Below are 115585 nucleotides of genomic sequence, written 5' to 3'. Positions count from 1 at the left end.
TCTCTTTTTCCAGGCTAAGAGAAGGGGGAGTTACATACTGGGTGGGTGGTGATTGCAGGGTTCATGCCCTGCCATGTGGCCAGACTCACATGTGTCCCTCTGGGAACACAGCCCCGTGGACACATGTCTGGCTTGATTTACAAAGCACTAATAGGAAATATGAAAACAGTTTTACTGAGATCATAAAGTGGTCCAATTTGACAGGTCTGAAATGTACCAGAATTGCATTTCTCTATGCGCCACCTCTCCTCTCCCATTCGGACCACTGCTGAGTGCTTGGTGGATGTTCCGTTTACTCTGAGCACGAGTTGACCCGGACTAGAAGAGCATCCAACTCCAGTGGGAAGCCAAGAGAGGGCCAGTTTGGGTTAGGGCTGCATCATTAGCTGTGTTTCCTATTTTTTTTCTAGAGTATTCTTGTGTATGCTTTTAAATTTTCAAAATTTCTTTGGAAGGCAGAGAGACAGGGAAAGACAGAGATCTTGTGTCTCCTGGCTCACTCCCCAGATGCCCGCAACACCAGGACGCCAGAGCTCATTCAGGGTCTCCCACATGGGTGGCAAGGACCCAGGTGCCTGAGCTACATCACCTGCTGATTCCCAGGCTGTGGGTTTGCAGGAAGTGAAGAGTGAAAAGCAGAACCAGGATTCAAACCCAGGCTTTCTGATATGGGAGGTGGGTATCCCCAGTGGCATAATAACTGCTGTGCCAAGTGTCTGCCCCAGCTGGGTGTGTCAGAGGCAGTGAGGTGATGTTTTAAGCAAGCACTGGCTATCAGAATGCCGTAGAGATCCTCCCATCTTGCTTGGTCAGCGGAGGCAGGCTGCCCTGGTGAGACCACGGCTTCCACATAGCTGACTCTCTGTAGGTAAAGCAGAGGCCAGCTGCATACACATCTGGAAGGTACACTCAATCACTACCCAGTAAGCCAGAGCAGTGTCTCAGTTGGGGACAGTTATGGATAAAATTGCTACCCAATACCCACCTGTGAGATTCTACATGAATGTAGGTTTATTTTTTCTTGGGTAAATCCCAAAGAGTAATGTTGGTTAGTCCAATGGCAAGTGTATATTTAAATTTAAAAGAAATTATATTTTGGGGCCGGCACTATAGCCTAGTGACTAAATCCTTGCCTTGCATCTGTGAAGATCCCATATGGGTGTCAGTTCGTGTCCTGGCTGCTCCACTTCCTTTCCAGTTCCCTGCTTGTAGACTTAAAAAAAAAAAAAAGCAGTCGAGGATGGCCCAAAGCCTTGTAACCCTGCAACCCTGAGGGAGACCTGGAAGAAGCTCCTGGCTCCTGGTTTCAGATCGGTTCAGTTCAGCCATCGCAGCTACTTGGGGAATTAGCCAGCAGATGGAAGATCTTTCTCTCTGTATCTCCTTCTGTCTGTATATCTGCTTTTTCAATAAAAATGCATTTTTAGAAAGTTAGATTTCAAGTGATCTCCACCATTTTACATTCTAGCAGCATAATGGCCTCAGTGCAATCTCGCAGGAACCAGAGAAAGGATCTAATGGCAAAGCCCGCCTGTGCATTCGTCATCTCCCCGCCTTCGCTGGATGACAACCATGTTTAAGAGGTTAGTTGTCTGAATTCGGTTACCATAGTAACAGACCTTAAGCATGCCCTTAAATCAATTTACAGAATTTCTGCCCACATTGAGTGGAGACAACACAGAAAGGTTTTAAGTTGTAAGAACGTCATTTCAAATTATTTTTAGCATGATCCATCAAGTTCTTTGGATATATGATTTAGACAACCATCAATTGTAGCTGAGCAAAAGAAAGCTGTAAAATCCTTTTTCATAATTCTCGGATGACAAGCTTCTAAGTTTCAATTGTTCAAATATGCCATTTCATTGAGTGGCTCCAAATTGATTTTAAATAAGATAATGTTCATGAATGTTCTGGACCTAGATTAAAAAAAAAAAGTATGCATGCTTGCTGACTACACCTCTGAATCATTTGTGGGTTTAGCTAATTGGACAGAAAATGCAAAGTGGAGACTGGCAGAGATTTGTGAGCATCCAAGAGCCAATTGGAGGATTCTGTGGTCAGACTTGAGAGCTCCAGCCCACGCCTTCCTTTGCCGGTACTTCTTCCATCTTACAAGTGTGGAGAAGAGCCACCTCATGCTGTGCACTGTCTTCAAACAGGGTTTGTTGTTCATACTCAAGTGCTATAGGAAGCCACTTTCTTTAAAGCTTTCTTTATTTATTTGAAGTGCATGGTGCTGGACAAAGGGAGAGACAGAATTGGAAGAGGGGCAGGAGAAGAAGGAGAGAGTGAGAGCGGAGAGTTCTATCTTTCACCTGATGGTTTCTTTCCCCAAACAACCCCAACACCCAGGGCTAGGCCAGTCTAAAGCCAGGAGCCCAGAAATCCATCCTTGTCTCCCAAGGGGGTGACAGGGACCCAAGCACTAAGACCATCTTCTGCTGCCTCCTCAAGTGCATTAGCAGAAAGTTACATCAGAAGTGGAGCAGCCAGGACTCTAAATGAACACTAGGAAATGGGATTCTGGTATTGAAAGCAGCAGCTTAACCTGAGGCACCACCACACCAGCCCCTGAACCCACCTTTTAATAACGCCCATTCAGATATATGCAGCTTTAACACCATATGATTTTAAACAGAGGTTACTGTTCATCAAATTCCAGAGTCTGCTAAATTGTTGTGGGGCCCTTGGGTTCAGTTAAAGGAAGACTTCTCTCCTGCTGTGAGTGCTGGGGTCACGATTCCATCGTGGAGAGCAGGCAGATGTTCACACTCCAGAGAAGCAGCTTTCTTTTGGCCACTCTTGTTTTCAGGAACTAGTAAGGAAAAATAAAGAAAGAAAGAAGACAAGAAACCCTGATAATATTCATTTCATGTTGGATGAACTATCTGAATTGGATTATATTTGGGATCTATGTAAGCATTTTAATTTTTTTAAGATTTATTTTTATTGCAAAGTCAGATATACAGGGAAGAGGAGAGACAGAGAGGGAGATCTTCCGTCCGATGCAACAGCTGGAACTGAACCAATCCGAAGCCAGGAGCCTCTTCCGGTTCTCCCACGTGGGTGCAGTAGGGTCCCAAGGTCTTGGGTCATCCTTGACTGCTTTCTCAGGCCACAAGCAGGGAGCTGGATGGGAAGTGGGGCTGCCAGGATTATAACCGGTGCCCATATGGGGTCCCAGCGTGTTCAAGGCAAGGACTTAGCTGCTAGGCTACCATGCTGGGCCCAACATTTTAATTTTTAAATTCCTATTTTGCCTGTACTTTCCCTTCGTTGACTTGCTACCCTTGATGGCAAAGTTGGCCCTGGGATTTTGTTTGTTTAAGATTTATTTATTTTTATTGGAAAGTCAAATCAGGTATAAGCCCTGGGTTTTTAATACTGCCATATCTGCGATACCATTGGCTTCTGCTATTCTCTCATGTAACAATGAACTGTTTGCAAATACGAGGTGGCTTACCGCCTATGGTTGGAATCACCTCTGACTCACCACTTAATTTCTGAAGCATCTATAATATTAAAATAAAAATTTTAAAAATTTATTTTTATCAGCAAGTCAGATTTACAGAGAGGAGAGACAGAAAGATCTTCAATCCACTGGTTCACTCCCAAAGCAGCCACGACAGCCAGAGCTGAGCTGATCCAAAGCCAGGAGCCAGGAGTTTCTTCTGGGTCTCCCATGTGAGTGCAGGGTCCCAAGGCTTTAGGTCATCCTCCGCTGTTTTCCCAGGCCACAGGCAGGGAGCTGGATGGGAAGCAGGACTGCCGGGATTAGAACCGGCACCCATATGGGATCCCAGGAGTGCAAAGCAAGGACCTTAACCACTACACTATCGCGCTGGGCCTTAAACTAAAAAATTTAAAGTGTGAATGCTATTGCCATCAAGTGAATTTATCAGATGATCTTTTTTATGTTTACCCTGAATACGAAGAAAGGATTGAGCTTCAAAATTTGTAGAGCGGCAGGCATTCTGCCCAGACTCCACCTGGGATGCCTGCATTTCAAATCAGAGGACCTGGTTTCAAGTCCCAGACAGTTTCTAACGCTGACTTCCTACCCACCCAAGGGGGCAGTAGATGAGAGCTCAGGTACTTGGATCCTTGTCCCCTGCGTGAGAGACCTGGATGGAGGTCCCATTTCCGGGTGTCACCCTGGCCCAATCCTGGTTCCTGTGAGCTTTTGGGCAGTGAACCAGTGGGTGGGAGTTTGTCTATCTTTGAAATAAATAAATAATTTTTAAAAATTATCCCAAAATGCCAAGAATAGCCAAAAACTGAAGAAAACAGATTGGGGATTGTTGAGGACAAGAGGAGTGAGGGAAAGGGAGTACTCACTGCTAATGGGGACAAAAGGTACTTTGTGAGATGACAGGAAATGTTCCTAAACCAATTGTGTTGGTGGTTGCACAACTCTGTACTAAATGTACTGAACTATAAGAAAAGTCAGTGTCCTGCAAAGCTGTAAAAAATATTCTTTCCCCTCTCCTCCCAAAATATTTGAAAAACACTACACATCATTCAGCTCAAAGGAAACAGGTGGGCAGCAAAGAGTTAATAGTTTGGAGGCTGTAATGGCCATGGCAACAAAGTGCTTGAAAACAAAAATCCTAGGAACAGACTTGATTTACTGTCCAGTCTTAATGTAAGAATCAATTAACTTGAGTTGGCTGCTTAATTTGCGTAAAAGATTATGATCCAACACAAAAAGCCTTGTCTACTGTCTGGGGCAAGGAAAAAAGAGCATGCATGGAATTCTGTTAAGAGTATATACCTCATGAAATTTAGCCACAAAAATACGAGGAAGAACTTAAATGACTATCCCCAGGGAGCTGTGGCTGTTAGGTTCTTCCCTGGTTTTGCTGCCTCTTATTTAAGGGCAAAACGCCTCGGATTGGTGCTCCTACGCCTTGGTTACGCTCTACAAGCTTAACTATTCATTTAATTCGATTTAGCTGCTAAACAAGCCATTTTACAAACCTGGAAGGTCTTCAACAGAATTCTCTCTGCACAGAAGAGCTATCCCATTCCAAGAGATACGATCATCATGGGAAAGCAGCACCAACATGTGGCAAACGCTGCAATGTCCCAAGCAGAGGTAAAAATCAGACGAGCTGTATTAGCATAAAATAGTGAGAAAAACTAAGTCCCAAAGGGCCTCCCTGCCCTCTGTATAACAATGAGAACTGCCCCATCCATCGGTGTTGCCTGTGGAATTTTCCTGTGTAACTGTTTACTGAAGAGGAACCTCTCTGTCCTACAACATGGAGCTTCAGTTAATGCAATGACTTGTGAGTCCCGGAGAAAGCCCCGTGTGGAAGTGAATTCAGCTGCTACTGCAGGCCAAGAGGACACGACTCCTTGACTGTGGATCTTCGGAGTCAAACTTGAGGCAACTATCTCATGCCATTTGTTTTAAATCACCATAAAACGAAACTCATGTTGGTGTGGCTTATTCGCTGACTCAGTCGCTAAAGTCATCCATTTTAAACCAGGACCCTTCTTAGTCACTAACAACTAGTAAACAAAAGACTGGCAGGCAGAGTTCTCATCCCTTTCCTTAACAATACTCAGCAGGAGTAATGACCATGGTGGCTTTACGCGGAACTGCCTTGCGGTCAAGGTGGAGACGACAGACTGCAGGTGGACAAGCAGCATTTTCATAGGAAGGCAAAGACGTATGCTCGGAACAAGGCCTTTCAGTTACTGCCTTGTGGTGTGTGTGGTGTCAATTAAATAGCTCTTCTATACGTAGCTTATATTACATGTGTAGATAGCACACACATTATAAGCATATTTAAATATGTTTTAGGAGACTATATGTAATACACACATAGAAAATTGTATTTTCTCCTAAAATTGTGGGTTGTGGTGGGTTGTAAATAATTCTGAAAAACAAAACACAGAAGAGGAATTTTGTGAAAAATGAGCACTATTTTTCTCTCTCCTGATTGAAAAGATTTTCAGAAAGACAGTTACTGGCATTCTAATCTTTTGCGATTCAAATCCAGTCATAAGTCTAGCCCTGGAGGAAATGGTATGTACTTCCACACAACTTAATCTCCGGCTATATATACTCATGTTCAGGTACAATTAATTATCCCAATGTACCACACCCTGAATGAAAGCAAGACAAGCAATAGTGACATCACATAGCATTACATATGTAAGCAATACCCTGTGTTATAAGAAGGAAAAGACAAATTCATTTGCATATGAATCTGAAATCACTGCTTCATGTCATTTTTATGGAAATTCAGCATTTCCTTTAATCACACAGGCATTCTTCAGCACCAGTTTACTCGGTGGGAATAATCGCCATTATGTCCACCGTTTCATACAACAAACTCCCAAACCGCATCAAGGATGGTAATAGCTACCACCCTCTTCCCACACACACAAAAAATATTCTCTCTAGTATTAAACATTCGTGATGAAACTGCTGCCCTTAGTATTCATGGTTTGATGCCCATTTCAAAACATTTTAAGTCACATCATAGCTTTTCTTACAAGTATATTAAACATGAATGGGCATTTAGAGCAGCTTTAGAACAGGGTGTGCCTGCGGTGCAGCTTGGCACACAGCACCTATCAGAGTGCCTGGGTTGGAGTCTCACCTCTGCCTTCGATGCCAGCTTCCTGCTACACCTGCACCCTGGAAGGCAGCAGGAGATGGCCCAGGGGAGACTAGGACTGAATTCTGGGTGTCTGGCTCTGATTGTTGGAATTAGTTGGGGAGTTAGCCAGCAGAATATTCTCTCTCTGCCTTTCAAATAAATTTTTAAAAAATTTAAAAGAAATTTTTCATAAAACCAGCTATTTCCCAAATTAATTTTTGAGAGGATCATAATATACTCATATCAGTTTAACTATCACACTTCAGGAAGTATTGAATCAAATTATATACACGTGAATTCACAGCTCATGTCTGATTATTCTCAGTGAAGGAAGGCTGCAAAGGGATAGCTGAACCAAAGAAGGGCAGAAGATGTAGAGAAGCAACTAACAATCTTTGTAATTTTTTTTTACATCAATATGCCTTAATAATTTGGAGAGAATACAAATTCACACAAGAGAAAGAGGCGTGCTTCCTGGACAGAGTTCTTTAAACTTTTCTTGCTGTGGCCCAGCATCAGGGCTGTGATGCATATTGGCACTTTAGGATGAGCGACATAATGCGCTGTCACAGAGAGTAGGGCCCTCTCGATCACGCTTCGAACCCTCCCAGGCTCAGCAAAGGACAAGGGCAGCTGGTTTCTTTACTGATACTTAGGATCTCCTTACCGAGAACCTGACATTTCGGTGACGGATGTTTCCACAGCTCACAGTTGACAGCAGCCTGTGTGGGCAGCCAACTCTCTCTCAGGATCTAGAAAGAACAGCCTGCAGGTCCTGTGCGGTGGCCTAGCAGCTAAAGTCCTCGTCTTGAATGTGCTGGGATCCCATAAGGGTGCTGGTTCTAATCCTGGCAGGCCTGTTTCCCATCCAGCTCCCAGCTTGTGGCCTGGGAAAGCAGTCAAGGATGGCCCAAAGCCTTGGGATCCTACACTCACATGGGAGACCTGGAGGAAATTCCTGGCTCCTGGCTTTGGATCAGCGCAGCACTGACCGTTGCGGTTACTTAGGGAGTGAATCATCGGATGGAAGATGTTCCTCTCTGTCTCTCCTCCTCTCTGTATCTCTCACTTTGCAATAAAAATAAATAAATTCAAAGAAAGAGAGAGAGGAAGAAGGAAGGAAGGAAGGAAGGAAGGAAGAAGGACAGCCTGCAAAGCCAGGTGAGGCCTCAGAATCATCTGATCGGGCCTTGCCAACACATCCATCTAAGGCTCTTTTTGGAGTAGATCATGTTGTATGGCCAGTGAGTGATGCTGCAAATGCCCAGATGGCCCTGGGCAAACCAAAGGCCGTCCACCCCTGCAGAAGAGCCTGTGATGTGGAGGCTGGGCGCTAGCAGGCCTTGGTCTTCCCCGGTCACTCAGATGCCCCTTCTTGGCTTAAGGATTCCTTGTCCTGCCTTACTGAAGCTCAACATTTTAATGAAATTATTGGTGAAATTGAGGGAATGGTGCCTTAAGTAAGGGTGTCCCCACAGCATTCCAGATCCTAAGATTTCTGAAGTCTTTTCTTTTCTGTACAGATAACATCCTGACACAAGTGGCAGATCTTAAGAGTTTATTCAGGTGGGCCAGGTGTGGTAGCCTAGTGGTTAATGTCCTTGCCTTACATGCCCCAGGATGCCATATAGGTGCCGGTTTGTATCTCAGCTGCTCCACCTCTCTTCCAGCTCCCTGCTTGTGGCCTGGGAGAGCAGCAGAGGATGGCCCAAAGCCTTGGGACCCTGCACCCACATGGGAGACCCAGAGGCGGCTCCTGGCTCCTGACTTCAGATTAACTTTCCGTTCCTCCATTACAGTGTCTTACATTAGCAAGTAAACAACTCAATCAAGGCTTCACACGTGAAAGGCAGAAACTGGTCCAGAGGTCTTCTCCTCAAATTGTTCCAATAACTTAACAGACAAATGCATACTCAGCGAACTTAAGGGGTTCTTTAAATAATAGAAACAATATATATAAAAATACAAAAGAAAAACCAACAACAAGATACTTAAAAAATGTAACAGCAATTTGCCTTCTGTTTCATGACGGCTGTTACAGAGAACGGGCAGACGTCTCTACAACTCATCGTGTTGGTATGTGAATTCTCTGGCAGATATAAACCCATCTCTGTCTTCATCTTCTTTATCGAAAATATCCTCCACCAAGACATCGTGGTGGCTCTCATTCACCACTGCCCCATGCTTTTCAAACTCTTTCTTTAAATACACTTTAACCTACAAAAGAACACATTCCATTAGGGACGCACAGCATGCCACACTGCAGCCAGCCAACAGCAAATTCGTCCTGGTGGTTCAGTTTCACTGGATATGATCATTATGAAATGATTGTGACGTACAAGGCTGATATTAGCTGGAAAAACATTCTGCAAAAGCATAGTACCTATTCTTAATCTGCACTTGAATAAAGAGTACTGTCTTTAAATCTGTTGAATTATATACATCTTCAGGGCCAGAGGCTCCTCTGAACACCAGACTAAATGGTGCCATTTTGTATTTACTTGGAAGTTGTGGTAATTGTGCACCTGGCTAGGGTCAGGACACATTGACTGAGCTCTAAACCCGACATTCCAATCTGAGAAATTAAAGCAAACCCTGGGGTAAGAGTCCATATTCCAATGTTGCATTTTCATTAGATGTTTCAAAATATAAACCAGTGTGAGTGTGTGGCTGGGACACCTGGGTTCTGTTAGGGGTGCTTGGGTCTCAGGGCTGCCTCTGGCTCCTAACCCCAGCTTCCTGTTATATGGGGCCTGGGGCACCTACAGGGAGGACTCAGGTAGATGGGTCCTTGCCATCCATATGAGATCTGGGAAATGAAAAATAGGCATGAGTGCTTCCTGTGTGCTTGGGTTTGCATACAGCAACACCAAAAAGATGTGTTAAATGAATAAAATTGGATGAGGGTATCACAGGGTGAGAGGACATGCTTAGAAGAAAAGACTTCTTAAGAAACTCTTAAAGAGTTTATTTTTAGTGAGTTGATTCTTGTTAAAACTTATTTGCATTTGAGATGGAAGGCAGGGAGACAGGAACACACACAAACTGGGTCACTCCTTGATTTAACACCACAACCAAAGGACTGAGGCTAGGAAATCAGAACTGCTCTTTCACATAGGTGGCAGGGACCCATGGCCCTAAGCCAGTGCCTGCTGCCCCGCAGAAGTGGCATAGTTGGAACTCAAACCAGGCACTCTGATAGAACATGTGGGCATTCCAAGCAGCAGTTCAACCACTGCACACACACCCTGGGTTAATTTTTGAGGCCTATGAATGTGTCGTATATTCAAAGTTTTATGAAAAGAAACTAATATTTATCTTAGATGGAAAAAAATAGCACATGATCAGTAATACTATAAGCAGCTATACATTGGGACTGACACAGTGGCTCAACTGACTGATTCTCAGCCTGCAAGCACCAGCATGCTAAGTGGGTGCTGGTTCATGTCCTGGCTAATCCATTTCCCATCCAGCTCCCTGCTTATGGCCTGGGAAAGCAGTAGAGGATGGCCCAAAGCTTTGGAATCCTGCACCCATGTGGGAGACCCAGAAGAGGCTCCTGGCTCCTGGCTTCAGATCAGCTCAGCTCCAGCTGTTAAGGCCATTTGGAAAGTGAAGCAGAGGATGGAAGATCTTTTCCTCATTTTCTCTTTCTCACTCTCTGTTAATCTGTCTCTCCAATAAAAATGGCTGTGAAAACCCTGGTGAAAGGAAGAAACTTCTTCCTTTCTCCTCCTCCATAGTCAGGACTTTGAGGGGGATGGGGAAACTACCCGCACGGAAAACCCAAGTTGACGGGATGGGGCCTTAGGTCAGTGTTTCAGATGTCCCTGGCGACACCTGCATCCCCCCCTGGAGTGCCTGGGTTGGACTTCCAGCTGTGCTTTCCAGTCCAGCTGCCTGGGAGCTGTCAGGTAATAGGTCACTTGCTTGGGTCTCTGCCACTCACGTGGGAGACCTGGATCAAATTCCCAGTTCCTGGCTTTAGTCTGGCCCAGCCATGGCTGTTGCAAACATTTGGGGACTGAGCCAGAAAATTGGAGATCTCATTTTCTCACTCTGTCTCTTTAAAATTTTAAAAAACAATGAATAATTTTTAATAAGAAAAGAAAACCCAAATTAGTCTCTTCACCAAATGCGAAATGGAAACGGAACATGAAAGCTGCCTGCTGTGAACTGCCAGGCAATCACTTCCAAGTGCACTTAACAGCCAGACTACAGTTTTGTTTTGTTTCATTTTCTTATAAAATAATTTATTTTTACGTGAAAGGCAGAAATACAGAGTGAAGGAAAGACAGGGAAGGATGGGCCTGGCACAATGATTCAATTGGCTAATCCATCACCTCCTAGCACTGGGATCCCATATGGGCACCGGTTCTAATCCCAGCAGTCCTGCTTCCCATCCAAGCTCCCTGCTTGTGGCCTGGGAAAGCAACAGAGGATGGCCCAAAGCCTTGGGACCCTGCACCCACATGCGAGAACCAGAGAGGCTCCTGGCTCTTGGCTAAAAACGGACTCAGTTCCAGCCATTGCACCCATTTGGAGAGTGACCCAGGATCTTTTTCTGTCTCTCCTTTTCTCTGTAAATCTGCCTTTCCAATAAAAAGAAATAAATAGAGAGAGAGAAAGAAAAGACAGAGAGATTTTCCATTTGGGGAATGGCCGCAACAGATGGAGCTGGATCGATGTGAAGCCATTTATCTGGAGTTTCTTGCAGGTCTCCCACGTGGGTTCAGCAGCCCAAGGGCTTGAATCACCCTCCACTGCTTTCCCAGGCCATTAGCAGAGAATTGGATCAACACCTATTACAGGGTGGCAGTGTTGCAAGCAGAGGATCAAAGTGCCAAAATATGGCACTAGTGCCAGTCTACAGTTTAAAATAGAAATTGTCTACATGAGATATTTCTATGTCTTTTATACAGTAACTCCAAGTAGAAATTGTCTTGGCAAAATGGGACTTTCAAAGTCCCCAGGGTCAGGACAAGACACAATGAACCCTAAGTCTTGAAGAGAAAGGAAAAAAAGCAAAGGACTAATATAAAGTTTCAACTAAGCTTTTCTCCAAAAACAATGATTCCCTATGTAAAAGTCAATTTTCAAAGCATTGATGTTTTAAGAAAACTCATAAAATAGCACTTTATCTACTAAAAATATATTTAAAAAGATATTTCTGGGCCCAGTGCAATGGTTCAGAGGCTAAATCCTTGCCTTACACGGGCCAGGATCCCAGATGTGTGCTGGTTCGTATCCAGCTACCCCACTTCCCATCCAGCTCCCTGCTTGTGGCCTGGGAAAGCAGTAGAGGATGGCCCAAAGCCTTGGGACCCTGCACCCACATGGGAGACCTGGAAGAAGCTCCTGGTTTCTGACTTCAGATGGGCTTAGCTCTAGCCATTGTGGCCACTTGAGGAGTGAACCAGCGGATGGAAGATCTTTTTGTCTCTCCTTCTCTCTATAAATCTGACTTTTGAATAAAAATAAAATAAATCTTCAGTTAATTCTGAGGTTGGCAAAGGCTTTTGTGCCTTTGCAGGGGAGTCTTCGGTAATATTCATTGTGCTTTTGTCTCTTCTTTCGCTCTTGGTTCATTGTGCGTTATCAGATTCTTCTCCTTAGGGCAGGTTTCTAAGCTGTGTCACCCACGGGTCTACAATTCGATTTTACTTATTGTGGTTGACACACAGCTCTTTGTTTGCAGTCACTTGTGCCATGCCCTCCAGTGAGGTCCAGGTCTGGATTCTTATGTTAGATTTCTACCATGGTCTCCGTAGTCCCAGCTCCTGACTCACCATACCACTCTCTACCTGCTGTGATATCGTGCTGAGGCTGCACCATTGTCAGTACAAACTTTCTCCCACGTCCTGTTAGAACAGTTCCCAGGATTAGGGAGATGCCAAGTGTCCTATATAGCTAGATTGTTGGTGGTGCTAATCTTGCCAGAACTTGTTAACCATTAGGTTTGAGGGCCACACAGACCTATTTTGACCCATACGATGCAAAATTCGATATTATTTTCCCTGTGAGACCAGAGGAATGCACTGAGCTCAGTGAGTTTGCTCTCAGCTCAGCACAACAGAAGACTAAATCAATTAACAACACATTGCTAAAATGACAGGACCAAATTACCACCCATTCACATTATCCCTGAATGTAAATGGCTTAAACTCATCAATCAAATGTCATAGATTAGTAGACTGGATTAGAAAAAAAAAAACCTATCTATTTATTGCCCACTAGACATATCTCACCAACAAAAATAAGTGGAAACTATATCGCATACATTTTGATTTTTAAAAATTTTGTTTCATTTCTTTAAAACTCATTAAATTCTTCACTGACTCATAGATCGTACACTAGCATCATTTTCTTCAAGAAGGTTCTTGATTTTCTTTTACATTTCTTCAGTGACACATTAGTCATTCAGTAGCATATTACTTAACTTCACGGTGTTTTTAGTTTCTTTTTTTCTTCCTGAAGTTGATCTTATTTGTGTCTTTTCATTTAAGGAGGATTTACAGTAACTGTGTAATAGAGACTATCATATCCAGTAGCATGTTACTTAACTTCATGTTACATTAACTTCATTTAAGGGGATGTAATGGAGACTATCATATCCAGATGTGAGGATACAATGCAGTATGCATCTCTGCTTCCAGACTATAGATGGACTCCCAATGAAACTGTTAACTATATCTTGCCAATAGGATGCTGGACTCTGCCATTGTCCCTGCCCACATGGATGGACATATGACTGTTTATGGAGAACTATACTATAGTAATAATATAGGGAAACTCAGTGGTGGTGGGGAGGGAGCTTGGGAAGGAATAAGGAAAATCCCAAGGCCTATGGAAATATAAAGTGATAACAACAATAAAAGTAAAAATAAAATAAAATAAATCTCTAAAAAGTTTAAATAAATAAAAAAAAAGATATTTCTAAACAGGTGAGCTTCAGAAAGGAACAGGAGAAGGGGGAGACTAGAAGGAAGAGGTCGAAAACAAGGCAAAGACGGAGGAGCAGGAATGAAGAAGGGTCACCTCATTCTTAGAGAGCTTCCAGTCGTCATTAAGATCCATCTCTTGGAAGGACTCGTGAGATCTCGGTCCGTTTCGAATCTCCAGGAGGTCGATGTTGAATATCAGTGTGCTCTCGGGAGGAATTTTACCTGATCCATGAGGAGAGAGGGCAAGTTTTATTAAAAAAAAAAAAAAACCTGAAAGTTTTAACAACAGAAAAGTATAGTCTCAAACAATACATGCTTTACACTGAGTTAAAAGTCTTCTTAAGTTTGTTTACCCAATGAACATTACCTGTACGATAAAATTCACTTACAAAAATAGAGCAAAATATAGAAATCATGCAAACCACTACAATGAAAATGTTTTTGGTTTTGGCCTAGTAGTTAAAACAGAACACATCAGGCACTGTGGCATAGTGTGTAAAGCCACGCCTGTGGAGCTGGCATCCCCCACATGGGCACCAGCTCAGGCTGACAGTTGTTCCATTTCTAATCCAGCTCCTGTTAATATGGCTGGAAAAGCAGTGGATTGTGGCTCAAGTGCTTGGGCCCCTGCATCTATGTGGAAGACCCAGTTGAAGTGCCTGGGCTCCTGGCTTCAGCTTGGCTCAGCCCCAGTGTCTGTGGCCATCTGGGGAAGTGAATCAGCAGATGGAAGATCTCTTTCTCCTTCTCCATAACTCTGTCTTTCACATACAGAAATAAATCTGGGCCTGGCACAGTAGCCTAGTGGCTAAAGTCTTCACCTTGCATCCGTCGGGATCCCATATGGGGGCCTGTTCGTATCCCAGCTGTCCCACTTCCCTTCCAGCTCCCTGTTTGTGACCTGGGAAGACAGCAGAGGATGGCCCAAGGCTTGGAACCCTGTGCCTGCTTGGGAGACCTGGAGAAGGCTCCAGGCTCCTGGCTTCAGATCAGCTCAGGTCTGGCTGTTGAGGCTACTTGGGGAGTGAGTTAGTGGATGGAAGATCTTTCTTTCTGTCTCTCCTTCTCTCTGTAGATCTGACTTTCCAATGAAAAATAAAATAAATCTTTTTTTAAAAAAAAGAAATGAATTTTTTCTTAAAAAGTAGAGTAATTTGAAGGATTTTTAGATGACCCTATTAATTACTTTAATAATGTATTTACTTTGTTGAATTTTGACCTAGAGTTACACAGTAGTATTAACTTTCTACCACTGGGAGGCAGCAGACACGAAGAGAGCTTGGCATCACATTGTCCTGGGTCAACACTGACATATGCTCATGGAAGCCTTAGCTTCCTCATCTGTAACATGCAGATGGTAATACTTCCCCAAATACTGTAAATATCATTTCAGAAGATTCAACATTTCAAAAACTTTGTGTGGTTTTCTGGGACAGCAGTTAGGCCAGTGCCTGAGATGCCTGCATCCCGGATCCCAGTTCCTGCACGGGCTTGCAGACCAGCTTCCTGCTACTGCAGAGAGGGAGCAGATGATGGTCCCTGCCACCCACGTGGGGGACCGGGATCAGCTCCAGACTCCTGCCCTGCCCTGGCCCAGCCTCAGCTGGTTGAGAACGTTGTATTGTATATTTGTTGAAAAATTTAATGGAGACTTTAAAAGAAAAAGGGCTTTACTAAAAATCCTGAGGAGTGGGGTCGGCACTGTGGCAGAAGAGACTACGCCTCTGTCTGCACTGCCAGCATCCCCATATGGCCATTGGTCCGTGCCCCGGCTGCTCTACTTCCAATCCAGCTCCCTGCTCGCGGCCTGGAAAAGCACCAGCTTCAGCTGTTAACTGGGGAATGATCCAGCAGATGAAGACCTCTCTGTAACTCTGACTTTCAAATAAAAATAAATCTTTAAAGAAAAAGCAGTCTGGGAAATATGATTTTTTTTTCAAACTTGTTTCCTTATAACTCTGTTTCACACACAGGTTTAGGTCAACACACTCAGTATTTCTTAGTCATCCCCCCAGCCCAGGCATTCCCAGGAAAGAGCATTTGTTCCAAAGAGAACAACCACTTACACGTATGCAGGATCTTATGCTTCTAGACTTAGACAGTGCTAGGGCGTGGGAACAACGGGTGTCCTCCCAAGGGAAGCCCATGCGAGCATGCACTACAAGACTACAAAACAAGTGGTTAAGTACAAGTGAGAAGGATTAGTTCCATGACATGCCACTTCACATCCCCAACAGGTAATGAAGCTAAATTGAGTTAATACAGCATGGAGGAAAATAACAGACTAATACACATAGAAATGTTACAGGTGAGACGAGGGAGATCCAGGAAAGTTAAAGAATATTTTTGAGAGTCTTTTGGATATTTGGTTTTCTTTTCTCAAGGGGATGATGTGTAAAGTAAGAACTGAATTGGATTGGTTAATCCTATGCTGTGAGTGAGGTGGGTAGAGGAAGTTCCATGGTAGAGTACAGAACGCTTCCCACGAGGCACACACCTAATATTCCTGCTTAGCAGTCTGTGCCAGGAAAGCTGGGACACACTTGGGCAATGGTTCGGCGGAGCCCTGGGGCTGCTGTGGTGAGGTGTGTATTTACAATACCTTGGAACAATACTCCATCTGGTTCCGGTGAGCACTCTAACATTTGCTTTCTGCATTACCTAAGAAATATGTGCTCACTGTCAAGAATTTGGAAGATAGAAAGATAAATAAAACTCCCAGTTTCACAGTTCATGTCAACTCTCTTGTTTGTAGTTAGCATCATACTTCTCATATCTACTTTAGTTTCTACCTTCTCTTACATCACACACATTTTCAAATCTTTGAACAAGTTACACTGAATAACTGGGTTGTATTTTATCTAACTGATCATATCATTACACACTTGGGTTGGTTCCAATGTTTTGCTATTAAAATCAAAACAGACATTCCTTTTCACAAATATTTCTCCAGATATCTGTGTATTCCCCTAGGCTAGATTTCAATAAATGGATAATAGGGTAATTATATTTAAACATCTTCAGCCTTCTGGACATAAATCACCAAATGACCTTGGCCAGACCTCACAAGTTTCCTCCCGAGCCAAGGGCATATGATTTTCCCAGAAACAAGCTAGAGCAAAGCTCTCTGAACTGACTGGCCAGCTTGCTTCTGATTCGTACAAGACAGAGAATGAAGCTCATTTTACCACACGTTATTGTTTTTATTTAATAAAATATTAAAACCCTTATGAATACATTTTAAAACAGGCAAGAAAAGAACTCCAGTGAGAGCTCTGCAGTGGGTGCCTCCATCATGAGGAGCCACATACAGCCCACTTCTAAATCCTCGTTCAAAATCTCCATTTCAAATGTTTAGCTCATCAAATTGCCTGTGTTGAGTGATGTTTCTTGTTGCAGTGAGAGACCAGTGGGTGAATTTCCATTTGGGTGGGGTTGAAAACGTTATAGAGGTGGGTGTCAGTGATGGGTACACAGCAGCAATGGGCCCAATCGCACTCAACTGCACCGAAGTCACACAAAAGTTCACGGAAAACACGCACTGTGAAAAACCCCACGTGTGGACGTCAGAAGCCTTTTGTACCAAAATAAGCTTATCTCTGAATTCTGTTTTCCATGAGCTTCCACTAGGGCTTAGGGGTCCAGAAACTGCCCCTTCAGGCATTATGGCCTTACTCGAACCTTTCAGCGGACAGTGAAGACAAATACAAACCATTTTTCTTAAACACACAGGAACCCCTATCTCATCCCGGGAATATATACAGATGCGTGGTAGTCACTGTGCCTCTGTCTCCTACAGCAGAAATCCGCAGTGCCACCGTGGGAAATGCCCACGTGCTCCTACCTTTTCCTTCTTTTCCATAGCCCAGGGCGGGAGGGATGGTGAGCTTTCTCTTCTCTCCGACACACATCCCCTTCAGTCCCTGGTCCCAGCCTTTGAGAGCTTCCAGGATGCCCAGGGTAAACCAAATGGGCTGCCCGTTGTTATGCTTGTGGCTACAACAGAAGGAAGCTGAGTTAGCACCACGGCACCATGCTTCACCCCTTAACTGCTGTGGGTCATTTTTTCCCACTCATTCAGTAGCTGAGTTTACGGGCTAGGATGGCCACAAAAATAGCTATTCTTTACATACACACACACACACACACACACACACAATGAATTCAACTTCATACTAATTCAATATTGCCCATCATTCTTCTTTTTAAAAAAAAAAAAGGCAGTTACAGAAAGGGAGAGAGAGAGACGAAGAGAGCTCAAGAGATCTTCCATGAGTTGGTTTACTCCCCCAGATGGTGGCAGCAGCTGGAGCTAGGCCAGGCTATGGTCAAGAGTTACATCTGGATCTCCCAAATGGGGGCAAGGGTCTAAGAGCAGGACCATATCCCACTGCTTTCCCAGGGGCCTTAGCAGGGAGATGGACAGGAAGTAGAGCAGCCAGAACTCAAGCCAGCAGCATTGCAGGCAGGGGCTTAATCACTTGATCTCAAATGTTACCACTAACTCCAAAGTTCAAGGTTTTGACCATGAAATTATGCTCTTCTAGGAGGGCCAGGAAATTGCATAGCAGAGAGAAAACAGAGGGAAGTTGGCTGAGTTTGGGAAGGAGGTTGAAGCTGAAAAAGAATTACTATGCACACATGAGGCTCCACTCCGCTGATGGACTCAAAGATTCAGGGGGCTCAAAAGCTTTCCAGAACAGCCTGCTGGTGGCTCTGAGGCTCTGCACTGCTGAATCACCACTCAGTTCATGTCCAGTTTTGCCTCCAGAGCCCTACCAGGAGGCAAGGCTAAGGAGGCTGGAGGAATGACCCCCTGTGGACTGGGGAAAAATGGAGTAGTTAGGATGACCTGGCACGGGGAGGGCATTTGATCTGGTGGTGTGGATGCCTGCCTCCTCCCACTTCAGAGTCCCAGCTCCACTTCCGATTCCATTCCCTGCTCGTGTGCATCCTTGAGGGCAGCAGCAGATTGTTCTAGTAGCCGATGCCCTGCTACCCATCAGAGACCTAGCTGAGGTTCCCAGCTCCCGGCTGCAGCCGGCTGCTGCAGACATTTAGAGAAAGAGCAGAGAACAGGGGCACTGTCTACCACTCACATAATACATCAGAAGCCCTGTGTCCATGAGCCAAACAGAGACGACCCAAGAAAACCAACCTACAGAGCAACTGCCAGAGTTGAGGGCCAGGTCATGTCCGAGCCTAGCGGCCATCTCTCAGTACGATCAGGGAAGCGTTCTGGTCAAGGGCATCTTATGGGCGAGAACAGGAAGTCACTCTATCAAGCTTTGTGGGCACCAAGACTGGTAAGCCTAGGTAAATGCCATTTCTTCCTGTCTTTTCTCATTTCCCCCACGGATCCAGGTAACTAAAGGCCAAGGGGGGCAGCAAGCTAGGGGAGGCTGGGAAGTGATGCAGAAGGAAGAACCCACCGACCACCCAGCACCGGCTACAGTTCGGCCCGAAGCTGTTTGGACTGAGCTACCAACTACGTTCTAGAATTGAATCCTTCCATGCTGCTCCTGCATAATTCTCCAGCTAGCAGTTCCTGACCGTTCACACGGCGCCAGAATGACAACGGTCCCTCCTCAGGAACTAGAACATCAGTAGCACATCGGTAAACAATACCCCCGTGGCTATCACAGAAGTTGGTTGTGAGACTGGACAGAAACTGGAGCACAAGGTCCAGGGCCTTCCGACCTGCAGTGCCCTCCTCCCCCACCCTCGGTCCTCCGCCTGAAAATGTGTCCCCGTTATCTCAGGGCCCATCTCAGTCACAGTCCCTGGGAAGCCTTCCCTCTGCCACCTCCCTGTAACTGTGAGCAGGCATGCTGTGGCAGAGCTGTGCTACGCTGGCCTCGGCTCCATGCCCTGTGTGGTCTACCTTCCCCTCCTCCTTGCCATCCTGCTGGACAAAAGACTGAAGGGCTGATTCGGACTCCTGCTGGCCGACAGCACAGAGGACATGCTCGCAAAATGTACGTCTGGAATTGAATGCATGGCATGGCGACATGCCGGGGTGCCCAGCCGCGGGGTGGAATCACCTGGAAGCTTCCTCCACCGCCACCAACCAAGTCTGACTTTCTAGAAAGAAGCAAACGATCCTGACGGCAGCTGTTAGAACCAAAGTCAGATGGACCAATGGGCATTAGTACAACCTTAGCAGGGGAAATAAGTGAGTGTATATTTTGCTGTGGCAGTTTTGAGTAAATATCACCCATAGCAATTTTTTAAAAGGGAATTTAAGTCCTTTCCGCTAAGAAATGGAATTGGTGAGATGAGAACTTTTTTTTTGTACTTACTGCTTAATAATGTTGCTTATTTCTGCAACATTTCAAAGATTGTAGATCTGTGTAACAATAATTTTTAAAAATTCACGACTTTATCCAGGCCACATGTCCCTTGCCCCAAAGAAAGCGTTTTTATAAGGACAAGCTGAAATCAGGTCCAAGCTAACTTTTCCACTGGAACGTTAGCCCAGGAGGGTGCGATCGTCCTTCAGTAGGGCACTAGGATACTTACGTGGAATGAAACAAGGAGCCGTCCTTCTCTAAGTAGCCCTCATAGTGGACCAGCATCAAGTCCCCTCCCTTTGTCTTGCGATGGCAGATGAACGGCTTCTGCAGAACTTCGATTTTCACTTCGGGCTCGGGGATCAGAGCCCCGCTGGAAGACGTGGCTAACAATGTCCAGACTGCGTTCCACAACAAAAACCTCATGGCTTTGGCCCAGAGAAATTGTCCCTACAGAAACACAGACGGGACCCTGACCTCACCGAGTGGGGGCGGGGGTAATGCAGTTCACGGCCAGGGGCCAGGGCCTCCGGCAAGTTCAGCACTCGAGCTTGGAAGACGTGGCACTTTTAGTACCAACAACTTTACCATGCAGGGCGAACTCGCCTCTAAAGGGTTAAGCCCAAACCCGGGCCGCCCTGACTGGCTCTTACGGTGCCGCCTCCTGGGAAGGACGGCCTCCCGTTGGCTAAGGGCCTGTCCATCAAATACCGCTCTAGCCAATGACTCGGCAACGGTGTCCTCTGGGAGGAGATGCCAGGGAGCAGCCGGGGGAAGGCAAACCAGCCCGCGTGGTCCTAGAGACGGTCGGATTAAAGCAGCCCACCAGCAGGGACTATGGGAGAGAGGTGGGACAGATTTTCCCCTACGACAGAGCCCGGGTCTGAGGGAGGCACCGGGAGGTAGGGAGAACAGTGGCAGTGGCCTGATTTCAGGAAGGAATCGTTTACTCTCACAGCAGGAGAGCAGCCCTCCAGGACCCCACACCTGAGGGGGGTACCTGGTGCTTATTAATTCACAGTATGTAGACTGCCATCCCTCCAACTCCTCAAAGGCAGCGGAGATTGCGAGGCTTCCTGTTTACAGTCTTTGGGCTCCAAAGGCATTTGAGCAGCACCTGCAGCCAGGGCTGCTTCCTTCCACTCCCGGTGAATGTGGTAGCCTGTGAGTGCAAGGTAAATAAATAGGGGATAAGAACTTGCTGTCCCCCACTTGAGAACTGGTTACCACGGTGACGGATTACACAACTGAGGCTGAGCTTAACTTTTCTCCTTTTAAATTAATTACATGATCATTGTAACTGATTTGGAAGACAGTGGAAAGCAATGAATATTTCCAGATAAAATCCAGGAGGGGAAACTAAAGTTGAGTTTGAGATCAACAATGAATGACTGTTTTAGACTTTTACCTACTAAGTCTGGTATTCTCACACCCAAGGAGAACAAGGATTTTCTATAAAGCCACCATCGACACATAATCAGTGTAACATCCGGTGCCTGCCTCTGTGACATCAATCAAAAGCTATTAGATCATGTTGTGCACTGTCCTCAGAAATACATGGGCGATATAAAAAGGTTAAGATGAGGTTAATTCAGGACACAATACGAGCGACCTAGGCCAGGGAGATATATGCTCAAAAAATTACAATGCATTATGAGAAGTGTTTTGAAGTGGCCAATGTTTTTTCTTATTTAGCGATGGAACTGGTTCGTGCCCTGGCTGCTCCACTTCCCATCCAGCTCCCAGTTAACGGCCTGGGAAGTCAGAGGAGGATGGCCCAAAGCCTCGAGACCCTGCACCCACACAGGAAGACCTGGAAGAAGCTCCTGGCTCCCAGCTTTGAACTGGCCCAGCTCTGGCCATGGTGGCCATTTGAGGAGTGAACTAGTGGATGGAAGATCTCCTCTCTCTCTGTAAAATCTGAATTTAAAATAAAAAAGTATTTTCAAGATTTATTTGTTTTTATTATAAAGGAAGATCAGGCTTCCGGAGGGAAAGAGAGACGAAGATATTGAGTCAACACCCATACAGGACACCAAGATTACAGGAGGCAGCTTTACCTGTTATGCCACAATGCCTGAAGTGTCTGAAAACTATATGTATCACACCGAGCATATACACTGGCTTGGTCTCCAAAAGGCCTTTACTTGCCAGAGACCAGAATATGATTGGCTAAAAACAATTTCAGAAATAGGAATGGTATTGTCTTTGAAAAGACTACTGGTTAATTTTAGGAGGGCATTTCTGGGCCTAGATGAGGAATACACAGATGAAGAACAAAGGATTGCTTGACATCGCCCAGGCAGATGATGGAGACGAAGCAGACCTTTTGCTCACATTATCCAAGGCAAACTGGGCTGGCTGGTAAGATTGGTAGCTCCGTCTTAAACTTCATCTTCCTATTTATTCCCACTTGTGAGGCAGAAAGATGAGAGAGAAATGTGTTTTGATCTGTTGGCAGCAGGCCAGGGCTGGGCCACGCCAAAGCCAAGAGCTAGACATTGGGATTCCATCTGGGTCTCCCATGGGAGTGGTGGGTACCCAACAACTTGAGTCATCAGTAGTCCACACTCATAGAAAGCTGGGCTCAAACCAGTCCCTCTGCCCTGTCCTGCCCCAAGGGACATCTTAACAGCTGAATTCTGTTCCCCTTAGGGTTCTGCTAGGTTTGCCTAGCAGGCTTTGTAGGGGCGATTCATCCCCAACAGATGTCTCCCACTTCTCTCTCTACTTCACCTACAAGTAGCATTTTCCTGGTCAAAAGCCCCTAGGAAAGGAGCCAGGGCTGTGGTGCAGCGGGTAAAGCTGCTGTCTGCACCACCTACAGCCCATGCTGGAGTGCCAATTCCCAGCTGCCACTCCCCAGCCAATGCCCAGCCTCACCTGCTCCTCTCGCCCCTGCTTGGGAGACCTGGCCGCAGTGCCAGGTTCCTGGAGGCCTTGAGGCCATGGGGAAGAGGGAACCAGCGGATGGAAGGGCTCTCTCTGCCTTTCACATAGATAACTTTCAATTTTAAAGATTTATTTATTTTGATTGGAAAGTCAGATTTATAGAAAGAAGAAAAAGCAGAAAGATCTTCCATCCACTGGTTCACTCCCCACGTGGTCACAACAGCCAGAGCTGAGCTGATCTGAAGCCAGGAGACAGGAGCCTCTTCCAGGTCTCACACATGGCTGCAGGATCCCACAGCTATGGGCCATTCTCTACTGCTTTCCCAGGCCTCAAGCACGGAGCTGGATGGGCCGCAGGAATTAGAACTGGCACCAATATGGGATCTCGGAACATGCAAGGTGAGGACTTTAGTCACTAGGCTACCACGCAGGGCCCCAAATATATAACTTAAAAACATTCTGAGCACCTTGCATTCTCACATAATCAGAAGCACAGCAGTCCCCAGGGGACCTTGTTAAAATGCGAGGTCTGGGTTGGGTGCAAAATGCTGCATATCTGACAAACTCCGGGGACAGGTCGACACCGCAGGCCGTCCAGGGCCCATGCTTCTGAAGCCCCGTTCCTTCGACCGTCATCTTGGCGAGGGGCTGCTCACTTAGTGTCCCGGCTCTGCGGGCTCCGTTTAGCCTTAAAATTAAGAACAAAAATCTTGGCGTCGAGAACCGGGGCGGTAGCCTGAAGGGGTTACTCAGAGCCTCAACTTCAGGACGTGGGGCCCTACCCAGCCACGGCTCCCTGGACAGTCGGAGCTGCGCCCCACGCGGGTCTCCGGGCCTCGCCCACTCCTTCCCAGACACTGCCTGCAGGCCACGCCGCCGCGGCTGGATCCAACTCCCCGCTGGCCGCTCGGACCACGTCAGGCCTGCCGCCGCCGCCGGGAAAGCCCGGGGTGGACTTCGGGAACGTGCGCGCGCGCGGCGCACTGGGCATGCGCGAGCGCGCTCCGGGCACCGCGGGGCTCACGGCTCTGGGAGCGCGCGGTGTCCCCGCCCGCGACGGGCCGCCTAGATCGCCGCCGCCCCTCGTTCCCTCCCTCCGCGCGGACCCACCGGCCGACCAGCTGCCGGCCCGCCCGCCGGCCCGCTGTCTCTGGTGCCCAGGCCGTCGCAGTGACCCCGCCCCGGGGCCGAGAATGTGAGGCGGCCCCGGGCGTCCCCGCACCCGGCCCGGGCGCCGGCAGTGGGCGTGTGGGCCGCGCCAGGAGATGGCCCTGCTGCTGCTGCCGCCGCCACAGATCTCCTCCCGGGCCCCGGGGCAGTGAGGACGCCGGCAGGAGTGGGTGCGCGGCCCCGGCGCGGCGCGGGCGCCATGGAGGGGGTGCTGTACAAGTGGACCAACTATCTGAGCGGTGAGTGACCCTTTGTCCGGGCGGCCCGGGGCGGCGAGGGGACAGCGGTCCCCCGCCTGGGTCCGTGGACAGCAGCCCGCTGCCGGGCGAAATCCCAGAATCATTTTTCTCTGCTGTAACGAGCTGGATGAGAGCGGTCGCTGCCCTTCTTCCAGGGAGATGACAAGAGACTGAGATTTTGGGTGAATTGAAAGACGCAACGCCCTCGGTGGCCGCTGATGGGAACCTCCCCCTCGCCCCTGAACCCCGCGGTTCCCCGCAGGAGAGCCCAACGGACCTGGCCCGGCCCACTGCTGGGTTGGACGCTTTCAAATGAATGGCAGTTGGGGAAGGTCCACTTTCCCTTTGTCACCTGCAGCGTCGTCCAGCGGAGTTACAGCTACACAGGGTCGCCAGCTCCCACAGGGGACGCGGGAGTTTTGATTTTTCTCACTGACCCTTTCTTTGTGTTTTGTACAAAAGACTTAGAAATCACGATCAAACGAAGGGCAGATATTAGGAGCCGTGTCTTTGTCCTGCCACGGAGACGGACTTAAAAATAGTACCCTGCAGTCCCTTGCAGTTTGTGGAAGCGCTTTCTGCACATTTTGAAACACTGATTCAGAAGAAGCAGTATTTTCCTTTGGGCAACCACGGGGTCTGATTAATCGAAGCTTATGATATGCGGGAATCTGTGTTAGAAAGTTTTAAAGAATTGAACTTTTTTTTTTTTTTTTTTTTTTTTTTGGTCTGTCATGGAAATGGTCTTAAGGATTTCAGTTTAATGGCAACGTTTTTTTTTCCCCCATCCTTTCATGGGACCGTTTTTTCCAGGTTATGGTGTGGTAGTGCTTTGGGTCGATTTTTTTTAAGGTTTGTTTATTTATTTTAAAGTTAGGTTTACACACACAGAGAGACCTTCCATTGACTGGTTTCACTCTTCAAATGACAACAAAAGCCAGGAGCTTCAGCCGTGTTTCCTATGCCAGTGCAGGTGCCCAGGAATATTAGCAGAGAGCTGAATCCCAAGTGGAGTAGCAGTGATTGAAACTGTGTTAGCAGTTCACCCCATTACACCACAGCACTGACCCTGTGCTTTGTGTGTTTCCAGGATGGTTTGCTATGAGAGGATCTGTTGGCATAGCAACTTTAAGGATGTCACACAGCGACCACCCAGGATGTACCTACCTGTTGGACTTAGCGTCTCTCCCTCTGCATGCTGTAGTGAGTTCTCCTACAGTCATTAGTGGCCGTGAGGAGAGGGGTTTACTTGGAAGGCCTGGCCTTTGTGGCGAGGACTTGGAGTGACACAAAACAATTAGATTAGAGGCAGAGGAAGAGCTGGGCCTTGGTGTGGCCGCTGCCCGAGGCTGAGGCTGAGTGATTTGGTCCCTGAGGTTGCAGAGCTCTGCCAGGTGCTTCCTAGTTCCATGAGGAGCAGTTGCTGGCCCTTCACCCCTTTGCATCACACGTGTTTTTTTCTGGTGCCTTTTTTATATCTCTCATGCTCAACACTCTTCTACTTGCCCTCCCCCCATCCTCTTCTGTTTATTCACTGCATGTTTTCCTCCATGCTGTCTTGATAGTTTTGTGCCTGTTTCTTGGTAATTTAGTGTAATATTCTTCCTCCTCTGAACATACGGAGGTATGTGTTCTTCAGCAGAGCCTAGTACAGGGATCTTGGAGACTCTGTCATGTGATGGCCAGACCATCTGTTCAGGTGGAAAAGAATTTTCCACCCCACATGAGAAGTTAATGCTGTGAGTGGTGCCAGCGTGGAAGCTCTGACGAAGAGGGGTGCTGGGGCCACGACCAGAGGCAGCCGTGTATCACCCCACAGGGCTTGGACCTGGGGTTCCGCACATTCTGTTTCATTGGTGGGTGTCTTCCTTTGGGAAGGAGCAGGAAGAGCCTGGGAAGTCACCCACATTCTCGTTTCTTCCGCTCAGCTGTCTGAGCTGGGCTCCTGAGGAGAGCAGAGGTGGGCTTCATGACCAGCTCTGATGGAGACATTCCTACTTTTCCTTTTCCTGAAGCTTGTTTTCAAAAGCAACTTTTTTTGTGGTTTGGCATATAATACTTTTTGGAAAGATTTATTTATTTATTTTGAAAGAGTTACAGAGACAGAAGGAGAGACAAAGCTCTTCCATATGGTTCACGGCCCGGCTGGCCACAGTGGGCAGCACTGGGCCAAGCTGAAGCAGGATCCGGGAGCTTTATCTGGGTCTCCCACGTGGGTGGAAAGGGCCCAGACATTTGGACATTAGCTGGGAACTAAATCAGAAGTGGAGTAACCAGGACACGAACCAACACCCATATGGGATGCCAGTGTCACAGGCAGCAGCTTTAGCAGCCATGCCACTACACCAGCCCCACACATAATAATTTAACATACGTATCCCAATCTGAGTTTGTATTCATTTTCATTTTTTTTTCTCCCAAAGGAGCATATAATCCACGCATCTGTTTTGTTTGGTATTTCTATCATGCTGACAGCTTGATATGGAATAACTTGTGTCCAATGTGTGTGGAGAAGGGATGGGTTTCTCACTTGTTCTTTTGCCTCCTTGCAGGATGTTGTTAATTCTGCTCACCACCTGGTGTGTCCTGGGTGCAGCAGGGCAAGGCCCATAGCGCCTGTCCTTCCTGAGCCGACAGTGTGCTGGGGAAGCAGGTGCTCATTCATACAGGGTTGGAAGCATGCTCCAAATGTGTGTAATTGTGGGTTGTTAGGCAAAGCTGTTCTGAAGAAAACATTGAGCAGAGGCTGAGAGTAACAGAGCAGGCAGCAGTGCAGCCAGACTGTGAGGAAGAACTCTGCAGCCCTAGCACCAGTGTGAAGCCCAAAGCAGAGCAGGGGAAAAGGGAAAGGATTTGCCTGACAAGAGAGCCAAGAGGAGGCTGCAGCAGGGGCCTGTGGCAGGGCTGATGGGCCGGTTTACAGGTGTGCTGAGATGGTGGGGGAGTGTGTGTGTGTGTGTGTGTGTGTGTGTGTGTGTAAGAGAGGGAGAGAGAAATGATGACGTTCCAACAAGCCTAGCTGGCTGCAATGTGGAAAGTTCTGCTTACATGTTTGCATCTCTCTTGCTGCATTTATTGTCATTTGCCAAATATTATGGTTATAGTGTTTACTTATCTTGATTTTTCAATTAAATTTGTGGGAATCAGTCATTAAAAGTTGGAAACTGGGCCTAGCACAATGGCTCGATTGGGTAATCTTACCCCTTTAAGCACCGGGATCCCATATGGGTGCCGATTTGTGTCCTGGCTGCTCCACTTCCCATCCAGTTCCCAGCTTGTGGCTTGGGAAAGCAGTAGAGAACGGTCCAAAGCCTTTGGATTCTGTACCTGTGTGGGAGACCCAGAGAGACTCCTGGTTTCAGATCAGCTCAACCCTGGTTGTTGTAACCATTTGGAGAGTGAAACAGCAGATGGAAGATTTTTCTATCTCCTTCTCTGAAATTTGCCTTTCCAATAAAGATAAATAAACGTTTAAAAATTTTTGGAAACTTCATGAAGCCCTGAGAGTAGCATTCACATTGCTTGTATGAGCCTTCCTCAAGAGTGTAGAAAGAGTTTCTTTTCCCTCGAGTGGTGGGCATAAAGCATTCTATGAAAAATGTAGAGATGGAAAAAAGAGCTTCTTTGTATTTTCCTTGAACAGCCGTACATTGTCCTACCTTTTTAAAAAGCATTTATTTATTTTTATTGCAAAGTAAGATATACAGAGAGGAGGAGAGACGGAGAGGATCTTCCGTTCAATGATTCACTCCCCAAGAGGCCCCAACAGTCGATGCTGCGCCAATCCAAAGCCAGGAGCCAGGAACTTCCTCCATGTCTCCCATGTGAGTGCAGGGTTCCAAGGCTTTGGGCCGTCCTGAACTGCTTTCTCAGGCCACAAGCAGGGAGCTGGATGGGAAATGGGGTTGCCGGGATTAGAACCGGCACCCATAGGGGTTCAGGGCGTGTGCAAGGCGAGGACTTTAGCCACTAGGTTACTACGCCAGGCCCTGTCCTGCCTTTTGAGGGGCAGAACAGTGGCCATTCTGGGACATAATGTCGAAACATCTCTATAGGTACTGGAAAGTGACATTTAGGATCAGAGGGAATAGACTCAATCTTTTACAAACACTATTGTGTATTTGTCATTTAACACCTGAAGTTTAATCATACTAGAACAGTGCCTAGAACAGTGGTTCAGGAGTCACAGAAACCTGAAATCTGATTGCCATTCTGAGATTACCTATGTTTGAAAACAGTAATAGGATTTAGCAGTTGGTAATTGTAAGGAGAGTTTAAAAAAACCTTAATAGTGCTTATATTGTACCAAGCACTGCTGTACACATTTTACATATATTAACTCATTTAATCTTTTTTTTTAATTTCCAAAGATTTATTTATTCATGCGAAAGGTAGAATTACATAGAAAGAAGGAAAGAGATCTTTCATCCTCTGGCTTATTTCTCAAATGATGACAATAGTCAGGGCTGGGACAGCTGGGAGGTTCAATCAGATTGCCCACATGGGTGGCAAGGACCCAAGAACTTGGGTCATCTTCCTCTGCTTTCTAAGGTTAGCAGGGAGCTGGATCAGAAGTGGAGCAGCTGGGACTTTAACCAGCACTCATGGAATGCTGGTGATGTCATAGGCAACTGCTGTGCCACGGTGGTGTCTCTTCACATGTAATGTTTACACAGTTTTAAGAAATATTTGCCTTTATTATCTCCATTTCCCACATGAAGGCATTGAGGAACAGAAAGGTAGAATTGAATCAAAGCCATACAGGTAATAAATGGCTCCAGAGGTGGTGCCCCTTGCATAATACTTTGAAAGAACCTCCCTGCCTGATCACCATGTCGTTCTAGCTGATTCATATCAGACCTGTATTTAAAGTACAGTTGACCCAGAACAGAAGACTGTATTTGGCAGTGGCTGGGAGGGGAAGTCAGGAGTGAGGAAAGCTTTGAGTACTCAATATTGTACATGCAGTTTGTCACAAGACAATTTTTTGAACAGTGCTTCTTCATTTGGCAGTTTTGGGTCCTTTTCCTGCCCAGTCAGCAGACAGGCCGGCCACTCTGATGAACTCTGCGCCAGATACAGGGTTTGGGGATTTCCAGGTCAGGGCCCAGGCACATTGCAGTACTGCATTCCAAAAATAATAAAAGGTTGCATCATGCTGGCCGGCTGGATGTCATTGAGAAGGTGCTGTGATTTTGCCTCCTCTCAGATGGAGGAAGGTGACTCTTAAGCTCTGTGAGTGCTGTGTACCCAGTGCTGCAAAGACATCTGGGATAGGACTGACCCAGAGCAAGATCCATGATCAAACAATGGTCAACTTTTGTTACGGTTGTTGTTTTAGCATCTTTGTTGAAATAATGCTTTGTGTACTATAAAATTTGTCCACTTAAAATGTCCAAACCAGTGGCTTAGTATGTATATACAGTGTAACCATTGCTCAGTCCATTTTAGATCATTTTCATTATCCCCCCCCGCAAAAAAATACCCAGTACCAAATTTGCAGTCACTCCTATACCTGCCCCTCCCTCTTGGGAAGCTGCCGTATCCTCCATGTGGACCTGGGACAGCTGTCCACTACTCCATCTTTTCCACTGAGGACAACCAGTTCTTACAGGTGGGCACAAGGATCTGGGCCAGGCTATTCAGGCTCTGCTGGTTCCCTCCCCCAGGGGCTAATGGACCCAACACCTTTCATGTAGGCATGGTGAGGACCCAGGCCAGGCAACCCGGACCCCACCAGATCCTCCACCCCAGGGGCTCATGGATCCAGCACCCACCATGCAGGTGGGCCAAGGACCCGGGCCAGGCGACCTGAGGGGCCCGTATTATTGGGCTATTTTCTGGTGCTTTCCTAGGCCCATTAGTAGGGAGCTAGGTGGGAAGTGGGGCAGCCAGGGCATGGACCTGCACTGATATAGGTATAGGTGCCACAGGCTGTATCCCCTTTGGTATATCTTAAGAGTGCATTGCCTAACTTTAGGACATAAATATTTACTCTCTTTCTTTTTCTAAAAACTTTTGTAGTATTAGCTCTTACATTTAGGTTTCTAATGCATTTTGAGTTAGTATTTATATATGATATTTGGTTGAGTATACCCTCATTCTTTTGCATATGGATATACAATGATTAATTCTTCAACCATTGAATTCCTGGTTTCAGTACAGTTACAGTCTGAGAAATCTGAATCCCTCCATGTGAAAGATTGTAGTCAGAAAGCCAGAGTTCAAACCCCCACTACAAAACTACACACTACTGCTGATGCCTGAGCAAGTTAATCTTCCTGAACCCCACTTCTACAGTGAAAGCAACACTAAGAGCCATACCTAGGCTTGTTAAGAAGATGAAATGGATAATGTATATAAATTGCCAGAGCCTAGTTCCCCAAGAAGTAGATTACTTGGTTGGCTATTTTGAGTAATGATGCCTGGAAAAATTAGTTTATATATTCAGCTTTTTTATGCAAACTGTGGCTGCTTGTGGCTTCTGAGAATTTATGTATCATGAATTCCATAAAGTAAATCATCAGAATCTTGTATTTCACTCTGTCTCCAGGCTGTTGAAAAAGAAGGAAAGCTACAATATCTTCTAGTTGTAAGTGGATATGACTCACAAGTCACTCTTTTGGTTGAGATATTTAAAGGAATAAGAACATTTCCATTTAGAGATTTTTATTTTAAAATGGTAGATACTGCTGGGGAATAAAAAAGGAGGACATTTGGGGGTAGTTATTTCTCCTAAAGGTTGAGGCACCTGCACTCCCCATGATAATGTGCCCAGGTTCAAGCCTTGGCTCCAGCTCCTGTTCAGCCTGCTGTTGGTGCAGACCTCGGAAGTCAGCGGGTGATGACCCAAGTGATTGGGTTCCCGCCATCCGTGTGGGAGACCTGGACCTTGTGGGAGACACTCCAAACAGATATGGGCTCTAAGGAGAGGTCTCAAAAAGTAGCTGGTGGGAGAGGATCAGTTTTAGTGTAAAATTAACATGGGCTGAACCAGTTTAGATCCAACGCTAAGTGCACTTTAATATTAATTTTTGTGTGTTGAAATGGCAGAGAGAGAGAGAAAAGTCTTCCTTTCCCTGGCTTTGCTCCCAGATGCCCACCACAGGGAGACCTGGCAGGAATCTGGATGACTGGCTGCAACATGGTGCAGCCCTGGCTGTTAAAAGCATTTGGGGAATGAACCACCAAGTGAAAGAGAACACCCTCTCTTACTCTGTGTCCCTCTTTCAGATAAAGAGCAGTGTGTCCCAGCACTACGCAGGACTCCCCATCATTTTGCACTGAAATCTTGTCTCAGTGGAAGCAGATGGTGTGGTCTCCTGCTGTGCCTTCCACAACTCCAGGAATTATGTGTTCGTGAGAAATTCCTGCGAGCTACAGGATAAGATAGCAATAGATTGAACTTCACTTGGTGTAATGATAAGTTCCCTTAGATAAATACAAAGCCGGTACTAGGGAAGTTGTTATTTTGGTTACTTACTGTAGTTTACTAGCTACTTTCAAGGTGTCCTGCAGTCTGTCAGCAGAGTAAGGGGTTGCTGGTGAACGTTTCTCAGATTCCTATAGATAAAACTAGTACATCTTTTCAATTTTAAGACACTGTCCCCTTCCCCCACGTTTTAACCACTCTGAAATCAGGAGGCCTCTTTGAATCAGTGCATGTCATTGTTTCATCATCAGAGTTTTTGGTCTCTTTGTGTTACATAAAGCAGCCATGTGTCTTCTTACTGATGGTGTGGTGGTTAATGCTATGTATCAGTTTGAGCCTCAGTATGCCAGATGTTTAGCTGTTATTCTGAGTGGGTCCAGGAAGAGTTTCTGGAGGAGATGAACGTTTGAAATAGGAAACTAAGTCAAGAAGAGTACCCTTCTGAATGTGAGTGGGCCTCATGCGGCCTGTAGGAGACTTGACCGAAACAGAAAGGCCAACAGAGAGACTTGCTCCTCCCTAGTTGCCCTGCTGTGGGGATTTACACTGTTGACTGTCCTAGGTGAGTCTGCTGACTGAAGGTCTTGGAGTTTAGCCTCCTTCATCCCATAATCAAGTTCTTTGGTATAAACCTCTGAGGCAGACAGACACACACTCCTACCTCCTGTCAATTCCTCAAGAATGCTAACTTAGAGGATATGTCTTAATTTGATAAAATACACTTACTGAGCATGCCTTAAAAGACTTCTATATAAAAATTGTGGTGCATCCCACCTAGCCATGGGAATTGAGCTATAAGAGAAAAGATATTCATTGTTCGGTGCCAAGTAGACTTTCTGGGAACAGGCAGCCAAAATTTGGGAGATTTTTTTTTTGCCAAAAGAAGCAACATCCGAAGACACGGTTTTCTTCCCAGCTCTGCAGTTTGCTGTCTGTGAGCCTGGGATGAGCTTCCTTCTCTATATAATGAGTTGGTTGACATCTTCCATTTCTCAACTCCTCAGAAATTGATTTCTACAGTTTCAGTTATACATATAAATAATCAGATTCTTGCAAAGGGGTAAAACATCCTCAGTAATGTTTGATTCTAGGAGTATCTAATCAAGAAGATAGTTTGATAATCAGTTGGGCTTCCCAGGTTGTAAAGTATGTGCCAGAAACAGGGGCCTCCTGTGTGTATTTCTGTAGAAGTTGAAGCCAACATTGGAAGCATCACCTTCTGAAATAGAAATTTACATTTATCCCAAGGGGGTTGACAGCCAAGAACTCACTTGTGCTATGTAAACTTAGGGCCCTTAGGCTCCTGATATCCAAAGGGCTTAGGACATTGAAAAGAAGTCTCCAATAGGAAATGAAGCTAGAGGAGCAGAGCCATAGTTTTAAAGAGGATGAGCTCTTTGGTGAGAAAGGGATGTTGGCAAGACATTCCAGTTCAAATTTAATCATAGTGTGAATGTTGACAATCAGCGTTTTCCAATTTTGATTAAGGAAGTAAGGAGTGGTACCTGACAGGCCTTGTTTCTAGAAAAGCTGAACCCAGTTGCGGCGGGAGGGCGGGGAGTAAGTGCATAAAATCCTCTTACCTGCCCACCTAGCTCCTTCATTAGATTTAGTGCTGACAATTCAGCCTTCTGATCACAAATGTAGTTTCCTTGGATCATAGCTGTAGGCTAGAGGTGCTAGATGGTCTGCCATATGCAGCATAATAAATAGAAATAGGTACTGTTGTAACATCTGTCTGTGTCGGGCCCGGCGGCGTGGCCTAGTGGCTAAAGTCCTCGCCTTGAAAGCCCCGGGATCCCATATGGGCGCCGGTTCTAATCCCAGCAGCTCCACTTCCCATCCAGCTCCCTGCTTGTGGCCTGGGAAAGCAGTTGAGGATGGCCCATTGCATTGGGACACTGCACCCGTGTGGGAGACCTGGAAGAGGTTCCAGGTTCCGGGCTTTGGATCGGCGCGCACCGGCCCGTTGCGGCTCACTTGTGGAGTGAATCATCGGATGGAAGATCTTCCTCTCTGTCTCTCCTCCTCTATGTATATCTGGCTGTAATAAAATGAATAAATCTTTTTTTAAAAATCTGTCGGTGTCTTACCCACTTGGTTTGTGTGACTCATTTCCCAAGGGCCCAGCAGTTGTCTGCCTGAACAGCCTCTGCCAGGAGCCCCCTCTGACCTGCTCTGTGGCTGCCTCAGCCTAGCATAATTGCCAGAGGGAACTGTATCCCAACAGGCTGCATCATTAAGCTTGGTCCAGTTAGAAGACAGGTGTGTGAGAACTGGATAAGATATGTGTTTCTGCCATCTGTGATTTACCTCCTGAAATTCTAACACTGCAGAAAACACAGTGAGGCCGTGGTATATTAAGACAACTCAGTTTCAGTGGATCAGTACTGACTAGTAAGCTCAACAGTTACTTTCTCCAAGGGTCATGTGACTCCAGGCCGATTTACCAGCATGACTGATGCCACACACTGTTTATAATCTTTGTTGTTTCTAGCTTTGGATCATTTTTTTCTTAACCAGGAGAGAGGAGATTGCATGTGTGATAATAATACATTCAGTACACAATCATCATTTGCTTCAGAAAAATTAGAAATCACAAATGGCTAGCCCTATGTTAGGGTAAAAGGAGAATAAAGACCACTTATAAATTCACTGCTTAGGGCCTGGCGGCATGGCCTAGCAGCTAAAGTCCTCGCCTTGAACGCACCGGGATCCCATATGGGCGCCGGTTCTAATCCCGGCAGCTCCACTTCCCATCCAGCTCCCTGCTTGTGGCCTGGGAAGGCAGTCGAGGGCAGCCCAAGGACTTGGGACCCTGCACCCGTGTGGGAGACCTGGAGGAGGTTCCAGGTTCCCGGCTTCGGATCGGCGCGCACTGGCCGTTGCGGCTCACTTGGGGAGTGAATCATCGGACGGAAGATCTTCCTCTCTGTCTCTCCTCCTCTCTGTATATCTGACTTTGTAATAAAATGAATAAAACTTAAAAAAATAAATTCACTGCTTAGAGAATCATCACTGTACTTGATGCTGATCCAGACTTAAAACTACAAGCCTCAAGGGTGTTTGTTTTTACTTTCCCTACAATGATATCAGATACATAGATCTTTTCTAAGCTGCTGCTTTTTGTTTTAGAATCCCCCTGGCAGTATGAAGCTGCTTGAGCTGGGAGCTGGTGTCCTGTGTGAGGTCCTGGTGCTGGGTCCTGTGCAGTCAGCCCTGGTTACGTTGCTGTTTCTTCTGTTTTCAGGCTGGCAGCCTCGATGGTTCCTTCTCTGTGGGGGGATCTTATCCTACTATGATTCTCCTGAAGACGCCTGGAAAGGTTGCAAAGGGAGCATCCAAATGGCAGTCTGTGAGATTCAAGGTAAGAGGTTGAGTGGCTTGCAGATGTTATTTTTCTTTCCATCTCTCTGCAGCGATAAGCAAGCATTGGCCTTTCTTGGCTGCTTCCTTCAAATAGACCAAGATACACAGTACTGTATCCTCCAGAGAAAGCCTTGCAAAAAGCCAGCTTTTCCCGGAGAACTAGTTAAGATGTGGTCAGAAGAGATGAGAGCAGTGTGGTTCACCACTGAGCTAGTGCACAGCTTAGTCACCTGCTCACTGGGCGAGTGGCTGTTTGCAGAGCTTACTTGAGTCTTGTTACCAGTGCACCAAGCACATCTGTGTTTAAGTCAAGACAAACAACATGCACACGTGCACACACACGCAGAGCAGCACCAACCCCACCAGTAACCAGCCAGACCTACCAGAGCCACAAACAGATGTACTTCTTGGTTTTGAAGTCTATTTGGAATTTTAAAAAATTAAGAGATGTGGCTAAGAAGCAAAACATATTCAATGGGGATTTAAGCTTGTGGGGGGAGTTGCTGAGGGGGAGCATGACTGGCTTGATTTCTCTGAAGGATTCTGAGGGAATTCATACACTTTGGGTCTGACTTGTAGAAAGTAGAAAGAACACTGTGTCCTGGTTGCTTCAGGTCTGGGTGCTTGGAAAGAAACAAGGCTTATTTGGCTTCCGGTTTTAAAGGCCGGTAGTCCAGAGACTCTGGTGCTGACTCTGGGGAGGCCCCTCCTACTTGTATAACACTGGTGGAGGACATCACTGTGCAAGCGTGTGTGAGGGAGAGGTGATCTGCTAAAACCAGAAGCCAGAGAGACTGGAGCCACTCTTGCTCTTTTAAAATAGCTCTCTCTGCAGCGCTGAGCAGGGTTCCACAAGAAGTGCATGAATTCTTTCAGACGGCAGCACTCCTGACACCCCCCACGAGACTGCAGCTCATAAAGGTCTCACTTCTTAGCTTAACTATACTGTGGAGCAAGTTTGCCACACATGAGCCCTTCAGAGCAAACTGCGTCTAAGCCCTGGTTCCCTGGTAATATGGTAGCCTGCTTTACCTCAGAGCAGCATACTGTCCACATTCAGTAGCCAAAAGAGAGTTCCTCTATTCTGATTCAAGGCCAGTTTCATCCAAAAGTTATATCAGTAGTTCTTTGAGCCAGTCTTGGTGATGCCTTGGAGCCCATGGCAGGGTTTCCCCTGTCGATTGACAGAGGGATCCAGGAGAGATAAGCAGACACAAATCTGTGTGAACTGGGACAGGTGTTGAGGCCTAGCATCCTCGCCTTTCCAGGTAGAACCCCCAGTGGCTGGTTCAGTGGAGCTCAAGTCAGTGAATGGGTTGGAGACTACCCAACTAGGGCTTGTCTTGGTTTCTGAGATGCTCTGTCTTATTCCCAGTTCATTCTGTGGACAACACACGCATGGACCTGATAATCCCTGGGGAACAGTATTTCTACCTGAAGGCCAGAAGTGTGGCTGAGAGACAACGGTGGCTGGTGGCCCTGGGGTCAGCCAAGGCTTGTCTGACAGACAGCAGGACCCAGAAGGAGAAAGGCAAGTATTGGTTGTGCTCTGGGCTAAGAACCCTAGGAATCACCCTTTCCCATCTCTGGATTCCCTTATTTGTAATTTTGCTTGTGAATGCCTAGCGAGCTTTTTGTATCATTCCAATGCTATCTATCATAGAAGAGTTTAAACCAGGGTCCGTATCTAACTGTGGCTCTTTGCATATCCTAGTAGAAGGAATATAGGCTTTGGTGTCAGACAAATTGGCTTCAAATGAAAGCTTTATAGTTTCCTGACTGTGTGACACTGGCATGGGTCATTTTACCTCTCTGAACTAGGGTTGTTACTTCATCTTTAAGAGTCTTAGAAAGGTTACCATGACAACTAGAGATGTAAAATGGTCTAGTACCCAGCATGCACAACACTCAGCTGAGCTGAGTTGAAAGTAGCTGAGCAGAGAAGTCCTGAATGGTAGTATTTTCTGCAGTGCCACCTTCCTCTCCCCTCCTGTCCCTGAGGTAGGATGGATGGATGGGTAATTATCAGTTTGTTGTTAATGCTCAACACCATCAAGTCTTCTGAGAACCATGACACCACTCCTCTGGCTGGCCGTACTTGCTGCTGACCCAGCCCGACAGCCCCGCCCCGTCTGTCCTTAGAGAGATTGGCTGATTCGGGGGGAGTGGTGGATGGGAACATTTTTGCCCCACAGTTGTGGCAGATATGCCTGTCTAAGTAGACTAGTGAAATGCTCTCTTCACTGTTTTTAGCACTGAATCAGGAACAAGTTCTGGAAGCTGTCACTTTGGCTCAGAGCAGGTGGTGATGTGCAGCCTGGGAAGGAGACAAGTGGTAATTATTGCGACAGCTTCTGGCTGCACAGTGCCTGGAGTGGCTTACTAATGATGACTGAGGACCGTTCTCGTGAACTGGCGGCATGCTGACCCAGTTCTCAGCTAAATGACCAGGGCTGTTCCTGGTGGTGCTCGAAGAACTAAGACAGTTTCCTGGACCTGAGCAGAATGCAGCAATAGTTGACAGATAGCTCTGAGCCCAGGGAGCAAACAGCACTGAGCCCTTGACTGCCCCAGACTGTGGGACAGGCGCAGCCCAGAGGACTGTTACCTGTTTCTTCCTGTACTGGTGATTACACAGTATGTCATCCCAAGAAGTAGATTACTGCACTAAAATGTAATAGCTGTTATTAGAGTCTGGGGAGGAGTTGGGGAAAGGTTGATTAACAGGTACTGAGTTGTAGCTAGACAGGAGTCAGGAGTTCTGCAGTTTCATAGCACAGCAGAGTGCCTTTGAGACCATAAATAAACTGTGTATTTATCTATAAAAAGAAAAAAAAGCCATAAGATAGGATTTGGGACATTTTTGCCATAAAGCAAAGTCAAGTGTTTCAGGATATATATATGTGTCTGCCCTGACTGGACATTACCCAGCATATACCTGCCTCAAGACAACATTAAAGTGTACCTCATAGATGTGCACAATTTCTATATGTCACACTTTTTTAAAAACAAAAAATACTTCAAAGACTAGAACTACCCTTTTGCTGTTTTTCTTTTTCTAATGTCTTCACGCGTATCATATCCATCGCTTATAATATCAGCATCTGACTTTGGCCAAAAATTATGCACAAAACCACTTCAGAATGTTGCTGGAAAGCAGGAATTAAAAGAAAATGCACAGTTTCATGAGCGTTTTGGAGGTCTTTTATATTCTATTTTGTTTCCTATACTAACCTGGAAATTGGTCATTCATTGTTGTGACTACATTATCATTTTTGTTATTTAGAATTTGCTGAAAACACCGAAAACTTGAAAACCAAAATGTCAGAACTAAGACTCTACTGTGACCTCCTAGTTCAACAAGTAGATAAAACAAAAGAAGTGACCACAACTGGTATATCCAATTCTGAGGTAAAATCCTATTTTAATAATAAAAACTGTTAATATTTTCCATGAAAAGTAACACCAGATTGCTGACAGGTGTTGAATAATCCCCAACTATCTTGGAATGTATATTTTATTAAGGAAAAAAAAAAAAAAGGAACAAACTTCAACAAAGAAATGTATGCATTTCATCACATGGAAGCAGGTAGTTCTCTTTTTGGGGATGGATTCAAAATTAATCTGTAACAGGTATCCCAGGGTATGCTCTTCTCCAGTATCATCCCTGTTCAGAAATGCCAACCTCAAGTTTCTCAAAGATGTTCCATATCGGCCTTCTCCGGTGAGCCTGATCTTACTTCACTACAGTAACTGTTGTGCTCACAAAGAAGGAGGTGCAGCTTTCATTCTCTCTATCATCAGCAAAGGTTGATTTTATAACATTTATTAATAAAGTTATCATTCATTTATCCTAAAATATAAGTCATTAAGGGACCTGCCTGGCATTAAGCTATGTCATGAGTGACTCAGGTAAACCAGCGAGGGCCTCTGCTCCTGCAGGGGTCCCGTGGAGGGTGCCCCTGGTTTGCAGAATCCCTAGTGAAGGGTTTGCAGTCGTTTGCACAGGTGTGCTGCCAGTGGCAGGGTACTTGGAGGTTGTATTTCTTAGATAAAGGTGATGTAACTCACTTTGATCCTTCCTTTTGGTCTGTCTTGTCCATTCAACAGTTGCCTGTTGTAGAGGGGAAGGCCGGGAGAGCCAGAACCACCTTTCAGCCCTGTTCTTACAAAAGCTTATAATCCAGAACAGCAATTCTCAACTAGCCCAAAAGTGTCCCCCAGGAGACATTTGAGAACATCTGGAAACATTTTTGATTGTCATTGAGGAAATGTCACTGGCATCTAGAGGGAAGAGGACAAAGATAGAGTGGATAGAGAGAGCCAGCCCTTCACACGTACCTCAAAAGCGAACAAGCCCCAAATATCATAGTGCCAACATGGAGAAGCCTTGGTCTAGAAAGAAGGGAAAGAGTGGACACAGCAGTGTGTGGCTTTTTTAAAGAAAAGGTTTTTAAAAAATTATTAGAAAGCCAAATCATAGAGAATGGGGATATTCTATCCTCTGGTTTGCTTCCCAAATGGCCACAATAGCAAGGGCTGGGCCAGGCCAAAGCCAGAAGCCTGGACGTGTACATTGGTCTCCTCTGTGGGTGGCAGAGTCCCACGCACTTGGGCCATCTGCTGCTGCTTCCCCAGGTGCATTAGCAAGGAGCTGGATCGGAAACATAAGAACCAACACTCCAAGTGGCATTCTGCTAAGGGATGCAGACATCACATACAGCATCTCAACTCACTGTGCCACAACACTGATCCAAAGCACAGCACATTTTTTAAAAAAGATTTATTAATTTTTCTTGGAAAGTCAGATTTACGGAGAGACAGAATGATCCTCCATCCACTGGTTTGCTCCCCAAATGGCTGCAGTGGTGATCCAAAGCCAGGACCAGGAGCCAGGAGCCTTCACTGGGTGCCCCCACCCCAGGCACAGGGTCCCAAGGCTTTGGGCCATCCTCTACTGCTTTCCCAAGCTACAAGCAGGGAGCTGGAAGGGAAGTGCAGCCCACCTGGGATCCTGGTGCATGCAAGGCAAAGACTTAGGCACTAGGTTACCGCACTGGGCCCAGCACAGCAGTTTTAATTCATCAAAGAAAAATGCATAAGTGTTTTAGGGAGTTGCTAATGAGAAGTGTGTTTAGTACCCAGGAGCATTAATTGGCAGTTTGTTAGGAAGTTGAAGCAATAGAGAAGTCACTAAGATGTGGTCTCTTCACTGTATAGTTAGGCTATGACCTCTGTTTCCTGTGTAACTTAACAATATCAATACCAATATCCAAACAGCAAGCACTCTGAGCACTTGGATGAAGGAAAAGTAATTCCTGTTGCTGAAACCTTGTGGGCTCATCTGTGCTGAAAGCAAATAATGTGGCTGATGAGAAGCTGCACGAGAGCTCCGTGGACAGCACTGGGACAGTGCTGTTTATATAGCATTATTGAGCTGAGGTGGTGTTGCAGTGAGGGCAGGCTTTGTGCATGGCTAATGGGTTTTATAAGGTGTATTGATTTCAAACAGAATTTCAGAGAAAGAGAGAGAGAAATACCCCATTTGTGGAACTCCCCAAATGTCTGCAACCTCCAGGTCAAGGCCCGCACTAAAGTGAGGAGCCATGAACTTGTACTGAGTCTCCCCTATGGGTGGCAGGGGTAGAATCACTTGGGCCATCTTCCACTGCTTCCCCAGGCCATTAGCAGGGATCTGGATGGAAAGTGGGGCAGCTGAGACTTGAACCAGTGACAATACGAGATACCAGCAACACAGGTAGCTTAACCATTACTCCACAATGTGAGTCCTGTGGGTAATGGATTAATTGGTTTTCCTAATGTTTTTGTTTTATAACTATTGTACATACTTGTCTGCAAAACAGGTTGAATATTATTTTTATTTTGAGGGTAAATAAGTCTAAGGGCTGTCCAGAGTTAGGTTTTTTGTTTTGACAAAAACAAAGAGAGTCTTCCACTCTGGGTGTTTTGTAGGAGGGAATTGACGTAGGAACTCTGCTAAAATCAACCTGCAACACTTTTCTGAAAACTTTGGAAGAGTGCATGCAGATCGCAAACGCAGCCTTCACCTCTGAACTGCTCTATCGCACTCCCCCTGGGTCACCACAGCTGGCCATGCTCAAGTCCAACAAGGTAAGGCCCTGCTCAATTTAGCTGCTACAGGGTATAAAGAAAAGTCTAAGTGAAACGCCTTTTGGTGACTGATAAAGACAATTGGAAGATGATGTGGCTTTATGTCCACTCTTATATCTGCCTTCATATCCAGGCAATGAGTTCTGTAGGTTTGCCACCTGTCTCCAGTGTATCCATTGCTTCCTAGTCCAGTAGGGTGAGGCTTGACTAGAATTGCAGCGGCCTTCCAACTGGTAGCCTTCACTCTTACCAACATGCTTCTGTTATCACCAGTTTACGTAAACCTTTCAGTGGCTCCTTCATTGCCTGTAAGTTAAAGTCAAAATCCCCTAGCTCTGTCCCTGTCATTCCTTTACCTGAAGTTATTATGGCTCCTCCCTTTGTCTTTTCCCAGTTCCTGGAACGCCCTTCAGACCTCTCTTTCCATACTTGGTTCTTATTCCTCCTCTGAGTCCCCTGAGTCCCTAAGTTGGACTTAAATCTCCTACTCTTGTTTGTCCCTCCATTTTAGCCTGATTCTATACTGAAATCATTCTAAAGGTACAAACCCCCTAATTTTGCCTTTATGCCTATGATGTTTGATATAATAACGCATCATAATTTGCTGTTTATTGATGTTTGGTGATCATAACTGAAATTATAACTGCCAATACCAAGAATTCGGCTGTGATAATTAGGTCCTTTAAGAGACCATCTTCCTTTTCCTTAGCAATGTGGGTACCCTTATTTCAGTAAATAAGGGCCAGTACTGATCAGTGCCTCCCTTTCAGGAGAAGATTGTCCTTGTAGAGTGGGGCAGTGTATGTCAGGACTATATTTACCACTTTTATATGTAATAAACTTCTAAATATGCTGTCTTGGAAGTTTAACATGTAAATTTTAATTTCTTTTTTTTAAAGATGAAACATCCTATTATACCGATTCATAATTCAATGGAAAGGTAGAGTACTTTTTTCCTTCTTCTTTGTAAAAGTAGAAAATAAAATAAATAAGAATGTTGTTACTCTTGGCTTAATTTTTTTTTTTTTTGATGTCATGGTGGTTTTCATGATTTGGGATGGTATCAGAAGGAAGCAGCACCTGACCTTCCTGTCAGGGCGCCTACAACAATGCAGGCATCTTGGCCAGCCTGCTGCATGGAGAAGGTGTTTGCGTTTGTCCTGGGGCAGAGATCCCAGCCATCAGGGCCAGTGACTCAGTTTGTCTGCAGCTACTGAGGTTAGAACTTCTCTCCCTGAGCTGAGCATTAACTCAAGTGCATTTTTTTAAAGATCTATTTTATCTTTATTGGAAAGGCAGACTTACAGAGATGGACAGAAAGAAAGATCATTGGCTCACTCCTCAAGTGGCTGCAACGGCCAGAGCTGAACCAATCTGAAACCGGGAGCCAGAAGCCTCTTCCAGTCTCCCAAGCGGGTGCAGGGTTCCAAGGCTTCGGGTCATCCTCAACTGCCTTCCCAGGCCACAAGCAGGGAGCTGGATGGGAAGCGGAGCAGCTGGGATACAAACCGGCACCCATTTGGGATCCTGGACATGCAAGGCAAGGATTTAGCCACTAGGCTATCACACTGGGCCTTCAACTGTGTCTGCATACAGAAAAGAAAGTAGGGTCATTTTAAATAAAAAGTTAAAAAACTTCATATCAAAATCTAAACTATTTCTATTCTTCTAAGCACCCCTTAAGTTTAAGCAAAAGATAGTTACACAGTCACTGGGGGCTTGATTCATTGACTCCAAACATCCCATGTATTGACACAGTTCAGATATTTGTCCTTCCAGTTTATTACTTATTAGTTCCTTTATATTCTGTTGTTTGCTTTATTACTAATTTGATTGCTTATGGTTCTCTCCTGTAAATGTTGCTGTTGGGACATCTTTATGGAGGTTTTCTCTTTTGTGGTATTGCATCTGTGCATCTGTGTGTTCCTACCTTTTTTTAAATTGCCAGGCTGAATATAGTAACCTTTTTTTTTTTTTTTTTTTTTTTTTTTTTTTAAGAAACTAGCAAGTGGTTTTCCTGAACCAGAAGAGGGCTTGGGCCATTTCCCCTTATTTTTGTGAGAAGAAAATATTTTTGTTTAAATTTGCCTATGTCTAATTACCTATAATAAAGCATTACCATTGTCCCTTTAGCAAACAACTTTAGCTGCCCCACCTGCATGTTACATAGCTTTTTCTGCTACTCTAAAGCTGTCAGGTTTCTCAGGATGGGTTGTGGTCCTCCTGGTGTTTTTCCTCTCAGATATCCTTTGTAGAAAGTATTCTCTACTGGCCTTGGCAGGTGGCTTCATCCCATTAACTGCTCGGCAAACACATGCAGGTGTCCATGGGTAGGGAGAGAGAACCCTTCCATGGAGAAGTTGTAGGAAGTCCAGAAAGTGTTATATGTGACTCCTGAAGAAAGCTGGGTTGAAAACCAAAGAGCTGTCAATGGCTACTTCCTGCTGCTAGTGGGGAGCAGGAAGATTGGGTCAGCTGAGGTGTCAGGAAGAGCCAGCCATTCTTGGCCAAGACTTAGCTTCAGCCTTGGAACTGGCTCACTCCTATTGCAGCAGACCCTGCTCTGGTGTGGAACTGGGAAGTTGATGTTAAAAGGAGTTGGTGATCATGAGCCCCTCCCCCATTTTTCAGAATTGTATATTTTGGGCAGTCTGACCAAATCATCAGATTTTCTGGCTTTTCTTTTTAAAAATTCCTCAGGCAAACGGAAAACAACTGTGAAAATGGATCTTTAAATATGGAAATAAATGGTGATGAAGAAATCCTAATGAAAAACAAGAGCTCCTTATGTTTGAAATCTGCAGAGATAGACTGCAGTCTATCCAGCAAAGAAAACACAGAGGATAATATAACAGGTAAAAACAGAAGTCAGGTCTGAAGCAAACCATGGGACAGTGGGGAATGCAGGGGTTTGATTACCATCTGCCATTTGACACTGATAGGGACTAAGGGCCAGACAGTGCACTGCTGGTCTCCTCAGAGCATTTAGATGGCCTGACTGAACACGTTCCGTCACCCGGCCTGGCTTGGCTTTGAGAGGGCAGGACGAGGAAACCCCCTTCAACCAAAGACAACCACATTAGTGCTTTTAATTGTGTAATAAGTAATTTGATAGGAACTTAAAAATTTGTCCTCATCTGCCCTAAAATAAAAGGCTTCCTTTTCCCAGATGAGATAAGGGAAAAGAAGATGAGCTTCCTTTGCTGTTAAACTGAGATAAGCAGTGCACCTGTTGTCTTGTCTCTTGAGTAAATAATAGAGATGGCAGAATCCTGCTAGGATGGACTGACAGTTATCTGACACAGAGGTTTCACTTTTGGGGGTTTATCTTTAGTGAGTAGTCAGACTTAAGGACAAAGAACAGAGAACAGGGGCTCTTTGTGGTACTGTAATCAATTCTTATTGTTCACAATAGTTAATGTTTTTGCTTTTAAAGCTTACTTTATTTATTTGAATGGAGACTGACAGAGGGAGGCAGAGAGAGATTGATCTTCCAGCTGTGGGTCACTTCCCAAATGGCTGCAATGACCAGGACTAGACCAGGTCAAGCCAGGAACCTAAACTCCATCCAGCTCACAAATTTATCAAAATTTTCATTGATAATTCACATTCTAGCCACCTTGTGAATCCTAGGTGGTCTTATTCTTGGACATTTACAAAAATATCAATACCAAAATACACAAACATTCAAAAGACTGTAGCACTGAATAAGAGCGTTTGTTCACAGTGTGAGAACTGAAAACGAGGCGGCAGCTCTTCCCCTTGTCTCACCCCAGCTGAGAACGTGTCTGTCAGGTGATACGGTTTTCACCATGCTGCATGTGTCCACAATGACTGCAAAAGCTCTTCAAGTATCTGTTCTGGGGGTTGCAAAGAAACTTTAGGAAAAGAAACAAATTTGCAAATGCGACATATGCTTACAATAAGGATTGATTGTATTTATGATAGTAAAATGTTGGGTATTCTCTAAATGTCTTCCTTGTAGGTACAATGCATTGGTATTGATTGCATGGTCTTTAAATATTGATTGTATGGTCATTAAAATCATGGCTTTTGAAGAGAACTGGATGATAGTGGAAATGCACGTGGTATTCTGTCCAAGGAAGACAAGCAGAATACAGACCTACATATACTTTAAACCTGGTTGCAGCGGGGAGAGCTTCAGAAAGCTAAAGGAAAAATTAAACTAGAATATGGAATTTTCCAATAACTTTTCAAAATCACCTTCTGTATGTATTTGTGTACAGCCTTTCACCAATTTTTACTTCTCAGTGTTAAAAATGTCTAACAATGAATGTGTGTTAGTTTTTATGGTATGCATCTATCTTGTTTGTAATACAGGTGAAGTAATGAAGGAAGATACAGAGGAAAAACTGAGGGGTCACGACGAGGACTTGGTACAGCCCACGTCAGACTCTGTCTGCTCTCCAGAATCCCACCAGGAAGAGGGCCAAGAAGTCATCCCAACCTTCTTCAGCACCATGAACACCAGGTATTCTAGACGCTGTAAAATCATTGGCCGTTAGAGAACAGCTTCCCTTATGGAAAATTCAGGTGTGGTGTTCCTTCCAAGTGATGGTATTTTCTAAGCAATAAGAGAATATGCTATACCAAGTACCTGTTTTACTGTTTACCTTGTCTGAACAGTGAATGAGAAGGAACTGAATCATAAGACTATTCTGTGAACAAATTTTACTTTGCTTTGGATTATCATAGAAAATTTTATGCCATATTATAATAGGAAAAATATCACCTGTGAAATAAGGCCAAATTATATGCCCTAACATTAGACAGCTGTTCCTGTAACTCCCTGTGAACTATGGAGTGCTGATGTATTTTCAATCTTTCCTCCTCTGTATCACTAAATTGTTCAGCTTTAGTGACATTGAGCTTCTGGAAGATAGTGGCATTCCCACAGAAGCATTCTTGGCATCATGTTATGCTGTGGTTCCAGTATTAGGTAAGGTTGCTATAGTTGCTTATGTTCATTAATCTGTACAGTTTGTCTCAGTGCTGTTAATTAGTAGAAGAAATATCCTGACCTATGTGTAGAGTGAGCTGATCCTTCTTAGCCACCACCTCCTATCCACGTACTACTGCAACTATTCAACCTTGGGGCCACCCTTGTGGTACAGCTGGCATAGCAGAATGCTGGTTTGAGCCCCAACTACTATACTTCCAATCCAGCTTCTTTTAAATGGGCTTGGAAAGGTAGTGCATGATGGCCCAAGTGCTTGGGCTCTTGCCACCCATCTGGGAAACCAAGGTGAAATTCTTGGCTCCTTGTGGGAGAACAGGATGGAGTTCTTGGCTCCTGGCTTCAACCTATTAATGTTAACAGAAGATAGATCTCCCTCTCTCTTCCCCCTTCTCTCTGCCATTCCGTCTTTCAAATAAATAAGTACATCTTTAAAAAAGCTGTTAAATCTTGAGAGTTATTTGAATGGTCCCATTTCATTTCTAATGATGACCAATAGGTAACTGCAGAAAGGTAGACTCTGCTTGCTAGAAACTATACATAAAGCAAAAGTGAAAGTAGTTAAAGGACTAGGTCTTCAAATCTCTTGCTGCTGTAAAAAAATTAACCATGTAAACATTTTTTCCAAGATTAAAATACATAAGAAGATATTAAGTGAAAACTTAATGGAAAATACATATTATGAAAAATTATGCATAGGTGTCAAAAGTTTTTATACCAAAATAAACATCTTTTAACTGCATTTTCAGCACACTTCTTGAAGTATATATAAGCTGATTTAAATGAAAATGTAGTGTAAAATCAGCAAATACCAGCTATTGTAAATATCTTCAAAATTTGCTGCATGAGCTTGTGTATTTTTTTAAGTGGAAGTATATTTTTGTATACTTTTTTAAAAAAATGGAAGTATAATTTTTACATTACTTAAATGTTATTTAGTGAGTGTAATTCAGTGTATTGAATAACTCAGTGAGTTTTGACAGGTACAGCTACCTATATAATTCACATCCATACCAAGACCTGGGATGACCCTAGTATGTTTCTGTGCCAGTGCCTGGGCTAGGCTGAGCCATGGAGCCTGGAACTCCTCCTGGGTCTCACGTGTGAGAGGCAGGGAACCAAGTACTTGAGCCATCTGCTGCTGCCTGTCAGGGTGTGCATTAGCAGGTCGTTGTGTTTGAGAGCAGGGCCAGAACTTGAGCCCAGGCATGGAGACAGGGGAAGTGGGCAGCTGGTGGGCAGCTGGAACTACTGGGCCAAATGCCCTCCCCCTCATGAGTTCTGTTCTGCCGTCTTGCTTACTGCTAGGCTACACACCTGCTCCTGTAACAAACTTTGAAGCACCTTCATGTATTCAAAATTTATGATGTAATCTTCATCTTCTCTCACTTAAGAATTTATTATAGACTCATCAGAGTTATAGAACAGAAAACGGTGATAAAAATATCAAGCTTTGACAGCTTGTGTTTAGAAGATAACCTTGAAGGAAACAAAGTTGTTGGAGAAAAGAGCTACTAAATTTACTGTTACTGTAAAAGGTATTTTCCACTAAGAAATTAAAATATGGAAGGAGGCAGGCTTTTAGCTTGCAGTTAAAATGGCAGTGGCACATATCTGAATGCCTGGATTGGATCCACCTCCTATTCCTGACCCCACCTTCCTGCTGATAGAGACCCTGGCAGGCACTGCTGATGGCTCAAGTGATTGAGTTCCTACATCCACATGGAGATCCAGGGAGTATTCCTCGCTCCTGGTGTCAGTTCTGGTAAACTGGGAGTGAACCAGCAGTTGAGACCTCTCTTCTTCCTACCTCGCAAATAAATGAGTAATTAAAAACTTAAAACAATAACATAAAACAAACAAACAAAAAACATTTCCCACTTAAAAATTACTTTTTCAAAATGTTTTTGGTTCATTTTTATAGATAAGCTTGGGCCCACTGTATTTGCTCCTGTTAAAATGGATCTTGTTGGAAATATTAAGGTGAGTGTATTTGCCTATCTCTGCAGAAATTTTTTACTAAATTATCCTTTTAAATTTTTAATTTATTTTTTATTTATTTTATTATTTTTTAAATTTCTTTTTATGACATGGTTTCACAGACTCTGGGATTCACCCAGCCCCTCTCCACACCCTCCCCCCATGTTGGATTCCTCCACATTGTTGCAGTAGTACAGTTCATATCCATGCAGAAACTTTTAAGGCGAACATTTCCAGGTTTTTTGTGTTGGGCAAGAATGAAGCATGATGTACAAAGATGTATTCCAGTTCTGTCTGAGAGTATCTCTGTTCTTACCTGTAGTGACTGGGGAGGGAATAACTAATCATGCCTTTGCCGTGTGCTAGAGGCAGGCTTTTTAGGAGATAGAATGGTCACTTTAAAGAAGCCAAAATTGTCTTTTCCTGGCCACAGCATGAGTCAGCAGAATTTTGCTCTTATGTCAGTGCTCTTCTGCTGTTTTAGGTTATATTTTACAAGTTACGAGCTAGAGTTTTCCAAAAAGACACATTATATAGTGGTGTGGGACAGCAAAGGTCACCCTCCTCCTGCAGCTGTGGGCCTCTCACCACCTGCCCCAAGCTCTGCCTGCTTCTTTTCACCCTTTAAAGTTGGGGGCCCTTTTTAAATGCAGATTGAATATTACCCTCTTAAGAAAACTGCCCAAAAATGTTGTCTTTGTCTCTGTCATTGAGAAAGCCATGTAAAGAATTTCTGTAAACCTTTCTTTATGGCACAGTTGCAGAAAAGCTCATTTGGACAAATAATTTGGTGTTTCCTATTCACAATGCAAATATATGCCAGGGCAAATCCAGAATTCCATGTGAGCACCGGTTTAGGTCCTGGCTTCTCCACTTCTGATGTAGCTTCCTGCTGATGCACTTGGGAAAGCAGCAGAAGATGATCCAAGTATCTGAGACCTTGGCACTCACTTGGGAGACCCAAACAGAGTTCCAGGGTCCTGGTTTCCCATTGTGGCCATGCTGGGCGTGAACCAGTGGATGGGCAGATACTGCCTCTGTGTCTCTTTCCTTCTCTCTTTAACTCTGCCTTTGAAATAAATAACTGCTAAAGCCAACTGAGAGGAGATAATTGGTCCTGTTTACTTCCAGCATAAGTCCCAGAACACAGAGAAAATAGAATCTTATTTTTATTTCTTGGAGGCCTTCTTGTCAAGCTTACACATTTTGGTGCTAAACTGATTGGCTTGACTTTAGCATTTTTAAGTTAAATCTGTCTGTCTTTTCTCCAGAAAGTGAATCAGAAGTATATAACCAACAAGGAGGAGTTTAGTACCCTGCAGAAGATCGTGCTGCACGAAGTGGAGGCGGATGTAGCTCAGGTCAGGAACTCAGCTACTGAAGCCCTCTTGTGGCTGAAGAGGTGAGGCCGCGGGGCTGCAGCTACAACCCAGCCCCATTAAAGTGTTACCAGCAAAACGCGGTTACACAGAGATCGCTTCTTTTTAAAAAAATGTTTGTTTATTTGAGAGGCAGAGAAACACACAGATGGACACAGATTGTTCATCTGCTGTTTAACTCCCCAAATGAGTAAATCATCCAACCAAATCCTTTTCCAGAAGGCCTAATAAGTAGAATACCAACTATTTGTTGCTATTATTATATATAATATTAATATATATAATATTAATAAATATTGCTAGTGGTATATGTAAAGTAGGATTCCTAAAGGGTGTGGCAGAATCACCTGGGAAACTTGTGAAAAACACTGGCGTGAACCAGAGCTGCTGATTCCAGGAGGATGGGGCCTCAAAATTTGCATTTCTAACAAAATCCCATGGGACACGGAAGCCACAGGTCCTGGAACCATATATTGAAAACCACTGCTTTAGGGGACACCCCAGGAGTTGAGGGACAGGTCCAAAGCAGCCCAGAGGGAGTGGTAGGGGAAAAAAACTCAGAAAGGGCTGCCATGAGATTTTATGTTTACCTTTATGCCCAAAATATTACCAAAATGAAGGCCACTGTCTACTGTTTCTTTATACCCGTTCAACCTCAGTGGACTTTCAGATCGTATATCTGGGCATTATGGCATGGTGTGTTAAGCAGTCACCTGCAACACTGGCATCCCATGTGAGTGCGACTTTGAAACCTAACTGCCCCATTTCCAGTCCAGCTCTCTGCCTGGGCACCTGGGAGGCAGGGGAGGGTGGGCCAGTGCTTGGGCCCCTGCACCTGCCTGGGAGATCTATTTAGAGCTCTATGCTCCTTCAGCCTGGCCCACCCCCCGCTGTTGTGGCCACTGGTGAAGTATCTCACTCAGCCTTTCAAATAGATGAATTACTGCTTAAAAGCAATGTCTCTTCTCTTCTTGTTGTAGAGGTCTCAAATTTTTGAAAGGATTTTTGACCGAAGTGAAAAATGGGGAAAAGGATATCCAGACAGCCCTGAGTAAGTACATTTTACTAATCAGTAGGAGAGGGCAGGGCTAGAGACTACTCAGGGTGTAAGAGAAGATTTCTGTTCTTCAGGATTTTATTTATTTATATCACACTAAGCTCTTGATTAACACTTCATTGTGTAAATAACTCTAGAGGAGATTACAAATCTAGATCAATGAGTCTCAAGGCAGTAGTAGGTTTACCTGGAAAAAGTGCTGGAAACAGACTGCCAGGCCCTGCCCAGGGCTGGGAAGCAGCGGCTCCAGGACGGAGCCTGGTGACCTGCTTTGACAGTGCATTCAGGTGATGCTCATCCGTGCTGAAATTGGAACCTTTGTCCACCGAGACCACTGAAGCTCTCCTGTCACTTCACTATGTACTTTTTGGAGATTTTTGACTGCATATGAGGGATTGATAAGAAGAGAACTAAAAGGGCATTGGAGTGACCAGAGCACACAGCCACTGTGAGCCTCCTCAGCGAGCCCGAGAGTGAAATGACTCCCCAGGAGCTGCGGAAGCAGGAGGCGGCAGGTTTAACACAGGCTCCCTCCGAGTCCTCGCACAGTCGGTCAGGAGCAATATGCAGGTGCTCATCACTGCTGCAACAGGAAACTCCTGGGCTGCATGAAGGCCTGTGACAGGCACTGCAACATGGGGCTGGAGGACACTGAAGGAGATGTCTCCTGGAGCAGCAAGGGCAAGAAGAAGTTCAGGCTGGTCAGCAAGGACCACTACATCTCCAAGATGTTCCTGCATGGGGACATCTCCAGCAAGTAGGGGCCTCACCACCCAGCACCCCCGCACTCTGACCTGAAACACCTGCTCCTGCTGCAGGATTAATAAAGCCCCATTTATCATTTCTTAAAACAAACAAGCGAACAAAAAATACTGAAGTCAGTCAGTGACATCAATCAATCTTGCCTCCCTTTGTCCTAATTAGATAGCTTTCCAATAAAATGCTGCTTATACTTAGTGCAGCAGGAGATGGTGAGTGCAAGTCCTGAAGGCCACAGGGGAGGCTTCACTGCTCCATTCTGGGAATTGCTCGCTGCTGCAGTTCTGTGGGCTCGGGTGCTTCCTGCCCCCGGAGGAGCCCTTGGGCTTTGCACTGCCCCTGCTCAGGCACCTGCTGTCCCTCTGGTTCCCTGCAGTGGTGCTCAGATTGGAGAGCCACTGTGTGCCTCATCATCCGTGACATTCTCGAAAGGTCTTGTTAAGGAAGGAGGCGAGCCCATAAGGCAGGTCTGTGCAGTGCTCTGCCCTAGAATTGAGCAGCTCCACTTGCAGATGTCACATCAATGAGAGGTTGCAGAAAGCATCCTTTAAGAGGGACAATGAGGATTGGCACTGGCATTTCCCATGCCCTACCGCTATGCTAAATGCCATGTGGTGCTCTGTGCTGCTCACTCTGTAGGATGGTGTATTGCCGCATCTGTCATCCAAGCATTATTCTGGAAATGTCAAGTCGAAATTAACCTGACCACCATCTCTGACACAGAATGGGGAGCATTTTTAAAGAGTGCTCAGTCACTTTTTCTAACATGAAAGTCTTTCACAGACAAGAAGAGCGAAGTGAGAGTTACAGCCTATTGTCTTCAAGTCATAACTTAGTTATTCAGTAAACATTGTGGGACGTGGAGCCAGTCCTGCCTGCCCCAGAACCTGTACAGTAGAAGACTGTACAGGCAGAACTGGCTCACAGCACCTGCTTCAGTCCTGCCAGTGCCTGAAGGTAACAAAATAGTACCTCCGGGCACCTCTGTCCTCTCGGCCCACTGCTTGAGCCGGTCTTGCCCACACCCAGCACCTAGTCACCATGCAGAATTTAGAGGGAACTTTCCTAGTAGCTTAGCCTTTTTGAAGTGATAACTACTTCAGGCATTTAGCAAATATCTAGCACCTGATGTACCTAACAATAGTTCAGTACAGTCAGGGCTCCTTTATAACCCCTGGATCCAACCATTCTCGTTTTCTGAAGATTTCACCCTGAAGTTGCCGTGAGTCATTATATGCTGCATGTTTCTGTGCTTTCACTGTGCATTTGTGTGTCCATGAGCAGTGTCCAGTATTGGACTGAATGTTTCACACTCATATACCTGGAGTCACATTTACACAGTATTGTTCTTCAGACACATTCAGTGTTGTAGTTCTGACTCAGCTTTGCCTCATGTGAGTTGACTAGAGTTTTTAAAAACTCATGTACTACTTGTAGACAGCAAGGTGAATTCCAGACTTCTACATGACAAGCAGTGCTGCCACATGGATGTTCCCTTGTGCACGTGTTCTTGATGAGATCTGTGGTGTTCTCCCAGCCAGAATAAGGTGCTCATTGTTTGAGAATGGCTGGAAGAGGCATGCTTTTGATTCTAATAATTTCAAGTCAGAAAGAATAAATTAGGTTTATTAGAAAGACTAATTAGTTTTTGGCAGAATGTTCTGTTCTGACAAAAATGTCCCAAGGTCTCACTGATTTTACTTTGGAGACCTTGGGCAAGTCTCTGCCTCACTGGGCATTGCATCGCTGCATTTGTGAAGCAGGGAGAATTGGGCAAGGTGACTGGCAAATCTTTCCACTCAAAAATTTCCAGTCATCATCTGGAGAGCTGTTACACATTACAGTGAATAGAACAAGATCATTTATGTTTCAGAGGCCAGAAATACTCAGATTATAAGGCATGCATTATGACAATAAATCGTATTATGGAGGAGATTAATGCATTTCATTGTCTAGTCTTCTCTAGGCACACAAAGTAGATCAGGCTTAGACTATCATTTTTTAATGTAGACTGATGTGGTGCCAGTACGTGCAGCCCTGGAAGTCAGCTAAGGACTTTTTAAAATGAACTTTCTTTTGTTTGTTAGCTTTAAATTCCAGTAGTGGTCTCCTTGAGCCTGAGTCAGCAGCTGAATTTTATGACTGACTTTTCTGGTGCGGCACATTTTGCCAGATGGAACTCTTCTCCATTGAGGTGCAGGTGCCACAATGAATGGCCGCTGCTTCTGCTAGGGCCAAGTGGGAGGACACGGGTCTCAATGCAGGGTGAAGGCTCCCTTGCCCTCAGACCAGGCTGTTCCTGCAATGTGGGTTCATGGTACCTTGTCCTCTTGGTGCCTGTCAGTCTCTGGGCCTCTTGGGATGGTTATGTTGACTGGCTGAGTGTCAGGAAGGTAAAAGGTCTCAGAGGTTTGTGTCTCCCTGGATCCAGAACCCTTTTGAACAGGGAGCTCTGGGCAGTGGGCTTTGTTGCATCCTGCAGAGCGGTGCGAGTCTCATCTTGTGCCTTCCCACCACAGGATTCAGACTGGAATGATCATGGCGTTGGTAGCGCAAGAAAATCATACCCTCTGGAGAGGAAAGAGGTCTAAGAAAGAAAATGTTCCTCCAGAATGCCCACTGTGGTTTTCTCTGGGAGAAGTGATTATAGCTTCAAACAGTGAATGTTGTATTTTTCAAAACTGCCACTTGCTTCAGCTGGGAGTTCAGACTTGTTACCACAGGTGCATCACAGGCCTCACCATTTGGCCCCAGAGGGTTGCTCGTGTTGCCTGCTGCACCCTGACCCTTCCCAGCTCCACAGTGCTTCCTCTGTCTGTAGTGCCACCCACTACCCCTCAGCACTCTTTCGAGAGAATTCTGTGTGTCCACATGACCCTTGGCTAGACTCATTACTTTCTGTTCTGTCCCGTAACAACGTGTTTCCATGAGAACAACTAGTAAATCAACTGTGATTTGTTCAGTGTCCAGCTTCCGTCTACGAGGCCCGCTTCTGAAGGGCAAGGGAATGACTGAGTTCAAACTGGGGGGATCTCACTGCCTTGCAGAGTGAGACACAGTGCAGCAGACATGCATTCATTCTAGTTAGATGGAGCAGCTGTTCACTGGGAAGCTGCACTAGCAGATTTTACTGACTTTTAAATGTATGTATTCCTGTTTAGAGTGAATATATTTTGCATAAACTATATTTTATATTTTACATGAATTTGAAATGGTAGGGTGTACTAAAAGTGTTAAAACCTCATCCACATGTTTGAGGTGAAAGTTGACTAGAGCTACATCATTTCAAAGTGGGAGGGCTTGAGTAAGCCACGTGGCAGCCCCATTGTAGCCACCAGTCAGCAGTGCCCTGTGAGCCACACTGCTTTGCACTACAGAGGCCTTGACTTGTCCTTGAGGTTTTAGTGTCTGTTTTCCTGTTGTTTTTATTTCTGCTCTAAGTAAATTGAGGATATTCATCTAACCTATCATGGTGTCATCCAAGCCTTCATTAGATGAGTATTTGTGCTGGTCTGAATACTTGCTTTTGGAAAGGGATTTCAGTGCTGTCACATGGAGTTGGTGTGATACAGGTCACATCAGCGCCAGGATGCACTCGGAGCACTTGTAAGTCGTGGAGACGAGGCAGAGCGCGGGGCCTGCCTCCTAGCAAAGCTGTCCTGCCTGTGGAAGAACTGATTTTCAATTGTGCTTATATTGAATTATTCCTAGTCTTCAGGAATACAGACCTTGCATCAAATGTAGCCGCCTTGTTCTTGGGACTCTCTTTGTAACTAAAATTATTATATCAGTTTTAAAATACTGTTTTAAACACATCAGGACAAAAACAACATGTTGTTATTCTCAGAGTATAAATATGAAAGATTGTAGATCTCACTAGTTGCTTTCTAACTAGTTTGATTATTTTAAGCCATTTTACATGATATTGTAAAGATTTCTAGCACTTTGAAAGAATATTTTTTCATTTTTATTTGAAAGAGAAAGATTTTTCCATCCTTTGGTTCACTCTTAAACTCTCGTAACAGCCAGGACTGGGCCAGGCTGAAGCCATGAGCCCAGAACGCCCTCTGCTTCCCTCAGGTGGATGGCAGGAACCCATTTACTTGAACCCTCATCTGCTGCTTCCCAGGGTGAGCTTCAGTAAGAAGATGGTTTGGGGGCCACTGCCAGCAGTGGTAGGCTAGGGCCTCCACCTATGGGGCAAGCTTCCTGTACGGGTGCCAGTTTGTGTCCCAGCTGCTCCATTTCCCATCCAGTTCCCTGCTTACAGCCAGAGAAAGCAGCAGAGGACGGGACTCCTGCACCCAGGTGTAGGACCAGGAGGAAGCATCAGATTGGCTCAGCTTTGGTCAGTGCAGCCATATGGGGAGTGAACCAGCCAGACAGAAGATCTGTCTCCTTCTCTTTGTAACTCTGCCTTTCAAATAAAAAAAAAATTAAAATAGATTTTTAAAAATAAAGAATAAAAAAAGCTGGATTGGAAAAACGGGGGTTGAACCTGCACTCTGACATGGGGTGTGGGTATGCCAAGCCATGCTTTAACCTTGTGCCAGATGCCACCCCAGAATATTCTGGATCATAGGACAAACATTTGGAATCCCAGAACAGAATGTCAGAATCAAAAAGAACCTCAGAGATTGTTTTACAAAGAAGGAAACACGGGAGAAGGAGCAGACCAGCAACTGGCTATTAGTCACACAGCATTCCAAAGAACTGCATTTTTACTTCTACTCAGAATAAGAGTGCAAGTATCTATTTATCTTTTTATTTAAAAAGTCTATATGGGTTTTATTTTTCCTACTTAGGACACTGAGGGTATAAGATCTTGCAATTAAATTTTATCCGCTTTTAAAAGCAGTAGGCTTGTGCTACTGCATCTATTAAAATGTTCATGATACAGATAGTGCACCAAAATTGGTTGAAATAAACCTTCACGGAGTTGTTCTTAATCTTTTCAAGATAATGCATATGGTAAAACCCTGCGGCAGCACCACGGCTGGGTCGTCCGAGGAGTCTTTGCGGTAAGTAATCCTTCTGACATTCTGATGGCCAGAAGCAAAGTGCTTTGTGGTGGTGGTGGTGTTGTGTGTGTGGTGTTTCTGTATGTTTTATTTTCGAGAATAAGAACACAAGTTGCTTCTTTCACTTAGGCTTATAGACCTGGCAATGAAAAGTGGTTGGGCACCAACTGGTAAAGGACCATGAATGAAAGCATGTGCTTGCTTGGCCTCGATCCAGTGACCTTGTGCACTTGCCTTCCTGACAAGGTAGTAAAAAGCTGCAGTGTCCACACAGAGGCAGGCAAGATAGGAAGCAAATACTGAGGGGAAATGATGCAGTCACGCCAATAGCGCCCTCTGCTGCCCATCGTATCCAATCGCATTCATTCTCAAGTCTTGATTTTTCTTTTTCATTTCAATCTTCTTTGAATATTAACTGTTGGGTATACCAGTGGTTAGGCATGGAAATCTCTTCTCAGTTATTGTCAGTGTGAAGGTATCTGAGTCCTATGCTTTGGCTCCTGATACCATCAACCATCCTTCCCATATTGAACTGGAGTAATGTAACTGAGAATCATAGTTTCCTAGGCCAGTCACGTAGTCAGCTCTGTAAAATAGCAGGAGTAGGTGGCCCCTTTGGGTCAGCAGTCACAGGCAGGCAGATGTATCCATGAAAAGGTAGCATCTCATGTCACCGACAGTAGGACATATCATTAGAATGTCAGTGGCTGGGTTTTTTGTTTTGTTTTATTTAGAAGGCTGGAGGTTAAAATGCTGTTGTAGATAATGTCTTTTTTTTTTTAATTTAATGGATAGCACTAGTTGGATCATGATTGATTAAAAGACAAGTAAACCAAGTAGGGGAAATGTGTAGTGCAAGAAGTCGAACACTAGCAAAAGTGAAATATGTTTGGGAAGCATGGAGATGACTAGCTCCATGCCAGTTTGTTCACTGGAATAGGTGCCAGATCAACCATAGCTACAAGCTGTCTGCACTTCTCTCAGCCAATGTTTTATTATCTATACACATCCCCTACAACAGCCAGGCCAAAGCCAGGGGATAGCAACTGCATTTGGGTGTCCGACGTGGGTGGTAGGGGCCAGCACTTGAGCCATTATCTGCTGCCTCCCCACAAGCATTGGCAGGAAACGGGGTTGGAGTAGAGGTGAGACTGTATCCCAGACACACCGATGTGGCTTGTAGGCATCCTAAGAAGTGGCTTAACCTTCTATGCCAAAATACCTGTCCCTCTTTGCCTTTTTTTTCTTCAGATTTTATTTTATTATTTTTATTGGAAAGGCAGATTTATAGAGAGGAGTAACAGAGAGAAAGATCTTCCATCTGCTGGTTCATTCCTCCAAGTCCTCAGGTTCACTCCCCAAGTGGCTGCAATGGCCAGAGCTGAGCTGATCTTAAGCCAGGAGCCAGGAGCCCCCTCCAGGTCTCCCATGTGGGTGCAGGTCCCAGGCTTTGGGCTGTCCTCTACTGCCTTCCCAGGCCACAAGCAGGGAACTGGATGGGAAGTGGGACAGCCGGGATACGAACTGGGCCCCCCTCTTTTGCCTTCTTAACTATTCTTATTTTTTTTTTAAGATTTATTTATTTTATTACAAAGTCAGATATACAGAGAGGAGGAGAGACAGAGAGGAAGATCTTCCGTCCGATGATTCACTCCCCAAGTGAGCCACAACGGCCAGTGCGCGCTGATCCAAAGCCGGGAACCAGGAACCTCCTCCAGGTCTCCCACACGGGTGCAGGGTCCCAATGCATTGGGCCGTCCTCAACTGCTTTCCCAGGCCACAAGCAGGGAGCTGGATGGGAAGTGGAGCTGCCGGGATTAGAACCGGCGCCCATATGGGATCCCGGTGCGTTCAAGGCGAGGACTTTAGCCACTAGGCCACGCCGCCGGGCCCTATTCTTATTTTTTAATAAGAAACTTTTATATCTAAATGTTGACCTATTGAATTTAAATATCTATATAAGTATATCTGTATGGATATTTGTATTGTATATGCATATATTCTATGTATAATTATTTTATGTACTTTGCATATGCATACACATTTTTCATCTCCCCTAACAGATTCCATCATGACCATTTTTAAATGCAATGAGAAATTATTTGTAAGGGAAAAGACCACTATCTTTAGTGACTATGTCTTTGTCTAATAAGAAAGTATCATAATTTATTTGCCTAATCCTGTGTTGGAAATTTAAGATGCTTCTAAGTTTGTTCTTAGAAGTAAAAATAGCATCTTTATTTTTGACTAAAGCCCTTATTTTCTCAAAATAGGTTCCTAGAGGTAGAACTGGTGCATCTAACTCAGACTGCATCCTGCTTACCACTTTGAGCACTTACCGCACAGTACTTGGCATATGTTCAGTCGTTCATTTCAGAACTCTCAGAAAATCCCTGATTATAGAAAAACCCATGGTGTAAGGAGATAAGATATCCAAGACTATAGCTTATTAATATTATGAAGACTTCAGATGCTAATGCCAATAATTTTTATTTATTTCATTTTTTTAAAGATTTACATATTTATTTGAAAGGCAGAGTTAGAAAGGGAGAAGGAGATATAGAAAGCTCCACCCTTGGGCCAAAGCCAGAAGCCAGGGGCTTCACCCCAGTCTCCCATGTGGGTGCCTTCCTCCGCTTTCCCAGGTACATTAGCAGGAAGCTACCAGAAGTGGAACAGCTAGTACTCAAACTAGTGCCCATCGAGGATGCTAATGTCAGGTAGCAGCTTAACCTGATACACCACAACCTATTTTTATTTTTTTATTTGAAAAATAAAAAAATGATAGAGAAGGAGAATTTGTCTATCCACTGGTTTAGTCCCCAAATGGCTGCAATTGCTGGAGCTGGGAGTCCCATCTGGGTCCCTGAAATGAGTGTCAGGGCCAAGCACTTGAGCTATCATTCATGGTTTTCGCAGGTCCATTAGCAGGGATCTAGATCATGTACACAGCAGCTGGAATGCTGTGCCACACACTGGCCCCAATTTTTTTCCCTTAATTTGTAAGTCATCATGATGAAGTGAAGAAGGGTTACCAATAGTTTTTTTTTTTTTTTGAAGATTTATTTTATTTTTATTGTGAAGTCAGATATACACAGAAGAGGAGACAGAGAAGAAGATCCTCCAACCAAAGACCCACTCCCCAAGTGACCCCAACAGCGGGCGCTGAGCCGATCCAAAGCCAGAAGCCAGGAGCCCCCTCCAGGTCTCCCATGTGGGTGCAGGGTCCCTCCACTGCTTCCCCAGGCCACAAGCAGGGAGCTGGATGGGAAGCAGGGCTGCCTGGACTAGAACAGGCAACCATATGGGTGGCCTAGCTGCTAGGCCACCACACCGGGCCAGGCCAATAGTTTAATTTTTTGGTTTTTAAGAAAGTAGATGATGTCAAGCATTTAATAATAGTCTGTGCCTAGCTTGGCTCTTTCAGCCTTTCCACTGCCACTCTCCAAGTCATCTCTGTCTCGGAAGGTATGTTGAATATTCCCACGTGTACTGATCAGTAAGCCAGATTTACATCAACTGATCCCAGATGCTCAAGGACACCTATTTTGTATCTGAGGGATTTGACTGACTTTTCGGCCAAATCATTAACTTCAGATTCCAGCAATTACAATCTCCTAAAATGTGGCCTCCAGCTTGGTCCCTAACCAGTTACCCTTTTCCTTTTTGGCTTCCCCTTTAGTTAGACTATACAGCTGAGCCTATCATTGGTTCTTTCTGGCTTGACTGGATATATAATTTTAGGTTAGTCATCATTTTCCCGCAGAGTGTTGAAGGTACCACACTCTGTTGTCCTCCATTTCCCACAGCTACTGCTGGAAAACTGTCAGGTTGTTCTCGAGACACCAACCTCCCCTTGTACTTCTTCCACAGTCTTTCCTTATCCCCACATTCTAGAGTGTAGTCATCAGCCCTTTGGTGAACTCCTAGGATGTGAAGCACTTGGCTTACATTCCTCAAACTAACATGTAAAAGATCTGGGATTCAAGTCCACATGGGCTTTGTCTCTGTCGAGGTTTAATCACTATATAATAATACCATTGACTTTTTCATTGTAAAAATGGAGAGGACCGATTCTTAAGACATTTAAAATATAAGGAATATCTGGAGAGTGAATGCAAGATGGTAATTAAGATTCTCCAGAAATCCTTTGCTTAGACCTGCTGCCCCGCTGCTCTCAGCAGAGGCATCCTTGTGTGTGTATCTCAGAAAGCAGGTTCTGTGAGGTGAGGGGTGAGTGCAAGAGCAGGGAGAGTCCACACTGAGAAAGTTCACACAGAGTCCACACTGAGAGACGGGGAGTCCACACTGCAGGAGGCAGTGTGCTTGATAGCACATGAGCCTAAGTTCAAATCGCGTTGCTGCATAACACCCATCTGTAAAGCAGAGACCTAAATGTACAGAATGTCTGCAAAGATGAACTGGCATAAAAAGTGTTAGAGCCTCAGTGCACAAGCAAGCAACGAATGGATTTTGCTTTTAGAAAACATTCAAATATATTGTTTTTAAAAATATTCAAAGACCCAAAGATGGCATTATTCTGGGGTAGGGGAGGTGCCTGGCACAGGGGATATGCAAAGAAATATATATGAAGCTAAGAAATTAGTCAGAGGTTGGGGTGCCCTGGAAGGCTGACTGTGCAAGGGCAAAGCTCATGATGGTGGCAGCATGTGTTCTGATAGACTATGATGCCTGGAGCCCACTGTGAGAAGGGAGTCCCTGCCTCATTGGTATTATTAATCCTTACAGTAGCCCAGCTACATAATTGTCTCTTTATCCTTAAAAGTTGTTTGGGGTTGGAGGTCGGTATATGGGCACCAGTTCACACCCTGCTGCTCCACTTCTGATCCAGCTCCCTACTACTACTACTGGCCTGGGAAAGGCAGTTTAAAGAAGAAAAAGTTAGTTGATTTGGTGCTTAAAACAATTCAGAAATTCATATTTCTTTCCTCAAGCTCTTTTTGGTTCTATGTGTGTGTGCACTTACACTGTGCAAGTATTGTTTGTGTGCAGGGGGAAGTGTGCCAGAGACATAGCTAATGTGGATTCTCCTGGGTGGTTCTCCTGCAGTTAGCCCTGAGGGCAGCTCCATCCTATGAAGATTTTGTGGCGGCATTAACCATAAAGGAAGGCGATCACCAGAAGGAAGCTTTCAGTGTCGGGATGCAGAGGGACCTCAGCCTCTACCTCCCTGCCATGGAGAAGCAGCTGGCCATCCTGGACACTCTGTATGAGGTCCACGGGCTGGAGTCTGATGAGGTGGTATGACAGCTGCAAGACAGCATCTCCTAACTTCAGGGAATAAAGTTTGCTAGCAAGTTGCATTGCCCTACTTAATTTCCAGCAACAGCTTCAGCCCTCTCCAACCCATTTCCTTGGGATTGCGAAGAGGAAGCAAAACCCAGTGCTTTTATATGTAACTTTTAAAAAGGCCTATGTGTTTTGTGTGTTCATAAATCAAGGTGCTACATATTTCAGTTCAACGGATGTACTGGAAACCAAATCAATAGCTGTAATAGACTTGAACAGCACGTTCTAAGAGCAGACTTGACATATGAATTTGTTGATGTTGTGAGCATATTGTTTTGTTTTAAATTTTTGTTTTAATGGACCATTCAAACCCAAGCTGAAAATGAGCAAATTCTGTAGCAAGGACTATAATTTCTAGCCAATATTTTAAACAACTTAGAACTCAGCCCTTTTGCTCAAGCAACTGCAGTGTAGAACTGACTGTTTCTAGATGTTCTGTACTGGAGCCTCTTCTCCATGACTTGGTGAGAAGAGCCTGTGTAGTAATGTTCATTGGCATGATCTTGTGATTATGGCAGGTGAAGACTTGGACGAGGAAGGACTGCGTCCTCACCAACAGGTGGGAGTTGAGTAGGGTGCCCTGACTCCCAGCTGGAGGATAGTATGGGAGGGGTGGGACAGGTCAGTTGAGGTGACACCCATCTGATGACACCCTTTGCCAGTATATTTCCCCGTGCTGTGTCTCATCCAGACATGATCGTGACACCAAGACACCCAAAGGGTTCAGTGCCCCACTTCAGAAGGGTCAGCGCTTAGGGGTATACTCACAGGTACTCTCTCAGGGAGGAGCCATGTGACTTGCAAGTATGACCTGAACCACCTCCATGTCAAATCACAGGGAATGCTTGTTCAGAGGGCAGATTCTAGGCCTGTCTGACTTAAAGAACCAGAATCTGAGGGTGAGGCTCAGAGAGCCACATGAAACCTCCCAAGTCATTCTTGGGCACACAGCATTGATGAAATTCTAGTTTACAGGATGCCCTTTTGCAAGGAGGAATAGGCCATCACTTGGATGCGTAGTTCAGTGGATAGTGAGAAGTGAAGAGAGTTGACTCAGCAGCACTCTTCACTGAAGCAGAGTGGGCATCCAGGCAGTAGGCCTGATACTCCACAGGGCCATAATCCGGAAGCAACTCACTGATCAATTGTGGGGTCATTACCAAGAGTGCAGCCAGCTACATGCAACTGCTTGTCAGTCTCAAACACCTTTGGGCAGTGTGAGAATTTAAACATGAAAACTAAGTATTTCATGAAACAACCTTGGATGGGCATTCCTTCTACAAAGTATGGTGCCTCGTCCCCCAGTAGGCCATGCTACCTATCATGTATATGTGACCGCAGGTGACCTCCTGTGGTCTCGAGAGGAGAGGTGGGCACTGAATGTGCTTCAAACTTGCCACTAAGTCTCCCAGTCCACATGAGAGTAAGGCTCCTGGGCCTGGCCATGTCACACCAATGCAGATACAAGGACATTCCCTGAACCAAGAGAAGCTTATTAATGATCTGGGATCATTGTGGGAACCTAGATGACATGCAGCAGCTCGAGTCACCTAAGTTCCATTTTCCAGCCACCCTCTGTCCTGCCCTGTGGAAAGAGTAACTTTTGTGATAGGTGTCTTCCTCACTAGAGCCTATGAAGCTTGGAAAAGTGGGATCCTTAAAGTGCCTCAAAACTGAACTGAACAGAGAATGATAAAATCAACTTGAGTTTCCTTCTGAGTCTGTGGTGTTTATGTCTTCTCTGGAAGGCATCAGTTGTGCTGAACTTAGCTACAGTCTGAGAAGGGAGCAATGAGAAAAGAGACTTAGAGTTGTCTCTCCAGAGCCCCCCAGAACTGCTAACTGAGAGAGATCTGAAAGTTCTGGAACATCTGTGTTTTCCTTGCTCAGAACACTCTGAGGATTCCCTTTTTGGCACAATCCTTAGAGAGAACCTGAAGAAGAAGGTAACGTATTTTATATCTATTAGTGAAAGTGAAGCAGTAGCAGGTGGCTGACCCCTTAGGAAGCACTCCCACAGGCCTACCCATCATGCCTGTACTTGGGCCTGCAGTGGAACCTTGATAGTTAGTCAGACCGGGGTGTATTTGTTGAACTACACAACAGTCCTCTTGGTGGTAGTCTTTTGTCCTTTGGAAACAAATTTAACTCAGTTGTAGCACTCCTGGGTGAGAGGGCATTCCTCTTGGGGGTTGAATCCATGTGTAACTGTGAGAAAGAGACAACTGTCTCATCAGCTCTTGATTCATCTCTGAAGGGATTCATCTCAGAAAGAGCTGCATATGAGCCCCGGGAATGTGCAGTGAGACACCTTATTATCTGAACATCCTTATAGATACCAATATTTTCCACAAAGGATATCTAAAGTCTATTGTTCAGCCTGATTTTTCCCTGAAAATTGCCAGTAGTGCCCCAAATCTACCCCCCACTTTCAGCCTGTCTTCCCTTATTCCTCAGCAGCAGCTCTGAACATAGGTGGAGCTTCTGGCCTTGACCTCAGCAGATTACAAGCACTTCCAGCAGGATGCAGGCATCCCTTAATAGCTGTAGAGCAGGTGGCGTGCAGCTCTGGCAGAGGTGGCCTTGGTAGGCGAGCAACACTGGAAAAGTTTACACTCTGCTCTTAAAGGTGACTACTTCCGTTACAAGTAGGTGTCCAGAAATTTAATGCTCTTAACATCATATTTTCAACAAAGCATTTTTAATTTTAAAAATATATGTATGTGTTATAGGGTCAAACATTTTTCTTTGTTAAACTGGAAGTGAAGGAAGAACTGAAGTAAGAACTTTCTTATAAAGCAAACTGATTATGATATGCAGGAATTTTTTTTTTAAAGATTTTATTATTGGAAAGCCGGATATACAGAGAGGAGGAGAGACAGAGAGGAAGATCCTCCATCCGATGTCTCACTCCCCAAGTGAGCCGCAACAGCCGGTGCGCGCCGATCCGATGCTGGGAACCAGGAACCTCCTCCGGGTCTCCCACGTGGGTGCAGGGTCCCAAAGCTTTGGGCCGTCCTCTCCTGCCTTCCCAGGCCACAAGCAGGGAGCTGGATGGGAAGTGGAGCTGCCGGGATTAGAACCGGCGCCCATATGGGATCCCGGGGCTTTCAAGGCGAGGACTTCAGCCGCTAGGCCACGCCGCCGGGCCCGATATGCAGGAATTTCAGATGAGGCAACAGAAGCACTGGGGAAACTTTCTCAAACAAAACTATTTTTGTGCTTTTCCCCATGCCTCTACCACATCCTATAAGACCTTGCTTACATAAAGGTATATTTCTGAATCACTGATGGAAAACAGTTGCTTCTTATTTTAGTGACAGGTTTTCCTTTGTTTTTAATTTTTTAAAAATTAAAACATTCTTAGCTGTTGAATTTATGACGAAGTGGAATCTATCTGAAGCAACTGTTGTGTCCGCTGAGCTAACGTGTTTGGTCTTGGAGGGCCTGACCACAGATGCTCGCTGTGCTACGCTACGGTCTTCACACGCACTTTGGCATGTATGACTGACATGTAACCCTGTGAAATGCTTCATCCAGGCATCTTCTATATGTCCCTTTGTCATCTGTGGTTGCTGACACGGGTTTCACAGTGGTGATGTCAAACAGTGTTCACTAGCTGTCCACTGGCATTTTAACACTGCTTGTCTATTACAATGTCATAAAAAAAAAACAACCGATGTCATTCGGAGTCCTTTTGAGGATGCCATCAGCATACCCCCAGACCTTCCGTGTGAACACTTTCTCCCGGTCCCTGACAGTTGGTGTCCTGAGGACAGGGACCATGTGTGTGGTTTCTTGTTGCACTGCTGCATCCAGGTATGATTAAACACCCATGATGGTGTCTCCCTGGGTACAGATGATTCATGCATTTTTTTCTGTTGTTTTTAGACAGTCTTAAAAGGAAGAAATACACCACTTCTCTGCAATGCAAAAGTATTCAGATTTCTTTGCATTTTATCGAACACTTCTTTTTTAGTGCAAACATTTGTTGACTAAGTTGGTGAGAAGCCAAGAATTACATGTTTCTTGTTTTAAATAGTGTAGTCGATACTTCCTCCCTGTATCTTGCAAACAGAAACCAGAACTGCGTGTATCTCTGGCAAAGCTGATCTCATCCACACACACTCTTGCGTGTGCATCTGTTACCGGGTATGTAAGAGCCTGTGATGTTAAAAAGGGAGGTCTTGAAGTGACCCTCCTGCTTCCTAGAAGGCCAGTGAGTCTGTTTCTTGACACGTTTGATGTATGATTTCCCACACATCATGAGAATTTCACTAGAATGTCACTAAGCAGCCCAACTACCTCATGTGAAATTGGCTGTGGACAATCGGTGTTAGATGAGAAATGTGCTCTGATAAACTTAGTCTGGTTAATAGATTGAACAAAGTGATGTCTATTTAAAGAAGAAACACGTTAGAGCAAATGCCAAAGGCTAAACTGTACAAAGACGTCTTTGGATTAATTTAAGTCGATGTTAACTCCACACCCATTGTTCCTATCAGCGTCTGTGGTGTCACAGTTCCATGCACTTTGAATATCCATCACCTGCAGTCTTATATCACCTGCATCATAGTGACAGTAGAAAGCAAGTTAAACTACAGAAGTGTCAAATGGTTTGTTGACGTCTTAATTTAATGGACCTTTACTTAGAATTTAATGTTTGAGCCTTTCGGATCAACCAAGGAATGAGCATTTCATGTTTGGGTCAGTGTTGTTTTTCTGTCTAAGTTCCTACTCTATATCTTGTTGGGAATGGGATGGGTCTGGGGAGGGAAGGTTTTACTTTTGCAAAAATGTTTCAAAACGTGTCAGATTTTATACTCATTAGTTACAATAAACTTATTTTTAAAGTATTTTATCTAGTGTCTCTAAGGATTTCTGTGTGGGGTTCTACCTAATTGAATATGCCAATATTCAGTAACATCTATGGAGTATGCGTGACTCGCTGGGCATCATTCAAAAACTGACAAGTCTCAGCACATTTCATCCTACCATAACTCTATAGGACAGGTACTGTTATATTCAAGTTACAAGTTAGAAAACTCAGACACACATTGGGGAGGCCCCTTGCCGGAGACCCCACTGTTAATGAGGACTGAAACCAGAATACAAACCCAGGTGGCCTAGCAGTAAAATCTGTGTTTGACATTTAACAAAAGATAATTTTGGAGCATCTGTATTGGTGTATCCCAGTTTGTTCTCAGCATTCTAGAAAGACCAGCTCTATTTAGAGCAAGATGGTTTATTTACCAAGGCCAGTTCTCTCAACAGATAGTACATGAACTTGCTAAACATAATGTTTGAGTGCTGTGTAGTTAATCAATGCATTCAGTTTGCCTGAATCACTTGATGCCAAAATTTGTTTGAACTGGTCAGATTTTCTTTCTCATACATGTGTTGGTGAATGTTAACATACCTACAGTTACACATATGTGTGACTGGCCTTGGGGTGCTACTGTGCCCCTCTTTTCAGAGAACAATCAAACCCATGTCCACTTGAGTTACCTCTTTAAACACAAGATCTGGGCCATTTAGCATTGGGGGAGAGAGGAAGAAGAAACAAGTGCAGGGTGGCGGGTGCCTGAGCAGAAGGGTCATGTTGTGCTGGCGTGGCCATGTTGGAAGAAGAGAAAGGATGGCACAGGTATATTGAGAAGCACGGCTAGTGAGGACTGTAGTCTTCAGGGACAACAAAGGTTTTTTGAAAGGTGGCTTCCCCCTCCTACCTCCAGCTCTCAGGAGGGTGCCATGAAAAACTTGACCTAAGGTTCCTGAAGAACTTGACAATACATTGCCCTGAACATTTTACTTGCACTGATTTTAATGGACTTCCAGCCCTTGAAACATACTCCTCTGCTGTCATTCCATGCTGAGAGTAGACAAATCTTAAAAAACAATGCAGTACAGGCCTGTGCAGTGGCCTAGCAGCTAAAGTCCTTGCCTTGCACAAGTCATAATGCGCATAGGCAGACAGGGTCCAGTGCCTCTAGCAAAAGCCCTTACACACAGCTTCTCCAGACTCTCCCAGAGGACACTAAGACTACAGATCTGGTGCACATTGATGTGGCTGTGCAGGTAATTAAGATATCAAAGTATATCCAGGAGGTGTGTGGCCATGCCCACTCCAAACACCATCACCTTCAAAACACCACCAATTGCAAGTTAGCAGGTGGTCCAGCAAAGAATCTTTAGGACTTCACTCCCAGGTTATGACCAACCTCTGTTTGCTCAATATCTGATAAGTTTGTTGCTAAATATTTTTCAAAGTTATATAGGAAATATATGGAACACAAGCTTATTGGAGAAGAGAAATATATGCCAAAAAAGGTAGAACTAGGTGGAAAATACTGAACAGAAATGCCCAACTCAATTGTGAACAAATTTAAATAATGACCAGACAACAACGTAAGTAAATATGCTACAGCCAGGATTTGATAATAATAATAGTAGTAGTAGTAATAGTAGTAGTAATAATAGTAGTAGTAGTAGTAATAGTAGCAGTATGCAAGCAATAAATGAACTAAAAGTATCAAGAAACATACCTGGAAACTGAATGGATAACAGAAGGAAAGACTGGAGGCGACTACTTGAGAGTCAGAGAGAAAGATCTTTCATCTTCTGGATTGCTCCCTAAATGATCATGATGGCCAGAGCTGAGTTCTCTGAAGCTTGGAGCGAGGAGCTTCTTCTGAGTCCTCCAAATGAGTTCAGGGGCCCAAAACCTTGAACCATCCTCCACTGCTTTCCCAGGCCACTAGTAGGGAGCTGGACTGGAAGTGCAGCAACCAGGACTCAAACCAGAGCTCATATGGGATGCTGGTACCACAGGCAGAGCATTAGCTTGCTGTTACCACCACACCAGTCCCAAATGAAAACTTTTTTAAAATATGGGTTCAGGAATTTTTGGAAGTGTAATTGTACAAGGACATGATTGTCTGACTTTAGAGCAATTGATGACAAGAAAAAAAAAATGTAGTGGGGCCAGTGTTGCCTATAGTGCTAGTATCCCATATGGGTACTAATTCAAGTCCTGGTTGCTACACTTACAATTCAGCTCCCTGCTAATGAGTCCAGCAAAGCAGAAAAAGGTGGCTGAAGTGCTTGGGCCCCTACACTCACGTGGGAGACTTAGAAGATGCTTCAGGCTCTGGCTTCCTTCTGGCACAGCCCTGGCCAGTGCAGCCATATGGCAGTGAACCAGTGGATGGAAGATCTATGTCTCCATTCTTCCTCTAATTCTGTCTTTCAAATGAATAAACTCTAAAAAGAAAAAAATTGGATACTAAAAGCTGCAGATTAAAAGAGTGCAGTGTAGACTCAGCACGATAGCCTAAATTGTTAAATTCTCACTTTACAGCCACCAGGATCCCATACGGATGCTGGTTTGTATCCCAGCTACTCCACTTCCCATCCAGCTCCCTGCTTGTGACCTAGGAAAGCAGTCGAGGATGGCTCAAAACCTGGGACCCTGCACCCGCATGGGAGACCTGGAGGCTCCTGGCTCCTGGCTTTGGATTGGCTCAGCTCTGGCCGTTGCAGCCATTTGGAGAGTGGCTAGAGAACAGAAGATTTTTCTCTCTCTCTCCTTCTCTCTGTATATCTGTTTTTCCAATAATTAAAAAAAAATTAAAATCTTTTTTAAAAAGTACAGTGTGCTGTAGGAAATCTAACAGAAAACACTTGACATCAAGTCACAACCTGATAAAGTTAATGAACTTCAAGTGCAGAGAGAATTAATTGTGTTCACCCTTGCTGGCCAAAAAGGCAAGTCACCAAAAAGCATCTGAGACTTATTTTTTTGCTATGAGAGGGCATGACAGAACACAACAGAAGAGTATGAGAAACAGGAGAAATTAAAAATAGGCACAACTATGTATTTAAAGAGACCCCTCTGTATCTATATAGAGCAAAGTCAGGAAAGATAGCTGGTGTGACTGCTGGTTATTTTTAGGAAGGCATTGATTTTGTGTCACTATTCTCTTTGTACTTTATCATGTTTCTTGACTTTTGTTCAATAACCATACCATCTGAATTTTTCACTGGTAATTTCTCTCCAGGCTGCTATTTCTTTACCACAAAGATGTTACTCACCTTAATACCTGATGTGACATGACATGAAAGTGTAACTCTCTGTGGCAGCCACGGTATGTTACCCAGAGGTTTTCCTAGCACATTGGAAACAAACAAAGAGAGAAGCCATTTGGAGCTGCTGACAGTCATTTTGCAAGACCCTGGCTAGACTGGGCAGCATGGGAGGTGTGCGCATGAGCTGGCAGCCATCCATTGGAGGAACTGAGAGCCTGCTTGCTCCGTGAGCTGGGAAACAAAATGCCAACCTTTTCTTTTCTTGCCTGCCTGAGTGAAACTGCTAGAGTTCAGGATTAGCTTCTGCTGACCCAACCCAGCCGGCTACCAATGGCAGATGAGAGAAAGGGTATTCAGCCAGCATTTGTGCCAAGCACCATTTATTACTGTGTCTGTGGAAGCCTGTATTCTCCTGTGGCATATATTAGAGCAACTGTCAGCTTGCTCTTGTTCATTCTCTCTCTCTCCTCCTCTCTCTCTCAAACACACACACACACACACACACACACACGGTTTTTATAAAATCCCAAACCCTCGATTTGCCTTCTGTGAAAGGTCACAGGACTGAGGGGCCAGGAGACGCCTTCATCCACAGTGGAGTTCTCATTGTTATAGTGGAAAGGGGATGCAAGGATAAAGGCAGGAATTGTGAATAATGAGTGGGGAGTCTAATTGAAGCCACAACTACTCGGTCCTCCTCCAGCCTCAGGATCCTGAGCTGGGCTGCTGTCTCTGCTGGCATTTACCTCCTCTGATGTAGCCATGAATACACATTAACAGGTTGGGCAGTGCTGATCTGAGAGGGTTGTTTTTTCCTTCAGATTTTGAAATACCAACAGAGACCACAGCACTTGCGCATCCCTAATCTGCGACAGAGATCATCTGAAATCTGAAACTTTGAGGATCATCAATGCTCAAAGATTTCAGATGCCAGAGGACTTCGGCTTTAGGACTTCCAGGTGCAGGCTGCTCAGTCTGTCCCACTACACAGTGTGTAAGGCCCTCCTTTTGGGTGATCACCTCTGAACCTCAGACATCTACTGCCGTTACAACCCAACGAATCTGGTTCATCTTTCCACCTGTTACAGTGTTCTTCAATGAGGTTTTATCACCTTATGATCGAGTCTTAACACATACTTTGCTACATTTATTCCTAGCTTACCTTAAACTTTATTATTGCCAGTGAAAAGCATATCTTTTTAAAGTTACATTTTCTAACTTTAGTTTTGATGAATAGCCTTCCTCTTAAGTTTTTCTGTGTTCTGCATTTTACAATCTTTATAAAATCACATTTCTAGGGACAGGTGTGGTAGCCTAGTGGTTAAAGTCCTCGCCTTGCATGCCCTGGGATCCCATATAGGTTCCAGTTTGTATTCCGGCAGCCCCACTTCCCAACCAGCTCCCTGCTTGTGGCCTGGGAAAGCAGTCAAGGATGGCCCAAAGCCTTGGGACCCTGCACCTGCATGGGACATCCGGAAGAGGCTCTTGGATCCTGGCTTGGATAGGCTCAGCTCTGGCCATTGCAGCTACTTGGGGAGTGAACCAATGAATGGAAAATCTTTCTCTCTGTCTCTCCTTGTCTCTGTAAATCTGACTTTCCAATAAAAATAAATAAATCTTTTTTTAAAAATCACATTTCTAGTAGCTTACATGCCTTTTTGTGATATTTCTTCCTCATCTTATTATACAAGCAATAATATTGAATAGAACAATGACAGAAAATATTCTATTGTGTTCCTGGTCTGGAAGACAAAGCTTCCAGCATGTCACCATTGTACATTGCTCCTGCCATAGGTTTTTGGGTAACTGCCAGGCAAACAATGTTGCTTTCCCTATGTAGTCTACTAAGGTTATTGGTTATGACACAGTGTTGACCATTCTAAGGAGTTTTTCTACATTTATCGAGATGATCATAACATTTCCTGTGACAGATCTTATCATGAGATCTAATTTTAGCTATCCCTGCTTTTTTTGTATGACTCCAGCTTAGCCATGGTGTATTTTTAATAGGCATTTCTATATTAAGTAGCCTAAATTCTTTTTTCCATCTGTATTTAGAAGTGAAATACGTCATCAGTTTTTATTTCTCACGCTGTCCTTACTGATTGCCATATCCTGATCTGCTATGCTTCATAGGCTGAGGTGGGCAGTGTTCCTTCATTTATATTCACTGGAACAGTTTGGATAAGAAACAGTGATCTGTTCTTTGAAGTTTGAGTCCAAATGGCGAAACCTCATGGACTTCACAAGTAGCATGCTGCCTTTTTTAAACTTTTCTTTTGGGGAGGAGATGAGAGCAGGGTAGATTTTAAAACTCTTAATTCAAGTTGTCCCTCTAATCCAAAATTGTATTTCTCCTTGAGTAGCTCTATTAAGTTTTCTCATTGTGAGTAATTGTGCAACTATATTTTCAAGTTAAACTGACTGTGGGTGTTTGGAACTGTGCCTACGTGACCCCGAGGACTTACTCTGGAATGAAACCAGCCAGGCCTGGCCCTACTTCAGCAAGGAGCAGCTGGAACAGGAACAGGTTCAAGTTCAGCTACACACAGGGCCAGTACCACCCTCCCTTTGGCAGGAGGTCCCCCCACTACCCTACAGCCTTCTGATGCCCCACAGTGGCTGGGTTTCTTAGCAGCTCCTGTAAGCAGCAAGCTCTGAAATCCAGACCACTCTGGCCAAGCACTCTGCTCACCTGCCATAGCCAAGGCCAAGTCTACTGCTTGCACTGAAAGAAGGCAGGTAGAGCAGCCAGGGGCTGAGGGCTCTCTGATATGCAAAGCCGTGTAGGTCCAGTACATCAGCCTGGCCTTGACATTTCTACATGCAATGATGAAGGAACAAGGACTACACACCTCAGCCCTTCTTGTGACTCTTCTTGGGGTAGGTTTCCCCAGTAGAGCTTGCTCCTTATCTCAAACCATGTAAGCTTTTGAGATTTGCTCAATATGGCACCCAACAGGTGGTAATAATGATAGTAACAACTTTGTGTAGCCATGGTATGACATTTCCACCACTGTGGAGTTCATCTATTAAAGTCATCTCCAATGATCTGTGCAATCTCTCTCTCTTCCACTCTCAAGTACACTAAAGGTGTATTTTTATTTGTATTGTAATCTGTACTGTATTTTTGGAAAATATTTGCAGAAAAATATCTGTAGAAATAATTGTAGCTTTATGGAAAAGTTGCCAAGGTAGTGCAGAATTCCTGTGTCACCTACAGCCAGCTTCCTTGATGCGGGGGCATCTCACACCTCTGTGGACATTTGTTTACAAGCGTGATATGACCATAATGTGGTAACCTTCACCACAAATATCATTCAGATTTCACTGATTTTTTACTAATGTCCTTTTTCTGTTCCAGGATCCAATACAAGATACCACATTGCACTTCTTGTTATCTAATTTTTCGAACTCAGCTGTAAATATGTATAATTCAGCAAGTTCATAAATAATATTTATATTCATCATGATTTATTGATTTACACAAATAAATATATTTACGCTCATCATGACTCACCATAATTCTGATTTTTAGAATAGGTTTAGGGACTGATGTGGTAGCATAGCAAACTAATCCTCTACCTGCAATGTTGACATCCCATATGAGTACCAGTTTCTGTTCAGCTGCTCTACTTCTGATCCAGCTCCCTGTTTATGACCTGAGAAAACAGTGGAGGATTGTTGCAGTCTTTGGACCCCTCTATCCATGTGGGAGACCTGGCGGAGGCTCTTGCATCCTGGCTTCAGGTGCACCCAGCTCCAGCCATTGTAGCTGTTTAGGGAGAGAACTGATATTTGGAAGATCTCTCTGTCTCTGTCTTTCCCTCTTGCAAATAAAAACAAATCTTTTTTTAAAAAGATTTATTTATTTTTATTGCAAAGTCAGATATACAGAGAGGAAGATCCTCCATCCGGTGATTTACTCCCCAAGTGACTGCAATGGCTGGTGCTGCACCAATCCAAAGCCAGGTGCCAGGAGCCCCTTCCAGGTCTCCCACATGGGCACAGGGTTCCAAAGCTTTGGGCCGTCCTCAACTGCCTTCCCAGACCACAAGCAGGGAGCTGGATGGGAAGCGGGGCTGTCGGGATTAGAACCGGCAACCATATGGGATCCTAATGCATTCAAGGCAAGGACTCTAGCCACTAGGCCACCATGCTGGGCCCATAAATCTTTTTTAGAAATGAAAGAATATTTCCATGAATCTGAAAGAAACTGGGGGCTGGTGTTGTGGCACAGTGGGTTAAGCTGCCACATACGATACTGACTTCCAATATGAGTTTCTTTCGACCCAAGTACTGGGCCCCTACACCCACACTGGAAACACAGATTGAGTTGCTTCAGCCTGTCCTAGTTCTAGGCACTGAGGCCATCTGAGAAGTGAACTAGTCAACAGAAGATTCTCTCCACCTCTATATCTCTCTTTTTGTCTCTCCTGTGTGTGCGTTTCTCTTTGAAACTGTTTTTTAAGTAAATACTTTAAATAAAAGGAATTCTATGCACCCCCACACCAATTGTACCTTAAAGTATACATGTCACCTTCAAGGATTTATAATTGCATTGTTTGTTTATGTACGTACAGATTAAAATTATTGCTACATTTGAGAAGAATAAAATTGCTTGCTTCTATGTAAAAAAAAAAATAAAAGAAATTCTGTACCCACTAGGTAGTCACTGTTTTTCTCTCTCCTACAGCCCTAATGCAGGAAAATTCCTATTCTGGATTTCCCTATTCTAGCTGATCCAGAGCCAGGAACCAGGAACTTCTTCCAGGTCTCGCATATGGGTATAGGGTCCCAAGGCTTTGGCCATCCTCTACTGCTTTCCTGGGCCACAAGCAGGGAGCTGGTTGGGAAGCAGAGCAGCCAAGACTAGAACTGGTATCCATCTGGGATGCCAGCACCTGCAGGTGGTAGATTAGTCTGTTGAGCCATGACAACAGCCCCCCAAATTAATGATTGATTTGAGAAATGGAGTGAGAGAGAGAGTATCTGCCTGCTGATCACTACCCAAATGCCTGCTATAGCCAAGGCAAGGCCAGGGCTGGAGCCCAGAGCCAGAAATGCAACCCAATTCTCCAACAAGAGTGGAATCAGCCCAATTATTTGAGTCACCACTGCTGCCATTCAAGGTTCATTTAAAACTTGGAGTCCACCAGCACCCACTGGTGCTTATGAGAACCCAAGTGGGTGCAGTATGGGGTAGATTAGGTTTCCGTCCCTGCTGAGCCATGCGTGAGCTGTGTTTGGGTGTGGATAAGCTTGGCTGGGCTGTAGCACCCAACAGTAAGAACTGGAATGGGTAAGGGCTGGTCAGGAAAGGCCACTGTTGCTGCTAGGACAGGAGATGGACTAGGTTGGGCTGGGCCATGGTATGCTCCAGATCTGGCACTGGGAGAGGTTCTGATGGAGGAGTTTTGGAAACTCCTCTGTTGGTATGCAGCCCCTGCAGGTGAGTGCAAGAATCAAGGTGTGGAGCAGCCTAGACCATGCCAGGTTACAGTATCCACTGGCAGACATTTGGTTCAGGTCTCGGGGGAGCCAGGCTGGGCCAGTGCATATCACCTGCTGGCAGATCCGAGAACTAGAATGGTGTGTTGGACAAGCCGTATCAGCCACCATACCAGCCAGTTAGCCTGTTCACATTAGGGCCAGGACTAGTGGCTAGCTGGGCTGCGCTAAGCTGTAGCACACACCAGCATGAGCTGAAACTGGATGTGGGTCAGGTTGGGCCAGGCTACAGCACTTACTGGCAATTGCTGAGGGAGGTGGGCCATGCCAGAATGGGCCACAGTGCCCAACCAGCACACGTGAGACCCAGGAGAGGGGTGTGAGACCAGTAGGGTGGCTCCAGAGGACTCCTCTGATGGGCCAATACTCCCACTGGTGAACTTGAGAGCTGGGATTGGGGGCAGACCAGGATGGGCAGGGCTATAACATCTGTTGGCCTTCATGTGAACTGGGTTAGGAGGAAAATCAGGCTGGGCTGACAGTACCCACTAATGTATGCATAAGCCAAAGTGGGTGCAAGTTGGTTGGCCTTTGCTGTAGCATCAGTAGGCAGGTGCTGGCACTGGTGGCAAATTTTGTCAAGCTAAACTGCAGAACCACCTGGACAGTACAAGATCTGGCAGTGGACGTGGGCCCATTAGGGAAACTGGGCATCTCCCTCATGGGGTGCCACTCCCACTGCAGAGCATGAGAACCAAGACTGGGGGAGGGCGTGGCTAGATAGAGTGTGGCACCTGCTGGCACCTGTGTGGGCTGGATAGCGGGTCTGGTTGGGTTGAATTATGCTTCAATGCTCATTGACATGTACAAGAGCTGAATGGGATGTGGGGCAGACTGGATCAGTCTGCTGTACATGCTGGTAAGCATGGGAAACAGGGCAGGGGGAGAGCCTGGTGGGGTTATTTTGAGTTGCTCCAACTAGGTTGCAGCTCCCGCTTGTTTACGTGAAGGCCAAGTGTGTGGTGGGCATGATTGGGTTGGGCTGCAACACCCATTAATTTACCCAGAAGATGGGACTGGAGACAGAACTGACCCAGCAATAGCAACCACTTATGCACATAGGCTGATTTGGGCAACTGACTGTGCCAGACCCTGTATTTTCAAGCGTACACAATAACCTGATGTGCCACAACACTGGTCCCTTATTTTCACATATCATGTTTAAACTCACTGTGTGTTTTCATTCTGAGAATTCTCTATCTTCAATTTTGGAAGAGTATCAGCTGTAATTTCTTTCAGTTATTTCTTGAATTCCTATTTGATACGTGTTGAATTGGCTCCCTCTTCTTGTCCCTTAGCCTCCTCTACACTTTCCATCTCTGTAGTCTCTAGGGGCATTTTGCATAATTTCTTATGGTGGGACTTTAATTCTCAAGCTTCATTTATATCAGCTCACTAACTTTTAAATCTCCATGACTCTAGTTCTCATTCCTAGATATTCCAATATACTTCCTTTTTTTTTTTTTTTTGGTATAGCAATAGCAAAAGCCTGCACATAAAAATGCAGTCTACTATACACACATAACCCTCAAAATAACCCAACAGTGCAGGTACCCTAATGTTCCCACTTCACAAAGAGCCCAAGGCACAGAAATGTTGATAGGTCACCCCAATCAACAGAGTTGTAAGTGGCAGTGTTGGCATTTGAACCAGCAATTTAGCTCCAGTTTCCATGCTCATCATTTCCACTCAGCTTCTTGTAGGGATATGTGCTTTTCTTGGATTTTAATTGCATTTCAGGACCTTATTAATTCTAAACAAGATTATATTCTTTTTAGTTTATTATGTGAAGTTTTAAGAAGCCTTTCAGCCCATTTGTTGCATCTACTGATGTCGAAGGAGGATTTTTTCTCACGTTTCATCATTTTTGTTTGTGAGCCTATCTTTAAAGCTGCTTGTTTTCCTGCAAGAATCCCCTGTGACTAGAATTATAGACCCGTCCCTTGAGAGCTGTTTTGTACTTGCTATAGAATGATCAGCACACCTGGACCATTTTTGCTGGTTATTGTCTTAGGTCATTTATCCTCATAGTTCCTGGATCATCTGAAAATTTGAACCTATGGACATTTCCCCCTGTGCACACAGGTTGGTATGTTTTGTGTCCCTGTGCCAGTGAATCAGTTTTATGACTCTGCCCTTTCAGCACGGGTGCAGGCCTTGGCAAACGGCGGCAGTTCTGAACTAGCCCCAGCTGGATCAGTGTCTCCAGCTCACCACTCTCTTCCCCTTTGTTGCTGACACATTTGCAGCCTGTCTTTCTACTTTGCCAATTCATCCTTGCATTTAAAATAAGTTTTACTGTATTTTGTCCAGCATTTCTAGGCAATGTGACAGGAGAGCTTTTCACTCACCTTCTCTGAGTAGAATTAGAAATCTCATTCCACCCTTTAAAAGTATAGACACTGGGGGGGTGTTGTGGTGTGATAATTAAGACTTGGAATACACTCCCATCCCGTACTGGGGTGGGTACTCAAAGTCCTGGCTGCACTTCCAATTCCAGCTTCTTATTAATACAGATGGGGGAGGCAGCAGATAATAGTCCAAGTTCTTATGTCCCTGTCACCCAAGTGGGAGACTTGGATTGAATTCCAGGTTCCCGACTTTCACAGGGCCCAGCCCAGGCTGTTGAAGGCATTTGTGGAGTGAAGCTACAGATGGAAGATTGTAGGAGGACAGTCATAATCTTTGCTGTTGAGGGAGACAGAGCCAGTTGAATCTCTTCTGAGAGACCCAGGAGCAGTTAAAAAGGAGATGAATCAATAGGAAACCTCCTGGTTCCCAGGTTTACATAAAGGACGCTGCTAGAGGAACAAGTTGTGTATTGGGGGACTGTCTCTTGCTGTTGAAAAGTAAATGGCTCAAGCCCCTCTACCTGGATGCCTACATGACAACCTTCTTTTAAAAGTCTGATGCTGTTAATAAACTTCGGCTATTGACCATCAGTCAGTAGTCCATGCGTGTTATTCTAGGCTCTGTGCATCAAGTCCATTACTGCAGGACAGCGAACAGATCTCTGCTTCTTCTTATCTCTATCTCCACCTTTCAGATAAAATAAATAAACTCTATAATAAATGAAATTTTAAAATACAATGCCAATTGTTTCTCTTGCTAAGTATAATTTTAAAAATAGGAACATGCATAAAAATGTTGAAAGGAAAAACTTCCCAAGGTGCCATTGTTTGGAAACCAACTGTTAATGTGTTTCCCTCTTTTTATTCAATGTGTGTCTAGATTTACCCATATATATATATATATATATATTAAAGATTTATTTATTTTTATTGGAAAGTCAAATTTACAGAGAGAAGGAGAGACAGAAAGATCTTCCATCCACTGGTTCATTCCCCAAGTAGCTGCGATGGCCAGAGCTGAACCAATCTAAAGCCAGGAGCCGGGAGACTCTTCTAGGTCTCTAATGCAGGTGCAGGGTCCCAAGGCTTTGGGCCTTCCGTGACTGCTTTCCCAGGCCACAAGCAGGGAGCTGGTTGGGAAGTGGGGCTGCTGGGATATGAACTGGCGCTCACGTGGGATCCCGGCGCATGAAAGGCAAGGACTTTAGTCACTAGGCTACCACACCAGGCCCTCTGTGAACTTTTTGAAGACTAATCCTATGCAAGGTTTTTTTTTCACCAAAAGAAAGTTCTCTCAATTTCACTTTCTACAAACTTTTCGAAGCATTGTTACATTATGTTGTATTAGTCTTATTACATTAAAATTCACTTAAGGGGCCAGTGCATTGGAGTAGTACGCTAGACTTCTACCTACAGTGCCAGAATTCCACATAGGTACAAGTTCAAGTCCCAGCTGTTCCACTTCTGATCCAGCTCCCTGTTTATGGTCTGGGAAAGCAGCAGAGGATGACTCAAATCCTTGGGCCCTTGCATCCACATGTGAGACCTGGAGGAAGCTCCTGGTTTCTGGCTTCAGATCAGGTCAGCTCTGGCCATTGGAGCCATTTGGGGAGTAAACCAGTGGGCATGTTTCTCTCTGCTTCTCCTTTTCTCTGTAAATCTGTCTTTCTAATAAATAAAAGCAAATTTAAAAAATTTTTGACTAATAAAGAAAAACATCTGTCTTAGAAGTTTGAGAAGTGAGAGGCATGCATTTGACCTGCTATTCTACACACTGACTTTTCTGCACCCTGCAGACTAGAAATGAAAAGAGAAATCCTGGGGAAAGCATGTGGATTAAGGCTTTGTGATGCTCATAGCCCAAACCGGAGTGCTGTTTGGAGTCCTGGCCACTCCTCTTATGATCCAACTTCCTGCACATGTGCTGGGAAAGGCAATGGATGACAGCCCAATACTTGGTTCCTTGTCACCCACATGGGGAGACCTGATCCCTTAGCATCATCCCAGTCCAGTCCTGGCTGTTGCCAGAATGTGGAGAGTGAACCAGTAGGTGGAGATACTATTTATGCTAGAAGTCCTATGATCCAAATTAACTTTGCACCACTAATAGATGCCTTATATTTAAAATAAGAGTATCCCTCACACAGAAATGATTTTCATCAACCATTTTGAGTTAGTTATTTGGTTGTATTTCCAGTCTCTAACTCGTTACAACTAAGTCTTAGATACATCCCCACTCCAGTTTTCTTATTAAAAATTGCTCTCTTGGTGGAGCCTGGGATGTGTAAAATAGTCCCTCAGGACAGCTTCTGTGTTTGGGCTGTGAGCAGGATTTAATAGCAAGCACTTCTGCAGGCCTGAGCATAAAGATGCTGTGAACCGAGGCTAGGAATGACAAATGTGATGGATAGATGGACACACAGGTGGCACTCCCCTCCCCTCCTGGGAGCCATCTGGCCTCAGGAGAGTGGCTGTGGAGTTTCACTTAGGGTTGGAAGTGTTTCGGTCCAGTGTCTCCATCTTCCCTCCCACATCCATGCCCCAACAGACACATGCTTGCACAAGACTGATGGAACATTAGAGGGGTGAAGACCTTGGGAACTGTGAGAGGAAGGCAGGCAGACATTCTTGAGAGGCCAGGGTTCTCAGCTCACAGCAGCCAGAAGGTCCACTCAGACCCATGTACGACCATGAAACAAAGTAAAAAGGTACACTTCTCAGCAGTTACCCCACGGCCCTTCGTGCTGAAGTCAGAACTGGGCTGTGCCTCCACCAAACGGATTTGAGTGCCAAGTTGAGTTCCTGAGACTCAAATTAGTCCTGATTGCGATTGTTTATATTGGTAACGTAAACAATAGCTTCAAAATCCAACACTGTGGACTTCCAACAGCCGGAATTTAAGAAAGAGGAATTTCATGTTTCAAAACCTTGCCCTTGTTATTGACTCTAGGTTTCTGACATACTCTTTTTTTTTAATTTATTTATTTATTATTTTTAATTCATTAATTACATTGTATTATGTGACACAGTTTCATAGGTACTTGGATTCTCCCCACCCCTCCCCAAACCCTCCCACCATGGTGGATTCCTCCACCTTGTTGCATAATCACAGTTCAAGTTCAGTTGAGATTCCCCCATTGCTGACATACTCTTAATATAAATCGAGAAGCAGTCAGCCAGACAAGGTTAACTGAATCGAAGTTTAAGCTTGAGTTTGAGGGGACAGCATGGCTAGGAGAGATTCCTCTGAATGGCCACCCTTGGGGAGCTCACTACAGCTGTGGGTTGAGGAGATGTGACCCCACCTCTCTGCCTCTACCTTAACCTCCTCTGCACCCAGCACTTGGGTGTATTGTGCCAAATACTGTTCCTCCTCTTGCACAGCACACTCAACATGGTGATCTTGCTCATGGCAGCTGTCTGGGGAGGTCATGCAACAGTGGCACTGGGCTGTTCTGGGCATGCTAGGAGGTGGGGAAAGTGCCTACTAGAGCAGTAGACTTCAGGAGTGGCTGGGAGTTGGCTGGCATGGCTTGTGCTGACCCACAGCTGATGGATGCAGGGCCATGTGGGGGAGGGGCTTGACCGTTGTGAGTCCTGTTTCCATCCTGTCTCATACCCAGAAAGGTCAGAGCACAAAGTTTATAGTGTCAGCACAAACTAGCAGGGTAACTACTTCCTGCCAATTAAAGGTGGCCCAGACTTAACTCAAATATCTTTTTATCAAGGAAAGAAGATTAAAAGTTTAGGTATTGGTGAATTCCCACCTGGGACACAAGAATGTGTGACAGTGGCCAAAGACCTCCAGAAGGGCTGTCAAATTAAGGTGGGGAGGAAGGGTTGCCATGAGGACATATGATTCAGGATGAGGGGGCACCACTCACACCTCAATGACACATCTGTCCAACCTCCCTGTACCAACCAAGCCCAGAGATGACCTCTAAAGAGAAAGCAAAGTGTGTGAGAATAATCCACACTGTGTGAAACTCAAAATGCCTGGGGAAACGCTGCCATGACCAAGTTTATCTGCAGCTTATTTGATTGTTTTTCTGCCAGTAGGTGGAATAAGGCCTCTAAAGAGACCCTGAATTGTGTTACAGGAAAGTAAAGTTCAATTGCTTGCCTATTTGAGTTTGTAGCCTCTGAAAATCCTGCTCACCAAATCAGGAGAAGCAACGTGAGGGAATTCATTATAACTATGCAGGTGGGCGTCCCATGGAATTCAAGGGGAAGAGTGTGGGCTGGGCTCACAAAGGACCAGAACCAGGGCCTGAAAAGCCCAGGGGTCTTTGCTCAACTGCACTGTTCCTCACTTCACATCTGCTTCCCTTTCTCTTTCAAGAACCAATTTTCTCCACTTCTCCATCCATCTGTCAGAATGGATTGGTTTCCAGGTCCTAACGTGTGACATAGTTCCAGCCACACATAAATGCTAACCTTCTCTCCTGGCCTTATTTCTAAATACTCAGACAAGAATTTACCCTATGTCTGTCTCCCTCCATTCATCCAAAGGTGCCCAAAGGGTCACTGGCCTATGCTGCAGACTTGACTGTTCTGATTCCATCACCTGGGGTCAAAACGCAATCCCAGGGAATTACAAAGGGTTGTGAGCTGAGAACACCTCCCCCTCCCCACTATGCCACAAAGTGATGACTTCTTCGTTACTATGGACCTGTGCCTCATTTGTTCCTTCAACACAGTAGTAGAAAGTAAAATCTGGCACTCCTGCTTTTCAGTGAATGCAAAGAGAACTGATGTGTCCTCATCACAATCCAGGAAGCTGTTAACCATGCTATTTATCTTAGCACATCCTGAAAACAACCCTAAGAGTGGGCATTCTAATTTCCATCTTTATACCTAAGAGGGGGAAATGATGCTTGCAGAGATCAAATCTTACAGCTGGTGAGTGACAGAACTCAGATCTGAACTAGAAGTGAACAGCACTGCAGCCCTAGCAAGAGTTGTCACAGGGGCTCTTACATGGTGCAGATATTCAAAACTGGAAGTCCTCTTCATGAGAGCACCTCACCCTTCAATTACAGCCCAAGTCTTACCATCCTAAAAGGTTTTGCTCCCATGAATCCACCAAGCACCTCTGGGAAGTAGGCACCCATCTGCTTTAAGAGGTTATTGCCACGACACATTTTATTAAAAAGGAAAAGGGAGATGAAAACAGCAGCTGATACCTGTTTTAACTATACTTGACCTTCAGCCCCCTTCTGCTGCAGTGGATTAGAGAGCTTCTAAAGCTCCCAGCTGCTTCAGGGGAGGTGTGGCCTTGCCAGCCCAGGAGCGTGTTGCCGCAGTCTTTAGAATTCATTCACGTGTTCTGCTCTCCTGACCTCCTGGAGCTAAATATAACTTTTTCTTCCCACTGTGACTGAGCAGATCCACAAAACTCAGGCTCTCTTTCTCAAAACAGGTTTGTCAACAGGTAATGATTAATCACCTCCTGTATTCTCAGCCCTGAGAATATTAAGCCACTGAGATATAATCCATGCCTCTGAAAGCATTATTTTCTATGCCACTTAAGGTAAGAAATGGATCTTGAAGGAAATGTAAATCAAAGCAACAGTGAGATAGCTCTTTGCGGATACTAGACTGGCTAGACTTTAAAAAAACAAACAAATAACAAGTACTGGCAAGGATATAAAGAAATTGGAACCCTTGTCCTTTGTTGTGGAAAATGGTGCAGCTGCAATGGAAGACTGTGTGGCAGTTACTCAACACATTAAATATAGAATTATACTGTATGACCCAAAAATTCCACTCCTGAGTGTATACTCAAAAGAACTGAAGACATATTCAGGCTGGGCATCTGATGCAGGGGTTAAGTGACTGCTTGGGACAACTCACATTCCATATGAGAGTGCCTGGTTCAAACCCCAGCCCTTCTGTTTCTGATCCAGCGTCCTGCTAATGTGTACCCTGGGAGGCAACAAGTGATGGCTGAAGTAAACAAGTCTCTGGCACCTACGTGGGAGACCTGATTTGAATTCCTGGCTTCTGGCTCGGACCTGGCTTCACCCTAGCTTTCTCAGGCATTTGAGGAGTGAACCAATACTCTTTTCTTTTGTCTCTTTCCCTTTACGTGAGTCACTCTGTGCTTCGAGCAAAATGCAAATAAATTTGAGAAATTTAAAATAAAACCAAAGCTCATACACAAATGATCATAGCAGCACCATTCACAATAGTCAAATGGTGGGACCAGTGCTGATGCCCAGTACACAAGATGGATTCTGGCCATAAGATGAACTACTATGTAACCATGGAATGTACACACTAGCAGAAGGGATGATGTTTGACCACGGGATACTAAGTGAAAGAAACCCCCAACAAAAGATCACATGTTCCATGATTCCCTTTTAGATGAAATATCTAGAACAGATAAACCCCTGGAGACAAGGAGATTGATGACTCTCAGAGGTTGGGGAGAAGGGAGAATGGGACATGACTGCTTAATGGATATGAGGTTTCATTTTAGGTTATGAAAATGTTCTAGAAAGAGCAAGCAATTATGGCTACACTACATCAAGAATGCACTAAACGTCACTACTAGCAAATTTTGTTATGTGTATTACAACAATTTTTTGTAAAACAAAATTCTAAGATTCAACTATATAATTACCAATCAGATGCAATTTGGGTGAAATTAATTCTTGTTATCTTGAAAGCATTTCTTGAAATCCTTCCTGCTATGTAAAGTAGTGTGGTTGATGGTAGATTTCCTTTAGCTACAAGCAGTAGTGTTAAGTGAGTGACTTCAAGCACTGTTAATGGGTTTCTAATCTGTAGGGTGGTCATGGCATTGGTCATCCAGACTGACACTTATATCTAAGACAGATGCTAACTCACAAAAGGCACGCGGGCAGAGAAGCCAGTCCCTGGTACCTCTGCCAGTAATATCTGGGCAACCAGGAGGCTCTCCCTTTGGAACTCGTGGCAGATTTGGGAATATACCTGCAAAATCACTAGCAGGTAATATAACAGATACTTTCAGTGTTTCACTGAATTTCATAAATTTCTGAGGAGAAAATCTTTTATATCAAAATTCCTACCCCAACCCATATCCCACACTTTCATCCCTCCATTTTTTGGAAGTTTTGTGGTTCTATCTTTTTTTTTTAATTATTTATTATTTAACTTCATTAATTACATTGTATTATGTGACACAGTTACATAGATACTTGGGTTCTCCCACCCCTCCCCAAACCCTCCCACCATGGTGGATTCCTCCACCTTGTTGCATAACCACAGCTCAAGTTCAGTGGTTCTATCTTTATGTGACAAAGAATTTTTCAATTTGACCCTCTCAAATATATAACCTCTGGCTTCTTTACCAAAGCCAGTCATGGTGTATGTCATGATGATTCTGTTCTACCCAGGAGAAAAATGAAACACAGACCTAAGGACAGAGTCCAGAGAGGAAACACTACAGTTAAGAAGCTGGAGTGAGGGTCACACCTGCAAAAACATCCATCTTTTCCTTTTTTCAGGTCTGCCACTTCTGAGGTCATCCATATTTTCATTTCCTGCTATGGAAGGTGACCAGAAAATTTAGCTCACGGTGGCTATCAGGGAGACAGCCTGTTAGAAACAGACTAACACAAGGATTGGAGTGGACATGGAAGGAAGAATTTACAGTTCATGAGCTTGCCTTCCTTTACCTTGAAAATGAGTCAGGTAAGTTTGTGTGTGTGATATTTAATCTTTGTGTCTTTTCCAGAGATACATTATGGGGAGGATTCTATCTAAGTTTCCAAATCAATAAGCAATAGGGTCAAGGATCCAAAAGTATGGGGCCAGAGTTTTGGTGTGCCATCTGTGGGTGTCAGCACCCCATAATGGCATGGATTCATGTCCCAAGTACTCCACTTCTGATCCAGCTCCCTGCTAATGGCCTGCAAAAGCAGTCAAGGATGGTCCAAGTGTTTGGGATCCTGTACCCATGCAGGAGACCTGGATGAAGCTCCTGGCTATTACAGTCATCTGTGGCGTGGACATCTTAGCCACTATACCAAACGCCCACTCCCAGCAGGGAACTTTTGGGGAAGCCCTACTATACAGATGTTAGAGATCTGTGAAGCAAAGCAGTATGCTCGATTTCAATATATGATCACACACATAGATGATCCTCAACTGAAAAGTGATATATATTTCAATAGAAACTGTACTTGGATTTTGAGTTTGGATCTTTTTTTCTGGGATAACGCCCATGTAGGGTGATATTCTGGTCAGTCAGCCGTATCCTCAGGAGGGGGGAAGCCAGCAGGAATACAGTGAGTCTTGTGGCTAGGCTGGAACATTGGTTACATTAGGAAGTACCACTTAGACTGTTTCCAACTTGCCGTGGACTCATCAGGACACACTGCCACTCTAAGTCAGTGAGCACCTCCAAAAGAACTATAGGAGCTATGATCAGGAGACATCAGTGTGAGACTCCCTGAGTTCCTGCCTTGGCGTCCATTAATTGCTCTTTTGAGAGGTAAAATCAGAACACACTGACTTGGGAGCTACTTTTGGAAACTGGTCCATCTGGCTGTTCTGAGTTTGGAAAAGAAACACCACCAGATCCACATTTAGATCTCTCAGTGTCCTCTGCCAAGTGTGCACAGACCATACGAGACCCTCACACTGTGCTCATGTTACACTTTTGGCTACCACTGTAGGGGTTTTTTCTCTACTTTGTTTCATAAATAGAGTTATTATGACTCACATTCAGCTTCTTATATCTGAATCCACTCCCTTCCATAAAATCATTTGTCTATGTAAAAGCTTTATCGTTGCAAAGTTCTTTTTTCTTTATGGTAATGCCATATACTTATAAAGTATAGAAAAATTACACCAAGTGTTGAACTAAATACCTGCTGGGTGTCTCAGCAGCTCACTTCTCCCACTCCTGGAGAATATCTGTATTTGCATAAAGCAGCCTTGTTTCTGATTGATCGCCCTGCCCCCACCCCCAGGGCTCTGGGATGAGCCAATCAGCTTGGAGCTGGGACTCAGAGATGACAGAACACAGGTTAACTGCAGTGAGGGTTGGAAATGAAGGAACAGAAGCTGCCATCATGGAAACGTCACTCTTGCCTACATATCTGGGGAAGCAGAGAAGTGAGTGGGCATTCAGTTTAGCAGTTAAGACATCTCTTGGGTTGCTTGCATGTGATAGCAGGATGCCTGAATTTGAATTCCAGTTCTGCTTTTGACTCCTGCCAGGAAGTACCAGGTGATGGCTCACCTCTGCCACACCTCCTGTGGCCTTGGCCTGGCCTGGCCCGGCCCTAGGTGCTGTGAGAATGTGGAGAGTGAACTGGTGGATGAAGTGGATGGAAGGTCTCTCTCTCTCTCTCTCTGTTTCAAATAAATAAATAAATAAATAAATAAATAAATAAGTTTTAAAGAGAGAAGCAAACTGATGTGCAAAATATAGAATCCATGAAAAATGTATCTAGCCAGAGAGAGGGAGCCGGGAAGGGGCGATTGGGGGATGTAACAGTTCCTGGTGGTTTCCCTTTTCTGGTTCTCAGCTTTTAGGAGGCCTACTCCAGCCATGGGGTTCTGTGAGACACTCTGGATTTTCATGTAAAGTTCCCCTGGCTTTGTCTTTCCCCCAAGCTTGAATGAGCTTCTGTTGGAAAACCAGAAGATGGTGGACTAAAACAACCAAAACCCAATTCTCTGAGTTCCAGGACAGAAGAATGAGCCTTGGGTTTGTTCTGAATTAATCACATGCAGTCACAGACATTTAGATCTGGAATAGTCTAACCCAAGCCATTTGTTTGATAGGTGAAATGACAGTATCTAAGGAAGGGGAAAAACACAGGAGACGAAGAGCCAGAGTTAAACCACAGGTCTTTCCAGGGCCCCTCTGGGTTCCTGTCCAGGAAACCATGCCACCTTTTTGTGAAAATATTCGGAATCCCTTTTTGTGCAGGGAGCACTTGCTCCCTGTCCCCAAAGACAGGGTCTGATGACCCAGGATCCTCACCTCCTCAGACACAGAGGTGGGTATGTGGTCCAGGATAGGTGTTCAGAGTAGTGCACACCTCTGGGACCAGTGATTGGCCAGGGCTGGGCGTTAGCTCAAGAACTTCCTAGGAAGAATAATCAGAGACTGAGAGCATATACGAGTCACCAACCCTGAGCACTGGGACCCTAGAGCAGTTGGGGTGGTCTTTGCAGCACAAGAAGACCACCTGCTGAGGATCAGAGCCAGCAGGGAGGAAAACAGAATCCAGAGATGGAGAGATACAGATACTTGTAACGTGACTTGGATGTTACATGTAACACATGCCTCAAGTTGTTCATTCCCTGCACCTCTTGGGTACCTCACCCAGTACATTTCCTTTTTACTTTTATTTTTTTAAAGATTTATTTATTTTTATTGGAAAGGCAGATGTACAGAGAGGAGAGAGACAGAGAGGAAGATCTTCTGTCCGATGAGTCACTCCCCAAGTGAGCGCAATAGCTGGTGCTGCCAATCCGAAGCCAGGAGCCAGGAACTTCTTTCCAGGTCTCCCACGCAGGTACAGGATCCCAAGGCATTGGGCCGTCCTCGACTGCTTTCCCAGGCCACAAGCAGGGAGCTGGCTGGGAAGCAGGGCCACAGGAATTAGAACCAGCACCCATATGGGATCCCGGTGCGTTCAAGGCAAGGACTTTACCACTATGCTATTGCACCAGGCCCTCAGTAATTATACTTTACACCTTTTCACTGTAAAATATTTGGAATATAAAATTTGACATTGTAATCATTTTTATATGTGTAAAATTGTTACCTTTTACACCTAAAATTATCTTTTAAATTTTCCAGTGAGTCCGTGGAAAATCACAGATTTGTTCAATCACTTTATAAAAAAACTGGTGCTGGGTGTCTTTAATTAATGTTACTACTTTGTATTTGTATGAGAATGTCTGTCAAATCAGAAGTGTTTAACCATCCCTAGGTTAAAACTTCGTGGATTAAATATTATTAATGTAAGTATTTCAGAAATTGTATGCTTCATAAGGAGTCCCTAAAGACTTATCAGTGACTTTGCTGTCCATGACATGTTCTTGCCTTAGGAAAATACTGATGAAATCGTTGATGAAATAGCTTTGCTCTGTTTTCCCATATTTATTAGAGATCAGGTAATATTTTTCCTCATGATATTAGAGAACAATTTAGTATTCTTAATCCTAATTTTGATTATTATTGAAAAAAAATTATCACCCTGGAGCTCACACATTGTGGCACAGCACATTGAACTGCTGCTTGTGATCCCTTCTTAAAGGGCCAGTGTGAGTCCCAGCTGTTCCATTTCCCATCCAGCTTCCTGCCGATGCACCAGGGAGGCAGAAGGTGATGGCCCAAGAGCCTGGGCCCCTGTCTCCCAAACCCAAGACCAAAGGGAGCTCCTGGCTAAGGGCTTCACCTGGCCCAGCCCTGGCTGTTAGGGCCTTTGAGGAGGGAAACAACAATTGAAAAATGCCTCTGTCTCTGATATTTTACCTATCAAATAAATAAACTTTTTACTTTAATGGTTCCTTGGCCTGGCCATGGCCTTCTATCTTTAGTTCAAACCTAACACCTTCTATGCCAGTAGTTATCAAATGGGGAAGCACATCGGACTGAGCTATGGAGCTCATAAACAAGGCTCTGATCCCGAATGTCTTACCTTCCCATTCTTGGTATAACTCAAAATCATTACAACTCAGTGCTGTTTCTTCTATAAAATTATGTTCCTCCATTTTTATCAATCATATATCTTTGAACATAAACTTCATCATTCTCCTTGGAGACAATCTGCCTATTTTTGTGTTCATTTGAGTGGCTTGCTTGTCTTTGGCCTCAGAGAATGGATTTTGTTTTCCTCAGATGCTTGCCTAAAGGCTCCGCCATCAGCTCCTAGCCAGACTCCACACTGTGCAACAACGGTGGACTCAGCCTTCAAGGAAAGAACTGTGTCCAATCCTTCAAAGCACAGGAATGTGAATAGCGACCTCTTTTTTCTTTTATCTGTGTTTGCTCCCCAAACGGCCACAACAGCTGGAGCTGGGCAAGGCTGAAACCAAGAGCCTGAACCCCATCCTGGACTCCAACATTGGTGACAGAAGCCCAAGTACTTAGGCTGTCTTCCATTGCTTTCCTGGGTATATCAGCAGGATGCTGAATTGAACACGGAGCAGTCAGGACTCAAACCAAAGCTCTGACATGAGATGCTGGTGTGGCAAGTGGCTTAACACTGTACAGGCCTGGGATATGCGTCTCTGAGCTGGCATCACTGAGATAACTTTCAAAGCATAGCAGTGCACTAAGCCCATATTTCAAGGGCTCTTTGTAGGCACGAGAACTGCTAACCTAAGATCCACAAAACAAGGAGTAATTACAAGAGACTGAGTAGACTAAGGAAAATTTTACTGTGAGTTTGGTTTTTCTCCTAACATTGTTGATTTTGCTTCACTGTTCTGTCATAGATATAAGCCCTTGTATTATATCACCTACAGATTATAAAAATTAGCAGGTTCTGCTTTTTAAAAATTCTAACATGACATTTGAATCTCACTGACTCCCACAGGATTCAGAAACTCCTTCTGAGTCTCCTATATTTTCTATGACACCATTGTTATTTGCCATATATCCATATGGATCTTTTTTTCTTGCATACTAGAATAGCATTGGATGAATCAGCTGTACCACTGGGCTCTGTCTAGAGGGTCATTTTTGAGAATGATGTTTATCTTACCATCTGTGACCTGTCACTAAGAAGCTCCAGCTGATTTTGCCTATGAAGTCAGAGCTTACAAAATCCTCCTAGGAAATGGGCTGGTGTCTACCTTGTAGAATCCCACTGCTACACGAGGAGAGAAATACAGGAACTTGAGAAATGAGAGACATTGGAAAGCAGTGAGGATGGGTCAAGTGAAGGGATTCCTGCCACCCACGTAGGGTCCCTGGATCCTGACCCTGGTACTGCTGGCATGTAGGGAATGAACTAGTAAATAGGAGCCTTCTCATTCTCTCTTTCAAAAAAATACTGATGATAATGCAACTAATTGTTGTCTACAGAAAGAGAAATATTATTCAGTGAAAAAATTCAATTGATTATCACCCTATAGCTGCCAATTTTGCATCTATTTATGTCTTTATTTCAGCATTCCTGACCAATTATTAAAAAGCAGTACTTTGAATTCTATAAATGTCTTACTAGTTCCTTCACTAAATAAAAATATCTGATGTTTGATTTTTGGATTTGTGTAAGAATTGTAATTTCATCTTTCTTTAAGAAGTATTCTTGAACACACTTCTATCCTTTTTCACTCCTTTGGTTTTATACTTCCTTGATGATAATTTAGGGGCATTGTTTGTAAATGGCATGCAGATGAGTTTTGTGTGACTTCTATCTGACAATGTCTGTCTTTATGCACAGATCATGCTTCAAAGTGATTCCTACATCCACATAATTATGATCACATCTAGTTAGAACTACATACTCCATCTTATTTGGATATTTTCTTTATTTATTATTTGTGACTTTGGGGGCTTCTTTTGATCTCTTTTTTGCTTTCTGTTGAATTTATGGCATTTTTTTAAGATTTTCAATTTTCCTTTCTATTTGTCTGAACTTTTCTCATTCTTGTTCTAGTAGTTTTTCTTAAAGATTTATTTATTTTTATTGGAAAGGCAGATTTACAGAGAGAAGGAAAGATAGAAAGATCTTCTATCTTCTTGTTCACTCCCCAAGTGGCAACAATGGTGGAGCTGAACTGATCTGAAGCCAGGAGCCAGGAGCTTCTTCCAGGTCTCCCGTGTGGGTGCAGGGTCCCAAGGCTTTGAGCCACCCTCTGCTGCTTTTCCAGACCACAAGCAGGAAGTTGGGTGGGAAGTGCAACAGGGATACGAATAACCACCAATATGGGATCCTACTGCTTGTAGGGTGAGGATTTACCCATTGAGCCATTGCGCTGACCCTCTTGTTCTAAGTATTGAATGTTCACCCTACCAACAGAACCTGTCAGCTTCCTGCAATAATCTGTTCTCCTTGAGCAATACAACTCTGGGATACAGGCCTGCTTTGAAACTATCTTTCTGTGTTTCTCTTCAGAGACACAGAATCAGAACACATAACGGGAAGTTGTTGGCTGGGACTTCATGGAAGGCTCATTGATAGAGTGATAGCTGGCCTATGTTCCTTCCTCCTCCCTCCCCTCCCCCCCGCTCTGCTCCTTTATTCCTGGAAAGAAGGTGATAGGTGAAGCTCCAGAAACCAGACACACCATGAGGTAACTGTGAGGACAGACGCCACAGACTACATACAGCAGAGCAGAAAGATGCGCCTGAGCCCTAAGGGTCAGGGAGTGATCAACTCCTGAGCCACCTACCCACTGTGGATTTCATTCATGACCAACAAAGATAAACTTCGTTGTTCAAGATCGTTAGTATTTAATTAATACCGTTTCTGATACATTTAAAAAATGTTAACACTTATATTTGATCAACAAAAAATAAAGTAAATCAATAATTCTACACATATTAGAGACCAAAGGTCATGGCTATAAAAGCCTTAGCAGGGACAGGCACTTGGTATAGTAGTTACATAGCCGCTTCCTATATTGGAGTGCCTTGGTTCAAGTCCCATCTCCAATCCTGATTCTAGCTTCTTCCTAATGAACACCCTGGCAGGCAACAGGTGAGACTTCAAGCACTTGAGTCCCTGCTACACATGGGAGTTCTAGATTGAGTTCCTACCTCTTGGCTTCGACCTGGCCCAGGCCCTGGCTGTTGCATCTTGGGTGTAAACCAGTAGATTGGGGGAAATCTCACTCTTTCTAAGTTTCTAATGATGCCTTAGGTATATGTCAGAGTACTTCAAAAACTTTACAGAAGTTTGGATTAAAAGATACATTTATGTTCAGGCTAGTAATGTAGTATAGTAGCCGAAGTCTCCATCTGCATCCGATATGGGCATTGGTTTGTGCCCCAGCTGCTCCATTTCTGATCCAGCTTTCTGCTTATTACCTGGGAAAGCAGTAGAGGAAAACTCAAGTCCTTGGGATCATGCATCCATGTGGGAGATCCAGAGGAAGTTCCTGGCTCCTGGCTTTGGATCAGCTCAGCTCCAACTATTGTGGCCATTTGGAGAGTGAGCCAATGGATGGAACAGCTCTTTGCCTCTCCTCTTTGTAATTCTGTCTCTCAAATAAAAATAAATTTACTCTTTAAAATTAGATAAATTTATTTACAAGTTTTTAAATCTACGCATAGTTTTTGCATAACACACATTTTTTCATGAGCTTATCGCAGCATCCTCAAATGTATGGATTTCAAAACTATTAAAATAAACTTAATCTTTTAAAACCATTTTCCATGAACTCAAAATTCCTAAATTGACTTATTTTTAACCAACTGCCTAACAGCAGCACCAGATGCCTGCCCGTCGGTGAACTTCCCAAGACACTTTCAGGGTGAAGTGTCTCACATTTCTAAGCAACTCAGTGTTTCTTCTTTGCACACACTTCCTCCAACTCCCTCTCCATCCGTCTCTCTCTCACACATACACATGCACATAGATGAATTACCCTAATCCTCGCAACAAGCTTATAAGGCAAACACCCTTGATCTCTGTTCACAGGTGAAGAAGCTGGAGTTTCCAACGCTCAAATAACTTGTCCAAAGTCGCACAACTGCATTGTTAGTGGTTAAGTCATTAATCAAAGCCCTTTCCTTGAGCCACAAACTCAGCTACATGTGTGGCTGATGCCCACCACAAAGCCCACCACCCATGTGGGAGGCCTGGCTGGAATTCCCAGCTCCTGCCATCAGCCGGCACTGACCCCTGCTGCTGCGGGTTTTGGGGGAGTGAACCAGCAGATGAAAACCCTCCACTTTCCCCTTCTCTCCATGTGTCTCTTCCTTTCACACAAAGAAAACTTAAAAACCAACTGAAGCAAAACTTAGGACTGGCACATTCAGGCACAAATTGCAGAATGAGTTTTTCTAGCAAGGCTGGCAGGTGTGCTACAGGAAATCCTCCTAAGCTCTCCCCAGAATCTAGGTTATGCATCAAGAACTCAGCATGTATATATTTTACATTTTTGCTGCTCTCCCAGCTTCATCTGTTTCTGGACTCTGGCTGCAGGGTGGCACAGCTCTGGCCTGGCTGGAGCCCCTGTTCACCCTCCCAGCCCACGGCCAGTGCTCAGTGTTCCTGAGCGTACTGTGGGGAAGACGTGATGGGCATGCGTCCCACAATGATCTCTGGGTGTCACTTGTCTAGACTCTCAGGTCCTTTCACACCTCTGGCCACTTAGAGACAAATTACCTACTGCCCTACTGACCACAACCACCACCTTCTCAAACTTGGAGTCCACAGTCCCCCTCGATACAAGGGGACTCCCTTGAGCTCAACCAAAGGTTGAATGCTTCTTATATGCTTGGCTTCCCTTACTGTATAATCGAAATGCTGTTACTAAAGGGAATGGCTAATTCAATGGATTTACCAACAGGGATGTGCACAAAAGATCAAATTAGATGTGAACACCAATCCTACTTACATTGGAATAAAAACCACGGAAAATTCCAGACAAGGGTGGGCAGATGAGGCAGCTCTGGCAGGACAGCCAAGGGTAGACTTTTCTGATGACTTTATAGAAGTCCAGGGTCAGGTGACTTCTGCAGAGGAAACTTCCACAGTGAGGGGTGAGGTCTCGAGGAGTTGAGTTCCTGCTATCCATGTGGCAGATCTGGTTTGAGTTCCTGGCCTGGTCCTTATCCTGGCAGACATCCGGGGACTGAACCATTGAATGGGATGTCTCTTTTTCCCTTAACTCCTCAAATAAAACACTCCAATAAATACATTGTGGTAATATTACCATTGTATGTTGAATCTTTATATACTTGATTTTTTTCGTTGTCCTGTGTATTTGTTATCTACCATAGCAGAAAAATATATAATTCGACCAGCTGACAGCAACATCCATGGTGCCCAAAGTCAGGAGTGCCAGCACAGCCTGGCATGGCTGGGTTCTCCACAGGTTCAAATCAGGCTTAGATCTTTCAGGCTTGTTTCTCCTTGTCTTGCTGGCTTTGGCTGGGGGTTGCTCTCAGCCCTGAACACCTGCTCTTTGATTCATGACAGGAGGTTGCCTCCATCTCCCACCTCAGTGGGGAATCTCCCTGGTGAGGAAGCCACCTGCTCCAGTGAGTCTCTAGGGAGAGCCCAAGTGCCTCTCTAGAGCTCCTCTGATTGGCCAGGCACCTCAAGAATCATCTCTGCATCTCAAGCACAATTAATTTAGGACTTTACACCTATAGAGTTTCATAGCAGCCGAATGGAGGCAGAGGGGCGTCATTTTGGTCAGCTGTGCAGGGCCGACTGAGAAGAACGCCTGGTTTACAATCTGTAGGTTCCAGACGCAAGGTTAAGCCACCACCCTGTAATGCTGGCATCCCATAGGAGTGCCCGATGAAGTTCCACACTCCTGATCCTTTGGTGGAGTGAGCCAGCTGATGGAAGATCTCTGTCTCTTCCTCTCTCTATGTAACTATGCCTCGCAAATTAGAAAAAGAACCTTAAAAAAATAAAATTCCTTGGTGGCAAAAACCACACCTCGTGCATGTTGCTCTTAACACCCAGTACCCAGCACAAGCTTTATAGATGTTGACTTAAGTGAACCGAACCGCGTTCCAGGAGGCCAGGAAATAGCCAAGTCAGATCATTACACAGGAGCATTAACTTTTAAGGACCAACTTCCAATGGAAAAAAGTATCCTTTAAAAAAATGAAAGAAAAAAGGATTCAATTTCCAGGATGATTTTTAGGCAAATCACCAAAACCTCTTCCCTCACCAAAAGATGAGTTTCGCTTTGGAACTGCTCCTTTGGTTCGCTAAGGGGACTTGAGGAGCTGTCCGGAGGGAGGAATTCCTGTCTCGGTGCTGCGGAGAGCACAGAACCTTCCAGAGTCTCCTCAACTGAGGAGAGGGGGTGCAGCTGTCACTGCGGCTGATTCCTCAGGTTTACGTGCCCGGAGCGAGAGCGGCCCGGGAAGGCACACCTCATGGGCAGAAGCAGGTCGAAAGTTCACAGAACAAGCGTCCTCCCGGCTCGTGCGATGCGCGCCCGCTGCCCCCTTCCTATTCCACTACATCCGCCAGAGGAAAGGGACTTCAGGTGCAGAAAAGGAAGCTCTGTGTCCCCCGAAATGTCCCAACTAGCTTCACGCCAGGTCCAAGTTTACCTCAGCGTGAACTGCGCTGAGGAAAACGCCTCAACCGCCGCAGCCCGCCCGGCCACGAACCCGGGCCCGCGCTGTGACGTCACCGAGCTGGCGGGCCGCCGCGCCGATTGGCCGGGGTCCGTGACGTCACGGGCCGGGGCGGCCCCGCGTTCGCCCAGGAGGCCCCGGGATGCTCCGGGTTTGCCGAAAACTCCGGGGGCCCTGGGAGTAGGGAGGAGCCGGGGAGGCGAAGCAGGAAACCCCGGAGGCTGCAGAGGGGCGGCGGCCACTCCTGCCCGGCCGCGCCGGCCCCTCAGGGCCCGCCCGACCGGGGGCGGAGCAGGCGGGCCGGCGCTGGGAGGAGCCGCGCGCACGGCCCGCGCCGTCCGCCGCCCGCCTCGGCTGCATCCCGCATGTAAACAGTCGCCGCGGGTTCGAGCCGCGAGAGCCGGTGTGGGGGAACCTGCGCCACCCCACGCCACGCCACACCGCGTGGCCAGCCCGGGAGGAGACGCCGAGAACCAGAGGCGGCTGGGCACGGCGGCGGCGGCGGACGCGATGGATTTCCAGCAGCTGGCGGACGCTGCGGAGAAATGGTGCTCGCACACGCCCTTCGAGCTCATCGCCACGGAGGACACCGAGCGCAGGATGGATTTCTACGCCGACCCCGGCGTCTCCTTCTATGTGCTGTGCCCGGACAACGGCAGCGTCGACAATTTCGTGAGTGGAGTGCCGTGGGGAAGAGACTGCTCGCCGGGGCGGCTGCGGGTACCGGGCAGTGTATAGGGTCGGGAGGAGGGGAGGCGTACCCCGCCGCCGCCGCCCCGGTGCTCTGCGCTCCCGCGGAGAAACCCTGGAGCCGGGTGTGGAGGAGGGCGCCTTTAGGATCCGGGAGCTAGGCAGTGGTGCAGGAGGGGTGGCGGCCCCTGGAGTCCATCCAGCCTTGGGTCTTGCCTGCGCACCTTCAGGGATGCGACCCCGCGGCTCGGGTGCGGTTTTTTGGCCTAGGGGACTTCTTGGGGTGTCCGCGCACAGGGGCTGGGCGAGTGGATCCTAGCAAAAGCTCCCAAGTCTGGAACCTCTGGCAATCCAGGCGTCCTGTCCGCGGGAGGAGCCCGCTCCTCTCCTGCGCAGAGCACAACTCCTCGAATTGCCCCGCACCCCGTGCGCGCTTGGCGCTGTCTGCGCCGGACACAAAGCCTTCGGCCGTACAGCTGTTGCAGGAGCTCTCGGACATTCCTTGCGGAATCGCTTCCAGGGTCTCCATCCCAGCACCCTTGGGCGTGCCTGGACTCGCACTCCTTCACTCCTAGGACCCCCGACACACACATACACACGACCTGGACCTGCGCTATCGGGAGCTCCGGCTTGACTGCCTGTGACCACTTGGGATCGTGGTGTTGGCCGAGGAGAAGGGTGTTGCCGAGGGCCGGGAGTTGGGGTGAGGGTGGTGCTCTGTGAAGACTAGGAATCAATGATGGTCCCCAATGTAAGATGGAGGCTAGTGTGGGTGCGGGTTGCGGTGTGGTCGGCGGCCGGAGCGCTGCCGCCGCCCCTTGCGGACTCAGATGGCAACGCGGGTGCAACCTGGTGCAGGCTCCGCAGGTGGAGCCCAGTCCCTCCGCACTTGGCGGGCACTTGGAAGGGCGGGACCTCCTTATCCGGTCCCTGGGAGGCGACAGCTAGTGCCCAATAAAGCGGGTCTCCCACCACCTCGCCGGGTCGGCGGCGACCCGCCTGAGTTCAGGTGTGCAGGTGGGAGGCTCCAGGAGAAAAATGGCCTGGGGCGGGGAAAGGGGGCGTCCACTGGCAGACTGGAACTGCTGCTGCAGGACTGGGACCCCATGCTGTATCCCCTCCCCCACTCCTCAGGCACACTGTCTAGGTCCAAACTGTGAGTGTAATGATGCCATTGCCCAGCAAGAGGCCGCAAATTTGGTGTCACAGATCCTGTCTTTTCAAAGTTGAGAGCCTCTCTGTCTTAAAAATGGAAAACTCAGTTTTCTCACCTGTAAAGTGGGGTTAATAACAATGCCTTTTTCACCAGGTATTACAGGCAGCATTTTCTATGTGAGGACATATTAACTGCACTTAAAATAAGTCAGTCTAACTTCTTATGCAGAGAAATAGAGCATCATTCCAAAGGGGCTTCACTCCGTTGCCAGAGTGAGGAAAGCACAGCCCCATGGCTGCAGTGGGCGGACCCCAGTGTGCCCAAGAATAACCAGCAGGGGAGCTGTAGGGACCAGACCCAGGAAACTGGTGCAAAGGAGAGTAGGTGAGCAGCTGAGAGAAAAGAAAAACCTTGGACATGTGTGTAAAGCCACCTTTGAGAAGCATCCCATGGAGCCCTTTTCAAGGCCACCTGTAGTTAAAATGCTTTCCCACCTGTAGGAAGAAGTGTTTATTCGCTGATGAGGTTGATGGAATAGACAGGGAAGATGGGAGGTGGGAGCCAGGGCGAGAACAATTCCTTCCATAAACTGGAATTTTCTCAAAATTCCTGGAGGCTATAATGCCTGAGATGCCAACAGTAGGAGGCTTTTGTTTTCGTTTGTGGCTAACCCTGGGTGTGTGTGTGTTTTACTTTGAGAAACAGCTCCCATTTGTTAATTCGTTCTCCAAATGTCCCCAGTAGCTGAGAGGCTAAAGACAAGAGCCAAGAACTCTACCCAGGTTTCCCGTTTGGGTGGTAGTAGCCCCAGGCGCTCACTGCTACCTGGTGGCATAAAGCTTGGGGGGAAGCCAGAGTCAGGAGCCAACCCAATAGGGAACCCAGGTGCCCTGATGGAAGACTGAGATGTGTAGCTGCTAGATTAAATGCCCACCCAGAACCTTTTCCTCAGCAAGTCCCAGGCCAGGCTTGCTGAACTGCTGATGGCCTCTAAGTATATCTAGGTTCTTTTCATGCGTTCTCAGGAAAACAGTAATAAAATCAGAGTAAATTTGGGATGAGTGAAATCCCTGTTACTGGAGGAATTTGTTAACAGCACAAGTATTTGCAAGCATTTCTCAATTCATTTAGTCAAGCAGCATTGATCAAGGGTGCAACCCTGTATCCTGAGTACCTGTATACCCATAGCACCTCGGATTCCTAATTCTGGGTTTCAGGAATGGGAACAGGGTCTCTGCCCCTGTGCTGTCTGGGTTCTTCCAACTGTCTAGGAGAAAGTGTTGTATGGTGGTGTATGGTGATTTGTGGAAGTCGCTTCCTAGCTCCCCACTTCTATGCTTTGGGAAAGGTGTTTTCTTTAGCCAGTCTATGCCACAGTTTCCACATCTGGAACATGAGGAGGACAGCAGCCATACCTCCCTGAAAGGGTTGTTTGATAAAAGTGCCTTAAAGTGAGGACGATGTGTGAGTTACTGTGGCAGCCTCGAGACCAGCCTCTTGCTTGTACGGAGTGTTCTGTAGCTGTCAACCCAGCTTGCTCTTCTTATCTCTGTTGCCACCATCCATCTGTTGCTCAAGTGAGAGATCTCAGGGTCTGCCTTCTCTCCTCACCACTCTGCACATCCAGATCATCCCAATCCTGCCAGTGTTAGCATAGACGATGAGCAGGGTGCACCTGTTTGCCTGCATGCTCATGCTATAGCACTTGTGTAAGCCACTAGGCCTTTTCCTTCTGTCTCCTATTTTGCCTCTTGTGTGTAACCCTCACTGCCACCCTCAGTGAGTCCCCACTCAGCAGTGTCTTGGGCTCCCTGGTCAATACAGGAGCAGGTCATGTGACACAGCAGTCAAGGAACTGCTTGGGGCACCTGCATCCCGAATCAGGGAGCCAGGGTTCAAGTCCTGGCTCTGCTTTGAATTCCATATTCTACTAACACGTATCCTGCAAGGCAATAAGTGATAGCTCAGTTATTTGGGTCCCTGCCACACCTAGTGGGAGACCCAGACTGAGTTCCTGGCTCAGCTGTGGCCTAGCCTACTCTGTTGCAGGTGATTGGAAAGCGAACCAGCAGGTGGAAGTTTCCACCAGTGTCTCTGCCCTTTATAAACAGGTGAGCCAACCTCTGCCTTACCTGACTTAAATGACACTGCATTATGTTTGCAGTGAAGATGTGAAGGCTTTCTCATCTAACTCTGCCCTCAGTTTCCTCCTCTGTCACATGGATATCATCTAGCCAGCCTGCATTGTCATTGAGGGGACTGAATGAGGACTGGTGGGTGTGACTGCCTGGTGGACAGGCCATGCAGTCTTCCTCGATGGCTGAGCATTGTCCATACAGGGGAGATGATGTGTCCCTGGTCTGTGCATGGAATGGTCAGCCTCAGAAGACAAAACGGTGGCAGGTGGGCCCTGCAAGTGTCACAGTGTCCCATGACTTAGGCTGAATGTGCCTCCTGCCTTGTGGCAGTCACCAATGACATCATTTAAGTTTATCCAAAACCAACACTCCCACCCTCGCCCCTTCATGTATGGACAGAATTCTGCTTCACTTGTGACTCTCAAGGTGTCCCCCAGACCAGCGTCTGGAAATCTACCATCTACATTTCTTGGAAATGTAAATTCTTAACACAGATAGTGCCCCCGACCCCAGGTGACCTAAACAGCTCACCCCCCAAATACACATAAAATCAAAACCCCTGAGGTGAGCGTTTGGTGCAGAGATGAAAATGCCCACATCCTATACCTGAGTGCCTGGGTTCAGTTGCAGCACCACTCCCCTCCGCCCCTCAGCTGCTACTGATGCACCCTCTGGAGGCAGCCAGCGATGACTCAGGTAGTTAGGGTAGTTAGGTCCTTACTGGCCATGTGGACTGGTTGCCGGGCTCTTGGCTTTGGCCTGACTCAGCTCTGGCTGTTGCAGGCTTGAGGAAGTGAACCAGCAAATGGAATATCTGTTTCTACCTGTCTGTCTGCTCTTGTTCTCTGCCTTTCAAATAAAATTTTAAAAATAAAGATTCATTCAGAAGCCTTGGGATGCCCTCTGCAGCTTGGGAAGCCCTGCTGGCCTCCCTGCCTGATATGTCTTCCTTGTTCCAGGGAGTCTGTGGCCTGCTTTGCCCCAGCTCCCTACTCGGTGGTCAGCACATTGTGTTGCTCCATTTGGATTTGCCATGGCATTGGTTATCACGTCAGTGTTTTCCCAGCAAAGTAGGTGTTGGGTTTCGCATACCTTCAACAATTTCCCTGTAAAGTCATGTGCCCATGCTTTGTGGCAAGGGATGCTTGTCTTTAGTTCCCCATCCTATTTTCAGCATGGTCTGCCCTGTCCCCAGATACTCATCATGCCCCTCCTTGGTCTTTGAAAGGTCTGTTGGCCCTCCTAAGTGCCCGTCTGTCTTGTCTCTAGACACAGCCTCAGCTAGGTATAGCTGCTTCAGAATGGAGACAGTTGTCCCATCCAGTGATTCACTCCCCAAATGCCTGCCACAGCTGGGGCTAGGGCAAGCTGAAAATTCAGTCCTAGTCTCCTTCATTGGGTAGGAGGGCCCCAACCACTTGAGCCATCATCTGTTGCCTCCTAGCATACACTTTAGCGAGAAACTAGAATTGGAAGTGGAACTCTGACATGGAATACAGGTGTCCCAAGTAGCACCTTAACTACTTTTCTCTATTTAAGATGGTTCTGATTTTGCTTATTTGCACAGAGGGAAAGAGAGATCCTTCTTTCTGATTTACTCCCTAAATGCCTGCAACAGCTGGAGTTGGGCAGGGTGGAAGCCTGTAGCCTGGAATTCTATCCAGGCCTCCCACATGGGTGTCTAGAACTTAAGTACTGAGCTATCCCCAAGAGTGAATATCACCAGGAAGCTGGAGTCAGAAACAGAACCAAACAACTTGAACTCCGATTTGTGATACAAGTTTCCCAAAGGACAGCTGAACTGCTGCACCATACGGCCCACCCAAAATAATGTTAATGAAGTGGCTATGGTCACTTGAGCTTGTCTCCAAACTCTATAGTCCCTCGCTTTACCCTGTGGGCAAGGGCCAAGATAACAATATTTTCTAAACCTACTTATTAGCTCAGAATCCCGGCCAGGCCAAATGAGAAAAATGTAACTTGTGTGACCTTGCCCTTGAGCCAGGTGAAAAGCACCTTCCCCTCTCCTCCCTGGAGTGTAAAAGTGGAAGGACCGGCTTATTTACATGGGGTCTTCAGAAATTGTCATGGAAAATTATGAAAAAATTCTTAATGGATTTCAGGGGTTTTTGTTTTTGTTTTTTCTGGCATCAGCATCAACTTAGCTTTTTCTCTTCCCACTTTAAAAAAGATTTTTTATGTATTTGAAAGGCAGAGTTATAGAGAACTCTGGTTTGCTCCCCAAATGGTTGTAATGGCCAAGACCAAGTCAGGCCAAAACCAGGTGCCTGGAATTCCATCGAGTCTTCCTCTTAGTTGCAGGGGCCAAAGGACTTGGGCTATCCCCCAACACTATCCCAGGTACATTAGCAGGAGACTGGATTAGAAGTGAAGCAGATAGACTTGGCACGGTAGCCTAGTGGCTAAAGTCCTCGCCTTACACAAACCAGGATCCCACATGGGCACCAGTTCATATCCCGGCTGCCATGCTTTCCATCCAGCTCTCTGCTTATGGCCTGGGAAAGCAGTAGAAGATGGCCCAAAGTCTTGGAACCCTGTACCTGCATGGGAGACCCAGAAGAAGTTCCTGGCTCCTGGCTTCAGATGAGCTCAGTTCCGGCTGTTGTGGTCAGTTGGGGCCTGAATCAGCGAGCGGAAGTTCTTCTATCTCTCCCCCTCCTCTCTCTATATCTGCCTTTCTAATAAAAATAAATAAATCTTTAAAAAAGGAAGTAGAGCAGACAAGACTCAAGCCAGTGCCCGTTTGGGATCCTGGCATCACCAGTGGAGGCTTATCCTCTAAGCCCCCAGCCCCTTTCCTTCTACTTTTGCATGAACCTTTGGAAGTCCCCCCACAGGAACTACTGAATGTCCATGGATGCCATCCAGCCCCTGGGCCCCAGGCACTCAATAAACTGTTGACTTGATTACTGATTTTCACATGTCTAGGACAGGGTTAAAATAGTATGTAGGATAGTATGAGCTGTTAATTCCACTTAACTTGGGCAAAAATTCACAATCAGCTACAACTTTTACAAATGCGTGAAGCATGGAGGGTGCGTGAGGCATGAAGGTGGATACCGAGCAGATGCACTGAAATAGGACTTTGTTCCCACTGAATTTCTGCTGATTGAGCCGCAAGTGAGACACAGAAGCACTTTGTGCTGGTCCATTATTGTATGTTGTGAGAGGCTGTTACATAAGTGACATTTTGGTGCCCTAGGAGATTTTAAGGATCTCCAGTAGGGAAGGGCATTGGGCTGTTCTCCAAAGCCATGGGGTCCAGCCACAGTCTTTATTAGATTAGGGAGAAAGCGTCCCAAGATATCTACTAGAGCCAGAGCCATAGGGCTGGGGAATGGATGGACTTGTACAACTGCAAGACATAGATAAATGAACTATAAAGATGGCGCATGTGTGCCAACTCTCATAGTGTCTGAGCATCATTTCATAAGGCTGGTAGTCTGGTTCTTGGACATCCTGCAGTGAGAAAGGAGCTAAATGTGTTGAATGACAAGCCCTGGTCCTGGATGTGAGCACAGGGTCATTTCTCCAGCTGATCTCACTCCTGCTGCCTGCCCCTCATGTCTCGCTCCTCTCCACGGAGCTGTTAGCCCTCAGTCCCCTATGCTGCCCGCCTGCCCAGACCAAACAGGCTTTTTCCAACAGCCCAGCACCTGGTCTTGCTGAGACCTGCAGGGCAGGAAGTTCCTACGGGTCAGCTGCTCCAGCCTGTTGCTTGGATTTGGTCCTGACCCCTACACCTGTGTAGAAAAGGCATGCATGACTGATCTCAGAGATGTTCTGAATTAAGTCACCCTTGCATGGGGAAGACGTCTCACCCAGCCATAGGGAAAACAGAAGACCCAAAACTGACCTCCTGCCACCAGGGTTATACTGTGAAGCCAGGTTGGTTGTGATGTCCCCTTAGAATGCTTTAAGGGAAGGGCATCTCTCATACACCTTTGCCTCCTGGCACTGAGCGATGGCTGTGGGTGTTCTTGGCTCATCTCACTTTGAACCACCTCCACCACATGCTGCTGTGACCGGAGGACACCCTGTTCCAAGTTAGTGGTTAATGCTTCATTAATCCCTCAGCCACAGCTCAGGTTTGCAGTTAAGCATTTCAGAGATAAAGGCTTCAGGGGCCTCCTCACACTAGTCTTAAATCCACCCTCATGGGGCCAGTCTTGTAGTGCAGCAGCTTAAACCCCTACCCATCTTGCTGGCATCCCCCATCGGGGCAAGTTTGCATACTGCTGGTTGCTCTGCTTCTGATCCGTGCACCTGGGAAAGCAGTGGAGGATGGCCCAAGTACTTGGGCCCCAGGCACCCACATGGAATACCCAGGTGGAGTTCCTAGCTTTTGGCTTCAGCCTGACCAAGGCCAGGCTTTTTGAAAAACTCCCAAATCAGTCTTCATGAAAGAAAAGAATACCCAAAGCCAGCACAAGAAAATGGGCAGTAGGCCTGATGGCTGAGAGGAGCCTTGCCCACTGCCCTCTGCCATGTGTATGCAGATGTAACAGTGGACAGAGCAGGTGCGATTGGGGCTGGAGGTGTGGGGCTTCTCCTGATGAGACATATCCTGACCTCCTGCAAGGCAGACAGATCCAGCATGCATGTGTGGGTTTGTGTGAAGTGCGCTTACTCAGTGCACCCCAGCCTGAGTGTGCTGATGACTTGTGCGTCTGTTTTGTCCCCTGCAGCACGTGTGGAGTGAGAGCGAGGACTGCCTGCCTTTCCTGCAGCTGGCGCAAGACTACATCTCGTCCTGCGGCAAGAAGACGCTGCATGAGGTCCTAGAGAAAGTCTTCACGTCCTTCAGACCTGTAGGTGTCTGCCCCGCATCACTGTGGCCTGGAGCCACATGGGTGGTGGGGAGAGTGGGCCCTGCGCACAGGATGACTAATTGTTTTTCTCTTGTCTGCCCTGTGGTTTAAAGATAGCAGCCAGGGGAGGGGGCGGGAGGGGGACAGGATGTGACACAGCTGTTTGTCGCGGAGATGGCGGATATTTCTAGCATCCCTTGAGTTGAAAGTCCCTAGTAGGTTGGGATGCGAACAAATCCTTATGTGAGACCATTGAGTGTTCCTGTCCAGGTTCCCATGGTTCTGTTCTCACAGAGGGGCTTGCCTACTGGGCGTTCCCAGAAAGACCTACCAAGGTTGCACCTCTGTGATGGATGGACCTGGATCCTGGTGCTACCCTTGCTTCCTTTTCCAGAGTCTCGCTGGCTTGTTTCCCATCCCTGTCAGCATTGAGCACTTCTATCTTCGTGGTGACAGGCAGTCTGTTTCCACTCTGACTGATAATTATGTGGAGTGAAAGACCACCTCGGGAAACAAGCTCAGACTCAGCACATCTCCTCATCTATGCTCCTGACACAGAGGGCTTCTCTGTCCTCTATGGCTATTGGTAGGACACCAGCAGGGCAGCACTGCCTGCCTGGAGGCAGTGTCAGGTCCTTTGAGTTTTGAGGCTTGACCCCCAAGACTCTCCCCCTGGTCTCCTGTGCCAGTGTGACCTACAGATGGTTTTCTTTTCTTCTCTCTCTCTTTTTTTAAATAAAGATTTATTTATTTTCATTGGAAAGTCATATATACAGAGAGAAGGATAGACAGATAGGAAGATCTTCCATCAGCTGATTCAGGCCCCAAGTGGCCGCAATGGCTGCATTTGAGCTGATCCGAAGCCAGGAGCCAGGGGCCTCCTCCGGGTCTCCCATGTCGGTGCAGGATCCCAAGGCCTTGGGCCATCCTTGACTGCCTTCCCAGGCCACAAGCAAAAAGCTGGATGGGAGGCGGGGCTGCTAGATTACAAACCGGTGCACATATGGGATCCCGGCTTGTGCAAGGTGAGGACTTTAGCTACTAGCTACCACGCCGGGCTCCAGATGGTTTTCTTAGTGCTCCGATCACTGGCTGTCTATTGGGGTCCCCAGAACTCTTCTCAAGTTTGTCTCACATGCTAAAGTGGTTCCCAGAACTTGGGAATCCCCCCATGGGTCTGTCATGAAGGACAGAGGCTGCAGAGGAAGGGGTGCACACAGGGGTGGAAACACTTGCACACCTCCATGTGTCTACAGGCCCTGCAAACCCTTCCCTTTGGATCTTGATGGAGCTGTCACTGTATAGACATGACTGGAGCACGGACAGTTGAGATGTGAGTGGATGCACAGGGGTGACCTGAGGCTGGCGTTCTGGAATCCTGGCAGAATTTGGTTACCTGGGCAGCTTCCCCCCCTCAGGAGGCTGGGGCAGGACCCCTGCTGAAATGAGGGTCATGTGATCTGTCAGGGAAGGCAGAACAAAGCATTTCTTTATGGTCAAAAGGTCCCAGTCAGGGTCAGGGCAGAGTCTCATGTCCATGTGGCCCGAGAGATGAGAGATCCTAGCCTGCCTGGGAACAAATAAGCAGCAGGTGGAAGGCCAGAGGCCAGAGAGAAAGAGACTTGAGGAGCCTGCAGCACCCCAAATTTATTCTAGTCACCTAGGAAATAGCAAGAGCTGTGGCAAGGATGAGCTAGGAGCTGTGGGAAAAAACCAAAAATATCACTCCTGCCTCACCCTGCTGTGTTGATAATGGAGCTAGTTCCCTGTTTCCTCACTGAAAGATGAAGTCAGATTGCCAGTGTCATGTTTCCCCCAAATCCAGTCACCTGCCCACAGTAGGCACTCGACATGCTCAATAACATTTGCACTAGAATTGTTCATTAGTTATCTTCAATCTGTTCAGTTGTGATCTGCTCTGCTGAGATGTCCAGGCCTGTCTCGTATTGAATTTGGTTGTCGTTGCTCCCTGATGGCCTAAGTCTGCTGTCTCACGGTTCATAAGTCTGTTTAGTTGTAAGTGTTTTTGCTCATTCTCACTCCTGGCATCTTGCTTCTGGTGTGTTTGTATCAGTTCTGTGTGTGCACTGAACTAAACTGAGACCCAAGGTAACAACATCTTCTGCCAGACAGAAGCTTAACATGTGTGCAGATGTGGGATGGTCCACTCCTTTCTGCCATTTCTTTGGTCTGCCCAGCTGTTAGAGTAAGCTAAGAATGCAGTGAAACATCAGGCTGTGTCTCGCATGTCAACCAATACCCTCAGGACTTCAGCCATATTCATGTTAAGCTTGCCTTTCCAGGTTCTAAATTCTTCAGCATATTTTTATTTATTTGAAAAGCAAAGTGACAGAGAAGGAGAGATAGTTGAAGCATATCGCCCGTTCATTTTTTCACTTCCCAAGAGGCCAAAGCCCAGAGCCAGGAACTCTATTGGGGGTTTGAGGCATCTTGCAAGTTAAATTAAATTTGAAGACAATCAGGTTCAGGCCTGACATTGTGGTACAGTGGGTTAAGCCACTGCCAGCAATGCCAAAATCCCATATGTGTGCCAATTTAAGTCTCAACTGTTTCACTCATGATCCAACTCCCTGTAATGTACCTGGAAAAGCAGCAGAAGATGGACTAAGTGTTTGGGGTCCTGCACCCATGTGGGAGACCCAGATGGAGTTCCTGGCTCCTGGCTTCTTCTTTTATTAAAAAATTTTTTGATGATTTTTATGTAGCTGATCAAGGTGGGAAGGATCAAGAGTTAGGGGAAAGAGAGTGAGAGCATTGTTTCCAAATTTCTTTTTCTTCCTCCTGTATCTGGGCAAAGAGGGGAGACAAGTAGAGAAGCTGCACCCAGCCTCCCACCATCTCAGCACTCAGGGTTGGGGAACGGCCACTCGATATCAACCCGGGATCCCCAGTGTGGAGCATGCTCTGCTTAAGTGGTTTCAGTAGTTCTGAAATGCTGTCAACCTCTCTGATTCAAGGATGAGAAAATCCTTCCAAGGTCCATCGGCTGACATAGTCCACCTTGAGTCTCCATTCACCCAGATATTTGCTGCCAACGCTTGTCTGAGGTAGTCTCCAAATTGTTTTGCCCTCCTTCCTCTGCTATGGTACCAAATGTCCTCTGCAGGCCCTAATTGACTTCTTTATCCTGCATGTGCCTCTGGGTATGCTGTCCACTGCTCCATTATAGCCACTGAGGAGGCCCAGCTCTGACACATGCACTCTACCATTGGTCCACCAATGCTGCAGTTCTCACCACAGTTGGAGTTCTGAGTTCAGTGGTTCAACTGGGGGGATTCCCAAAACCACCTTGTCTGAGGTGATCCTAGAGCTGACTCTTGTGTGTGCTTGCCAGTACAGGGTCTGGCTCAGTCTTTTACCCACATCAACCTACGCACACACTGCTATTTGCAGTTGCCTGGTTAGTTCTGTCTTCAGCTCCATCTCCTACACAAACCAATGGATGCTGCAGCTCAGACCAACTCAGCCCTCATGTACACCAGCAGGAACTATAGTTGGAGTGACCCGAATAATCCCCTCTAGTCCCACCCCCAGCCTTGGTTCCTGTACTTGCCAATATGTAGAGCAGACTGGTCCGGTCAGTCCCACATCCCATTCAGCTCTCGTACACATTAATGGGCGTTGAAGCCTAGCTCAACCCAACCAACCCCATTATCCAGCACACACTCATGCTTGTGGGTTCTATTGCCTGTCTAGCCAAGTCCTCCCCCAGCCCTTGTCCTAGTGCTCACCAGTGAGAGTTGCAGCCCATCAGAGAGGTGTCCACTCCTATTCCTAAATCTTTTACTCTCCGGATGGTTCTGCAGTCTAGCAGACCAAGAGGTGTCATAGCCTTGCCCATCATGGTCTACCCTCAGTCCCAATTCTCGTGCTTACCAGTGGGAACAGTGGCCCAGTAGGGGAGCCCACACTGTACCCCTACCAGGCTCTTACCCTTCTCCTGAGCATCACATGTATTGGTAGGTGCTGTGGCTTAGTCTGGCATAGCCCATCTCACCTTGTAATTTGCCAGTGGCTGCTGTAGCCTGGCCCGGCCTGTTTTGCACCCAATTCCAGCTCATACTTGTGGGTGCTGCAGCCTACCCCAGACCAACCAACCTCTAGTCCCGGCTCTAATGTGAACTGGCTGGTGTTGTGGCCTGCCCCAGGCTGTCCTGTGCCCCATCCTGGTTCTCAGATCTGCCAGTCGGCTCTAGGCTTTGACCCAACCTCTGCTATTAGTTATCTAGGGAGCAAAGTAGTAGGTGGATAGAGATTTCTCCATCTCTGCCCTACCTCCTCCTCATCTCCATATCATTCTGCCTTTCAAAAATAAATAAGTAAACCTCTTTTTTTGAAAAGTTAAAGACATCATTAATAATAATAAAAAAAAAAAGAAACTCAGTTCCCCTACATCTTAACTAGGAAAACCATAAGGCAGCATCGTTCACTCTGCAGCTGCTTCCCCACCAGGGGTTCATTAGCTACCGCCAGCTTCTCTTCCCACAGCTGTTGCCTAAGCTGGCAGCCCAGATCCCTGTGGTACAGATGTCCCAGCCGGGATGCGATGTGTGTGGCTGCTTTTCCTTACCAAGTCTGTGTCTGTATTTTGGCCACCAGGAAGCCACATGTTAAAGGGAGCAGGGTGGAATGCGGCAATATTGCGGAAAGCGGCTGGGTTGGCTGAGACTTGTGTCTGGAGCTATGCGTGCTGCGTGGGTTTGACTAGATGCTACTGGGCTTCCTGGTTTCCATTGTAAAGCAGAACTTCTCCAGCCTGGTGCATGTCCTTGCTGGCTGGGCCCTGCCTGTGAACCAGGGAGGCAGAGGGGCTTCTTTCTGGTTGGTGAAGGTGAAGTACACCTAGCCAGGGAAGTACATGCCTAGTGATGAGATCACAAATCCCAGTAAAAGACCGTGCAGGTCAGAGGGCAAACTTTCACCCACTCTGTCCCCACTGAGAATGAAAACACAGGAAAGGGTTGTGTGGCTGTGTCGTTGTGGACAGAACGTGTTGAAGACAGGCTGACCTAGTGCTGCCAGGCTAAGGGGCAGGGAAAGGCAGCCCATCATTTCCCTGGGAACAGGTGTTAATACACCAATCTGAGCAGCCACGTTTTGCTTCTCAGGGTGTGGTCCCAGCAGCAGCGATTTTGCCTGCATCTGGGAACCACTGCCTCCTCAGCCACCCCAGGCCACCCCATTGCCTATCCCTATCACCTGGCTGCTCACAGTCTTCTGGGTCTTGCTGACCCACAGGGTCCCTGGCACCTGCAGGCACTGCCATGAGCAACACACATGCTTCTTGGCTGGCACTCAAGACTGCTGTGACAGGGTGATGCCCACAGGGAAGTCCAGTTGTCACTTGTGCTCTTGTCCCTTCAGGAATCTGGTTGGTTGAGATCGTGACCACCAGACTTGCTTGCTTATGGTTTTTAATTTTTCTCTCTTCATTTGAGATGTAGACAGGAAGAGAGCTACCGTCCAACGCTTCACTCCCCAAGTGCCCACAACAACCAGAGTTAGGCCCAGCCAAAGCCAAAAGTTCAGAACTCCATCTGTGTTTTTTGTACGAGTGGTGGGGGCCCAAGCACTAGAGCCATCGTCTGCTTCCTCCCAGAATGCACATTGGCCAGGAAGCTGGCATCATGGTATTAAATCTAGGTGCCCTGATAGTATACATAGTCATCTTAACTGGTGACTAGGCCAAATGCTCATCTCACACGTGTGAGTTTTAATGAAAGACATTAGATGTTGGAAAGTTTATTGTGGCTTATTACTTATGGTATGAACGTTGAAACCCTTGTGCTTTTTAGAAAGCACAGCGGCTCCTGCCCAGAGAGCGCCTGCTGCTCTTGCCCACTGTGGTCTTACAGCCTTCTTACCAATTACCTCGTTTTGTTTTTTGGTATGGTGGCTGATATGCCATCTGGGCCACCTCATCCCATGGCAGAGTGCTTGGGTTCAGGTCCTGGTTCCACTGCTGAGTCCAGCTTCTTGCTTGTGTGCACCCAGGGAAACTTTAGTGATGACCCAGGGACCTGAATTCCTGCCACCCATGAGATGCAGGACTGAGTTCCTCGCTCCTGGCTTTGGCCTGGCCCAACCCTGGCTAGTGTAAACATCTGGTGAATGAAGCAGTAGATGGAATATCTGCCTGTACTGTTTCCCTGTCTTTCAGGTGAATTTTCAAAATAAAACAAACAGGGCACACTGACCTTCAAGACGATTTCATCACGGGTCTTGGGAGTATCAGCATGAGGTTATTGATCATTAAGACTAATGTTGTCAACCTGCTCAGAATGCTGTGTGGCCTCCTTCCTCCAAATGTGGCTCCTGGACTGGCAATGTCCCTGTCACTTGGGAGCTGGCTGGAAGCATAGAAGCAGCTCCTGCCAGAGCCCACTGATGCTGACTCCACATTGTAGGTAGCTCTGAGGGTGAACCACGGGGTAAGCAGTGGAGAGGGGTCTCCTGAAGGAGTGTCCACAGACCTCTGAAGCCACTGCTGAGTGACCACTGTCCATGCCCACTGCAGCACCTCCTCCCCTGCTTGTATAAGCACCTGAGGTGTGACAGTGGGCAGCAGGGGCTTGAGGCAGCTCTCCAAGGAACTCTCCTGGCTGTGTCTCCAGTGTGAGCTGCAGAAGAACCCAACAAATACCTTGATGTAGGAGTGGACAGTCGGACCTTGTAGCCTCTGTCACCATCTCGTTGGCTCTCCCTGCTTGCTGTGAGCAGGGGAGTGTGGGGGGCTGAGACTCAGCAGTGGCTGTGGCCTGGCTTGCACAGGGGTGTCTGAGGCATCCAGAGGCCAATGGGACCCACTCCTCTTCTGTTCTCCCTGTATCAGGCCAAGGCAAGAACTCTGGGAGGTGCAGACAGAGCACTTCCCACCATAGGAAACAGCCTCTTGGGGCCCATGCCTTGGGCCTGTGCACTTTGGGTTTTCCTGCAAGGAGAGCTAGAGAGCTGGAGGAAGGGCAGGGATGGGAAGTGGAAGTGGCTCTCTGACTTGCTGCATCCGCATCCATACCTTCCTAAGCTGAAGGGAGAGCTCAGTCTGCGTTGGTGTGACTCCGCCAAGTGTATGCTGAAGAACTGTCAGGCATAGCTTTTGTGGACCGTGAAGGCAGACACATAGATACACGCCTCTGCTGTGGCTGCTTTATCTGTGCCAGCCATTGCCAGTTGGTCCTGATGTTTCCCACTGAACCCAGAACTCAAGGCAGACCTGTTGAGCAAGGAGGAAACCAAAGACCAGTTCTCTTATTTGTTTTCCCTATTCAGTACAATGAACGGTTGTATTTTTTTTTAATTGAATTTCTGTATCTTCTTTTGGTAGTTCCATGATATTGGAAACACTTCTTTAAATGTTACCTCTCATTGCCTACTTACAGCGTATATCTTTACCACTGGGGCCATCACTGTGGTACAGTGAATTAAGCTGCCACCTACAATACCAGCATTGGTTCAAGCCCTGGCTATTCTTATTTTTGTTCTCTCTCTCTCTCTGCCTTTCAGAAAGATAGGTGGATATTTCTATTGGGCAAATTGAAAGATCTTAAAAATAATGACCACCAAAATAGCAGTTATTTGTATTATGACCAGCCAGCTCTTCTCTAAGTAAGTTAAGGCAAACTTTAACTTATTTGTTCACCCACTATAGCATGGAGTGCAGGCCTTAGTGAGAAAAAGGGCATTGTCCCCGGGCTGACAGTGCCACTTTGAGGCAGCTACAGTGAGCTGAGCTCAGATGATGCAGCCTGCAGTTGGCTGGGCATCGTTGGCAGGCTGTGTACATAATGTGACTGGCATCGCCTGGCACAGGAATTTGTCCTGTGTTGGCCTTGCCTCTTCCTCCCCCAATCCTGGAGAGTGGCATTTGGGGAACTTTTGATTGGAGTTCTGCTCATCCTTTTCCCATGTTTAAGCAAGAGGGCCCAGGGTGGAAGGTCACTAGGGAGGCAGTACAAGGAGAACAGTATGGACCTTTTTTGGAGTTGGTTTCATTAGGGTCTCTTTGTGGAGTGGCCTGAATGTGATCAGCCTAGCAGCTCCTTGGTATAATAGTCTTTCAGCCACACCCAGGCCCAGGGATATCACAGACCAGCCCAGGAGCCCTGGGGTCTGTAGTCTTCCGCTGCCCACACCAGAGGTTTTGCTTCAACCCTAGATTGCTCAGGTTTAGCTAATGTCACCCAGTTCCTAACCACAGACCCATCAACGCTTTTAGCAAATGTGTCTTGTGAATTTCCCTGATAGTGATTATGAAGAGAATCAGATAATACAAAAGACAAACAGAAGAAAATGATCCATTAATCCCATAATGTAAAATGTTAAAATTTGGCTATTTTTCATTGAATTACTATTCTATACATCTCTGGGTAATTTTCAAGAAAATATGTATCATAATGAAAATGTAATTTTATACTGCTGTTTTTACACTTAATGTGCATATTTCTTATATCATCACATTATTCAAAAATGCCATCCTAAGTAGATGTTTTTGATTCCAGATGACTGACACATCATAATTTATTTTACCATTTTACTGTTTCATGTTTAGTTGTCTCAACATTTTTATAAATTTGTTAGAATAATATCAGCATGTGTTTTGGAGGGAAAAATATAGTAGAAAACGTGTTTTTATTATCTTGTTGGGACATCAGCATGGTTTATCTTATGCTAACATCCAAGTGTTATGTGCAGATATTTGTTCATATGTGGTACCTTGTTTTGATTCTAAAAACAGGAGAAGCCATTTGGTATGGCAGTTAACGATGTCATCTCCATTATGGAAGGCAGTTTGCAGTCCTCAGAAATCTGAAAATAGACCTAACACACAACCCAGCCATCCCAAAGGAAGTGACATTGACCCAAAGGAAAAGAAGTCAGCCTGTCAGAGAGTTATCTGTGCCCCTATGTTTATGGTAGCTCAATTCATAATAACTAAGATATGGAATCAACCCATATGTCAATCAGTGGGTGACTGGGCAAAGAAAATGTGGAATATATATATTATGGAATACTTCTAAGCCACAAAAAGATTAGAATTCTATCTTTTGCAATGAAATGAATGCATCTGGAGACCATGATGCTTAGTGAAATAAACCAGTCCTCAAAAGACAAATCTCATATTTTTCCTGATTTTTTGGTACCTAATATACAGTATACAAAAGTATTTATGTGAATGAAATTAATATTTTGGAATTTAAGTATTGTTGTTAGTCCATGTCTGTGCTTTGGAGGAACAGTGGTTTTTCTATTTACTATTTATTAAATTATCTGCTGGAGGGCCAAGCCTGTAATTATTTTAAAATAAAGTGAAAGTATATAATTGTAAAAATTAAGAGAAAAATAAGATAGATATAAGGAGGGAGGATAGAAGAAGCTAGGGAAGGGCTATGGTGGTCTTCCCTATCACGATGCTCTTAAAACTGTATGTTTGAAATATGTAAAATTTATCCCCTTTATATAAATGTACATGGAAAAGAAAAGACTAGTTGTCTCCTGTGTCCTTACATGTAGGCACTACATGTGTCTAGGGGTGAGCCCAGCTCTGGCTGCAGACTCTTGCTGGTGCAGACCCTGGGGTCAGCAGTGATAGCACCAGCTGCTAGGTTTTTGCACCAGCTGGCAGGCCTGGGTTGAGTCCCAGGATCCCTGCTTCAGGCCCTCTTGGGGCTCCTTGCTGGTCTTCAGGGGGTGAACCAGCAGGCAGGTACTCCATCGCTTCTCTGTGTCTCTCAGCCTCACAGATAAATAAATAAAAGCAGAAACTCTCCAGGCTCCCCAGTCTCTGTGCACAACTTTGAAGGCTTGCCAGTTCTGTCTGCTAAGTGTGTAGAAATAATCAGTGGGGAGGCCAAGGGAGCTGAGTCTCAGGCTGTGGCGCTAAGTGCTGCTCCGTTTGGATCTGCAACCTCGGATGAGCTCCCTGCCTGCTGTCCATCTGATGCTCACAGCTGTTTCTGCCTCCTCTCTCCCTACAGTTGCTGGGCCTCCCGGATGCAGATGACGATGCGTTTGAGGAGTACAGCGCAGATGTGGAAGAGGAGGAGCCGGAGGCGGACCACGCCCAGATGGGTGTCAGTCAACAGTAACCTCCCAGGTCTCCCTTGGAGGAGAGAGGAGAGTGAGCCTGTGGTGCCCGAGGCAGGGTCGCGTGCACCTCGAAACTGGACGCCCAGTGCCCAGCATCCAAATGACAATGAAATACCTTCTTAATGACCAGCAGATGCCTGTGACGAGCTTTGCTCACAAGTGACCTGAGTCTCAGCCCTGCTGCAGAGGGGTTTCCATGAGGCTGTCTTGGTCGCCTTTGCCATCCTGAACTCTGAGTCCATCGTGGCTGGCTGTCCTCTCTGGGGCTTGCTTTGGGAAATCCACATTTGCTGACTGGAATGTAGGCAACTTTGGAGCGTAGGGTGACCACACGTGTGACATTCCTGGGGAAAAGCATGGCAGAGGGAGATGCAGTCTGCACTTTGAGTGTACGTGTTCAGTGTCCGTAAGTGGAAGGTTTTGCTCATAAAGCATGAGTTTGAGTATCTGATCATGAAACTGAAAATACAAAGGCGGGAAAAAGAGAATCGCTTAGCTTTGGACCAAGAAAGTAGAGGGGGCCTCAGAGAAGCCTTGTAGTGTTTTTGCCATTGTTAAGTTCTCTGGGTGTGCATGTGCCGATGGTGCATTAGTTTTAGGGAGCAACGCTGCTTGCTTGTTCATTTGTTTCAAAACATGCTAAGTCCAAAGCTGTTGTTCCAGTCTACAGGTGGAAACCCTGTGTGGGGTGAGAGGCACAAATCACTGACTCCTATAAAATACTGTGAATCTCCCGTCCGGGAAGTGGGAGGCTTACCTTTTCTCTTAGAATGAGATGGCAACTTCCAAAAAAAAAAATCATGAAACCATCCAGAATCCAAGTAAGTGCTGCTTAGACTTCGAAGCCATAGATAAATTTATAAACCAGGATTAGAAAGCTTTTCAAAATGTGATGG

General features: G+C 45.8%; 3 protein-coding genes across 8 annotated transcripts; 2 read left to right on the top strand and 1 right to left on the bottom strand.

Annotated features, from left to right (window-relative positions):
- Window positions 1-8451: 8451 nt before the first annotated feature.
- Window positions 8452-33276, bottom strand: FKBP14 (FKBP prolyl isomerase 14). 3 transcript variants are annotated; one of them, XM_058677987.1, is made up of 4 exons: window positions 33171-33276; window positions 17406-17557; window positions 13656-13783; window positions 8452-8834 (listed from the first exon to the last, which is right to left on the bottom strand). In XM_058677987.1, exons 2-4 carry the CDS (start codon window positions 17470-17472, stop codon window positions 8676-8678), a joined length of 354 nt encoding a protein of 117 aa, XP_058533970.1. In that variant the 5' UTR covers window positions 17473-17557; window positions 33171-33276; the 3' UTR covers window positions 8452-8675. The 3 variants fall into 3 exon arrangements, with proteins under 3 accessions (XP_058533970.1, XP_058533969.1, XP_004582464.2); XM_058677986.1 differs by lacking the exon at window positions 33171-33276 and adding an exon at window positions 23529-23720; XM_004582407.3 differs by lacking the exon at window positions 33171-33276 and adding an exon at window positions 20084-20308 and having other exon boundaries at window positions 8455-8834.
- Window positions 23842-61584, top strand: PLEKHA8 (pleckstrin homology domain containing A8). Of its 4 annotated transcripts, none has more exons than XM_004582405.2 (14): window positions 23844-24155; window positions 34838-34954; window positions 36332-36487; window positions 38243-38367; window positions 40930-41088; window positions 41988-42028; window positions 43789-43943; window positions 45430-45580; window positions 45963-46048; window positions 47991-48049; window positions 49318-49448; window positions 50406-50476; window positions 56201-56262; window positions 61333-61584. In XM_004582405.2, exons 1-14 carry the CDS (start codon window positions 24116-24118, stop codon window positions 61528-61530), a joined length of 1551 nt encoding a protein of 516 aa, XP_004582462.2. In that variant the 5' UTR covers window positions 23844-24115; the 3' UTR covers window positions 61531-61584. The 4 variants fall into 4 exon arrangements, with proteins under 4 accessions (XP_058533967.1, XP_004582462.2, XP_058533966.1 ...); XM_058677983.1 differs by having other exon boundaries at window positions 23845-24155; window positions 61337-61475; XM_058677984.1 differs by lacking the exons at window positions 45430-45580; window positions 45963-46048 and having other exon boundaries at window positions 23842-24155.
- Window positions 61585-95900: 34316 nt separating this feature from the next.
- Window positions 95901-115316, top strand: MTURN (maturin, neural progenitor differentiation regulator homolog). Its single transcript, XM_004582404.4, has 3 exons — window positions 95901-96438; window positions 104460-104582; window positions 114578-115316. Exons 1-3 carry the CDS (start codon window positions 96277-96279, stop codon window positions 114686-114688), a joined length of 396 nt encoding a protein of 131 aa, XP_004582461.1. The 5' UTR covers window positions 95901-96276; the 3' UTR covers window positions 114689-115316.
- The last annotated feature ends 269 nt before the right edge of the window (window positions 115317-115585 follow it).

Source organism: Ochotona princeps, chromosome 20 (genome assembly GCF_030435755.1).
Source record: "Ochotona princeps isolate mOchPri1 chromosome 20, mOchPri1.hap1, whole genome shotgun sequence".
Taxonomy (NCBI): Eukaryota; Metazoa; Chordata; class Mammalia; order Lagomorpha; family Ochotonidae; genus Ochotona; species Ochotona princeps.
This window is presented reverse-complemented; position numbering and strand designations above follow the sequence as displayed.

Coding starts and splice junctions, on each gene's coding strand:
- PLEKHA8 (XM_004582405.2), top strand. CDS start 24,116: ATGGAGGGGGTGCTGTACAAGTGGACCAACTATCTGAGCG. Junction 24,156..34,837: donor GTGGACCAACTATCTGAGCG/GTGAGTGACCCT, acceptor TTCTGTTTTCAG/GCTGGCAGCCTCGATGGTTC. Junction 36,488..38,242: donor CAGGACCCAGAAGGAGAAAG/GCAAGTATTGGT, acceptor TTTGTTATTTAG/AATTTGCTGAAAACACCGAA.
- MTURN (XM_004582404.4), top strand. CDS start 96,277: ATGGATTTCCAGCAGCTGGCGGACGCTGCGGAGAAATGGTGCTCGCAC. Junction 96,439..104,459: donor ACGGCAGCGTCGACAATTTC/GTGAGTGGAGTG, acceptor TGTCCCCTGCAG/CACGTGTGGAGTGAGAGCGA. Junction 104,583..114,577: donor TCTTCACGTCCTTCAGACCT/GTAGGTGTCTGC, acceptor CTCTCCCTACAG/TTGCTGGGCCTCCCGGATGC.
- FKBP14 (XM_004582407.3), bottom strand. CDS start 20,280: ATGAGGTTTTTGTTGTGGAACGCAGTCTGGACATTGTTAGCCACGTCT. Junction 13,784..17,405: donor CTATGGAAAAGAAGGAAAAG/GTAGGAGCACGT, acceptor CTCATGGATCAG/GTAAAATTCCTCCCGAGAGC. Junction 8,835..13,655: donor GGAAGCTCTCTAAGAATGAG/GTGACCCTTCTT, acceptor GTTCTTTTGTAG/GTTAAAGTGTATTTAAAGAA.